General features: G+C 44.4%; 4 protein-coding genes across 11 annotated transcripts; 3 read left to right on the top strand and 1 right to left on the bottom strand.

The window, feature by feature from the left end:
• The first annotated feature begins 692 nt into the window (after positions 1-692).
• KIF1B (kinesin family member 1B) lies at positions 693-78,281 on the top strand. Of its 8 annotated transcripts, XR_009115501.1 has the most exons (50): positions 693-943; positions 5,927-6,108; positions 19,468-19,544; positions 20,639-20,818; positions 21,171-21,236; positions 22,012-22,190; positions 22,866-22,977; positions 23,104-23,181; positions 23,349-23,414; positions 24,172-24,189; positions 24,353-24,428; positions 24,727-24,805; positions 25,094-25,236; positions 26,377-26,418; positions 28,728-28,939; positions 29,964-30,043; positions 30,411-30,486; positions 32,829-32,908; positions 34,291-34,397; positions 34,833-34,916; positions 35,078-35,258; positions 35,632-35,704; positions 46,947-47,043; positions 47,816-47,964; positions 48,199-48,377; positions 49,305-49,442; positions 50,151-50,399; positions 55,198-55,316; positions 56,368-56,453; positions 56,600-56,729; positions 57,083-57,242; positions 57,865-57,955; positions 58,490-58,608; positions 59,130-59,185; positions 61,794-61,902; positions 62,471-62,537; positions 63,296-63,380; positions 63,643-63,748; positions 67,030-67,144; positions 67,676-67,809; positions 68,299-68,360; positions 69,066-69,211; positions 69,472-69,711; positions 70,080-70,151; positions 70,762-70,883; positions 71,645-71,794; positions 72,129-72,321; positions 72,908-73,026; positions 73,750-77,307; positions 77,371-78,281. XR_009115501.1 is itself a non-coding variant. In XM_058039261.1 (49 exons), the coding sequence occupies exons 2-49, from the start codon at positions 6,003-6,005 to the stop codon at positions 73,790-73,792; spliced, it is 5,373 nt and encodes a 1,790-aa protein (XP_057895244.1). In that variant the 5' UTR covers positions 693-943; positions 5,927-6,002; the 3' UTR covers positions 73,793-78,281. The 8 variants fall into 8 exon arrangements, 7 of the variants coding, with proteins under 7 accessions (XP_057895244.1, XP_057895241.1, XP_057895242.1 ...); XM_058039261.1 differs by having other exon boundaries at positions 28,806-28,939; positions 73,750-78,281; XM_058039258.1 differs by having other exon boundaries at positions 73,750-78,281.
• A 778-nt stretch (positions 78,282-79,059) lies between these two features.
• On the top strand, positions 79,060-87,992 carry PGD (phosphogluconate dehydrogenase). Its single transcript, XM_058039265.1, has 13 exons — positions 79,060-79,174; positions 79,483-79,558; positions 79,982-80,161; positions 80,298-80,363; positions 81,391-81,509; positions 82,514-82,583; positions 82,944-83,078; positions 83,414-83,603; positions 85,416-85,546; positions 86,031-86,164; positions 86,490-86,589; positions 87,451-87,573; positions 87,679-87,992. Exons 1-13 carry the CDS (start codon positions 79,167-79,169, stop codon positions 87,796-87,798), a joined length of 1,452 nt encoding a protein of 483 aa, XP_057895248.1. The 5' UTR covers positions 79,060-79,166; the 3' UTR covers positions 87,799-87,992.
• A 1,261-nt stretch (positions 87,993-89,253) lies between these two features.
• CENPS (centromere protein S) lies at positions 89,254-91,458 on the top strand. The gene is made up of 5 exons (XM_058039266.1): positions 89,254-89,333; positions 89,423-89,546; positions 89,892-89,925; positions 90,121-90,187; positions 90,956-91,458. Exons 1-5 carry the CDS (start codon positions 89,292-89,294, stop codon positions 91,109-91,111), a joined length of 423 nt encoding a protein of 140 aa, XP_057895249.1. The 5' UTR covers positions 89,254-89,291; the 3' UTR covers positions 91,112-91,458.
• Positions 91,459-92,325: 867 nt separating this feature from the next.
• Positions 92,326-96,661, bottom strand: DFFA (DNA fragmentation factor subunit alpha). The gene is made up of 6 exons (XM_058039419.1): positions 96,445-96,661; positions 95,605-95,757; positions 95,363-95,493; positions 94,390-94,579; positions 93,850-94,004; positions 92,326-93,283 (listed from the first exon to the last, which is right to left on the bottom strand). The coding sequence occupies exons 1-6, from the start codon at positions 96,539-96,541 to the stop codon at positions 93,080-93,082; spliced, it is 930 nt and encodes a 309-aa protein (XP_057895402.1). The 5' UTR covers positions 96,542-96,661; the 3' UTR covers positions 92,326-93,079.
• Positions 96,662-109,712: the final 13,051 nt, after the last annotated feature.

The following is a 109,712-nucleotide window of genomic DNA, read 5'->3' as shown; positions in this document are numbered from 1 at the left end:
GAATTCGCTACCTCAGACCGCGTTCCCACAGCGAGATTTTATCCCGTTTTCCCGCACACCCGCGGTGTCCCAGCCGGTTTTATCCCGTTTTCCCGCACAGCCGGCGGTGTCCCAGCCGGTTTTATCCCGTTTTCCCGCACAGCCGGCGGTGTCCCAGCCGGTTTTATCCCGTTTTCCCCGCACACCCGCGGTGTCCTAGCCGGTTTTATCCCGTTTTCCCGCACAGCCGGCGGTGTCCCAGCCGATTTTATCCCGTTTTCCCGCACAGCCGGCGGTGTCCCAGCCGGTTTTATCTCTCTTGCCCACACAGCGCGCAGACCCCGCGCTCCGGGCCCACCGCCCCTCACGGCCCGCGGCGCGCACGGACACAGCGCGGCGGGCGGTGCTGCGGCCCCGCTCCCGATAGGCTCCGAGGGCGCAGACGTGATTTGCATCGCGGGTTCTGATTGGCTGGAGCGGGCGAGGGGCCGCCTCCCCGCGCCCCCGCTGCGCGGCGGAGGGCTCGGTTCGGAGGGCGGTGCCGCTGCGGCCGGGCACCGACAGGCGGCGCTGGGGGCTGTGATTGACAGGGCGGGGGCGGGCACTCGCGGGCTCTGCGGAGCGCCATTGGCGGGCTGTGCCGAGGGGGCGGGGCGGCGCGCGGTGATTGGCGGAGCGGGGCGCTCCCCCCGAGCTCCGGGCGCTCCCCCCCCGCGCTCCGGCAGTGCGGGAGCGGCGCTGGGGCGAGCGCGGCGCCCGTTCCTCCCGGCCGGCCTCGCTCTCCTCCCTCCCCTTCTCCCCTCCCTCCGTTCCCTCCCTCGCCCTTCCCGCTCCGTTCCCGGCAGCGGGGAGGTCTCCAGGCCTCGGTGGAGGCGGCGATGGGGATGGCCGGGTTTTTGTCGCTGCGCTGCCCCGCCGGCTGCTGACGCCGCACCGCCCGCGTCCCGCGGACACCCCGCGCCAGGTGAGGGGGCCGCGCTGAGGGGGCGCTGAGGGGGCTGCGCTGAGGGGGCCGCGCTGGCGGGGCCGGAGCGGGGCGGGGGTGGGGGGCTGATGCCGTAATGCGGAGGGGGAGGCGGCGATGCTGCCGTGCGCATCTGAGGGGCCCCGCGAAGGGCTGAGGCCGGGAGCGGGGGGGGATGGACGGATGGATGGACGGATGGATGGATGGATGCATAGCACTGGATACCTTGGAGCTGTCAGGGCAGCGGCGCAAGGGCGTGGGGCCCCGCTCGGCCTTGCCATCTGCCCGATGCCATCTCCTCGTCCCCCGGGACGCTTCCCTCCCTCCCTTCCCTTTCTTCCTTCCCTTCCTCTCTCTCCTTCCTTTTTCCTCGGGCGGCCGCTCCGCCGCTTTCCCATGGGCTGGATGCCGCCCGCCGTGCCGCGTTCCGCCGCCCTGCTCCCCTCTGCGGCTCGGATGGGGCGGGGGCGGCAGCGCCGGCCCGGGAGGCGGTGCGGGGTGCGGCAGCGGCTCCCGGCCCGGCCCGGCCCGGCTCGGCTCGGCGCGGCCCGGGCAGCCATGTTGGCACGGTGAGCCGGCAGTGCCCGTGCCCGGGCGGGGGGCGGCGGAGCGGGCCCGGCGCTGGGGCCGGCGCCGCAATGGGGGCAGCGCCCGCGCTGGAGAACCCGCCAGCGGCAGATGATGAATTTATGTCTGCCTTCCGGAATGTAAATACGTTCATACCAAATTCTGAATTCTAAACGATATTTCTGTTCGCTTCCAGCTCCTTCTGAGCTCAGTTCTTTTTGCTGTTGCACAATCCAGTGTTGGTAAATAGCCATGTGTGCATGTGATCGGGTTTCAGTGCCTCGCCAAGTTCTGCAGCACTGTTCGATCTGGCATCTCCACCTGGTCCAGATATAGCAGAGCGTGTGTGTGAGTTCAGCTGAGGGATCACACTGTCAGCACTGCCCGAGCTTCATGCGGCACCTAAAATTGGCTCTGCTGGGGCCCCTTGTTCAGATACGCCTGCTGCCCCAAGCAGCTGTTTTGCCAACTTTCCGTGTGCTAATCTCTGTCCTTGTTTTATTTCTTCAGAGCTCTTGCACTGATTAAGTTACAAGCCATTTTTTTGTTTCAAAGTTAGCACATTCTGTGATATGCAGCTATGACACAGTTATCTGGTGTATGACTGGTTCTCTTAAATAAAAAGTGATTCTTCTTTGTTTGTGATGTGTGGTGGGTTTGGGTGGATTTTTTGTTGAATGCAGAGATATAGATTTTGGACATTGTTTTGTAACCACTTCGAGTTTGCTGCAGACTTCTCTGCATGTATAAATAATAATTTGAATCTAAATCCCTGCTCTGCTTGTAACTTTACTTAAATAAACAGCAATGTGTTTTTGTTTTGACATGGCATAAAAACTGGCTTGCCAAAACTTTCAGATACATCCAAGTATTCAACTCTTAATGTTTATTCAGATATTTTTGGGAAAGCCCAGATCTAGTTGAGCCTGTGAAGGGTGATTCATCAACACAATTGGGTTTGTCAGCTTGAATACCAGTAAACAGACAAGATATTTACATGATTTCTTTTAATGACACCTTTTAATATTAAAATTGCACTGTAGGACTTACAGAGTGAATGTCTTTAGTTTCAAATAGGTGTAAAACTAGGATGTAGGGTTTGCTTTTTGCTGATGATGAAGATCACTAAACAACTCAAATGTCATGTACCACCTGTTTTGGAGCCAGTGGTAGATCACCTCAGAGACACACACGCAGTTCCCTCCTTGGTTCATGACTGGATTCGTGCAGGCTGAACATTAAAAGAGACACAGCTAGTAGATTCCTTCCAAAACATCAGGGAGATGATTCATTCTAGCATGGATGGCAGCCTCCAAGCCTATAATGAACATTAAAAAAAAAGTCATCTTTTAAGAATATTGTTCTTCTAAATCTGTACCACAAACTGGATTGCATATTTTGGTTTTCTCTTTTCAAGTTATGTTTCCACTCTGTAGTCAGCATTTTGTAGTAGTAGGAAGTGGTACTACTGGTAAATATGAGCCCTGAAAAACCAGTTGCAGTCTATTATCTGTGATGCTGTGTAACTTGGGGCTCATTTTGCCTCATTTTACCATTCTGTGTGATGAGGGAAATGCTACTTTTACAAATTGCTATGACCAGTTAAGATAACTGGTAAGTGGAAAAGCCTCTCAAACCCCCAACAGTTTAAATGTATGGAAAGCTTGGCAAATTATATTGGTTTTGGTCAATTTTCTTACTAATGAAAATTAAATCTTGCACAGTGAATTGATATTTAAAACATCTGAAATCCATGTGCAAATATGAGTAGGTGTTTTGCTTACTTCAGCTATGAAAAATAGCAGAGTTGAGAACAAAAGAGATTTAAAATTATACCACATTTAATTTTCCGTCAGCACAGAAGTTAGGGTTGGGAAAAATTGGTAACTGCAGAAGTCCAGCAGGTAAATTTTCATGTTGCAGGTGATTTTGTGATCTGCTCTTTGAGAATCTCTTCACAGTTGTGTTTCAAACAAGTCTGTCGTTTAGCTAGTGCATATGGAGTCTCTGGAAATGTGATTTTCATGCTTTCTTGTTGTGCATATGATGTTAAGAGGTACATATATATATATATATAAATGTAGATGATTCTTTCATCCCACCCTCTGTTTGCCAGCTTCCCAGATATATCTGCAGAAATTAATGCAGTGTTCTGAGAGGTGTTTTATGAAAACATCAGAAAAAAATTCTTTGTGGTACTCCACAGTAAGAAGGGAAGATAAGCCCCCTACATTTCATAAATAGTATTATAAGAACACACTGGACAGAGTAAATTGTGTCACTGTGAACTTGACAAAAAGCGGACGTTTTGCACCTGACAGATTGTTAAAGAGTGTTTCATAAAGAGGCTGCTGCGTGGCCGTGCACAGTGACATTGCTGTTTCCAGCAGCCGTGTCAGGGTCAGTTGAGTAATAGCTGTGGGTTGTGTTGGGATTAGCCTTGTCACTTGGCTGTGCTGGGAGGGCTCGGGAATGGTGCAGGGGGCCGGTCAGGGAGGGAGAGCCAAAGCCTCGGGCTGCATTCTGGGGGCAGAAGTCGGTAACAAAGCTCTGTGTTTGATACTTTGTTCCACACAAAAGCAGGCGCCTCTGTGCAAGAGGGAGAGGAGCAGGCTGTAGAACGCCCCAGAACATCGTGTGAATTCATTCCCAGTGCTTTTCTGCTCTATTCTATGTTCAGGATTTTAGTGAAGCTTTTTAAAGTTCCATACTGACCCCGAGCTGGTGGTGTGGCTGTGTCATTAATCATTGTTCAACCAGTTTGCTGTACCAATGACATTGAGATTCAGTTGGCTTGCTCCTAAAGACATTCTTCTAGTCTGATGAGATACCTCAGGTACCTTTGAAAATAACGAATACTTTAAATTGCTTCTACTTGGGGGAGTAATTTAATTTCTGCCTTCACCATGTGATGGCATTAATGAAGTTTTGCACTTTTATTAAAGACTTCTTGTACTGTGGGAAAATGTGTCATAACTTGAATTAAGCATGTATAAGTACTTTTACCAGGTGTGGAACTTACTTTAGAGCTGAAATGCTTCTGCTTTAGACCTGCTAGTAATTTTTGTACTTCTGTGATCACAACCCTGAAATGAGCACTTCACCAGATCCGTGCTGTGTTGATAACCAGAGAGGATGTCAGGAATCCTGGGTGCATGGCTGAGCAGAGTTGAGTTCTGCCCATGGTAAGTCAGGTTCCAGATAGAAATGCCTGCATCGAGTCAGACCAAGGATCAGTCCAGCTCTGCATCCTCCCTTCAGCAGTGGCCATAGCAGATATTTAGGGTATAAGGATAAATCACACATAAATAATGTTTTCTCACTATAGTCATCCATGTTCTGTATGTCTGCCATAGAACCTTTCCTAGCCAAGGGTAGAGGCTTTTTAGTAGGATTTAATCTTTGAATCTTGTTGCTTTTTGGGGCTGTTAGACTCAGTACTGTCTGTGTTCTGTGGCAGGAAGCTGAACTGCTCAGTAGTGGGCTGACTGAAAACCTTTCTCTAATGGAAAAGGCTGGTTGACACCAATACAAACAAACCAATCTTTTGTAAACCTGCATTCCAGCACTGTCTCAGACATGCCTTGAAGTTTGGATAGTGGGTGTCAGGGATAGTTCCCTCCAACAAAAGTGCTCCATCATTTAGGTGTGGTAGGATTTGAACAAGTATTTTGATAGTGGAGATGAATTTAATGGTGGGCATTTGCCTGAACATAGATAGTAATATTTACCCTGAAGGTAACAATTCTTGATTCCTCCTCTTCCTTACAGTGTGTCCTTTAATCAGCAGATACACAAGTAGTTGATGAGTTGTTATTTCCTTCCAGAAGAGGACTTTCCCAGGACTGCAAGGGCTTCTTTAAGGGTACACCCTTTTCTCTGGAGTCATATCTATTGAGAGTCAGTGTGCTGTGGCCCATGACACTTGAGTTAGTTTTAATATTATTGCTAAAACATTGTGGCAGCAAGGATTGGCAGTGTGAGAGCCTGGGTATGGGGTACATGGTCATTGCCTCATGATGAAATTTAAGTAGCTGTGTCTTTACTGCTAAAATTATCTTTGTTAGGTTAAGCCTAACACATGTTGTAACCAGATATTTATTTTGGTATTGGCATCCTTACTTTCTGGAAGAAAACCAAGTATTGGTTTTCTTCCAGAAAAGAAATGTATGAAACTGTATGAAAACCAAATATTTGTACACTTCAAAAGAACTGCTTCAGGTGACTAGGGAGACAGTGAACAGGTGCTGATAAATGTATTTCCAGTTCTGGCTTTGAAGTGACACCTTTTGGGGGTAAGGGAGGGTGATCTGCAAAGCAGAAATTGCATTTATGAAGTAACTTTGAACCTTGCTAATTTTATCGACATCGTGAACACAATAGCTGTAAATAACTAAATGATATTTTTCTCCTTAGAAAACAGCAACAGGAAGGATAACTTGAAAGGCTCTTGATCACTTTCCATTCCTTGAGTGTGCTGCCAGCAGCCAGGATGTCGGGGGCTTCAGTGAAGGTGGCTGTTCGTGTCCGGCCCTTCAACTCCCGCGAAACCAGCAAGGAGTCCAAATGTATCATCCAGATGCAAGGCAATTCCACCAGTAAGTGTAATTTAATCTTGTAAGGGAGTCTTTCTCTGTTCCCAAACTAAAATATTTGACTTAAATATTTTCTTCTGTCAGACTGAGAACTGTATCTTTGTATCATCTAGAATTAATCTTTAAGTTATTCTGCTTTTCGAAGGCTGTCATTACAAACTAGATTATCTCTGAATGTGACTAGAAAGTCTAAATAACAAATATCTTGATTTTTATGGAGTTGTTCATGGTGTTTGCTTCTGCTGATTTGAAAATTCTACAGAAGGATTGGAATACAAAAGTGAAAACCTTTTTGTGACTTCAATGTTTGGGAACATCATGTGGGTAGACAGATAGAGGGATACATTGCACACCACCACATGATAACTGTGAGAGTATAGGTTCTGCTTGCATCTGGTGCTTTAGTTTTTGGTGTGCTTATTCTGCACTGTGTGCTTTTGGTTAAGAACATCATTTGGGTGAGAAAGCTGAGATGAAAAGGGTATCAAGTTTTATGTTTCCAGAGCAGATGTCTAAACGACAGCAAAATAACAGACTACGTAGAATCATCTTCTTTTCTAACCAATTAGAAGGGTTAAGCTTCCTATATAATTGTTGTGAGTGTAATTTGGAGAACACTGTTCTGTGGGAAACTGTGTGTGGGCACACCTTTTTTGGTTGTTGGGTTGGTTGTTTTTCATACTTGAGGTCAAGGCAGTATTGACAGCACTTGAGGGAGTGTCGCTCCTCATCTGCAGGCCAACAGCTCTGCCCGTAAACTGCTCTTCATAGGGCACTTTTTCATTTTTAGGTAATCAAGTAGAGCCATCTTGTCTGCAGCTGAAGAAAGCAGCACTCCAAGAGCACTGAGTTATTTTGCTGTCTGATTACTTGAGTGTTTACTCATGCCTGTTAACACAAAGGAGGTTTCATACAGGCCTCTCCCTTTTTTTTTAGCCAAGGTTGTACGTCAGCCTGCTTGTGCTTCTGCAATGGAATTTAAATCCTGGTTGTGGTCACTGAAATTATATAGTGTTTATGGTTTCATTGGAAGAGAGGTGTCATAGAGAAGAGAGCTTGTTTTTAGTGCAGAAAGTTCTTATCTTTAGACCTTATGTGCAATACTACCCAAAGGAGCTTTTTTGTGATTGGATTTCAAAACTTCCATTTAAGGTAGGGGTGGGAGGGGTTTGAAGTCATCTCATGTAGAACAGGTGCTTGTATCCCATCATTGAGTGCAGTGTAGAATGCAAGAACTGTAAACTTCATTAGAGGACATTTGTTATGGAAATGCCACCAAGCTCTGGGCTCCAGCAGCACCACTGGGAACCTCTGTAACAGCTTTTTTTGCTGCAGTCATCACAGCAGTCATTTTAGGTGTTTAAGGTGTTTGAATTGCAGGAGCCTGTGGAAGCACCTTGTTTGTGGCACAGCAGTCAGTGTCTGGCAGATTGTTTGGCTGAGCTGCAGCTGTGGCCTGGGCCAGACACTGGTTCTGTTTCTGAACACTAGAGCTGCACTACAATGAGTTTCCAACAAACTGCATCAGCCTTCCAGAGGAGAAAAATACTTCAGATATATCTAATTGGAAATGTCTTTACAGAAATGACTTCTTTTGCCGTGTTTTATACTCTGAAGTGCTCTAATGTGCAGCCTTGTATTTGGATGCTGTGGCTCTGGTCAGGCTGGTGATGTGACAGATGGTCAGGTTTAAGTCATGGAGACATTACAGACTGTGGAAAGGAATCATCCCTTGTGATAGTTAAACATTGTTACATTCTGTGGGATATTTTTTCCCTGTATTTCCCTCTTAGAGCAGAAATACAAGGAAGCAGTGGACAGAGGAGTAGTTTGAACAGAAGAGGATTGTATAATAAAGGATATGAATAAGGCATTGTTTGGTGGGGGAAAAAACCAGCAGAAATCTTCTCTCCAAAGAATCTTCCTAACCAAGTTGTCCAGCACACATAACTTCCATCTGAAATTCCTTAGCTGGTGTGCTTTTAGGTTATGTGTTAGATTTGGGGGGCATAACTGCTGTTCTGCCAAAGATTCTTTCATTTTCATGATGCTTGGATTTTTGCACCCTCACAGTTAACATTATTGAACTCCTCATTATTAAGGTCTGAACTTGCTGACTAAAAGCTGAGCACATGAAGTGAAATTAGTGTATCTGAGACTCATATCTGATGCAGCAATTTGAAAAGAAAGGGAATTTAGTAGTAATTCTAGACTAAGGAGTTCCTGCTTCACACTTTCAGATGTGCCAGTGAAGTGATCAAGGTCTAGATATCTTGCCTCTGAGAAGGTTATTTTTTCACTTGTGCACTGATCAAGTTGACAGGAGGCAAACCTGAGAGGATGGTGATACACTGAGTAGTGACTATTTTAAGCCTCCAAGGCAGTTAAAGTTCCCTTATCTTGGAATTAAAGCCTAATGGACTGTCGTGACACCGGATTGATGAGACAGTGTGAAGTCTGATAGCTAAGAAGGGATTTTGACAGTTACTTGAACTTTAATTCTGTATGTATTGATTGACCAAGCTATTCTGCAAATCCTGCATTTAAACTTTGTCCAAGTCTGAGTTTTGTAAATGTATTGGCAGAGACTACTGCATTACAGTGAAACTGAGGCAAAGTGCTCAGGATTGTGTTAAGGAAAACTGTGCAAAGATACAGATAATAAAGAGTATGACAGGTGTACTTTATAAATAAATAATTTGAGATGAATGTGTGAAAAAGGAGTGTTTTTTGACATACATAATGAAGTAGTTTCTTGAAGTCAGAATGCCACCAGGATTGTTGCCTGACATGCTGCCCTTTTTGTTGGACAGTTTTTGTGTGAATTTGGCTGTTTATGGCTTTGGGGATTGCCTGTCATTCACAGGGTGCTTGCCAGCAAAGCAAAACGTCCCTCTGGGTTAGAAAGCTTATGCTCAATTTTGTTGCACAGTTCTTTGCCTTAGAAGCAAAACAACATAATTTGCTTGTGCACTCCTGCAGAATTTACTTGTTACCCTATCTGGCTTTAATGTCATTTCCTCCTAGGAGATCAAGACCTTTAATCCAGATCCACAGTAGGTCTGTTTCTATCATTTTTCACTGTTTAAAAATGACAATGCAGCTGAATACAGTTCTAGGTATGCCTTAATCTCAGAAAAAGAGAATTTGTACGAAGATCTTTAACCCATAACGTTAAGGACACTTACTGTGAGTAATTAGGACTTATGTTTTTCTTCTGGAAGGATGCAAAATATGGAAATTTTGAAATCAGTACTTGAACATACTTTTTGTTTGGTTTTTTTTCTGCTTTGCTATTATGCATTTTGCACTTAAATTGTCAGTCTTTGTCTTAAATACACGTTTCAAAACTGAGGTTGTGCAGTTGAGCTGCAGTCACGTGTGCTGAGTGCATGAAGGGGCTGCAGTCTGGCAGGAGGCCAGTGCTGCTCAGATCATACCTATTTGCAGATGGGATCCATTTGAATGATACTGCCAGGAGTTCTTCAGTGGACAGGGGAGAAGGGGGGTAGGAGAAGAGAAGGTAATGGAAGAATCTTAGAGACAGGACACGGCAGGAGCTGTAAAATTCTGCTATTTATGTTAACTTGGGAATGCAAAATACTTTCCAAAGAAGAGGTAGTGCCACCATCAAATTAGGAATTAAAAAACTCCATCAAAGCAGTAACTGAGTGGGATTAATTTCAAAAAAGGCCTTCTTTATAAATAATTATAACTTAAAAATCATCCTAAGAAACATAAACTTTGTTTTCAAAAGCACCTGCTAAGCAAGTGAATTCAGTTGGCTGAAAGGATGCTTTCATTTGGAGTTCTTATCTGAAGAGTACATTCTTTAAATTACTGAATAGGTGGCTTGTCATGTCCAAACTCAAAGTGGCTTTTTGAAATTAATAATTAAAGTATAGATCATGGTTTTCTGCATATCTTGATTGAATAAGTTTTCTCTTTAATTCCTGCTTTTTCCAGTTTTTTTTTCAGAAAGGGTCACACCAATGCATCTTGCCCACAATGTATTAATTACTTATTCCTGTCCAGTTAATTTGTGACTTTTTTTGTACTGAGTGGGAAAAAGATTCTGCAGTGTAATACATGAAAGCTGAGCTATAGATCTAAGAGTGTTTTGTGTGTCAGTAGTTCTTGTGCTCGTTCTTGTACAGGCTTTTCAAACATAACAAATATAAACAACCTTGGCAGCTGCTGCCTTGGGTTATTGAGCTGAAAAAAGAAGCTGTTCTGTGCCTAAAGACTCCCTGAGCATTGTGCTTTTTCTGGTTTAGCTTTTGTTTGTTTGAGGGATTTTTTGTTTTGGTTTGGTTTTTTGGTTGGTTGGTTTGTTTGTTTTGCATCTTTTTTGGTGGAAGTGATTTGATAATCTGGCCTGTAAATGCTTGTAAATAATGCATAAATAAAAACGAATGAAATTGAAGCAGAGATTCAAGCCACAAAACAGCATTGAGATACTAATCACTAGCAAAGAGCCCAGCAGGCTTTTTCTTTAAAAAATCTAAATATGTGTGTAAAGCATGAAACAAATAAAACAAGGAAGTAAGGAAGTACCTTACTTGGAATATGTCTGTGCAATTAATTGTGCACTAGATGAATGAAAATAGGGTTTAGCATCTGTATGTGCAAGTGACAGGGCAAACCAAAGTTCTCAAAGTACAGCTCATCTGTGATTCTTGTGTGAAGGACCCCAGTGCAAAGGTGCCCCTGCAGAGCCCAGGTTAGCTTGGAAGGGCTGAGTGCACCTGGATCCTCCCATGGCACTGAAAATTACCTGTGGGGATTTTAGCTCAGCAATAGTTGTGTGTTTCAGTAATGCTGGCAGGTTCCTCTGTGGCTGCTGAAGGTATTGGATGTTTAATAAAAATAGGCCTAGTGGAGTGGTCCCATCTGCCAGTGACAATAATCCCATCTGCTGCTGTGGACATATGTCAGCTTCTCATCCAGGCATCCTTGGCATCACAAAACCTTGGTAAGACATTCTGGAGTTAATTTGTACAGGTTGTAGGGGAAAAAAGTGTATTTCTTCTAATTGTTTTGTTGTTTGGGGTTTTTTTTTCTCCCTAAGGTGTATAAACTTCAGACCTAGACTTAAGTGTTTAAATTAAAAACAAAAAACAACCCAAAAAACCTAATACAGAAACATCTAATTTTAATTTCTCCTTTGTTTTGGCTTTTTCTTTCCTTTTCTTCTTTTCTTTTAAGATATGTGCTGCTTTATGCAGTTGTTCTGGGGCAAATTAGAAATGGGTGGGAAAGCAGGACTGAACTTTAAAGGCTTTTGATTTATGGCATGTTTGCCTACATTAGTAGTACTTGAAATGTAATAAAAAAGTCAAAACTATTGAAAGGTTCATAGTATAAGGTAACCTCATCAATAATTCAGCTGTCTCTTTTATTGATATACTTTTGACTCTCAATCTCTTATGAAAACAATAATTTTAGATATCTCAAAAAATAAGCATATTGCCTTTCTGATGCCTTGTGCCTGCCAAAAAGCATTGGTTCTTAAAGCATACAGCCTGGTGTTCTTGGTTTGCTTGTTTGGTTTATTTTTCTCCTAAGTGTTTCTAGTGTTTTCTACTGGTATCTTTCATGATGAGGCTGTCTTGGGCAAATAAACAGCATTGCAGGAATGTCACTTCACCCCTTCCCTGGTTTCTCTGGTCTGTAAATCCCTGTTAGTGGTGCAAGCTAGATGAATGCTTGTCAATATGGAAATAGTGCCCTGCGTTCATGGTGGGTGTGTTATCAAACCAGGCTGTTTGTGGGGAGATAAAGGGTGTCACATGGAGGATGCCTGAATGCTCTTGTGGTTGAGGTTTGAAAGACAAGTCCAAGAGGTCACAATAGCAGAGGTTACCCAAACTCTTCTGATGACTGTCCTCTTACCAAGATGAACATTAGAGTTCTCTGTGTTTTGGGGCATTAGGGATTTCTGTGTCCACAAGTCTGTCTTAGTCACTGTCTCTGAATGCCCTGCAGTATTGACAGCTCATATGTTTTGTACATGCCTGGAATATTTCTTTGGAGAAGAAATAAAAATGTGGATTTTTTTTGGTGCTTGATTTTCCTTCTAAAGCCTTTCTCATGATTGAATAAAAATAGCTTGAAGTGTTAATTCTGCACTGTTAAAAAAATGTAGAGGATGACTTTGGGGAGCTGGGGGAAGATGAACATTTAATCATCTTTAAATGCTAGAGAAGCAAATGCTGGTTCTGGAGTGAGACTGTGGGATGATGACTAGGGTGTTCCAGCTGATGTTAAATGCAGTTAGACTACATTATGTTATGAAGGTGGTATGGAACCATAGCAGAGGGGTATTACTAATAAACCCTGAGTAGTTTCTGTCAGTGGTGATTCTCCATGTGGAATGCTTCCCCTTCAGAATTAGTGCTCACTGACATAGAACTAGGCCTCCAGAGGGGATTCTTTTTATCCAATGCTTAAATAAACTGCCACATTTTAGTATGCAACTAGAAGTAAAGAGAATGTAAATTGTTAATAAGAAATACTTTAAGAATTGGATATTTTAATTCACTACACAAATTCTTCCAGAGACATGCACTGTTAAGAACTGACCAAACTGACTTAAGTAGTGGGCTGAAAAAGACCTGGCTCCCCAAGATTCCAGTGCTCCGTGGTGTTCTCTCAGTGTGTTGCTGCCATGTGTCTGAAGGTCAGATTGGTCTTAGGAGAGGCCCAGTTTGGCTCTTGGCGATGTCAAGTCGGAGAGGTGAAGGGAGATACTGTTTTACCTGCCTTGAGGCAGAAACCATGAGCCCAGAACTGAGCTGGAGCACTGGCCCAGCCCCACACACAGCCCTGACACGCTGCCTGTGCTCTGGGACATCCCAGGTAGGTAACCCATTGGCAGTGCAGGTCCGGGAATGGCTCTGGGTGAGCTCTTCAGCCAGGGAGAGCAGTCTGCTTCGGCTGCCTCCTGCCTGCTGCAGAGCCTGCTGGCGTGCTGTTCTCCAAGAACACCAGCTGGAGAGCTGTATTTATAGCTCGTGGATCTGTGAGAGCAGCTGAGGATGAGAGCGGCTTTCCAGCAGCTTCTGTGAGGAGCGGGGCCTTGCCCTGGTGCTGCCGAGCCCGACTCCCTCCCCCAGCCAACCTTTCTCCCAGTGCACGGCTGAAATTCCTCAGCGGGGAGAGAATCCGCTTGAATTCCAAATGAGCTGTTCTTAGCTTCTGCTTGGTTTCCTTCCCTTTTAATGATTTGAAAAATGCAAACAATGCTTTGAAAAGCAAGCACTGCTTCATGAGCTGGAAGTGTCCATTTCCCTTCATTTATCTCTTATAATAACAGCCCTGAAAGTCTGTCTTATAAAAGCACTATGGCCATAGATCTGATTGCAGCGTTTGCCTAGGAAAGAAGCCTGTATTAAACGTGTCTTTGTGGTGTTATTCACGTTCCAGCAAATAAAGAATGCCTGCTCCACCCTGCTCTCTGTAAGGAACATGTTCCCATTGTTGTCATTCTAGTCTACAGATGGTGCAGATATATTTTCCAGACCCATGTTTTTTAAGAGACTCTGTATTTAATGTTAATTTGGTCTTGTGGAATCAATTCTGAAAGCCCCAGATTTTTTTCATTGGATGAATTGTTTATTCAATCATAATGAAACTACTGCTTATATTGATCCAAATAGAGCTAGAAGAAGGCATAGAAATGATTTTGTATTTTTCTTCCATAAGTTGCCCCTTCCAAAGTTCTGTCGAGACCAGAATGATTTTTGAAAATGTCTGCCTATTCCTTTACTAATGATTAAGGAAAGCAAAAGTGAAGACACTGCTTTTCTTGCTAGCTGTTATTTCTGAGTGGTGGCATTTGGTAGGAATGTGTGCTTGAGCTAGAATAATGCTGCCACAGGGAGAATTGTTGATGCTGGTGTGAAGCCTCTCTTGGTGAGAAGAAACCTAATGTTATTTCATATGTGGAAATGAAAGAGGTTTTGTGCCCTCAGCATTGCCTGTTATGGTAGCAATATGGGCATGGCAGATGTTACTGACAAAGCAGGCTGTGTTGCACAGATCTGGGAAGGTCGGTTTTTCCAGTTCCATACTCGACTTTCGTCATAATTGGATTTCATTTCTGATGAGGAATTGTTTGTTTTTAAAACCCCTCCGTGTGTCTGTCCCTTCACCCCCCTTGCCAGCACAGCCTGTGTCCCAGCTAATCCCAGGATGAAGCACAGGTTAATTCTGGCTGCTGGTGTTGATCTGAAGGGCAGCTGCAGGCAGGCAGCTCTGTGGAGCACCCACGGTGGGTGACTAATGCCAGGCATGGCACGGAGCCCTGCACGGTGACTCGGGCTCTGGGCTCTGGGCTCTGGGCTCTGGCACAGGCGGGGCAGCCCTCTGACGTGACTTTAAATGCAGGGAGGGCAAGAGAATAATTTCAGCTCTTGCCTCTCGAGTGCTCTGCGCTCTGTCTCGCTGTCTCCCTGTTCCAAGAGCTTATTAGGAGGAGCTGTGTGTGCTGGGCATCCCCAGATACTGAAGTGCAGATCATTTCTGATCTGATCAATCTGTGACATGCTGAGGAGCAGCATTGACTGGGATGACAGCAGAGCAGGCTTGGATTGCAAATTCAATGTCATAATCTGATACGAGTTTGGAGAGGTTAAGAAGCACTTCTAGTCATTCTTTGTGCCTGCAAAAATATTTATGTGACTGAGTAGATGGGAATGGAATGAGGGGGCTGATCTTGGCTAAGTTTCCTTGCTTTTGTGGATTTTTTTTCTCCCCTTTGTAGGCTTCCCACTGTCTGTTTACTTGGTTAGTTTTAAGGGAGACTGGAAGTGTAAGTCCAGAAATGAAGGCTCGAAGTGGGAATGTGTTTGTGTGTGTTCAGAAAGGAGTGAGAAGACAGAATGCTGCTTCCAGCTGAAAATACCCTAGGAAGATTTTAACTTTGCATCAGCTCTCAGCTGTGCTCCACACTCTGGTTATAACTGTAAAACAAAGTGCATATTTGACCTGAGCTTTTTGAATTTCAGCTTCAGAAATGAAAACTGGATTATAAAGCAAAAGATTTGGATGTCCAAAATGACAATAGGAATGCAATATAATACATGCTATGAAATATATGGGTACTATTTCAATAGTGGTCTTTCAAGTATTGCTACAGTGTTTGCTAAAAAACTAGGGATGACTTTGAGCTCATAGATTTGAAAGGTTGAAAGTAGATGTTATTTTTGTGCTAGCTGATGAAGCAGATGGTGGATGGTATATAAAATGTTAATTAAGGAACAAGTGGGATGGACTGTGGAAATAAAAATGCCAAAAGATGAAGTTGCCTGTTTAAGTAAGGGTATGTTAAAATCCAAATGTTTTGTTGAGATTGGTCTGTTACTTTTGGCAGAGCACACCTGAAAGTATAATTCTTTCATTTATTGTGCTCCTTCTTTCTCCTTTTCTTCCTCTGTACTGCTCTACTATGTACTTGTCCTTTACTAGGCCCAATCAGTATTTGGGTCTTATATAATACTCCAGAAAAGGAGATTATTTGGTGTGAAGAAATTTCTTTTAAAACTGTGTGTTTCTTTACCTTTTGGTCAGTGAGAATAGAAAATGTTTATTGTGACAGGTATCGAAAAGTCCACCAAACTTAAACAGCTAAGCAGCTACAAAGAATTGTTTAAATTGCTTGAGCTCCAGAGAATATGTGAATTACTCCTGCCTAGAGGAACTTTGGATGGTGTGAAGCAGCTCAGCTTGGCTCACTGTACAGCTGTAAGGGAAAACTAAGCTTTTAAAATGCAGGCTGTGTCTCTGGGTGGGCATGGTGATGGGTACCAAATCAGCTGCTTCACGTGGGTACTGCTGCAGAGCTGTGTTCACAGATTTATTTATCTCAATTTATGACGTGTAATTACTTTATTTGTGTACAAAGGTAGAAAACAGATCTATTAAGGAGAAGCTTATTATTCAAAATTTCCAGAAATTCATTATTCAAGTAAAGAAAAGTAATAATATGGGCATTTATCTCTCTCAACCAAACCAATGATTTGTAGAAAATATTTTAATCCCATGAACATTGTCTTGCCTTTTTTTGGCCCTCCATTCCAAAGGTAAATGATGGGCATTAACTGCCACTGTGGTTGCTGCTTTGATCCCAGAAGGTTTCAGGCCCTGCAGCAGAGAAATGTTATCCTCAGACTGTTCCATCCTTCTCACCTCGGGGTTCCAGGTGTCACCTGTTTCAGTAGCACTGGTGTGGCAGACAGTGGCTCTGTGAATTATCCCTTCCAGTGTCTCTCTGGTGCAGAAAGCTGAGCTTGTGGAAAGCTAGGAGATACCCCATGAGCTAATAAATTGGCTCTTGGTGAAGCAAGGGGCCTGAAAGAGGGATTTGCTCAGAAACTGGCTAACTCCAGCGTTCAGAGCTGCTCCGGTGCCGTGCTGCTGGTAATTATAGCTGCAGCACAAAGCAGCAGTGTCAGTTTGCAAACAGAAGAGTTAATTGCCACATTGGACCTTTGAAATAGCAGATAAACAAATTTATTCTGTAAGATAAAAAGACTATTAATGCGTTCCTGCTGTGATCGTCTGCCTTATTGCCTTTCTCATTTCCTGAGGCTCTGTAATTAAACCATTAGTGTGTGGACCGTGTGGTGAGGCTGCTGTGGGGAGAGGAGATAGATGACGACCTATTTCATGATTCACTAAGATAATTCATCTTGGCCTTGCATGGTTTCAAAACCAAACAGAGTAACTGAAAAGCTGTTAGTATTCTTGTGGATATTGGAGATGCTGAGAACAGTCCTCTTTCTGTTTTAATTGTATTTGTTTCCGTGGTCAGCAGAAAATACAGCAGGTTGAGAAGCATGGTACATAAAATCAGTGTTGCCAACTCAGTCTAATTTATGCATCCCCATTTCTTTTTTCCCAGTTTGGCGCATGAACTTTTAGAATAAAGCTTACCTGTACTAGAGGAAGGCTTTTAATTTCTTCAGAAATATCCATTAACTTGCTTTAAAAGTAGCTACATTTCTTGGGTTTTCTTGTCCCTCTGAAGATGATGCCTGGTGCAATAGCTAACTTCAAGTGAAGTCAGTTATTTCTGTTTGAATTCCTGGTTTCTTAGCTGTCTCATCATCTTCCAGGTGTTTTAATCACATCATTGCCTGCCTGGTTTTAAACCTAGACTACATCAGACATCATTAATGCTGGCAGCACCCACCTGCTGATCCGTTCCCCAAATGAAGAGGGTTTCAGTCCAGCTGAAATCCATTGAGATTGTAATCTTCGATTTTCTCATCCAGTCAGCTCTGCTGGATTCATTTGTAGACTGAGAATTGTGAAAATGGAGGATGCAGCCTGTGTGCAAGAAACAGAAATAGGGATGAACTGACTTCAGGCTGAGAGCAAAGGCTGTGTCTGGATCCCAGTGGCAAGGGGCAGCCTGCAGAGTTCCTGGCAGCTGGGAGGTTTTCTCTGACCCTTTCCTGCTGCTGTGGAAGGTTTTGGCCAGGCAGCTGCATTCCCAACCTCTGACAGAGCTGCTCTCTTGCACATTAAACTCCTTTTCCTGATACACTTCTCCAGATATGCTTTGCAAAAGCATCCATCCTAAAAAGTGATTTTCAAAGTAGTGAGCTGGACATGGAAGTCAGTGTGAAGGGCTGAGGAAGTCTGTTGAAGAAAACAACAATAATAATAACAACAGTGGTTTAAAAAGAGAAAAACCTGGAGCTGAATGGAATGACTTGCATAAATCACAGAGCCTGAACTTTACTTTTCTCCAATGTGGTGGATCAAATTTAGGCTGGAGCAAGAAAGGGGAACTAATGGTGAGTTTGTAGTGCCTTTTCAGACACTAAAGTGGAGATTCTATTATTTGTACTACTTTTTTGAGTAGGGACTTCCAGATCCAAGGCATTACATCTCCCTTACCTTTTGGAGCTTTGATATTAAATTTTTAAATGAGAAATTGTTGAGTTGTAGCAGTGTGGAATGCCCTGCAAGGAGAGAACTGATTTAAGTTTGGGGCAGGGAGTTGTCCTTGGGGTTTGTTTTTTGTTCTCTTTAGGACTGGTGGAATAGTTAGAGTGGAGCTGTTCAGGCAAAGCTGGTAAGGGCAGGCTAAAGCCATGGATGATTGCTTAGGTTACAGTTTGTTCTGTGTTGATGCCTGTGTTGCTATCCAAAGCCACAAGCATTTTTGGCAATTTGATACTGTGCTGGTGCATATAATTCATTGGCTTTGCATGTCTGTCGGGTTTTTTAAGGCAAGAATGTCAGCACAAGGTGCATCCAAGTGAAATGGAGTTGGCCAGGAGAAGTAGAGTAGCAACTGTTGCTATTTGCAATCCAGCCAGTGATCTTTTCTCCACACTGTCATTTTGGACAACAGCCCTGCTCAGGAGCACAGCATCTGGGAGAGGAATGATTTGATTTTAATGGGGATTCTGTAACCACATTTTCAGAGATTTCAGTGAAACAAGATGCTAAGTTCATGTTTGAAATGGTAAGAGCTGTGGCTGATATAATTTTTATTCATCACAGAACGAAAGAGAGAAGCCCCAATCTCCCAAAACATAAACTGACTGGAGGAATATGTGAGAAAAAAGCATCTTCTTTCTAGGATGTCTGGTATCAGGATGTAAATCATCCCCAGGAAGACTGCTGACACCTTTATATAGCTTATTTCCTTGTGGACTTTATTTGCATACATCACAGTTAGTGTCTCACTCCCAGGGGCAAATTGTTGCTTTAGGTGCAGGGGCAGATGTGTAAATCCAGGATGGTTTAACTAATTCCCTCAGGACTGTGCTTTTATGCAGTCCTACTTACAGAGATTACAGACATGTTGAGAACAGCTGCTGGAAATAATATATTGAAGTATTTCCACCACTGTAGTATGGAAAAGAAGGAAGCAGTAGAGATTCACTTCTGCTACAAGGGCTGTGCTTATAAATTACCCTCCTTGGAATACAGAAACTACAGGCATTGTGTGTGCCACTGCAGTGAGAGCTGCATCCATTGTGTATTGCTCCCCTGCAGGCAAAGGTTATACCAAGCAGTTTTGTTGCTGGGAAGGAAAAAAACCCTCAAGTACTAAACCCACCAACCTAAAGGTATCTGGAAAAGCCTTTGTTGATTGTGTGGAATGCACAGAATTCTGTTAAGCAACAGCATATTTCTCCTAGGAATTTTTTTCTTGTCTTATTTGAGTCCTACAGAAATAATAGTATTAGGAAGCAGTGAGTCTGTTACTACAGTCTTCCTACTCGTATGCCATGTGGCAGCTTTGAATACTCAGATTCACAGTGTGTGGGTCAGTCAGTTTATTAAATATGCTCCTAAGTGTCACGTTAGCTAAGAGTTTGAATTTTATTCCTGTAGGTATTATCAACCCAAAGAATCCTAAGGAAGCACCAAAGTCCTTCAGCTTTGACTACTCTTACTGGTCCCACACATCGGTAAGTGCTTTAACAAGACAGCCTGGTTGTGTTGTTGTTTGGTTTGATTCAACATTCTCTTCTGATCATGAACCCCTGTCAGATGATTCTGTAGTCTTTCTCACCCACATTCAGGTTAAAAGCTTGTCATTGTATGTTGTGTTTCCCTGTTTGGGTGAGAGCAGAAAGCCAAAACAACTTGTACATATTTGAAAGATTACTGAAAATATTCTCCAACAATGCTCTGTTCTAAATATTTCAAGGATACAGGTGTGCCACGGTAATTCATTTTTCCTCTTGGACAAATGACAGTTGCTTGAGGCCTTACAGTTCAAGGGGATACATGGTCTGGGTTTTGTTGGCACGTGTGGAAAAGGCAGCACAGTGACCCACGTTTCCAATAGCTGCAAAAGCAATAAATTCTCATCCAGCTCCTGTGCCCCACCCTTCTGTGAGTCGGTGCTAAGCTCTCAGTGACTTCCAGTAATTGTTCTCCAGCAGAACTGTGTTGTTCTGCCACCTCCTCCTCCCCTGCCTTGTTTTCTAAAAGACGTACAAAGAAGGGATAATGCATTTCTCTAAGATTAATTTCAGTAACTTAGATGGTGAAATAAGATTTAATATTTCTGAGCAAATTTGAGGTCAATGAGACTGTTTTCACAATAAAATACTCGCCTCTCTTACTGAGTTTTTCAGAGCAGCCGTGAAAGTTGATTATAGCCCAGTCACAGGAACATTATGAACAGAATGCATGAAAACTAGCAGATAAGCAGCATCAAGGAACAGAAGAGCTCTGATAAAATCTTGATCTCGACGTTAGAATGTTAGCACATCTAAATTTGTCCTGATTTCAGGAGCAGGTAATGTTAAAATACAACGTTTCAGGAAGCAAGAGAATGCTAGATTAAGAATAAGATACACCCACAAACAATGCAGTGACATTGTCATTGTTGTTCTTCTCCATCTTGTTCTGCCTTGGGAAAAACCTGTGTGTAAAAATGGCCTAATTTACCTCTTCCTAAGGGATTGACCCCCAAGAATAAACCAGTTGCTTTTTGAAATCTTACTCAATTGATAGGGAAGTCTGTATTGATGCTGTTTTGGTGTCTTTCCAGCCTGAAGATCCCTGCTTTGCATCTCAGAGCCGTGTGTACAATGATATTGGGAAGGAGATGCTCCAGCATGCCTTTGAGGGCTACAACGTGTGCATCTTTGCCTATGGCCAGACTGGAGCTGGCAAATCCTACACCATGATGGGCAAGCAGGAGGAGAGCCAAGCAGGCATCATTCCCCAGGTAGGAGTGAGCCCAGAAAGGGAATCTGGTTTTTATGGCACCTTCAGACACACACTTGTGTTTTGTATTGCAGTAAGAGTTAACAGAACTGAAGCTTACTGCTAATGTTACAGTGCAGAATAATGATACTGCTGAAACCTAGAGCACTTGTTGAGATACTGGACAAAATAAAGTTGATAGTGATGTAGGACTGAGATGAATTATCTTGCAGTGAGGCTGTGTGTGGTGGATGCATTAGGCTGATTTTTTTTCACTGCCCTCATTCTAAAGCCGTTTCCATGACATGTCCTGATAGTTACTTGTTACTTCTCAGTAAAGACTCATTTCTGACTTGGGCTTAATTTCTTTCCAGCTGTGTGAAGAGCTGTTTGAGAAAATCAATGACAACAGCAATGAGGAAATGTCATATTCTGTAGAGGTGAGTGTGGTGAGGGATCAAAGAATGTCTGTATGCTGGACATCAAACTGAGCTTAGGTGCTGGGTTATTGATGATGCACCAAGATGCTTATTTCTGATTAGTTTGGGGGTTTTATTTTTATTTTTTAAGGCTTTTTGTCTTTTCTCTTTTGAGACAAATGTAAAAACCTTTCTGTGACTCCTTTTTTACCCTCAACAGAAAACCAGTGTTCCTTTACCTGTGTAGTAATCCTGAAAAAAATGATGGGCTGAAAAATTTAAAGATGCATTTACAGATGGTTTTATTTTACTAATAGCTGGAAGACTGCATGTTTGTTGTCAAATACTGTAGCCTTGATTTTTAAAATCAAAAGTTGCTTCTGCAGACAAGAAAGATGAACTTTTATTTTCTTTCCTAAGTTTGCTTTGGTGGTTCATGAGACATTCCTTGGAAGCAGACTCCTTTTACCATCTGTCTTGTTTGATGCCTGTGCTGTGTCATATTAAAGCTGTTAAGGTGATTGTGGACTCCAGTGTATAATTTTTCATTACACTCCAGCGTTTTCTGAAATGGTTGTAGAATCTATACATGGATGCAGGGCCAGCAGCTTATGTTAGAGGTGTGATGTAGGAGAATTTTGACTCTTGCCTTTGCCAGTGTTTAGGCTGTTAAATGACCTGAGACACTCTTAGCTTTCCTGTGGTGGGCTGGGGGAATTTCTACTGCTGGCACTCTGAAATGCTGTGGAGGAGACCTTCAGAAATACTGAATTGCCTGTGAAAATTCTGTTTCCAGGTGAGTTACATGGAGATTTACTGTGAGAGAGTCAGAGACTTGTTGAACCCGAAGAACAAAGGGAATTTGCGGGTGAGAGAACATCCTCTCCTTGGACCCTACGTGGAAGATCTGTCCAAGTTAGCAGTCACATCTTACACAGACATTGCAGACCTCATGGATGCTGGAAACAAAGCCAGGTTAGTGATGGGAGTGTGTTATATATTCTTAGCAGTATTATGCATTAGCACTTTAAAAAAACCTCTTGTAAGTGAGGAGTATTACTGAAATATGCACTGATCAATGCTGTTAAAAGCTGAAATTGCTTTGTGTGCTGAACTAGTCCTGCAAATCGATGTGTAGATATTTAAAGATTGCAAGGACTTGAGATAAAGTCTAAATAATTATCTGGCATTTACTTCTGCTTTTGCTATGTACTTTGTCACTATCCTTGTTTAAAAACTTAGGTGAATAGTCTCCTCTTTTCTCAGTTCAGGTGGTCAGGACTAAAGTTGGCATTCCAGCTTCAGTTTCTGGTTCATTATTAGTTGTTTCCATGCAAGCTCTTGGCTTCATTCAACAATGTGTGAGAAGGACTCACATAAATGCTGCTCAAGTATTCTTGGGTGTTTGCATGTAAGATGGACTACTGAGTACACAGACTGAGAAAGCTCTGTCTGAACTGTGATGAAGATGGGAGTAATTCAGGAGTGAAAAAATGAAAGGGTTTGGGAATGATGCTAGGTGTGGCTGGGTCTTGGTTACAGGGCAGCACATCACCTGTGCAGCCTCTTGCTCTCATTCCTCTGCAGCTGCATTCAGCCCTGCAGGTAATTGTCCTTTTTTAAACATGCTCGTATCTGTTCATATTTTAGGACTGTGGCAGCCACCAACATGAATGAAACCAGCAGCCGCTCTCATGCTGTGTTTACAATTGTCTTTACTCAGAAGAAACATGACACAGAAACTGACCTTTCCACAGAGAAGGTGTGTTACAGATAAGTGACTTTCTGACTGTTTTTCACTGATCTTCCCTGCAGTGACTTTGTAGTTCTGTCCTTGCTCTGGTTCACCAAGACCTCATTCTCCTGTTCATGTGCTTTCTGTGTTCAGGTCAGCAAGATCAGCCTGGTGGATCTGGCTGGGAGTGAGCGAGCTGACTCCACTGGTGCCAAGGGAACCCGGTTAAAGGTGCGGGGCTGCGGAGGGTGCTGGGGAGGCTCGGGCATCACAGGAGTCCTTGCTGGACAAATAATAAGTTACAACTGTGGGAGAAATAGTTGCAAACCTGAAGATCTGAAGAGATTCATGGTGGAAGAGTTTTCATTACTATATAATACTCGTTTCTCTTTTCCCAGGAAGGAGCAAATATCAACAAATCTCTCACAACTCTGGGCAAAGTTATTTCAGCATTGGCTGAAGTGGTAAGTAGAGCCTTTCCTTCCCTGCAACCACCTTTGCATAGCTGGTCAAATGGAAAGTGTAAAATCCGTGGAGCACAGCAGAATCATTTGCTGTTCTTGGCCTTGCATTCTCAGCCCTATTAGCTGTGTGTATTTTGATAGATGAATAGAGTTGATAGTATTCTGTGGGTGTCACACAGGCTGTCAACAGATGGAAGCATTGGTTTGTTTAACTGTGAAGAAGCCTTGCAGAAGAAGCCTGTGTTTATGTAGAAGACCTGTTCACATAGCAAGATTTTAGACCTTCAGTGCAGTGCAGTAATTTTATTTTTATTTGAAAGAATAATTGTAGAAAACTTAACTGCAGCTTTGTTGTTAAAATTTGTAGAAATATAAGTGCAATAACTTGATTCACTGGCTTTCTTTGCAATGGCAAGACTTAATACTGTCTTAAGTGAGCATATATTGATCCAAGCAAAATGTTGTGGGTTTAGAAAAGTACTTTGTCTTTTATTTTTGTATTCAACTGCTATTAAAAAAAACCCCAAAGAAACAAAACAAATCAATGATTGTTGTTCTTTTTAAATGTGAGTCAACACCTTGGACAGGTTGAATATGCTTAAATATTTTTTAGATTTTTTTTTTTCAATTGAAGTGATTAATTCCATTAATTTGGCTTTTTAAGAAAAGAAAGTACTGTCTGACATGGAAGCAATGTGTAAATGTTAAGAAGCTCATCCTTCTTCTTTTTCCTTTTTCCTTAATGCTTTCAACTTAGGATAACTGCACCAGCAAGGTAGGATGGTCTGTGTAGGAGTAGATGTTGGTTTCTTTGCCTAGTGTAAGGTTTGGTGCTTGGAATTGTGTTATAACACAGAATTTAAATGTCAGGAAGATGTTCACATCTTTCTTACACAGAAAATCCTTCCTATTTTTCATACTGTGTTGTTTCTTTGTAGAGCAAAAAGAAGAAGAAGACAGACTTTATACCCTACAGGGATTCTGTACTAACGTGGCTCCTTCGAGAAAATCTAGGTATGGCTGATTTGTCTGTGCCAGTATGAAAATAAAGGATCACTGAATTTCCTGACTGCTTTTACTAACTTAAATTTGTATTGAGCATGAGGCTAAATATCTTTAGCATCCAAATCTGAGTCGTCATAGTTCCACCTTACATTAATGCTATAACTCTCTCCTGTAGTTTTTGTATGTTTCTTAATACTGCAGAATTTAGTTGAATTCTATAATTTATTGAAAATATTGATATTTGGTAGATAGGTAGTGCCTAAAGTGTGTGCTGTAGTTCATCTAAAATCTTGCCTGTTCACTACAGGTGGTAACTCCAGAACTGCAATGGTCGCTGCTCTCAGTCCAGCAGACATAAACTATGATGAAACTTTGAGCACTCTAAGGTACTTTCTCTTCCTGTGGGATATATATGGGTAACCGTTTGCTCTAAAGGCCCAACTTTGTCCTTTAAACCTTTGGCTTATTGTGAGCTGAGCTTATCTGTGGGGAAGAGCACTCTACAGGCAAGAACTCAATTACCCTACAGAGGAAGCAGGGATTTATTGCCTCCTCTGCTGACATCCAGCTGCAAGTGAAATGTCTTCTGTGCTGCTGCATTCCCATGTTACATAAAAGTTATATGTAATCAGTTCCATGTTTGTGTAAGGTTTCATTGTTGTGTGTGCTTGCAGATATGCTGATCGTGCAAAGCAGATTAAATGCAATGCTGTTATCAACGAGGATCCCAACGCCAAGCTGGTGCGGGAGCTGAAGGAGGAGGTGACAAGGCTCAAGGATCTCCTGCGTGCTCAAGGCCTGGGAGATATTATTGACAGTAAGTGGATTAAACACACCTCACTGTCCTGGGCTTGGCCTCTAGCAGAGGAGGGAGACCTGAGCCAGTGAGACAAAAGGATTTAAAACACAGACTTTAAATATAGGTACTGATATTTAAGTTTTGAACATGATTTTAGAAATGGCAGCCCTTTCTGTCTTCAAATGACCATCTTAGGTTTGTGTGTGGAATTCACAAGCCACCTTCAAACTCAAGGAAAAATACGGAGTTTGAATTTTCCTACTATTGTAGACATGCTTTTGTGTAATAGAACTTGCACATTCAGGAATTGCTCTGCTGAGTTACGGAGAGCTTTTTGTCTGGCTGCCAATAAAAGAGCTGAGACACAGAAACTTAGTTTCATACTGAGGAAAAACGGCATCTTTCCTTCCTCCTCAGAGGGTCAAGGTTATTAGTTGATACCTGGCTTCAATGCCATCCTCACTCACAAAAGAAAACAATGGCTAATGTTAGACAGTGCCCTGAGTGACAAATCATTTGTCATCTTGAAGTAACTATGCAACAGCTGCTTGTGAATAACTAATGAATCCTTTTGGGAGATTTTGAGTTAGGTTGGCAGAGCTGTGTTGTACTGATTTGCTTTGCCAGCAACCTTTTAAAGCACTAGAACACACTTGTGCCCAATTTCCTTGTCCTCATTCCAAACAAGACAAATGAACTGAAATTTTAGCTGCTACATTCTTCTATAATATGAACAGTGATTTAATTCCTAGTGAAGGAAATGCCCATAAAAGCACAGAATGCATTCCAGTGGTTTAAAAGCTTCTTTGACTAAAAAAATAATAAAGTGTTACTCCAGTTTCTGATTTTTCAGACCTTTTTGTCGGTGAAACAGAAGTCCTGACTAAGTCACAGACTACTAAAGACATGCAACATGTATCTACCTCTTTATTTGCTTGTTTTCAAGAGAATGCGGCCAGAAGACAATGAAATACAAGTGTTTTTCATGCTTGTTAGAGTCTGTGGGTTTTGGTTATTAATCCAAACTGAAAAAACCAGTGTTACTGAGAACTGTGTTTTGTTTCTTTAAACATCAAGTAGTATTCTCTTCCCTTCCTATGGCACTAGTGAACCTTCAGTTTTGATCCTTCTTGTATTTTCCCTCCTGCTTCCTTTCAGTTGATCCAATGGGAGATGAATACTCTGGAAGTGGAGTCAAATGTGTGTATTGTGTGGTTCTCTTTTTAACCTGCTTTCTCTGGGTCAGCTTTTAACAGAGCTTTGCATGCCAGCATTTCTCATAGGGAAATCCCAGACAGAACACTCACTGGAATGCAGTGCAGGTTCATGAAAACCAGCCTCACCAACACTTCTTAGACTGAGTCCACACCAAAAAAAATGCAGAGTTTAAAATGCAACATATGTTCATTGTTACTTTCTGGCAGAATACAGAAGGGAGAGTGGTAGTTCTCCAGTGTGTTCTCATGACAGCGCACAGTTTAGATTTGAACCAGAAAATCTTTCTCTCAAATCTTTCCCCAGTTACTCAGTTCCTGCTCACGTGGCTTCCTGGCATTTTAGCAGCTCTTTTCCACTTTGAAGTATTTGCTTTAAATGTTTCAGTTGATGAACTCAAGATGAAGTATTACCAGTTCCTCCTGGACACTGCAATGTATTTTGTATAATCCTTAAAAAAAAAAAAAAAAGAAAGAAGCCAGACATCTTATGGTGATGAAGGTCCCTTGTTTTTGAGGTTAAATATAGTTGGTTGCAGGTGATTAACTTAACAGGGCCAAAACAAGTCAGCAAGGAGCGTTTTATTTCCCTTGGTGTTTGCTACTAAGGAAGGGGAATATATGTAGTCTATTGCAAGGGAAATGTACTCCGTGTAAGTTTTGGGTTGGTAGGCTTTTTAAACTCTTTCAGTCAGTCTTTTTGACCCTCACTCAATATCAGCTGAAAGAGATCTGTCTGAAATTTCCTGGAGTTGAAGCTACTGGTGGTGTAAAGACTCATGCTGGCCTGTGTGACATTCTGATGCTGCTGGCAGCGTGTGCACGTCGCGGTGTGAGAGCTGCGGCTGCAGGAGCAGCGTGCATGGGCCTGAGGGTTCTGCTTCTCACAGCCACTGTGGAGCTGCTGCAAGTGCCACTTCCTTTCTCTTCAGGAGTGCATGGCCTTTTGAGACTTCATCCCTGCTCTGTCATGCCTGCTTTCCTCATCCTGGCAGCATTCCCTTCCCTTAACCTGCTTCTCTGCTGTGAAACTCCCAGCCCTGCCTCCTGTATTTGCAGATGGTGGTTTTCAAACTGACTTGGGGCAGTCATCAGTTCCAGGAGGCTGAAACAGCAGGTTGAGCGTGGAGTGAACTAGGGCATAAGGCTGACAATGGCAGGATTGTTCAGGGGAAGAGTACAGGAGGTGTAGGAGGACAGGGAAATTTATGCAATGTCTAGGGGAGCATCTCACTTTGTAAGTGTGATGCCCCTGTTTATAACATGCAGGGTCTGATTTGACCTGTTTCTCTCCTGAGGTGACTTATTTTAAAGGATTTTCTTTGAAATTTAATTTTAAAATATTAAAACTGAGCTATTCAGTTATCTGATATTTTCATGTTAGAAGATTTTTCTTTTGGTGTGTGATTATTCTGAGGATATGGCTTACAGATATATCCAAGAAGACAAGTTAAATTTATATTAATTTCCCTTGTATATTTGTTCTTAAATCATTCAGGCAGCTTTTCTTATTCTCTGGCTTTCAAGGCAGCATTTTCAGGCCTGCAGGTTTTCAGACTACAAAAGCCACCTTGTTAAATTGTGGAGGTTTTTAAAAGACCTTTCTTATTTAAACTAACAGCCATATGCTGATCATATATGTTAGATTTCAGATGAGGAAGGTCAAGAAGCACCATCATGATGTTGTGAGCTTATGTTCTCGTGTCCCTGTCGTGCACTGACAGGTGATTCATTCTCTGGTGAGGGTTTAAGGAGAGGAAGTTCATTGTCCGTGTGGTCTGGGTGCTTCAGCAGCAGAACCACTGCTGTGATAAAGATTTACTTAATCATCATTTCACATTAAAGGACTCTGGAAGAGAATGTTTTCCTGATCTTAGGGGTTGGTGTCTCAGACTTCAGCCCAAAATGTCACTAATCTCATGAGGATCTCAATTTGGTCCTGCTCTGAGCTTCAGGGTGCTCAGGTTAATTAGTGTTCAGTGAGGAGTAGGATGGCTGCTTTTGGCCAAGGTGTAATTTATTTTTTCAATCTTTTTTGTTTAGAAAGTTTTATGATGCAGTCTTTCCTAGTGAACCTCAGGGTCTGAGTTGAGTTATTATGTTATTGTTGCTAGTATTAAAAGATTTGTTTCAGAACTGCCATCTAAAAATTACAAAACTTGCCTTGTTGCTGCTTAAATGCTTTCCTCTTACACTGGTATTTCCTTCCTTCCTTTCTTCCCTTTTTCCTCTTCCTTCCCCCTTCCTGTTTTCCCATCTTCCTGCCTTCCCTCTGTCTGTGTGTCTCTCTCTCAGATCTGAAAGATTTTCAGAACAATAAGCATAGATACTTGCTAGCCTCCGAGAATCAACGTCCTGGCAATTTTTCCACAGCCTCCATGGGGTCCCTCACTGCATCTCCATCCTCCTGCTCTCTCAGTAGTCAGGTGGGCTTAACATCTGTGTCCAGTATACAGGAAAGAATCATGTCAACGCCAGGAGGAGAAGAGGCCATTGAACGTTTGAAGGTGGGTATTAAGGAGGCTAAAGAGTCACAGACCTGGCAGGACTAATTTCACAAATGTCTCCTGTGTCTGTAGAAATTGTGTGAAACCCACTGGCACCTTAAAGAGGGCACTTAACTGCAGTGGGCTAGAAACTGGATTCATGCACAACCTTTCTTGTTAAGATTATTTAGGTTTAATTGTAGCCTGGAGCTACAATTAAATTATAAATTAAATTCTTGATTCTTATTTACGGGTCATCTGATGCACTTGTAGTTATGGAAAATTTGATCATAAGTGTAGACTTAGAGGCCTGGTCAGCACTAGTGTGAGCCAAGTCTGACTTGCAAATGCACTCAGCTGTCAGAAAACCAAATTACCCCAAAGTTGAAAAAAAGGAGGAAGAATAATCCTGCCACTGTTGTCTTCGCCCAGCCCCCACAGATTAAAATGTGAAGCACAGAATAGCATGTTTGGGCCAGACAAAGGCAGCCTTGTCCCAGTGCTGCCCAGAATTAAACCACAGCAAAGTGCATCACAGTGAAGCATTTCTTGATTTTTATGAAAGCCCCCCCAATGTCCATGGGTGGAGGAGTGGGGAGAGTTGGCTGTGTTGAGTCTCTGCAACATTGTCATGTTTGCCCATCAGACAGTGCCACAGGGCTGAGCACACTCTGCATTTCCCTTTCCTATTGGAAACCCTCCGTTGCCATGGCAGTAACAGTGTGGTCTCTGCATTTCCTTGGCATTCAGTTACTGAATCATTTCTGTAAATCAGATTTTTTTTAAAAAAAGGGAAATGAATTTAGGTGGTTCAAAATAAAGTGACTGTGGTTAGATATGAAGTCATCTTTTCTCCTCAGCTTGCCTTCAGGACTTCCTACCCTTTTAAAAATTAAGGGAAATAAATAAGAGTCTTAAGGTGCTAAGAATGCTTTTTATATGTGAAATTAATTTGAGGCCTAAACAGAGCACAGACTTCAATTGCTTTGTGTATGTGAAGAACTTTGGAAAGAATTGTAAAACATCTTTTGGTATTTTCACACAGGAGTCTGAGAAGATCATTGCAGAGCTGAATGAAACATGGGAAGAGAAACTGAGGAAAACAGAGGCCATTAGGATGGAAAGGTCAGGAATGGAAAGTGCTGTAGTATGGATGGTCTCTGGAAAGTGGAAAATGGAGAAGGTTGCTCTGTTCCAAAGCAGTGGAGAACGGTGTCAGGGATGGTTCTGCTGACCCTTGTGTTAGATGTAGAACAGCAGGGCAGTGCTGGGAGGAAGTCCTGCTCTTTCCTGGATTTGTCATGGTTAAAGTTGCTGTTCCTTAGGCCACTCTTGGACTAAAAGTTTGCCAGCTTGCCCTGGTGTGCTCTGAGGTGGTTACAGTCCTGGGTAGGCTGGTTCAAAGTCTGATCCAGTAATTACCTGGCTTTCATTAGACCTTAGTTGTCTCAGAAGCCTAAAATGGGGGCAATATCCTATTTTTCTCCATCAGGGAGGCATTGTTGGCAGAAATGGGCGTTGCCATTCGGGAAGATGGAGGAACACTTGGAGTCTTCTCACCCAAAAAGGTAAAGAAAATTGTTAACTCTTGCATGTTTCCAAAAAGCTAATTGACCTGGCAGGAGGGTGATAGGAGTTGAACTGTTTTGGATTTTCCTTTAGAAGATGCTGTGCTGCAAGGAGAAGCAGCTCCTTTTCTATCTTGATTCAGTAGCAAATCAGAAGGTGCTGTGTCTTAATTCTGTTGCCATTTTCTGCAGTAACTCTGTGTGACCTTTGTGTGCTCTACCTGTTCTTCTTTGACAAGATTTAAGGCTTGTTTAGGCGCTCTTCCTTGAATTTTTTGTTAATCCTTCTTCCCCTTGGAAAAAAGGATAGTGATCTAATGAACCAGTGAACACAGGGGATGCAAGGGAATATTTCATTCAATACTTGCCATTAGTTCTATTTTCTGAAATTAGAAAGAAGCAGAACTGTGCAGGAAAAGGGCATAAATTAGTGCTGTAAGTGTATAATAATTAGGTTAGCAAAGAACCTGTCTCTGCAGGTAAAGCAGAATTATAAAAGAAGTACAAGGAAAAAACCTACTTTGAACAAGCAGCATGGGTAATATTTTAGTGTGCAAGTGTGTAGTAAACTTGATCTAGGGTTAAGCAGGGACCTATTCAGAGGCACTGCACAGAAATGCAGAACCCCAGAATTGTTTAAAATGTTTAATCCTTCACTTAGAATAGTGTTAGTCTGCAATGCTTGGAGTTGGTAGAACTCCAGTTTGCTTCTAGTAGCTACTCCAGGAGTGCCCAAGGTTTGTAAAGAGGCAGATTCATTGAGTATTCTCTACATTTCTTCCTCTTATGTTATGGATCCTCATCTCCTTTTAGATTTTTCCTGAGAGGCCATCAGCTCTTTTTGATGATTCTTTTGGTGCATTTTCAGCTGATCAGGTTTGTGTATAAATGCCACCTGGATAAAGTAGATGCTTGGGTAATAGATAGCATTTAATTTTACCTATCTAGGATTTATTAGGAGAAGTGAAACTCCCAACCCAGTCCTGTCTGCTTCTGTTCCTTGCTATCCTTGCAGTTCCTTAGCTGTCCCTCTAGTAACTGTGGTTGCTGTGAAAATGTAGGAGACGAGAGCTTAGCTAGAAAATGTGAAGTGTTCTGTGTAAGGACTCTACACTTCTGAGGTACCAGTGTGTATCTCATCATACACAAAGAGTGAACAGCTGGGTGTGCCAGCATCATCTCTCAAGCTGGGGAGCTTTATTTCTTACAAACTATTCAAGTGGTGCAAGTTGTAGTGGTGTTACAGCAGATCACTGTGTCTGGGATTTGCTTTCTCTCCATTTTTCTCTTGATTGAAGAGCTCCAAGTGCTGATTTGTGCAGTGAACAGCAATGGCAGCATGGGACATCTTCAGCAGCAGCTTTGGGTCACCCCTGGATTTTTAGGGGTGAAAAAGCTGTATTTTTTCCTCCTCCTTTCTGTCCTTATAATTAAATCTTCCATTGGGCAATTGACAATCAGAGACCTTCATTCAAAAACAAATTCATCATGACCATATAGTAATTTTTGAGCTTCTGTAAATGTCATGCTGGTAAAAGCTCTCATAAGTAAACTTTTTTGCATTTAAGATAAGTTGATGGAAATAGTGTTAATAAGGAATCTGAGCCAAATTTATTCATTCTTCCCAAAATTTGTTCAGTTTGAGGGTAACAAAGGGACAAGTGGCTTATTAACAGTTTTGTTTCTCTTTTATCGTCCTTCTGCTTTACTTATGTTTAACCATTTTTGCCTTTTCTTTTGTGCTTGTGCTTACTGGCATCTCACTGGCTAGATTTTCACACCAAGGCCTTGTGACTTGTTTGCTGATTCCAATGGGGTTTTTTCACCAAAGAAGGTTGGTTTAGTAACTGTAGTGGATTTAAATTTAGAAGAAGTTTAGATGAAGAGTTTCTTAGCTGTTGGTATCAGAGAATACTGGTAGTTTTAGATTTTGTTTTGATTTTAACAGACTTTGCCAAATAAGCACCCGACCTGTGCCCAAGGAAAGTCAAAGTTGATTCCATATCAGTTTCACAATTTCACTGAAGCAACATTTTCTGCTCTTGGACTTCCCTTATCAAAGTTTACAGAGACTTTATAAGGACTTCTTGTTCTCCAGCTGAAGCCTTTCTTCCTTCCATGGACTGATATTTTGGATAACTGAGCAATCTGAGCTGTATTTCACTGGTACTTTGTGATGCTTTGCAATACTTTAGGAGGTTGTGTTTGAAAAAATCTATTCTGGAATAATCTCGATACACGTGGCAAAACTGCTGGATTAAAGCACACCCTCCACAGCTGCAGCAAGGAGCCTGAAAGCAGAACCTCAGTTCTTAATTAACTTTTTCTTTTTGTTCTTTAAGACTCCTCATCTTGTAAACCTTAATGAAGATCCACTCATGTCTGAATGTCTGCTGTACTACATCAAAGATGGCATTACAAGGTGAGGGTTGGTGCTGACACACTCTGGAGTTGCCTTCTCTGCTTGCTTAAATCCCCAAGCTGGAGACACCATGAGTTTAAATAATACTGGTGCCTTGAGCTGTGCAAGTTGCAGGTACAAATGAAACATGAGAGTGCTGTAGGTGGAAAAAACTGCAGAAATGCAATTTCTTTTAATTTGACTTGGTGTTTAAAGTAAAAACACCAACTAACAAAAAGTTACATGTGCAGTCACTCAGCTTTAAGAAATTGTTATTACACCTGGGCAGTAAAAGAAAGCATGACATCCCATCTTAAGTTTGTAGTAAAACTTACTGGAAGTTCATGAGAGATTTTGATGGGTGCAGGATTGAAAACCATAGCAATGAAATATGGCTGAATGTTAGCTTTATTGTTTAAATAAGTTGTTATACATGCCAGCACACATTTGATGGGTTCTGCATTCACAGATATGAGATAAAATTGAATTGCCAGACTTCAGATTAAAAATTGATTTTATTCCAAAATTTATTTTCAAAACAGCTGGAAGGAGAGAGGTGATCTTTATTTTTTGGGTTTTTTTTGAGCACCAAGCTGTGTTTGGTTGCTTAATTTGTATATTCCTGGGGAACAAATGGAAGAGAGTGCGCTGACAGTGGCTGGCATATGGTGCTACTCTAAGGTGCATTAAACCCACTGAAAGGAGTATCAAAGTGTAGAGAATTCAGCAGAGAATGATGACTAGAATAGCTTGGGGCTTAAGAAGTCATTATAAGTATAGAGCCTAGCTCATTGGCATCAGAAATGTGTAAATTAATAAGTAGAGCAAGTTATAGACATTAGGATTGGAAATTAAGTTGTCTGTACCTAGAATTGCTCAGACACTTGGGTTTGAAATGGACATACATCTTCGTGCTCCAGGGGTACAGCCAGCCTTTCTGTCTAGATGCTGGATGAAACTTCTTGTGGCATCAAATTATTCAGCAGGAGCCTCCTGGGCCATTTGTGCTCCTTTGTTCAAGTGCAGAAGGCGATTAGTGGGAGGGATGATCCCTGTCTGCCTGAAACACACCACTGGAAGTTCTTGTTGGGCTCCCCCCACCTTGCATCCCTTTCTAAAAGGGAAGGGTTTCACAAGAGGGAAGGAATTGCATTAAACCCTGGGGTATTTAACAGTTCTCCAAGTGACATTAAAGGGAAGAGAAAACTTTTCTTTTGCAAAGCTGTCACTCTCCAGTTCCTGGCAGAGCAGGTTCTCTGCAGTGCAGAATTCAGCGCTGGTCCAAACCTTTACATTTGAAGGGCAATCTTAACAGTTCAGATTTTCCTGGTGTTTGTGGGCAGTGTGTGGGCAGAGCTGCAGCAGGTGTCTGGTTTGCTGTTGACCCCTGTGTGTTGCTGCAGGGTGGGCCAGGCTGACGCAGAGCGGCGCCAGGACATTGTGCTGAGCGGGGCTCACATCAAGGAGGAGCACTGCGTGTTCCGCAGCGAGAGGAACAACAACGGCGAAGGTAAAGGTGTGAAGGTCTGCTTCTCCTGCAGCTCTCACTGCCATGGCTGCCCAGGGAGTCCCCTGGTCTGCAAGTTTTCTGACCTCAAGAAAAGGATCAGCTTTGACTTGATTTGTTGAGTGTTAGGGAAAGAAAATAAAATTCGTTTAGGTGATAATTGCTTCAGATTGTAGGCTGCAGCCAGTATAACAGTTAAATTCTGACCTGGTTAACTATAAACATGAAAAAAAAGTAGTTTCCAGCTGCAGTAGGTTAAGAAGTCAGTACTATTGATTTCCTCTTGGGTCTTTATTTTTAAGTAGCATGACGTCCAGGGGTGATTGACTTTGGTGTTAGTATGAACATGGGCAGCAAATGAGAGGCCTCTGGGGCTTGCACACTTCTGTTCCTCTACAGGACTCTCTAAAGTCTCACCCATCAATGTTTTCTTTGTAGTTATTGTTACTTTGGAGCCTTGTGAACGATCTGAAACCTACGTGAATGGCAAGAGGGTTGTGCAGCCTGTGCAGTTGCGCTCAGGTAAGAAATGTTACCACAGATTTTTTTTAGACTCTGTGTATGTGACATTGACATCATACACGGGGAATTAGGTGCTGTTCAGGGGCAGTGTCACCTTTATCTTTTAAATAGAACTTGGTACCATTCTTCTGTCAGCTGCAGTTTTCTGTTCCTATTTCTAGGAAATCGTATCATCATGGGTAAAAATCATGTCTTCAGATTCAACCACCCAGAGCAAGCACGAGCAGAAAGAGAGAAAACACCATCAGCTGAGACTCCCTCAGAGCCAGTTGACTGGACATTTGCTCAGAGGGAGCTTCTGGAGAAGCAGGGCATTGACATGAAGCAAGAGATGGAGAAAAGGTAATAAAATAACTTAAAATTTTGACCTGAAAGAAGGAAGAGTCAGCAGTAGGTTACTGGGGTCACAGCATCTGTGCTACCTCTTGTGGAAGTTCAGAAAGCTTCCTCTTATTTTACTGTAGAATTTCAGTGCTCCATCTCCTTTGAAAATCACAGATAAGCAAAGGCCACTAATGCTGCAGAGCTTTTGGTAAGGGCTGAAAAGCAGCTTGCAGGGTTTCACTTCAGAAACCCTGAGTAGCCAGAGAACAGTTCCTTTTAAGGACAATGCCTTTTACTCATGTAACTGTAATTCAGGAGATTGTGCATGTAGAGTAACACCAACAGGAAACTAATGACCTCTGACTACTTCTGTTCTTCTGTTCATCTTCAGATTACAAGAAATGGAGATCTTATATAAGAAAGAGAAGGAGGAAGCTGATCTCTTGTTGGAGCAGCAAAGACTGGTATGTGTCCTTACTCCTGATTAACTATGCCTTTGGCAAACAGTAATTCCTGTCCTTGCTTATCTGAAAGTTTAGGAAACCTGCTTGGGTTGTCTGCACAATGCAGTTCTCCCTTTGCTTTCAAATTCTTGGTGTCTACAGTGAATTATTAGCAGTGTGAATGAGCTCCTTCAGGTTAATTCGGAGATCGTGATTGACAGTAAAGAGGCTTTAATCAATTCTTGTTGGGATAGATTGCATTTCTTGCAAGTTAACCTGAAAGAAGGGCATTTTTGTGCTCTGTGTTTTTTGAAGTTCCTTTTCAGTAGTCTAAACAGCTACTCCTTGGGATGTTTGCCTTTATTTTTGTCTTGGATCACCAGAACATACTAATTTTGTGCTGCCAAAGAGATTTCTAGAACATTGATACACTAGGTTTAGTTTTTGAATGATGTCTGAAAATGTTGCTGCATTGTGCATGTTTTAACCCTTCTCCCTCCCCTGCATGGAGTTCCTTGTGAGGGTCTTGGTGGTACACAAGCCAGTGGTGGGCATCTGAGTAGGGAGCAGTGTGTTAACTCATTCAGAGCACTGGGAATTCCAGCTCTCCACGTATCTGTCAAATAGGAAGTCTGATAAATTAAGTCTGATATAGGAAGACTTCAGTCTTCTCACAACAAATACCTCTGAAGTGCAGTACAAATAGAAATCCATGCAGTCTTCAAGCACCCTGTGAATTTGGAAAACAAGACCAAACTCAGGAATGAAGTCTAGATTTCCCTAAGAAACCTGAGTCTCCTGATTCTGCTTTAGCTGGTTGTCTTTAGCCAGAACACAAATGTAGTTGTGTCAGAATTCTGATCAAAATTACAAACTCATGATTCATGTCTGTAGTATGAGATGGAGAATGTGGGTTAAATGCATGCTGGGCTTTGCACTGTAAAGTTCTTGCCCTTCTCCCCAAGCCAGAATGGAGCAAAGTACTGTGGCTTCCATAGGAAGAAGCTACATTTCTTTTTTTAAATTCCTATTACACACTTAGAGACTTCTGCATCTCTAATTATTTCATCACAAGGGGCTAATTTCTTGGATGGGGTGGCTGTAGACTTTGACCAAGGCAACTGTTAGTTCAGAAAAAAAGCTTAAATGTGACTAATGTCATGTTTTATCTCTGGAATTTTATAGTTAAAATTTGGGTAGCAAAAAAAAAATAGTACAGTAAAGATGTGAAAATAAAAATAGTTTGAGTATTGAGTAACTTTTGGCAATGTGTCAAATGAGATGCAAGTAATGGAATTCCCTCCCCCAAATTTTAGCTGACTGGCACAAGCTAAGCTATTGTATGAATTAAAGATGTGAATTTGGCTGTCTGGGAAGTTCATTCCAATAAGGCTGCATTTATAAAGTGTTGTGAAGGGAATTTATTTCCCCAAATACTTCATATTAAGGGAAAATTCTTTAGAGAGTGGAGTGGTTAATATAATAAAGATGCTGGTTTCTCCAAGTTTGTTCTGTTCTTGCTGGTTTTGGTTAGTGGACACAGGTGGAATGCTACCCTACATCTCTCAGCAGCTCCTGAAGGACACCTGTCCTAGTTGTAAGGGATCATATCAGATGTGATCCTTGGCCAGGGAGCAGTGCCCTGCTTATCACAGTGCTCCATAGGAATATTTCAGGTGACAGCAGAGCTTGCTGACACAGCTCATGATTTCTGTGTGGCTGTGTGCAGAGCCTGGGGTGGACAGGATTAGTGCATCCATGCAGCTGTAGCTGAATCATGAGTGGGAAATCTGGGAGTGCATTTCAGCTTGTGTACCTTGAAATTCGTGTTTGCATGGCTGCCATAGCCAGCTGCAGTATCAGGTTCTCTAATTTACAGCTGTGTAAGACTGATATTGGGATATAAATATTCTTGGTCTAAACTGGAGTATAATCTCAGATGTAAGAAGCTAGTTAATCCTGTTTACCAGATTGTTTTATATTTATGCTGAGATTCCAACCAGACTGGATGTTTATTTGTTAGATGTGCTGTACAAAAAAATAAACAATAGCTCTTGTCCCTCAAAATTGCCAACTAAAATACCTTTGCCTTGCTAGTATTACTAGGGAATAGAAGTAGTTGTTCTCCATTTTACAAATTGATTGTGAAAATGTGTGTAATAGAGCTAAAATGGTCACAATGCCTCTGCAGTGGCCAGTTGATATTGGAATTTTGATCATAGCTGCACTAATTGGTCTGGGTAACCTCTGAGTGCACAGGGCCATGACTCAGTGTCTCTTCATCATCTTTTGGTACGAAGACATGCTTTACCCATAAGTAGTTCTATGGTAGTTTTGTAACTATCAGAGTCCTGTGGAACTTGTGACTTAATGTTGGAGTAGTTCATGTTTTGCCTTCCTGGTTGTATCCCTGAGTGGCCCAACTACACTGGGGCTTCCTCCAGGGAACCCTTGGTTTCCACTGCAGTGTGCAGTCTGCTAGATGCTGTTTCCTTAGGCCACAACTTTTGTCAGCTGTAAACTCACAAAGAGTTTCTAAACCAGTGTTTTGCTTACATTTTGACCTAAACTAGAATTTGGTTCTCTAGTATCTCTTAAAACTCCATTAAGTCACAAGAAGCTCAACAATGTGAATCTGGTGCTGGCTCAATGACCTGGGTTTCCTTTGGTTTTAGAGTAAGTGGCTGTTACTGTTCCTGGTTTCTCATCTGGTACAAATCTCCATGTGGAAAACAGGGATGTTAGTTAGAGCTGCATTAGACACTGAGAGCTGTGTTGAAGGTGTTTGGATCACAGTAATACACAGGATTTCTTGCTTCTTAAAGAGATGTCTTAATCGGCCTTTAAAGAAAAGTGCTCTATTTTAATTCCTGGTTGCAGTAAGCAATGATGGATATCCTTAACTGGGGGTGGCAGTTTATCTGAACAGACATTCCTAGCATATGGAAACCCGAGGCACTGCTCATTAAAAATCACTTAGCAAAAGGTGGAAAACTTGTAATGAAGAAGCAAAGCGCATAATGGTTAGCAAGTGTGTGGAAGCTCCAGGCTCTAGGTTTTGAAAAGAAGACAAATCAAGGATATCAAATAGAAAATTTGTATTAAAACAATTAAAACCAGAAAGTCATTACTCCGCATTCTGCTGAAACTCATTCTTCGGACAGACAAGACTGATAATGGTTTTTTTTTCTTTAAACTAAGCAACAAGGTGCCAAATGGAAAAAAAAAAAAGTCAAACAAACAAACCACAACCCACCTCTGAAACTCTGATTCTGGATATCCTTCTAGCTTGTAGCAAGTCTTGGAGTATGAACCACTGTCTTCATCTGTCATAGTGGCACTTACAGTCCTTTTAACATTGAACCTTTCGGCTGCTTCTGTTTCAATTTTTCTTATCGTCTAACACTTCTCTGGCTGCTATTGTAGTGAAATGGATTCTAAACTTGAGCATCCCTGCAACCACGTGCAACGTTACTAACCAGTGTTAACCCGACTTACTCTGGCTGCTCATGACATCTTCTATGGCTGTTGTGCTCACCTTCCTGGGGAGGATTTGCTGAAAGAAGCAACAGCAGCCACCGAGGCAAATGTGTGTGGTGGGGATTTGCATGTCTTTGTAGCATGTGTGAAGTGCAGTTTACACTTGGTCCTAAGATTTAAAACCAGGAACTCGGTCTGTTTAAAGACTTTGGAAGGGTTTGGGAGGGAAGAGTTCAGATTATCAGCTATTATGAGATGACAAGACTTAAATATAATGTTAATCTTTATTTAGTGAAGAGCTCCAATTTTGACAGTCCATGACTCTTGAAGATGCATTTTAATGCCCTAACGCTCAGTCTTCAGGGACCTCCTTATCACTTGTTCTATTTTGATTTTTGATTTAGTTTTCTTTGCCTGCTACTTCTTGTTTAGCTTTTCCATTTTCTTACAATTTTAATTTTGGTTATTTTGGGGCCACTTCTTGATTTTTGTTTTTCCAAAGGATGCAGACTCTGATAGTGGGGATGATTCGGACAAGAGATCGTGTGAGGAGAGTTGGAGACTGATCACTTCCCTGAGAGAGAAGCTGCCCCCCAGCAAGCTCCAAACCATTGTAAAAAAGTGTGGCCTCCCCAGCAGTGGGAAGAAACGAGAACCTATTAAAATGTACCAGATACCCCAGCGGCGACGCCTTAGCAAAGACTCCAAATGGGTCACCATCTCAGACCTAAAGATTCAGGCTGTGAAGGAGATATGCTATGAGGTAGCGCTCAATGACTTCAGGCACAGTAGGCAGGAGATTGAGGCTCTGGCCATTGTTAAAATGAAAGAGCTTTGTGCCATGTATGGGAAAAAAGACCCAAATGAGCGCGAATCGTGGCGAGCTGTCGCTCGGGATGTCTGGGATACAGTGGGAGTTGGAGATGAAAAGATTGAAGATGTAATGGCCAATGGTAAAGGAATAACTGATGTGGATGACCTAAAGGTGCACATAGACAAATTGGAAGATATTCTGCAAGAAGTGAAGAAGCAAAACAACATGAAGGATGAAGAGATCAAAGTTCTCAGAAATAAAATGCTAAAAATGGAGAAGGTTTTACCCCTGATAGGGTCTCCAGACAAAGCTCAGTCAACTGTAGCTAATGCTAAGTCTCCAAACTCTGCCAGTGCAGCGGATGGGGATAAGAAGCCCACAGATGAGGCAAAGAGAAGCGAGAATGACGATCTTGCTAAGGAGGAGCGTGTGTCTCAGTTAATGGCAGGTGATCCAGCTTTCAGACGCGGGCGTTTACGTTGGATGAGGCAAGAGCAGATTCGGTTTAAAAATCTGCAGCAGCAGGAAATAGCTAAACAGCTTCGTCGACAGAATATGCCTCACCGGTTTATCCCACCTGAAAATCGCAAACCCCGGTTTCCTTTCAAAAGCAATCCCAAACACAGGAACTCGTGGAGTCCAGGCACCCACATCATTATCACTGAGGATGAAGTTATTGAGGTTAGAATTCCGAAAGAAGACGATAAGAACAAAGACGAAGGCAAAGAGAAAGAAAGCAAAGCCGCTTCTAAAGATCCGCAGCAGCTGTGGAATCTTTACGGGCCGCAGAGGAGCCAGGATAACATCCAGGTGAACCGGCAGCAGCTGGGCCCGCCGCCGCAGCCCGGCAGCCAGCAGCAGCCGCAGCCGCGCTGGAGGAGCAACTCCCTCAACAGCGGCTCGCACAAGGGGCTGCGGCGCCAGGCCTCGGGCTCCTCCGAGGCGCTGCACGGCGCGGAGCCGCTGCACGGCGCGGAGCCGCAGGGCTTCCAGCACAAGCGCCACCTGCACCAGCACCGCCAGCCCTACGGCGGCCCCGGGGCCGAGGGCAGCGCCCCGAAACACACGGACCGGCCCGGCCAGCACGGCCCGTTCGTGACGCCGCCGCGCATGAGGCGCCAGTTCTCGGCCCCCAACCTGAAAGCGGGCAGGGAAACCGCGGTATGAGCAGGGCCCGGGCAGGCCGGGCCCATGGCTCGGCTCGGCTCGGCTCGGGCCCATGGCTCGGCTCGGCTCGGGCCGGGCACAGCCCGAGAGGCCCCGCACAAGCGCCAGGCTCCGGCCCTGCGGCCCGGGCACTTTGCATGTGACTTTCCTTGCCGTTTTAACAGCATCCCTTGGAAGAATATTCTGAAAAATTCTAAGAACTTTTTTCATAGACTAGAAGACTCAGAGGGAGGGAGGTGGAGGGGAGAACTTCCCACTAGCTCATTTACCAAGTTTTTTTTTTTGTGTGTGTGTGTGTCTTGAAGTATTTTTCTAATGCTGAAAATATTGTCTGGAACTTACCAAGTGCTACCTTCCTCCTGTGTTTTATGTAGACAATCAAAAGAGGAGTTTAGTTTCTAGCATTGAATGTTTCTTGTGACCTTTTTCTTAGCAATAAGGAAACTGACCATCTGTTTATAAATGAATCTGGTTCTTCAGAACAATATTTTCCACTCTTAACTCAATTTTTAATAGTAATAATAATCTATAAACCAAAAGTTGTTGGCTGTTTTATAAAGAAATTAAGAAGAGATATTGGGTCACGCTCCCTGACTAGATGTCTCTTCTCCTTCTGCTTAAGTTCATAAATATTGGTATGAAGTTGCTGTGACAGTTAAACCAGCCTGAATGGAATTTTATGTCAGAATGTATATATAATGCTGAAGCAATTATTTGGAAACAAGCTTTTTCTAATTCCCATTGTATCTCTAAATATAATAGGTTTTAATTATTATACTGAGACTGTGGAAAGGAACTAGGATTTTTCAACACTCTGGTGCACTCAAAAAGCTAATTCTTTTATTTTATGTTTTCAGCTTTCTCAGGCATGAGTCTGGGAGATGTTCTTGAAATAGTTATTCTTAGGAAGATTTATAAATCACTACTTTTGGCTGAATTCTCCTGTGAGATGGGAGAATTGAACTGTTTCATCTTAATGTGATACCTCATGTTAGTGCCTCTGGTCTTGGATTAAACTAGAATTCAAGACTCATTTAATAAAGGAGAAGGTTGCTTTGAGGAGAAAATAAGATTAGTTTTCCTTCTCCCCACACTCAAAATGCGAGTTAAAATCTTTCATGTCTATTTTGCTCTGAAGGGGTTTGCACTTGCAGGTGATTTGCCATAACACAAGGGCTTGCCATTCCTGCTTCAGATTGTTCCAAGCAAATTACTGAAAAACTAGTGACTGAGGAATAGGCTTTGAGGTTTTGTTGCAATTGGAGAGTCCCAACCTGAATGATGCTGGGTTATTTTCTGAGTTTCCAAAAGTGCAAGACAAGGTTGCTCTTACTTTGGAAAATCCATGGCCTTAACTGTAAGCCAATAGAAGTATTTGGGGACTTATTTTGCTTTTAAATTTAACTTGAATAAAATTTTAAAAACACAATTGGACGTTCTACCACATTTGGTAAGGTAGGTCCGCTTTGCAGTGTATTTGTGCTGTTTTGCACAAGTATCCTGAATTTACTTGAGGTTGCTTATTTTTTATAAAATATAAGCCCTACTGGTAATTGTTACTTGTGTGTGGCTCAGCATAGCTGTAGGTGAGTGGCAAGTGTCTTAAGCTTATTTTCCATATTTTTTGTCCTATCCTACTTCTCCCCTGCCTCAGCTGGGCATGTTGTAGGTGCTGTTGCGACACACGTGCTATTTACATATCAAGTAATCAAGTGTCAGCTCTTAATTCTCAGCACATGTATCACTGATGGGATGGTGGCCTCTGCTGAAGGAGATGCAAAGTCAGTCCTCCAACTCCTAAAAGAACAAACTGGGAGTTTTCCCTTATGGCAGGTTTAGTTCTGTGCCCAGATCTGGCTTTGTAACTTGCATTTGTCTCATGCTTTGGCTTACTTGAACAAAGGAAATAAAGCATTGCTTCCAAAAATGCCTTGATTCTTAAAGAACAGAAGGCTTGTAGATGAGCAATACTTGCTTTGAGCTTGAGTCCAAATTGCAAAGTGAGGTTTGGGCTGCAAGTAATGTTTTGCTGTTGTTTTTCATTTAGAATCCTGTTTTAGTAGTGCGTTGCACTTTGGTTTTGTGCATGTCAAGCATAATGAGTTCCTACATATCCTCGGAAAGGCTTGGACTCTGTTGAACATGCATGCTTGGGAGAAGGCTCTCAGTTCCCTGGGAGTACGTGGGGCAGTCACAGCAGCCTGCACGGGGCGGGTGGCAGAGACCAGAGCAATCCCATCTCCTGTCTGTGCTCCGGGGGATTGTGCTGCCTCTGTGGGACTGAGCACAGAGTCCTTCTGAGCCCATGCAGCTACTGACACGAGACTAAAACTGCTGCTTGATCCCTAACGCTGAACACTAAAATGTTTGTGCCAACCTATTTCACTTCAAACTCAGAAAAGAACTCTGGAAATGCCTGGGTGGTGCTGGTGAGCAGTAGGTTGCCATCAGTCTGTCTTACCCCACTGTTCTAGTGCAGCACTGGAAGAACAGCCCTGCCTGTGCTGCTGTATGCTTTGACAAAGCAGAAAAAGGACAGTCAGTGTCAGAATGGAGCCCTGTCTGCTTCAAGGAAGCAGCTTTTTCCCTGGCTTTTAGGAGGATATTTAGGAATTTGATATGAATTACAGTGCAGTGCTTCATCTGATAAGGGAAGCAGTGTGAGAACTGTGGATCTCCTTGCACTATTCAGAAATGCACACAACTCTCACTCCAAATCCTGTGTTAATGGAGTTAATGAACAGTGAGACAGCTGCTTCCATTGATGTCTGTGTGAAAAGGCTTTCAGGGTAATGGAAATGTGGCATCCGTGGTGGAAGTGCTCTTTGACTAAGTTCAGTTGCCTTTGCCAAGTGCTGCTGTGCCTTGACAGCTGGCTTGGATCCCCCTGTGCCTTGGGGATGGCTTCTCTAGGACTCCCTGGGACACTGGACTGGGGGGTGGGATTAAATGCACATCACTAATGCTCCTCACTCAGATTGACTCCAACATCCTTCCTCAAGCAATCTGAATTTAGGGATCTGTCAAATTAGAGGATGCTATTTTTATCAGTACATTCAGCATAGTTTCAGTATCTTCCTCACTGTGTCCTTTACATGTTGAAACTTGTTTTTTGTTGAAATTTTTCTTGGATACTTCCCATTATATCTCTTCAGGAGCTGCCACATGAGAAATCTATGCTGTGTAACTATTTGTACTGTAAAGAAAGCAGTGAGCTGCCTTTAAACTAAATGGGATTTTCAGATCTGTCTGTTGTTTTGGATTGTCTTAAGAGCAGGTATCTGCCTTGTGAAAAGCAGAACTGGTTTGTATTGTAACAAGTGCTCTTTCAATAAACTATGAAATACTCTTGTAAGTGTCAGACTTGTGTCAGTGAAATGGAGATGAAACTTGACTGCAGGCTTGTCCTGCTTCTATTTATCTTGGGGTTGGGCTTGTTCCAGCAGAGTTATGAAGGTTTCTTTAATTGTTCCTCAGTCTGATTCTTGTACGTTCATCCACTCTGGTGTTTCTGCTGTTCTGTGGAAAGCAGCAAAGCAGGCTTGTGTCCATCTCAGACAGCTTATTTAAATTCAATATAAAAGAAAAGAGGAGCGTTTTGTAGCACAAGGAACTATAAACCATTCCCATCTTCAGTGCTGTCCCATTGTACCATCCTGTGTGCTGTCTATCTAAATTCTGGGAGAAAACACAGAGCTGGCTGTTCTCTCTTCTTTATTTGCTTGTTGAAGGCAAAAGAAATGAACTTTTCTGTGCCCCTCAAATCCAGGGGAGACTCACACACAGCAGTACCTGGGCAGACACCACATCTCAGTGTTGTGGTGCAGTGTTCTGCTTTAACTGCTCCAGGCTGGTCTTAAAAAGCTTTGTGTACTTTGAGTGTGTGGGGTGTGGGTTTGTTGGTGGGTTTGGCTCTGTTTTGTTTCCCCCAACCCCCCATTCCCTCTCCAGCTTTTCAGTTTCTCCAAAAGAATCTGGAAAGATTCTACTAAAATGCTACTTGAAGAGTTTTCCATTTCTACAATTTAGCTGCTCAAAATGACATTATTGACTTCAGACTACAGGAAAATAAAATATTTTGCCTTTCCTTGCAAGTGAGAGAAGCTGATTTGTGTCACTTTGCATCTCAGCAGTTTTATCTCTGTTTCAAATGTAACAGCATTATCTGCATGGAATGGGGGAAATAGATCAAAGAAAGTGCCTTTATCTTAAAAACATAATTGAGGATTATGCTAGGCATTTCAGAAGAGTAGATAAGTCTGATACTTCATGGGAAGTTTCATGGAGTCTAGAATGGATTTTTGGTGAATCTAAGAATTTCAGGAGGAATATCAAAAGAAAGGATATGTATTTGTTTTGTTTGCAGTTCTTAGGCTGCTGGGCTGAGGTTACTTCCTGTGTGAGTAAGTAGCCAACCTAGGGTGAATAGAGCAGAAACAAATTAAGAAGGAGCATTTTAGCCAAATAAAATATTCAAGAAGAAATTAGACTCTATTTGGAAAGGAGATACACCTCCAGATTCTTTCAGGTTCATAAGTAATATTTTCTGAAAATAGCATTAACAAATGGTAGCTGTGCCCTTAGAAAGTGCAGGATTTTGAATACCACGAATTCAATATCCCTGAGAGCAAAAATTGAACTTCTTATGGCCTTCATATGATGGCTGAGTTTTAATTTTCTAAAGCCTTCCTGGCTGAAGCTGACACCATCATTTTGTGGATAAGTGATGCAGCTCTTTAGGTGAGATGCTTAAGTGGGATGGGAGGAAAATGTAAAGCTTTTATTCTGTAGCTCTTGGGCTTAAGAACCTATTGTTACAAACTGGGCATTGGAGAAGAATTTTAGGATTTGGAACTGTGGAAGAGAGAAGGTTGGAGTACAAGATGAGTGCCTTCAAGAATTCTTAAGAGCTCAACAGCACCCTTAGTGAATTGTTGTAACTCTTGTATAAAAATCTTGAGAAACCAGTTTAATTTGTGTAATAATATGCCAAAGGTTTATCTTAAAAAAAATAAAATACCCTAGTGGGATAGACTTTGAGACCAAGAACACAGTGACAGAGTCTGTTCTAATTTGTATTTGTTTTGCCAGCAAATAATAAAAGGCTCATTAGGTTTAAGTAGCATTTGTTTCAAGGCACGATAAGGTCTGAACAGGAAGAAAATGCTGTTGTACCAGAAGCTATTGCTGAAGTCTTCCTCGTGGAGAAGCCACTGCACAGACTTTTCTGCCAGGGCCGTGCTGGTATTTTATCTTCTGATGCCTTAAATACACGTGAGAGAGTGGTACTTGCATGCTGTGGGGAAAATCTAATTGAAAACAAAGTGCTTCCCTCACTAATATTTGAAATTAATTTTTTTTTGTATAAAAAGGCAAATCAGTGGTGCTGTTAATCCTTCTGTTTGAGAAATTGAAGGTGAATAATCCTCCCCTTTCAAATTTATTTTTGCATTTTTCTCTATTTCTGCTTCTTTTCTACCTCTCTGAAAGCAGCAGCCAGCCTCCAAATAAAATGCCCTTCTTCCTGTCTTTAGGAAAAACCCCACAAAAGAACATCCTAAAGCTTTCCCTCTTCTAGACACTGTGTACATGTAAATGTGATTTTAGAGTCCAGCTCTTCTGTCCTGTGCTGGCCTCTGTTGTGTTTGCAGGGAGATTGCAGCAGTGCAGTGCTGGTGTGACCTGAGAGCCCTTGAAGTGTCTGTGTGGTGTGATCTGTGTCTGTCACTGAGCTCTCTGTGTCTCTCAGCTTCCTCCTGCTCTTGTCTGTCCTCCTACACAGCGTCTCCTCTCTCCCCACAGGACTATGAGAGCAAGCTGCAGGCCCTCCAGAAGCAGGTGGAGACACGGTCCTTGGCAGCTGAAACAACAGAGGAGGAGGAGGAGGAGGAGGAAGAAGGTGAGTTTGAAGCTAAAAATAATTTGGGTATAACCAAGTCTAAAGGAGCAGCTGCTGTATCATCTCTTGTAATAGATAGAAAACTTGCTTTGGAAAGCTGCAAAACATTGCAAGTTCTTGATCTGTAATCTTCTCAGCATCCATATTTCAAATACCCATTTATAGAATACATTCACCATGAACTGTAGACATACATCTTCTAATACAACTGGTTCACAAACTAGATTAGTTTTACCCCAAGCTTTGATTTGGTGCTCCTGAAGGAATCTCTTCCTGGCACTAACAGAGCTCAGATGTCTTAAAATAAAATAACACTGTTGCCTTTGTTTCTTTGTTTCCTTGTTTCGATCTTAAAGTTTCTCTTTTCCTCCTTGCTAGGAATTCTTAGAATGCTGTGACATGTCTGTATAACTCCATTTCTGGACAGTGGATAATTTATTACTCTCATTATACTCACTCTCATTCCACTCTTTCAGCAATTGGCTTTAATAGTTGCCAAATAACTTAAAATAATAGGAGCAGAAAAAAATTTGTTTCCTCTGTTCCAAATCTCATTTACATGATCATTAATCTCCTCTGCTAATGTTGAGGAAGTTTGAGTCCAGTTTTTCCATGATGAATAATGAAAATGTAGAAAATGTTTGTTTTCTGCTCTTCCAGAAAATGTGTTGAGAGCTTGATGGCACAGTCAGCAGGATTATTGGATACTGCATGTGATGGTTTTGAGAGGAAGCCACATTGTTTTATTTCTCTGTTTCTTTGCCCTTCCCAGTGCCCTGGACACGCCATGAATACGAACTCGCCCAGTGGGCTTTCAGGAAGTGGAAATTCCACCAGTTCACTTCGCTGAGGGACCAGCTCTGGGGAAATGCAGTGTATCTGAAGGAAGCCAATGCAATCAGTGTAGAGTTAAAGAAAAAGGTAGGGACATGGAGAGCCAGTTTTTGAGTTTTCTGACCCATCAGTTTTGATTGTATAATCCTGCTGTAAATGCTCCGAGTTTCTTGTAATTGTATGTCTCTTGCTTATTAATTTGGGCTGTAAAAGTGTTCAGAAAATGGTGAGTCCTTGATTTGGGTTCTGTGTGAGTGAACGTGCCAGGGCAGCACGTGGCTGCTGAGGACCCAGGTGTGTGTGTGTGTGTGTGCCACGCAGGTGCAGTTCCAGTTCGTGCTGCTCACAGACACGCTGTACTCGCCGCTGCCGCCGGAGCTGCTGCCCCCCGAGCCGGACAAGGGCCGCGAGCGCCGCCCGTTCCCCCGCACCGTGGTGGCCGTGGAGGTGCAGGACCTGAAGAACGGAGCCACGCACTACTGGTCCTTGGAAAAACTCAAGTATGTCAGTAGTGTTAGAGAACAGAATTCCCTGTGTCCAAGGAACTTCACTCAAAAATTTCTCCCCTTTGTCGGTTTCTGGTTTTTTTCTGTCCTCCCAAACTTTCTAGACAGTGTGGGATGTTCTAAATACCAGCTTTTCAGATTGTTTGAACAAGTGCACTTTTCTCCAACTTCTAATCTTAGCTTCACTTCTAATTTTTGTAATTTGAGGTTAGACTTTATCTTTTGAATGCAATGAGACTCATCACAGCTCATCTCTGTGCATTACTTTTTTCAGCCCTTCCACTGTAATAATTTCCTTGCCACCTGCTTTATATAACTTGGCAGTATATGACATCATTTGTGATGAAAATCTTAAATAAAGAAGATTTTATTTCTATGGAAGCTACACAAATTCTTTCACAAATTCTGACTGCAATCTGAATTATTTTCATCACGTGTAAATGACATTTCTTTTCCCCATTCTCTAAATATTGACTGAAGGACTTTTTTCCTACTAATAACTTCTAGACAAAGGATATTGCAGTGTGAAGCACTTGTTTTCTTCAATAAAAGAAATGGATAATTAGAGTCTATAATGGAATTGGTTCACTTTTGAATCAAAATGCCAACATTTCTGGAGTGGAATGCACAGAACTGCCAAAAGTTACTCAGTAACATGGTCTGATAAAAAAATTGAAGCAAAAAATATCCCAGAATTAGATGTGAAAGAGGAATATTTAGAAGTGTATTGAAATCCAAGATTTATGTAAGCTTCTGCAGTGACCTTGCCTTGTGCTTAGAGGGCTTAGCTGACAACCAGACTCTCTTAAGATTTTTGGGAATTAATGAAGCACCAAACTTAGGGCATGGTGAACACCTCGCTTTGTGTTCTCTGCCTCCTTACCCCTCTCTCTGAGCTCTTTGCTGCCGCTGTCTCTGCAGGCAGAGGCTGGAGCTGATGCGGGAGATGTACGACCGGGCGGGGGAAGTGGCCTCCGGCAGCCAGGAGGAGCCCGAGGGCTCCATGACGGGCAGCGACCCCTTCTACGACCGCTTCCACTGGTTCAAGCTCGTGGGCAGGTACGGAACGGACAGCGCCTCCTGCAGCTGCGCCGCCGGCGCGGGCTCAGCCTGCAGTGCTGGATTAACCGTGGCGCCTCTGGGCCTGCTGGGTCTTGTCTCTCAGGGATTTGGAATAGACTTTAGATACAGTTCAGAGTAGAAAATGCCAGTTCACGTGTCTAGTAGTAGAATGTGCTTTGAGTGAGCATTTAGTAAGTTACAAATTTATTTTAAAATATAACCATCTAAGTTCCATCTCAAGTCACTGGAGCAGAGCTGTGAAAATATGAAGAACACTGGAAAAGTGGTCCAGTCTCTCTCATATGTGGGATTCAAATAGTTTGGTCATATCTTAGGGAAGTGTCTGATGTGATTCTTTAATATTTCCTGCTGTCGGCCGCACCTTTACGATATTTTTATTTGCAGAACTGCTGTGTTGGAAATAAGAAATGTATCTCTGTTACGTGGATGTCCTCTCAAGTTCTGTATGCTCAATTCTATATGCTCAGCCATGTTTCTATTCCTTTTTCATTTGCTTCCTGCTCCATTCAAGAGCACTCTTTTCCCTGACGTTGTTGGCAGCCCCCTCGCTCCCGTTTCGTTGCAGTGCAGGTGGTTTGAAGGCGTTGCTGGTTGTTGAGGGGTCTCTGTGCTGAAGGCAGCAGGGCTGTTGGTGAGGTTCTGTGTGCTGACCCTGTTAATCGGTGTCCGTTCGCTGATGTGCAGCTCCCCCATATTCCATGGCTGCGTCAACGAGCGCCTGGCCGATCGCACGCCCTCCCCCACTTTCTCCACGGCCGACTCCGACATCACTGAGCTGGCAGATGAGCAGCAGGATGAGATGGAGGACTTTGATGATGAGGCCTTTGTGGATGACACTGGCTCCGACGTTGGGACTGAGGAGGGATCAGACCTCTTCAATGATGGGCGCGACCCGTTTTACGACCGATCCCCTTGGTTCATTTTAGTGGGAAGGTTGGTGAGGTTACTCTGAGAATGGCCAAAAGGGACCAGCTCTTGCTGCAGACTGCAGTGGCTTTGCCTTGTGCTACACTGATGGTCAGTCTAGCCAAAATATCCATGTCCATAAATTGGAATTGCCAGAGAATGAGTGTAGTTCAACGTTAAGTTTTAAATTCCTGTGTCTGGAATGAAGACCTAAGTAGTAATTGAGAAAATAACCCTTAGATGCGACAGTGTGAGTAAATCTAGGTAACTGTTGCACCTTGGGGGTTTATATACAGAATTTAAACCTTTATATAATTCCCTGTTTAGCCGTTGCAGGGTCACTAAGACAGAATTGTAGCATGTTATTTTCTTCCATGGAAGAGAATCTGACTGTGGTGGGAAGTCTTTCAGTCCAAACCCAGAAATCTATTGGTTTTGAAAACAGGTTTAACATCCGCTGCATATGAAAAGATGGCATGTGGAGAAAGAAGAATGGTCCTTTCTGGATGAGGAAAAGAGTGTTCTCTGAGATGATTTGGCTTCTCAGATTATGCTTGACTCTCTGTAGCCAGTATTACACGGTGGAAAGTCATCAGCATTGCAGTTCATTATCTCTGTTTATCAGCACTTTCCCCAGGCACTATGCTTGAATTCCTGAAACAAGTTTGCTTGGTGGATTTTAGAATATTATTGAGCTTTCCAGAACAGAGAGAATTAGGGCATTACCTGACCTCAGTCTCTGATGCAGACCCTTAAGGACAGCAAGTTACATTACAGAAATGTAGTTCTTCACACTGTTCTTTCAGTAATAGTCTCACTAGCACGTTTCTCATTACAAGAAATAGAAACATTTTATTTAGTGGCTTGGCTCCTCTCTCTGCTGCTTCCCTCTCCCCTGATGATGCTTTTGCGCTTCCTTGCTTACCCTGTAAGCCAGCATCCTCATTAAGGTGCTTGCCACAGGCATGGTACAAAAAGGGCTCCATGGCCAGCAGAAGGGAGGAGCAGTGAAACAGGGACCAGAGCTTGCCCAGTTCAGTGTAGTGTGTCTAACCTCAGGCATCATCAGTAGTGAAACTTGGAACTTCCTTGATCCTGTTTTTTAAACAAAAATCACTAAAGTTGCAAGAAACTGTGTTAGTCCTCTGTGGTCTCTGAATCTGTGCCCTTACGTGCAATGCTTGGTGCCACGTTTTACAAACTCTGATTGAGGGGTTCAGGTGGGGAGCAGTTTGGGAAAGCCATGTGTGCTGCTCTGGGCTGGCTGGCAGCTCCTTTGAGCCCAGGGTGCCCCGTGTGCCCCTGGAGCCTGGGAAAGAGCTGAGCTGTTCCTGCTCCCTCAGAGGGCTCAGGAAGCACAGCACGAGCTGAGCAGATGCAGTGTGCAATGCAAACACTGCTGCTTCCTGGCAGGCACACAGAGCAGAGTCCCTGCTTTGTGCAGAGTTCTGAGCTGTGGAGCTGCAGCACTCTGCGTGGTGTGAGCTGCATGTACAGAGCTGTGAATGTGTTGAGGGATCAAACTTAGTTCCTATTATGAGGCTAGAGAGTGACTTTTGCTCAGTTGTTGGTTTCTATTGTTTCTATTCCCGTTGTTCTGTTGTGCCCGTTCTGTTGGCAGAGGCTGTTAGACTGTCCAGCACCACGGAGTAGGAGCTATTGTGAGTCCTCTGTGTCTCCAGTGTGAGAATTCTGCTTTTGAGCAGTGGCTTGCAAGCACCGGGGTGTCCATCTACATAGGTATTGTATTGAGCACAAGGCAGTGTTCAGTTTGTATCAAAACCAGAATTCCTTATCACTTCCAAGTGTGTACTGGTTGATACGTTATAGAATGTGAAGGACAAATAAAACAGTTTTTAGTATTTTTGGGGAGTTGTCAGCAATAACAAGTGCAGGTCATGAAGGAGAGGAGGAGGAGAAATGGAGCATGTAGTTATCTAACTCCTTGGCCATCACAGTTATTTTCTTTTCTCTCTCTGTGCTATGACTGTCTTTTATTTGTAACTCTTAAAGAAAACAAAAAAGAGCTGGTCCCTTTAGCCATTTCTCCTGGCATGCTGGGTTTCTTCAAGATTGACTCTATTTAATGGTGTGACATATCAAGCATTTGCTTTTTTGTTAAGGGAGGTGGGAGAGGACTATGGGATATTTTATTTAAATCCTGATGTGTTTATTTAAAAAATATCTGCCATCATTTTGAGTTCTGTTGGTTTTGTTTTGGTTTTTTTACAAATTGTGTTTGTTAAATTTACTTTCTAGTTTTGTTGTGAGTATGCCATTTTACCTCACCAATCTTTCTGCTAATCCAGCCCCCCTCTTTCAGTCTGCTGGGCTAAGTGCAGGGGGACACTTAGGGACTCTTTGGGGAGTGGGAATCCTCATGGATGTGCGAAGAGGAGGAGGAAAACCTTAAGATGTCATCCACTCCTGACTTGGCACTCTCATGATGGAGCAGCTGTGGTGCTGCATAACCCAGCTCTGTTCTGGTGCAGCACATGTGCAGTTGCTCTCCACTCTACACAAGAGATGCAGCATTTTCATCAGCAAACAGGAAGCTTTAAACTTTTTTGCATTATGTGTTTTTTTTTTCCTCTAAGTTAAAATTATTCCAGTGAACAAGGTGACTGGATGGAAGCAAACTGGGGGAGGAGGGAAACACATTTTTTCCCTGGGATGGTCACAGGGTAGGGGTTAATCCAGCTGAATGCTTTGCTGGCACATGTTGAGCAGCACCTTCAGAACTTTTGCCCTGCAAACGAAGATATGTTTTTTATTTTTCATGCAGGTGATGCTTTCACTTTCCATTAGTTTGGCTTTGAAGGGAGAAGGCTTCTGCAATGCCTGACTGTTTTTAGTTAGTGAGACTCCTACTGTGCACATCAGTGCAAGACTTCGTGGCTTCTGTTGTGTTGGGAAATGTCTGTTCTCCCTGGCTTGAAATGTGCTTTTCAAACTGGGTGTGTTCCTCATGTTGAGCTCAGAACCACATTCCTTTTGGAACTCCATCCCTGATCCAGTCCAAGTGAACCATTCCAGTTTCAGGGACTGTTCTCTTACGTGGTTGGGTGCTAGTTCCTCAGATGTGCATCACCTGAAATTCCAAAGCTAAAAAGGAAAATGTTAGAGGGAAAAAATAAAATTTAACTTCTCATTTTGTTACTTGAAATTTAGTCTCTTTTCCCTTCCCCTGTTTTATGAGTGTTTACCTCACTTTGAAGCAGACTGAAAAGGAATTAAATCCTAATCTTAGTGAAGTGTTATGTTGAGTTGGTTTTTGTTGTTGTATGGTTTTCTTCATATTTTTGTTTTGCTACTTTGTAGCCATATTAATCATCCTCTTCTCTATTGCATTTTGTCACACTTTTTTTTTTAGTAGCATAATTTTTGTGCCTTTGGTTCATGACTGACACCTGTTTGACTTCCTTGTCATTTCAAAAAGAGTTCATTCATCCTTGGAAGGGACATGTGAGCCCAAGGAGCAACACTTCCCTTTTGTCATGCAGGACTTTTCGTAGGAATGTTAAACAATAACAGTTATAAATTACAGGAATTAGTTATTCGTAATACTAAAGACTAATAAAAAATTTGTAAGGGTGGAGTTAGTAAAACAGGTTACCGTTGTTTAATATAATTTAATGTGCATAAATTCATTAAAATTGCATAATTAGTCACTTTAAATTTACTAAGTGGTAAAAGTATTGGTTAAAGTTCTGTGCATCTCAGTACCCTCCTGAACTCTGAAACAGCTCATTCAATAAGCAAAACCTTCCATATTTTCCCCTTGTTGAGAGCTGTTCTTTAGCTGACTTGTTGTTAATATCTTGCTCAAGCTAATCCCACTGAAGTGTGATGCTTTAAACACTTCTGCAATTCATTGCAGAAACGTAAAATAACTTAATAACTTTAGTCTGACTTCTAATTAAAATGTATACAATTAAATTTGTTGCCTTACTGCTCCAAAACAGACCCTGCTTGTATATAACTTAAAAGTTAGTGCAGGGCAGGATCATCCCCTATGGGGCCTAAATGCTGTTTTTCCTTTTGGAAACTGTAATTTCTAAGTGGTTGCACTAGAGTAGTGCTGTCATGTCTTATTTGTTATGTTCTGTTTTTTCAAAGAAATAAATCAAATGATCCTAAAGAGATTTACCTGTGAAGACTTTCAGTCTTCCACTATCTGTGCAATCAGTGAATCTTCCAAGAAACCTAAGTGATGACTTATGGTTTATTGTGGGTTTCTGGTTATTCTGCACACAGTGTTATCAAAGGAATATAGAAGAGAGAAAACATTCAGTCAGTGTTTTTAAAAGAGTGGGTTTATATGTTCAGTAAAAAATGGAGGCTGTGTGAGCACAGTAGATCAATTCCTTTTAAATTTATCATTTCCAACTACCTCATTCTTTATCATCAGTAGTTCCCTGATGGATTCTGTCAGCCTGCTAACAGCTCCATTCACAACTTCAGTGCATCTCTGGTTACCTTCCATAAGCCATCCTCTCTCCCTGTGTCTGTAACTCATTCCTGTGAGCCCTGGGTCCCTCTGAGCTCTGACTGAGAGCCTTTGGTGGCTGCCCTGGGCTTGGCCAGAGCTCTGTGTGGGCAGGATGGACCCAGGAGCTCCTGTGTGGGCAGGGTGGACCCAGGACCTCCTGTGTGGGCAGGATGGACCCAGGACCTCCTGTGTGGGCAGGGTGGACCCAGGAGCTCCTGCAGGTCTGGGAGATGCAGTGTCTGAGACCTGACTGTTGCAGAGCCAAGCCAAGCTGCAGTGGGGTTTGGCACGCCGTTGCTAACGCTGGCTGTGTTTCTGTCCTCCTGTCACCAGAGCCTTCGTGTACCTGAGCAACCTGCTGTACCCAGTGCCCCTGATCCACAGGGTGGCCGTGGTCAGCGAGAAGGGCGAGGTGCGCGGCTTCCTGCGCGTGGCTGTGCAGGCCATAGCAGGTGAGGCACTGCTGCCTTCAGAGCCAGGCTGGCAAACCAGACCATTCTCCTGATACTCAAACCCGAATCACCTTCGTGTTGCAAAGAACACTTGTTCTCTGTTGGCGTTGAAATTATTTCATTTGTTGTTTCACCGTATGGGCTGAGCATGAGTAAGTTTTGAACTAATGCTACTGAAGAAAAGATTTTAAAATTATCATGATGTTGTCCACTGAATTTTGTACCTGGCAACTAATGCAACACTGCTTTTTAGGACAGCGGAAGATCTAACTACTTTCAGAAAACTAAAACTAAAGGAAAGCTTTTTTTTCTGGCAACCAGTATAAACAGTGCAGAAGGGTACCTGGTTTGATCATTTTGGTGACCTGCATTAAAGTTAAATGTACCAAGTTTTAGCTGTGCTCAAACTATCCCTTTAAATTATGCTCAGAAATGAGCTCCTCTGGGGCCTGGGGAGAGCACGTGAAGAAGTTCCTGAACTGATGGTTTTCAGCATGGTGGGAACAGAAAGCAGCAGCAGTTTCCCCCTTCATTGCCTCACTAAAAACGTGGAGACTAGGAGCTGCTTTAACACAGTGTTTAATCACCAGGAATTCTTTTCAGAAGAGAGGAGTAGATATCCGGGGTGTACGGCCTCAGCAGTGCTGAGCTGCCATTGTGTGTGTGCCAGAGTTCACTGCAGGTCACTGCTCCGTCCCTGATGTTTCACAATGCTCAGTGTGAGGTGGGCTGCTTGGCAGGGCCATGCCTTAGCCATGCTGCTGGGAGCACAGATCCTTCCCATAATTTGCCCTTTCCAGCAGTGGCCAAGTGCCAGCAGTTCTTGCTTCTTTAGGTAGGGTAACCCTGGAAGCTTCACTCTCCATGGGAACATATAATGCAGCTCAGACTCTGAAGATGTGTAAGAATCACCCTGGCAGGGATTAAAACAAGTGAATTAAAATCTGGTTTAATGTGTACAAAAGTCTAGTTTGGTTTGGTTTCCTTAGCATTGACTGAATATTTCCAAATAAATATTTCTCTATGTTCTTTTTTCCCTGTGTTTTTTTAGCTGATGAAGAAGCCCCAGATTATGGATCGGGTATTCGACAGTCTGGCACAGCTAAAATTTCATTTGACAATGAGTATTTTGATAAGGTAAGAATTCTTAAAATTGATCTAGGTATCTGAGTGTAGTAGCTTGTGCTTCTAAATAAAGAACACATGTTGTGGGGAAATAAGGGGATGGCAAACTCAGAAAGTGCAGAAGTCTGTTACAAGCCACTGTTACATTTAATTTTCAGAGTGACTTTTCTTCAGTTGCCATGACTCGGTCTGGACTGTCACTGGAGGAGTTAAGGATTGTGGAAGGGCAAGGACAGAATTCAGAGGTTACCACTCCTCCAGAGGAGATCAACAGAATGAATGAGCTGGGTAAGCAAGAAATACTTGGTGTTTGGAGAACTTCTGGGAGATTTGTGACACTTTCAGTCACTCATGGAAAGGAGTTCTGAGTGTCCTTCAAGAGTGTCATGGTTAGAGAGAGGTGTTACCAGCGGGTTGAACGTGAGAGATCCTGGTTGAACATGAGAGATTCATTTGAAGAACAGTGCTGATAAGCTTCCCAGATATTTGGATCTTTTGGTTATCAGCAAATTATTTGGATTTAAAAGGGAAAAAAATGTGATGGGACTAAACTGTCTCCTGAAGAATTATTTCCAGAAAAGAAAGTAGAAAATAATGAAAAAAAAAATTATTTCATGTGGGATTTTTTTTTTCTCCCTAAGACTTGAAGTCAGCCACTTTGGATGGAAAGATGACTATGGAAGGATTCACTGAGGAAATTGGTGATCACCTGAAGCTGGGCAGTGTGTTTACCTTCCGTGTGACAGTGCTTCAGGCCAGTGGCATCCTGCCCGAATATGCAGATATTTTCTGCCAGTTCAAGTAAGAATTTGTCTTCACTTGCATTAGGCAATTAATGGTATAGAGATATGATGAGATAATGATAGGGAGAGCAAAGAACAGTGGGCAGTGGAACTCTGAGAACTTTTCAGATGGGAGGAGGTGTTGTACAGCAGAGAGAAACACCTTGTCCTTACTGGAGTTCTTGGTCCTCACTTTCTCTTAAGCAGATATCAAGGATTAAAGTTTTGCAGAAAGGAATTAGGAATCAAAGTGGACTCATAAGTTACTAGTTTATAGATATCTTGAGGTTTTAAGCTTTTAATGTGAAAAATTCAATACTAGATTTTACATACATCCATTTGAATGAAAGCTGCGTGACCCTGGAGGAAATCAGTACTTCTCAAGTGAAAGTGCTCTTAGGCTTGGGTTCTTAAGGAAGAGAATAAAAAGGAGTAATAAAGACATAAAACAAGTACCACAGTTGTGGTCTCACAAGACTATGGTATGCCCAGCTTTAGGCCATCACTCAACTGCTTCTAAAGTTCCAGCTAAATACATTTCTTTTAGGGTTTTAGGATTTCCTTTCAGGATTGGATTCAGAGCACAGCAATCTTCTTTAAACTATTCTGTGGTGGCTGATTTTTGGTTTATTTTTTTAAAGCTTTTTACATCGACATGATGAAGCTTTCTCAACAGAACCTCTCAAAAACAATGGCAGAGGGACTCCCCTTGGGTTTTACCATGTTCAGAATGTAAGTAAAGCTTCCTGTGAGCAGTAACTTCCTCTGTCAGCACTGGCAGTTGTGTGTGTCCTTCAAGGCAAGCAGAATTATTAGGAATAGACAGTACTAGGAGTGATCAGGTGAATGATGTAATCAAAAACAAAACCCAGAATGATTCTTTGTGGCAAATTTAACTCTTCCTTCACCTCTACTTCCTGCCATTGAATTCTGTGTTTCCTTTCCAGGATGAAAACAGTCTAGAGTTCAGGAAATAAAATATACATGTGAATAGCAGTGCTCATGATCTCAGATGAGCTGGATATATCTATTTTTATGAACTGTGTAATGCTTTGGTTACATACAGCCTCCTCTTCTTCTACTTGAAATGCCTGATACTGAGGCTTTAATTTTCTCCTTTCTTGGAGAGTAGAATTAATGCCTAAACCAGAAGAGAATGCAGTTGCTTTTCCTGAGAGTGACACTAAGTGATATGAAAAATACAGACTCCTAAAAGAGATTTCCTTTTTTTGAATGTCTCATTTTCTTTCCTTACCCTTGAAATAGATTGCTGTGGAAGTGACAGAATCATTTGTGGAGTACATCAAAACAAAGCCTATTGTCTTTGAAGTCTTTGGACATTATCAGCAGCATCCTCTCCACCTGCAGGGACAGGATCTCAACAGGTATTGGTCACTAGCCTGGCATAAAGGCACTTGGGGATCATGCTCGGGTTATGCAGTTTTTGTACTCCTGAAATTGTGCACCACAGCCTCAGAAGCAGAATCCCTGATGGAGGTGATTCTGGCAGATGCCTGTTTACCCAGTGTAGTGACTGATGGAATTGTTCTGCCCTGTCAGACATGGGAAGCTGTTCTGCCAGTGCACCCTGAAAACCCCCTGGTGATTGGAGCACTGCACTGGGAATACTGGGAGCTTCAGCAGGGATCTGTGAGCTCTGGGAAAATCTCAGCAGTACTCCTAGGGTTGGTTAACCTAGAATAGAAAAAGAGCACAGTTTAGTCTGAGAAGTGTGCTGAGCCCCCTTGTTTTCCTGACAGGGGAGATTTACCTGTCTTCATAGATTTGTGAGGATATTTTTAGAGATAATAATAGGTGTGTGTATACAAAGATGCATGTATGTGTATTTGTGTATATTTCTTATGTTTAACTGCCTCTGTATTGATAACTCTTCATTTCTCTGCAGCCCTCCACAGCCTTCTCGAAGATTCTTCCCTCCTCCTATGCCACTGTCAAAGCCAGGTGAGAACAGCTCTCTAATTCTGCACATCACAGGTCTGCTGCTGCAGGTGGAGGTTGTAGTGTGTTCCTGAGGTATGCAGGACTCCAAGAAATGTAAATGGAGTGAGTGCTACAGGGGGCACTGAATGGCTTTGCTGGCTCTCTGCCCTCTTTAGGTTTTATTTTTATTTCTTCTCAACCTCCTATGCAAGAAGTGCTGCTTAGTTCATTAGGGGGTAGAATTCCATCCCTGCGGTATTGACCTTATTCCATGAGATCTGGCTATGGCTCTTCCCCTGCTTACTGAGCACTTACTGACTGGAAATTTGCCTATTCATTAATTACTTCATCTTTTTGCTCTCTCCTGTTCTCGTTTAGTGAGTGAGTTTGTTGAAATGATTTTTGGTTTTCTTTGCTTAATTGGAATAATGCATGCTGAACTCTTTTGTGATTTTTTTTTTTCCATTTCACCTTTAATTTCCTCCTTCTCCCTCTTTCTCTCACCTGCATATTTCTACCATCCTTTCTCTGTGTGTGTTGCATTCCCTCTGCAGACCATGAAAGGAAAATTGAGTTGATTAGGTACCTTATGTCTGGCTATGTAAACGTGCATGTGCTGAACACGCTGTCCGAGCACGCCACCGTGCTGGCCTCCTCTGCCGTGGCTGCTTTCCAGGATGGAGCTGAGCAGCTGCCACCTTTTCTCTTTCTGCCTGTTCCCAGTTGTCAGAGTGAGCGGGCTCCTAAAAGAGATGGTTAGTAGCCACACTTGGTCTGTGATAGATGTAGAAGTAGTTCCAGAATGTGCTTCCAAATTCCTTTTTCCTTCATCATGTGGTAGTATTAGGAGTAGAGGCTGCCATGGTTGTGCTCATGGAAGGATGCTGTGCTTGAATTCAGGGCTCTTTTAGAGAGAACCATAGGGACAATCTGTAGATTCCAGTGTGCTGGGAGTCACAGGTTTTTTTGTGTCACTGCATCTGTTCCCTGAAACTTCCAGGACCTCTGATTTTTCTGTGCTCTGCATAGAGTTTTGTGATACTGGGATGAGAGATGCATATGAAAACACAGGCAGGTATAGAGGAAACATTCTGCTGTGTTCTGTATAGGTTTCCTTTTCACTCATCTTCCTTTCCTGCCACTAACAGTGCTGTTCCTCACTTCCATTTGTATTCTGTTTTATTTAACTCAAAAAAAAGTCATGCTGATTAATAATTGTACCAGAGCAAGTCTGTGAGAACATCTAGAATCAAGCTTTTATGTTTGGTTAGATGTGTCTTTCTGTTGTTTTTCTCTTCTGATACTTTTGAATGGCTCTGCTTGGCAATAACCTGGAGTGATTTGTGTGTTTGATGTTCCTCTGGCTGGAGTGAGTTCATGTGCAGCTGCATGAGAGGATTGGGTGTAAGAGAGTTACTACCCTTAGTAATGTATGGGAAGGTAAATGATGAGCCCCAAGCTGGCTGCCTCCCAGGGTGGAGCTGTGCTGTGAATAACTAATTCCTGCAAAATCTGTCCCTCTGAGGCAGCTGCTGTTTTACCCAGAAAGGAATCAGATCTCAGAAGAGAGCACCTAGGCACTCCTGTAGGGACCTGTTTTATCTGGGGGCTGTGATGTCCTTCCAGTCCACAGGAAATTCAGTCACAGTAGAAGCCAAAGGATACAGAGATGTAAAGGTGGGAGAACCTAAAGAATGTCTGAGCAAGGGGGGATTGAGTCTTGAGAGGTGGAAGGGAGAATAATTATGTGGCTTAATAAAAGCAGTGAGTTTGGTATGTGAAAGGAGAAAAAATGGAAGATCAGAGTGACAAAAATCCCAGTCAGAGTGTAAGGAACGAAGCTTTTAAAATGTTCCCATTTATAAAAATGTAATGAGTGAACAGATACAAGAAAGCATGTAATGGTAAGTAAAAGGTTTGGTGTGTGAGGGAGTATTAGGTTATTTCTAGAATTTAAGCTGTCTCATTTTTTTTTATACATGGTTTATCCCTGCATTTGAATGAAAGGAATTAGAGGGGATCTGGCTGGTTATACTCACTAATACCAAGAGATAAGGAGCCCAGAAAAATACTTAGGCAGGATTAGGGCTCTGGAATAAGTCTTGTTCTGCCTTTTTACATGTACAATATCTTAACCAAGTGATGCAGGGGTCTGGCAGTTTGTAACATGAAGAAGTGAAGACTGAAGTTTTAAGTTCTTTTCCTATTGTGTGGGGAAGGTGAAATGGGTACTTTATGGGTGAGTAATGCTGCAGATGGACAGACATCAGGAATTCTAAATCACCAGCTGTCAAGCCATAAAGCAACTGATGCACATTTGAGGAAACTTCTTCTCTGTGGAAGAGGAACTGTGTATTTTTCCAGGCTCTTTGGATGCACTTTTGTTCCATTATTTAACTTCAAAAATTTTTTCTATTCTTGTAACCTAGATTTAAAAAACACTTAGAGAAATAATGATTGTTGTAAGTAACTTAATTTTCATGGTAAAAGCTGTGGTCTGCCTACATACACAGAATATGTAGGACCTCTGAAATGGCACATTTCTGTGAGTCCTGAATAGGCTTTACTTGTTCAGCCTTTGTAAACCACTCTTTTTTTCTTCTTTCTTTCTTTTTTTTTTTCCTTTAAGTGCCAGCTACAAAGCTGAATACTATGAGCAAGCCCAGCTTGGGCCAGAGTGTGAGCAAATACGACCTGCTGGTGTGGTTTGAGATCAGTGAACTGGAGCCAACAGGGGAGTAAGTCCTATATTAATATTGTGATTAATATTGTGTTTCAAGAACCGTGGTTTATGAGGTTTCTGGGTTTTTCCCCTTTGTTCTGTTCAGACCAGGCTGATGTTTAGCAGTCACCATGGAAAGGGCCTGGCTGGTTTGTAGTGATGGGTGTCCAATCTGCTGGCAGTAGTTGTCCCCATCAGAAGGGACTAAAGTGACAGAATGACTTTCTTTCACGCTTTGAGGGGTCTCTCCCTGGTGAAGTTCCAGGCACAGGCAGCAGGAAAACTCCCCTGTGTAGGCCATGGGTTTGGGTTCTTTGGGACACTGGAGGCTTTACTCCAGTCACATAGCAGTCTCTGCTCAGTGTTCATCTCTGGACAAAGCTTTTCCCCTGACAGGTATTCAGGGTTCCATTGAGAGGTGAGTTGCAGTTTTCCATTGGTACTGGAGGTCCAGTGGGTGATACTTCCATGAGTCACTGATCTCTAATGGCAGAAGGAGCCTCTCTGGGGAGTGGGTAGAAAGACACTCAGGTGCCTTCAGCTGCTGCTGTGCAGGTACATGTCTGGTTCCCTGTCTCACACAGGTACATCCCTGCTATTGTGGACCACACCGGGGGCCTGCCCTGCCAGGGGACCTTCCTGCTGCACCAGGTACTGAGGGAGCTGTGGGACAGCAGGGTCATCTCTGCAGGGAGGGAGGGGGTGCTGCTGCCTGGCTGTGCCCTCCTTTCCCACACAGTGACAGGCAGCATGTCCCAGGCTGTGCTTGCTCTCTTGGCTTTGGGCTGGGAGGATATTGTGTGGCCCCAGGATATTGCTGCTCCTGTGCTTGTCAGTGGGCATCCCACTCAGGAAAGAGGAAAGCCTTTTAAAAAGCAGGAACCTCTGGGACCAGATTTGTGCCTTCAGTGTTCTCCAGCATCTCTAAGGACACAGAAGGATGATGTGGACTCAAATTCCATTTGCTCTCTCTCACTGCTTGTGGTTATGACACATAATCTATGAAGTGACTGTATCTCAGTCATCTTAAATTCCTCTTATAATCCTTAGTAATATTTTGTCTCTAGGTAGATGATTAAAATAACCCCAGATAAATATGGTTTACAGGTTTAAAGTTATATTTTTCCTACTCTGTCTTTGTGGAGTGAGGAAGGAGAAGCATTTAATTTCTTTCACATACGAGAATATAACATCCCCTTGAAGTGAATTTTAGGGCCCTGAAACAAAGAGTTGCTTGTTCAGTTACAGATAACATCTAATGATATTATTTAAATCACTTCAATGATATTAAATTATATTAATGATATAATTTTAATGATATTATTTACTTCACTTTTGCAGTACAAGTGCAGAATAGATGGTGTGTGTGTGTGAACACTTGAGCAGTGTTTTGTTTCTGACCCCCACAGGGAATCCAGAGGAGAATCACAGTCACCATTATCCATGAGAAGGGCAGTGAGCTGCACTGGAAGGATGTGCGAGAGCTGGTGGTTGGTGAGTCAATGCTTTTGTGTCCTGCTCTGTAAGGAAAAAAAACTATTGCTGGTAATTCCTCTTTGTATCAGACTCTGTCATTTTTATGAGCACTGCCTGTAGGAGGAGAATTTTGAAAAAGATCCAGAGGAAGAGCTTAAGTTTTGCAACTTCCATTTACAGCTTCTTGTTATTCATGTAGTGTGAAATTGTATTTGGGGAAACGAATTCCTTTTGTGTTGCAGTTTGAATTTTAATTGATTCCTCCTCCTTCCCTTTCTAGGTCGTATAAGAAATAAAGCAGAGGTAGATGAAGCTGCTGTGGATGCCATTCTGTCTTTGAATATTATCTCTGCAAAATACCTGAAATCCTCTCACAGCTCCAACAGGTAAGTGAATGAAGTGAGCCCTGCAGCAGGAATCTGACATTTATTTGACCTCTGATGTATTGGCAGGATGTTTGGAAAGCTGGGAATGTGGCTAATTATTAAATGTAGAATTCCATGAGCACAGAACACACAGGTAGAGAATGAACATCTCTGTCAAATCTTGATCCATGGGAAGGTTTGCTGACAATGCATCTGAATTGCTTTCCATGTGTATGCACCATATAGGGCAGGTGGAAAGGAACAGCTTAAGGGGACCTCAGGACTTAACCAAAACTTCTAAACTGACATCAAGGTTTGGTGCTAAAATACAGCATTGAAGACTCCACATTGTTCTGCTTCAGTGTCTGCAACCAAGTTGTAGCAAGGCAGAGGGGAGCATTGGGCACAGCCTCTCCCTGCTCTGGCAGCAGAGTCACTTGGCTTCTCCCTGGCTCTGTTCAGCTGGTGCAAAGGAGGAATATCCCTGGAATGGGGCTCTGAGTGCCTTTTTCCAGAGGGGAGGAAAGTTTGAGTCTGTCTTTGCTGCACCTGCTGAGTGCTGGAGGTAGGATCCTTCCAAGCACTGGAATTCTTTCTTCTCTCTTAGAGGCCTGGACTTTGAATCATCTGTGGCATTAAAGTGGATTTGGGATGCTGCTCCTGCCTAGGGGCTCTCTGCCACCTGGTGTCTGTAAAGGCAGGCAGGGACTGGGGGAGTGGCAGTTATTGCCTTCCACTAAGAAATGTGTATTTTAGTGTGTTTGAGTTAATGGATCAATGTAACTGGGAAACAGGGAGACTGCTGCTGCTTTCCTGTCTGATACTATTGGATTTGCAGTTGGAAAGCCCTGTGCTTTGTTTCAATAAATTCCTAAGTTCCTACAGAACTGTAGCTCTGTAGTTTGCTATAAGGTGGCAGCTTGGGTGAAGGATGAGTGGGATGAAGCTTTTGGCCATCTCATCCCAAAATGCCAAGGTTTGAGTTGTGGGATGAGTGCATGGCAGCATGGTGGAAGGGAATTGAGGCCCTGGTAAGGGATATGTCTTAATGTTTGCTCATTGTCTGCAGATGTGTTTGCTGCTTTCTGTGGGGTTTTTTCACTTTGTTTTGTTTCTTAGTCCACTTGTTCTGTTCCTCTCAGCTGTTGCTTTTCTGTTCTGCTTTTGGCTGCACTAACCAAAGCACTTTCTATGTTTTTACAGGCTCTTTCTTGATAAGGATATGCCTAGGTATTTTCTGTTTGCTTCCTTTATGCATAAAGATTCTTGAAAACAGAATGCTTTATGTCCCATTTGTATTGCTGCCACTTCCCTCAGCTTTTACTGAATTCTGTTAGCACAGCTCTTCCAGAAGTAGTCTTCCCCTTCCTCTTCCCTTTCCTCTTCCATTACCTCTTCCTCTTCCTTCCCCTTCCTCTTCCTCCTGCTCCTCCTCCTCTGTGTCAGAGGCTTATTCGGGTACAGTTCACTGGGGGACTTGTGAAGGTGAACATTCCTTCACATGTGAGAGTAGGAGAATTTCCTTTGTCAGTCTTTCTGATTTTCTTGGTGTGCCATCAAATATAGACCCTTTTTGTAGTCCTTGCTATTTTCTTCCCTTGTTCTGTTTCAAAGAGCTAAATTTGGAATTTCTCACTGTCTCTGACTCTGCAACGCTGCTTGTTTGAAGGACCAAGGCAAGGACTGAATTATGAGGTTCCTTGAATTGCTCTGATCAAATAGCAGTGGCTGCCATGTGACTGCTCTTCAGCCTCTGGATTTGCATATGAAATTTAACCCTGTGGTTGCCACTCCTTAGTTGAGCAGCTGGCAGAGGAGCCAGACATGCAGTGACTGCCCAGGCTGGACTCCTGTTTCACCCTCCCAGTGGGATCCCAGCCTGGCATGGCAGCTGCACAGTCTGGGGCACTTTGCACTCTGCTTTCTGTGCTCTGCCTCTGCAAAAGAGAAGAAGAGCCTTCAGTGCTCCCAATTCCCCACCTTTCACTAATGCTAAGATCCACTTCAGAAGCAGTTTTAACCTGTTTACATTTAACCTGTAACATTTAACCTGTCTCTCCTCTATCCCGTGCTTTGTGTGTTCCGTGCTCCCTTTTCCTCCTTGTGCTGTTGGCTGTGCTGAAAGGAGTTTGCTCACTTCTGGTTTTTGTCTCACTCTGTAGCTATTGCAGCAAATTCTGGTTTGGACAGGCAAAGCTGTGTATATTCCCCTTCCTGGCTAGAAAAGATCCACTAAAATCCATAGCCTCAAAGCTGTGCTTGACTTTGTCTTGGTGTTTGTCTGAACATCATTTTGCTCCAGAGGGTGCTGGTTTCTGCACTGAGGAGCATTTACACCTGGGTCCTCTCTCCATGAGGAGAAATCCTGTTTGGCAAATGGTGCAGAACTGATCCCGGGGCTACATACAGTGCTTTTTTTCTTGTTTCTTCCACCTCCACCCTGCTGTTTGTCCTTTGTCTTTAATTTCATCTTCTATTTTTCTGAGTTGGGAATTAGTACAGAAACTCTTTGGACATATAACTTATTTTAAAAAAATAATATACATGAAGCACTTTCTTGCTTTTAGTACTACATCATTTGGACTCAAAATGGGATAAAAATAGCAAGAGGATTTGGGAGGGAAATTATATAGAGGTGATGAAGAATGAACACCTGTTTCTGTCACCAGTGTGGAAAGATGTGCTGAGTTCCTCAATAGGGGCATAGGTCTTCTTTCCAAAGGGACCTTCCTGAAATCAGTTGCTGCCTGTGAGAAAGGAGAAAGCTCATTTCCCCAAGCCCCTGCTAGAGAGGGGAGAGTATAATGATGCCTTTGGATGTGGTGATTGAGCTGTGCTGTGTGTGATGCTGTCTCTCACTTTTTACTTGAACCTTCTGGATTGCTAGGGTAGACCTGTGGGAGCTTTCATCTCCTCTCTTTCCTTATGCCAGACTGAAGAAATGTCTTACAGAAGTCCTAAAATATGGTGTAGAAAGAATATTCCCATATACTTTTAAGATGGGCTGAATTTCAGCAGTAGAAATTAATTTTCTCTGTTTAGAAACAACTGTTCAGTGCTGACTTCCCTGTAGAGTTATGACAGCTTTTGTTTTCTGCATTCCCTCTTTTCTCTTTTAGATGAGTGCTCTCCCTAACAGGCAGTGGTCTTTATACCACACTGTTTGGGGTAGAAGTAAATGATCTTGGAAATAAAGAGAAGGTTTTTGCTTCAAGTATTTGTTATCCACATGACTGGAGGATGATATCAGAAAGAGTGATGAGGAACTCTTACTAGTGACCTTTTGCTGTACTTCTTTCCAGGACTTTCTACCGGTTCGAGGCAGTTTGGGACAGTTCCTTGCACAACTCCCTGCTCCTCAATCGAGTGACACCGTATGGAGAGAAGATCTACATGACCCTTTCTGCCTACCTGGAGGTGAGACACCAGGGCCTTCCTGCTGGCTATAAACTGTTTAAAACAGGACACAGGGTGTACCCAAGAGAAATGGATTCAAAAGTGATTTGAATGCTGAAGCCAGTAAGAGTATTTATTCATTTCCTGAGGACAGGGTGGAAAAAATGTAGTCATAGTTAACATCTTGATGTGAAGGTATTGGTGCCTTGCAACACAAGAGATACTGGTGGTCCTGCCTTTTTGTGCCTTGTTTTATCTATCTTTGTATCTGAAAATCCACTGGAATCAGTGAATATTGCTGTGTAAGTGCTGGTGTTACAAACAGCAGCTTAGCTCTTGGCTTGTGTGCAAGACACTGTTGTTTTGTCTAGTAAAATCATTTCTTGGGATGCATCAAGAAATGTGGCAGCTCTCTTTCACAGACACACATGAAAACTCTTCACCAAGACCCAAACAAGAGCAGACTTCAAAAGCTGTCCCAAAAGCTAAGGGCAGCAGTGTAACTTGGCCCAGTTGGCTGCAGCCATTCATTCCCTGCTGGTGTTCCCTCAGCTTGACCACTGCATCCAGCCCGCTGTGATCACCAAGGATGTGTGCATGGTGTTCTACTCGCGGGACGCCAAGATCTCCCCGCCGCGCTCCCTGCGCAGCCTCTTCGGCAGTGGCTACTCCAAATGCCCCGACGCGTAAGTGCGGTTACGCTTCTGGTGTTGGCCTCTCTTGTCAGTGTTTGTTTCCCCTTAGAGGATTTAGTTTCGTTTTCCTAATTGTTTTCCTTGAACCTTTACCTACTCATAGGTTCTCCAGTCTGGTTTTGAATGTTTTTTCTAGCATTCATTTCAGTGGAACTCTGATGGCTTCTCTCTTTACTGGCCTCTTTTCCATATAAACAGAGCTGGGCAGAGGGATCCCTTTTTCAATTTGCATCCTGACCTGGAATTTGCTGCATCATGTGCTCTTCCCAATGCAAGGTGGGGTGGGAACATGGGGGAAATGCCTTTTTTTAGGATCTTGCAGTTCTGGCTATTTTGTGCAAGAGAAGTATTGACATCTAGTTCTAACTAACAACTAAACTTTAAATTCTGCTTTGGGAACCACTGAGTTAAAGCTGAAGCACTTTATTTCTGAAGATAATAAACAGTGTGTTTTTGCTTCTTCTGCTTTCCTGTGAACAGCAACCGAGTAACTGGGATCTATGAACTGAGTTTATGCAAAATGTCAGACACAGGAAGTCCAGGTAAGCAGCAGCCAGGTGATAAATATGATGATAAATATGAAATATTGCAGAAAATTGCTGAGGGAGAATGGAGTAAACATTTCTGTCCTGATCAGAAGCAGTTCCTGTGTTTCATAGGAGCAATGGAACATTGCTGTTCTGTAAAATACTTACTCAGGCTTTTACTTTAGACTCAGGTCTGTGTTTAGCATTGGTAAACAAGGATTCACTGGAAACTTGATGTTTTCTGACATGGGTAACTCAGGACACTGAGTGCATGTATCACATCATGCCCCTGAGTCTTAGGGCCATAACCCATGGCTCATAACCAACAGGTGAGACTGGGTTTTGCAGCAGGAGAGCTTTTTCTTGTCTTTTGAAGATGCTGCTGATTTCTGATGCCAGCTTCACCACTTGGAAGGAATATAGTTCATGGTGTATCTGTGTGGTTTTCTTCTAAGATGTAGAAACTGAAGTCCTTGTGTTGAATTAGACTGAACAGGAGTTTACATTATATCTTGGTCAATAGAAAATATCTAAAAAAGTAAGAAAGCTGGACTAAATAAAATATCTCTGTTTGTGTATTTGCAGGTAATGAAATCCTTATGTTGTATATTTCCAGCCAAACAGCAGAAGTGCTGGTTCTTTGCAAATTGCTGATTATTTCTCTGTGACACCTCTCTGGCTATGGTTTTAACACATCTCCTGTTGTTTTTTACTGCTCAGGAATGCAGAGGAGGAGGAGGAAAGTCCTGGATACTTCTGTGGCATATGTGAGGGGCGAAGAGAACCTGGCAGGTTGGAGGCCCAGGGGGGACAGCCTCATTCTAGAGCATCAGTGGGAACTGGAGAAACTGGAGCTGCTACATGAGGTGAGTAAAGAGATGGAAGTCAAGATTTAAATAAATTCTCCTGGCAGAGAAGATATAAAGTGTGTGGCTGGCTGCTGAGCAGAGTCCTCAGCTCAGAATCTCAGTGTATTCAAAATAGCAAATTCAGTTTCCAGTGCCACTGTAAACTCCCTTCCCTGGGGAGAGTTACTGGTATGAATACTAAAGGATTCCTCAGAATTCAGTGTCTGTGAAATTGGCACCTTCCTGGAGGGGACAACACTGATTTCTTTTCTCACTAGGTGGAAAAAACCCGGCATTTTCTTCTGCTTCGTGAGAAGCTTGGTGACAGCATCCCCAAGTCCCTGAGTGACTCGTTGTCTCCCAGCCTGAGCAGTGGAACCCTCAGCACCTCCACCAGCATCTCCTCTCAGATTTCCACCACGACCTTCGAGAGCGCGGTGACGCCCAGCGAGAGCAGCGGCTACGACTCGGCGGACATCGAGAGCCTGGTGGACAGGGAGAAGGAGCTGGCCACCAAGGTATGGCACAGGGCAGCCAGCCTGCTGGCAGCCACGAGCTTCTCAATAGCTTGGGGAATGTCCAGTAGTGTGAGAGTTTCATTTTAACATCTTGGTTAGTGAAATAAGCCACTCTCACCGGCCAGTGCTGCTGGGGAGGTTTGGGCTGTGGCTGTGTCTCATTCCCCTGTGTTACTGGTTCTATAAAAACTTCCAAATTTTATCAAGTGAAGTGATTATTATCCTCTTCTGTGATTTTTCATTGCAGTTTAGGATTTGTTTTTTCTTTAACGACCTGCCAAGTGTGTCGTGGCAAATCACCTGTTCAACTTTCTCTGAAAATCTAAATACAGAGTTCTTCTCTGTGTCTCATTTGTTTCCCCCTTTAGTGTCTGCAGCTTCTTACTCATACCTTCAATCGGGAATTCAACCAGGTGTACAACAGCATCAGTGATTGTAAGGTAAATATTTCATGTGATATTTAATTGTAATACACTCTATTTGTGGTACAATAGCAGCATGTTTGTGAGTCATGGAATCTGCTGATACTATCAAAAGATAAACCACTTTATATTAATTTATTATTTTTTATTTTCAGTCCTTTGGAAGCATTTGGCTATTCAGCATCAGGTTCCAAAGGCTGTGGCAGGAATTGGCAGTGGTGTGGGCTTGCAGTGTAGTACAGTACCCAGTTTATTAGCAGACTCTTACTGTCTTTCCCTACATACACTTGCCCTGTGTATAAGGATAAATCTACTCTTAAAAACTCAGCCAGTAGGCAAAGGGAATACCAGGTTTCAAAGTGGATGATGTTTTATCCCTGAAGAAGTCAGAGTGTGAATAATCAGAAGTGTAGGACATTGATGATAACAAGCTGTGTCTGCATAAACGCTGCTGTATTTCTGCCCCCAGATGGGCTTGTGGTGGTTTGTGTGAAAATTTGCCTGCTGACTCAGGGAATGGCAGATGAAAAAGCCTTTGTGCTCTCTGAGCCATCCCCGCTGAAAGGCATTCTCAGGCAGAAGGAGCCCCAGCTGCAGCCCAGCTGCTGAGACGTGTTTGTGCTTGCAGCTCTCGGATATTTCTCCCATTGGGCGGGACCCGTCCGTGTCCAGTTTCAGCAGTGCCACCCTCACCCCTTCATCCACCTGCCCTTCTCTGGTGGACTCCAGGTGCAATTCAGTTGACCAGAAGTAAGTGTAATGTGTTAAAAGGAAACATCACTTTTCAGTGCTTCACACATCTCTTTGCTGTTTTCTGATTTGTTTTTCCTCTTTTCTTCCTTTTCCCTGCTTTCAGATATTTCTCTGTACAGCCCCCTTGCCTTACTTCTCCAGTCACTCTGCACAATTCTTTTTCATTTTGTTCTTTTGAAGTGCTGTTTTTCCTGCTTGTGTTGGGGCAACAGTCAGATGCTTGTCATTCCAGTGACCAGTGCATCTACAGTGTGCAGAGTCCACAAGTTTTTTCAGAGGTCTTTTGAAAAGGTCTACTAATAACGACCCAGAATAAACCAGTTTGGCCATTAATCTGTGTTTATCTTTCTCAGCTGTATCTATACAAGATATTTTTGATGAAATTGGTAATAACTATGAAGTAAAAGACATAATTTATACCTTCTCAGTTCAGCATCCCTGAGGGAGGAGGGCTGAGGAAGTAGAACATTTTACATCAAACAGTAGTAGGAGGTGTGTCTGTGTTGTGACTACGTTTAGCAGGAGAAAAATGGTAGAAGTAGTGGGGAAGCAACTTACTAGTGGTTATTGTAAGTTTTATTCCACAGATATCAAGGGAAAATGCTATTCAATATTGTACAAAAGGATCCCAATGTCAAAAAATAAATCTGGGCTGGAGGATGGAACTTCAAGCTGGCCTGAAGATGCAGTTTAAATTCCATTGTCACATTCAGTTGCTTTGTTGTGATTTACTTTTTTTTCCTCTGCTTTTTTTAAAGGACACCAGAAGCAAATTCTCGTGCCTCCAGTCCCTGTCATGAGGTGGAGCAGTTCCAGATAATTCCTGCAGTAGAAACTTCCTACCTTGCCAGAGCTGGAAAGAATGAGTTCCTAAACCTTGTTCCTGATATTGAGGAAATCAGACCAGGGTAAGTTTTTTATTGTTGTGTGATCGTGGCTTCCCGAGAACTCTCACAGGGGTTTTCTGAGATTCTGAGGTTCTGTGCCCCATTTGAAGAGGGTAATTTAACAGGTGATAGCAGAGCTGCAGAGTCCTCTGTGATGGATGGAGGAAGACTGTCAGACTTTTGCATAGATGTTGAAAACACCATTCAGCTTGTTTTAGAAGAACTTTTTCAGAATACTGTTGCAGACAAAACAGGACCAGTTATTAAGGACCAAGTGTCTTACAGTGTTTTGCAGTTAATAGGAATACTCAGGGGAAAATCTATTTCTGTATTGACGTGGGTTTATTTTTTCCAGCTCTGTGGTGTCAAAGAAGGGATACCTCCACTTCAAGGAGCCACTCTCCAGCTCCTGGGCCAAGCACTTTGTGGTGGTTCGCCGTCCCTATGTTTTTATTTACAACAGTGACAAAGATCCTGTAGAAAGAGGAATCATAAACTTATCCACAGCTCAGGTGGAATACAGTGAGGATCAACAGGCAATGGTGAAGGTCAGTGTGAGAGCTCTTGTTTATTTATCCATTAAGCAAGGACATTACAAGTAGCAGTGCATCTGTACCATCAGATGTGTCATCTCTGTTCTGAGGAAAATGAATCTTGAGTTGTGGAGGCGCTGAGGATCCTGCCCACAAAGTTCCCAGTTAGTTCAGGGTTTCTGATGGTTTTGGACACAGTTGTACAGAGAGTGACCCTGACTGCTGCCACATATCAGATTAGCTTTTAGGAGGATGTGTTGGTACCACCACCCTGCATGTTGGGTTTTTGCAGCTTCCTTTGTATGGGTTTTTGGGCTTGTGTGTTTTGTTTGTTTAAAAACAAAACCCCACAAAACATCGCATACAAGCACCCTGCAAGGAATCAAGTGAACTCTACTGGTCCATCTCTTAAAGCCCACACTCAGCAGTTAAGACTCTGTTTTGTAGAAGGGAATGAGTAATAATACCCTGGCAATCACCAGTGAGACATGAATGAAGGGGGGATGTGACGGAGCAGATTCTCTCAGAGAGGAAATGTGCATCAGCCTCTGTGCTTGCAGACTTTGTGTTTACATTGTTGAAATTGTCCTTGGTGTTGCAGACCCCCAACACGTTTGGAGTGTGCACAAAGCACCGTGGAGTCCTGCTGCAGGCCATCAATGACAAGGACATGAATGACTGGTTGTACGCCTTCAATCCTCTCCTGGCTGGCACCATTCGGTGAGAGGCAGCTGGGGCTGCACAGGGCCGTGCTCTGACCAGGGCAATGCCTGGGCACAGATTTCAGCTTTGCTCTCAGGAATTTGACAAGATGTGGGAACTGGAGGAGGGAGGAGAGTAGGTAGAAAAACGCCCAGAACAATCAGAAAACAAACCAGCCCTGTGTTTCAGGAACTGCAGGGGCTGTTGTTTTGGCTTGTGACGTTCTGAACAGCCATGTCCAGTTTGAACATGTGTGGGATGCTACATTTGGAGACCACAAGATGGTTTCCTTGTATTGCCATTTTACAAATTTTTAAAGTTTCTTACTTCCTCTGTGCTTGACTGCCTTTTTAGGTTCTTGATTATGAGCTAAAGCAGAAATTATGTTCCCTTTTATAACTTCTCTGGCAGCCTTTCCATTATCACAGACAGCCCCTGCTTGCTGGACACATCTTACTCCACTACATCAAAAACCTCCAAAATCTAAAAAACGAAGCTGTTACCAATACAGCATCAAATAATTTCTGAGCAGTGAAGCCCTTAAATGATCCTTCCTCCCATTAAAGAAGTGGAACAGAGAATTATTTTTCCTTACATTTTACTTTCTTAACATATGGAGTAAACTAGGGCTGTACCAAAGAATTAAAAAAAAAAAAAAAAAAGGTAGATAAACTTTGGGGAGGGAGGAAAAATGAGCTTTCATAATTCACCAACTGCTTTTTCCCCTTTTTTTTGGTGCAGGTCAAAGCTGGCTCGAAGACGCACGGGCCAGATGAAGTACTGAGTCCATGTGATGTTCTCATCTGTTCTCACCTTCCCATAGATAGTGTTACCTCTCATTTTCTCTTTGTGATTCTTGACAGTTTCTCTTGTATGTAATCCTGTGGCTTAACATCCCCCACCTTCCCCACTCCTTCAGCACATTTTCTAGGTATTCTAACCCTACCTTGTTTCTTTTCACCTGTACCTGAATTGTACTAGTAGCATGTGGCCAAACAAAAAGAGAAAGAAAAAAAAAATCAAAAAAATCGAGTGATTATGCACGACTCTGAAAAGAAAAAAAAAATTTCCTATAACAATTGTTTATCCATTTCAACTGACCTTTTGGTGTCTGTCCCACTGTCCACTGTCTGTCTAGACTGCTACAGGGTTTTCATTCAATTTGTAACTTGGCAGTGGTCATTGGTTCCCTCAGGGCAAAGTTCCAATGCCAGGGAAAGATAAATTGTTTAATGGAGACATTACCCAGCCAGGAACTGCAATAGCTCCTCAGGCTTTCTGGATCCAGCCTCGAAGTTAAACTCTGTTGAAAGCTGATATTGGACAAATCTATCTGGACAGACTGGATTTGGGACTTTGTTTCTGAGTTTCCAAGGCCCAGCAGGCTAAGGCACGAGCTAGGAAAAGTTAGGGAACAAACCAGGAGGGGCTGGCTACAGCAATCTGCTTGAAACTCTTGCTGTGGGGGTTGCAGGTGAACAGTGCTTGGGTTGAACTCTTTCCCAGAAGAGTTTCCATCAGCACACACTCCTCAGCCTCTGAACTGTGCTGATATGAGGGGAAATAGACTACAGACTGAAATATGAGATAAAATCCCCAAAATTTCAGCTGCTCAAGCCATGTACTGGACAGATGGGGAGTGTTAAATAGAAATGAAAGTTCCTGGTCCCTGGATCACCATGGAGGGCAGATCCCCTCTCCTGTTCCTGACTGTTGCAGGAACAGTTCTCACCTCTCTGGGAAGGGGGTAGGACTCCCATGGCTGTGTCAGGGCCGTTCCCAAGGGCCTGTTTGTGCATCCCTAACCTGTAATGCTCCTGTGTCACCCCACCTGTCCATGGGAGCACCCAGGGTCTGTGCAACACTTCCTAGGCAGTGTTCACACCTGCAGTGTTCTCAGGGAGCCACAGGACACTCTCATTTCCTTTGGAAATAACTGCTGAGTGTCTCCTAATTTCCCTGCTGCAATTTTCATCAGCTAGGCCCCACTGTATTCAGAGTTAACCCCTCTGGGGAACAGAGCAAGTGGATTCTGCTCCTGGTCAGTGGCATGTCATAATTGGCTCCTTGGGCATCAGCTGGGTGGTGTCAGTTCTTGGCCTACAGTGGAAGTTCTTGTGGCCAAAGCTTTGCTCCTCGCCCCAAGAAAGAAGAGCAGAATGAATTTCCTTTTGGGGAAGTGAGCTCCCCTCTCTCAGTCAGGTGTTGGGGATGCTGTGTGCTCCTTGCTGCTGTGTTACCCTTCCTTGCTGCAGCCAGGGCACTGCTGGGGCTGGCTGTGGTCCTGGGCAGTGTGAAGGGGTTTCATCAGGGCAGAGCTCAGAGGGTTTGTCTCTCTCGCAGGAGGCACAGCAGGCACAGTGCAGCCCAGGAGGCCCAGTGGGGTTCAGGCCACGCGTGTGTGGGATGGGATGTGCTGAGGAAGGCTTTGCTGGGTGGGGCCTCATGCCCTGGGCAGCTCAGGGCACACTGGGAGCTGCTGGCAGCCTGGGAGGCAGAGGAGCAGGGACATGGAGCTCACACTTGCTACCTTTACATGTCTCCAGGTAGTTCTCAAGCTAACTCATGCTCATGCTGTCTCTGTGGTCCTCAGATTTATTTCAGAACTGGAAGCCAGAGTGAGGGAGCATCCTGGGGACCCAGGAGCATGATAGGGATAGGGTTTTGGTTTTGTTTTTTTTTTTTTCCTTTTTGTTTTTGTCTTGTTTAACTGTGTGTGACTCTTAATACAGTGATGATATTCCTTTGTTATGCAATGATGATAAAGCACTTCCAGTGTGTGGATAAAACTGCTTGTCCTGCAGGAGGGCTCCTCACACTGCAGCTAAGCTGATCTCAAGAATTAGGTTAATTCTAAGCATTAAGTTATTGCTGCCATCACCACTGTTTATAATGACAGTGAGCCTGTTTGAGGAGGCAGAGTGATTGAGGTGGGGGTAGGTTGTGACACACTGAGAGCATTTTAACTTTTATCTGTTTCTTTTTTTTAACTAGAAGAAAACTAGTTTTCTAAGTCTTTGCTTTGGATAAGCCAGAGAACGAACCATGTGGTTATAGGCATTGCACAAAATCATGATAAAGGGGTCTTCGTTTAAAAGCAGGAAGAGACAGATGCTTGTCTTACAGAGAGCTTGAAGTGTTACAGTTGTTGCATAAATGTCATTCTTCTGTCTTAAAACTCCAAGCAAATTTTGGTGACTTGAGGTCTGAGTGGATAATGGATCATCAGAAGACCAAAAGTCTGGTTGTAAGCATCAGCACCTCTTAAAGCTGCATAATCTGTAACAAACTAGGTCCTTGTGTGGAGCTCAAATGGGCATCACTGTTCTCAGGTCTGACATAGGGGCAGACAAAGTTTTTCTGCCATTACTGAGGCCTGCTTTGAGACATTTGGGGTTTCCTACTTAAAACTGGACTGAAACCAGTCCAAGTTTTCTTTAAAGAGATAACAAACCAAACAAATAAACAAAAAAAGTGAATTTCCATTCACATCAAAGCTTAGCCCAACATGTTGGAAATTTCTTTTTGGAAGCAGAATGAGGAAGGTAAAATATGCTCAGTTGCCTTCTCCTGACCCTCCAAAGCCCATTGTTGGTTTCCTGCTGTGTGTGTGGAGTCCCAGGGTCAGACAGCTCTGGGGACTCAGCCTCTGCTGCTGTGGGCCTGCCAGCCCGTGAGGACACGCACCAGCAGGGCCTTGGTGGGCATTGCTGGGAGGAACGAGTGTCAGACTGTGCTGCATTTGGGGTTTTATGTTCCTCACCAAAAGGAAGGAGAAAACTGTCCTTTTTATCCTTTGAAAATTATGTTGGATCTTCCTGGGTATTGTAAAATTAAGCTAAACCTCCTATACTGTGTTTTAGAAATGCACTTTAAGTAGCTTTTTAAAGAAGATTCCTGTATTCTGGGAATACAGAAGAGAAGGCAGCACTATTTCCAGACAGTATGATTTCCAGACTGCCAAGAAAAGGTTTTTTGTGTCAATGTCTAACAGTCCTTATTACTGATTAGCATGGTATTTCAAAGCAAAGACTTCACTTTTTGCTGCTTGTTATCTAATTTACAGGGATTTAATTTTATGTAATGTATTGTATATTTATACATCTGTAATTAATTGCACATTAGATAAGAAAGAGGATTAGCTTCGGTCTAACACCCACTGGTACTAAACAGCCTGTGCACGTGGATCTGCCTGTACCCTGCACACCGAGCTGCTGCAGCTGGGGCTGTGCTGGGTGTTGTTGTGACTGCTCTGCAGGAGGAAGGGGAGCTGGGGCTGTGCTGGGTGTTGTGCTCAAGGTGAGCTCTGGCTGCTCTGCAGGAGGAAGGGGAGCTGGGGCTGTGCTGGGTGTTGTGCTGGAGGGGAGCTGTGGCTGCTCTGCAGGAGGAGGGTCCTGCTGTGCTGCCTGGCCCTGCGCGTTGCATCTCCGTGGTAGTCACCAGCCCAGTCTGTGCTCTGGCTGTCGTGTCTGTAGCAGGATGTATTAACTTCGTGCTTCCTTGTTTCAAAACATCGGCTCTTCAAGAGCAGGACTGACTTTTGTTCAGAAGGCCATTTATGTGTTCAATGTATTTGAAATCAAAACTAGTCCAACACTAACCAGATGATTGTGTCCAATGTCATTGGGAACAGGATTGAAATTGCTGGGATCAGCTGTGTATTCAGAAAACTGGCGTGGAGCTCCTAAGTCTTCAATTCTTAACGTTGCCAAGTGAATGGGCTGCCCCTGAGCAGTGCTGAATTTACCTCCTGCTTGCCTGGAAGCAGAGGGAGTCTGGAATGGTCAGCACTTCCCAGGGTCAGGTCTGAATTTCCCACTTTGCTTGTTCACATTTCACGTGTGGTTGGTTGTGGCTCCCGGATTTGGACATCAGACGTGCTGTTCACAGAATACATCCCCTGGAATTGCGGTCCCCATGTCCCTGTAACCTCTTACACAAGGTATACAAGGTAAATGCTGTATAAGTGGCCTTCTTGAACAAATCTCTTTGCAAACTGATTTCATCCCAGCGAAGGAGTGTATCAGCAACACTGTACATTAATTTCAGGTTTTCATTTTCTTATTTTATTTTGTAAATATATCCGATATTTGGAGCTTGAGTATACAAAATGTAAATATAGTTCATGTATTTGTACTAATTCTGATCCATTTGCTGTATAGCCTTAGGTGTGCAATGCAGATATCTAACTGTGTATGGTAACCTTGCACCACTGAATTGTTAGTGAACGAGGTGAAACAATAAAGGTACAACCAGTGCATTAGCAGACAGAATGTGTGCTCCTGTCATTATGATTTAATTACTTGTATCTTATGTCGATTACTTGTTTTTAAAACCTGTGCTGAAGAAGCTGATGAATGCTTTAATGAAGTTTGTCTCGACTGCTCTTGAAGAAGAGGTTCCCAAAATGAACCAAAAACTTGATGGGCCAGATTGTTCGGGTCATCTTGTTTAGGAAATAACTTACACAGAATTTAATAGAAACTATGGTCTCAAGGTGTGTGTGTGTCCCATACATCGGAGCGAAGGCGGGGCAGCTTTGTCCTCCTGGGATCGCCTCGGTGCTGAAGGAAGGACAGGTCTGTCAAGTTTGGCCTGGCCGCACAAAGACAAACGGGTAGCGGTGATCGCTGAGGGGCTCACTGCCGCCTGGGACAATGTTCAGCGCCAGAATCGAAGCCAGTTAATAATAATTACTAATGACAAACTGCGCGGTTCCCGGCGGGATCAGGGGTGCGTGTCGCTGGGAACAGAGGCACAGCCGACGGCACGGGGCAGCTGCGCGGCTCCTCCGCGAGCGGGCGCGGCTCCCGGGAGCTCTCGGGGCTCTCGGGGCTCGCAGGCGGCGGGGAAGCGTCAGAGCCCGGCGGGGACAGCGCGGGGACAGCACAGAACCCGGCCCGGCCCGGCCCGCGCCGCTGCCGCTTTAAGGGGGCGTGGCCTCGCGACATCGGGCCATGGGCGGGGGGCGGAGTCTCGCCAAGAGCCAATGGGCGCGCGCGGCCCCGCCCCACCCCGCCCCGCCCGCGGCTGAGGAGAGGAAGCGGCGCGCGCCGCAGGCCGGGCCCGCAGAGCCCCGAGAGGAGCGGAGGGAGCGGAGAGCCCCGGCAGGAACGGAGAGGAACGGAGAGGAACGGAGAGCCCCGAACGCCGCCGCCATGGCCGAGTGAGAGCGGGCGGGAGCGGGGCGGGGGCGGGCCTGGCGTGGCCGCGGTGCGGGGCGGCTGCAGCCGGCTCGGGAGGCCCCGGTGCGCTGTTTGCGCGGGGGCTCTGCCCGGTGGCTCCGCACGGCCTCGGTCTGTGATCGCTGCAGTAACAGCGGAGAGAATGAACTCAGATCCCCGCGGTCGTTCGGAGGGGCTGGGCTGGGCTGCCCTGGCAGCTGGCATGGGCAGAACAGCCGGGCAGGGATGGATGCTGCTGCTGGATCACTGCTGGTGACCTCCCTGGCATTTTTGTTCTTTCACGTTCCAGAGCTGACATTGCTTTGATTGGACTGGCCGTGATGGGTCAGAACCTGATTTTGAACATGAATGACCACGGCTTCGTGGTAAGTGAGGAAACAAATTGTTTAGGAAGGCTTACTAGTAGCACTTGGGATTGGAGCTGAGCATTTTGTGGGTGCTTTCCCCTGCAATTGTGATGATCTAATGGGTGTATTTCCTCCTTTTAGTTATACCCTGCCTGGCCTTTGTCCTGTTTCCAGAGAAGAGCAGCGGTGCACGCCTGTACTCAGCTGGCACCTGATATGTTAATTATGCGTGACTTTTCCCTGAAGTTGGCCTTGGCCTTGCCATTAACCACAGGTTCCCGAGGCACTTGCAAAGACATGCTCAGGTTCATCCCTGCCCTGTGCCTGGCACGGAGGGAAGTGGGAGAGCGCAGGATGTTGAACCTTGCTTGTATCATTTGTAGCCTGAGCTGAAGTTACTGTTCCATTGCAGCTTTATTAACGTGTTTCCTTGCCCCCCAGGTCTGTGCTTTTAACAGGACAGTTTCCAAGGTGGATGATTTCCTGGCTAACGAGGCCAAGGGAACCAAGGTGATCGGTGCTCACAGCCTGGAGGAGATGGTCTCCACGCTGAAGAAGCCCCGTCGCATTATCTTGCTGGTGAAGGCTGGAAGTGCAGTGGATGACTTCATCAATAAATTGGTGAGGCAGACATTCATCCTACCTGAGACTTCTTGCTGTCTTTTGGAGCAGTTTCCTCTGGATGTTCTCAGTTATTCATCATTAGTGAGGTTTTGAATGTATGGGGGAAACCTAAATGCTGATTTCTTTTTGACAGGTGCCATTGCTGGAGACTGGAGACATCATAATTGATGGTGGGAATTCTGAGTACAGAGATACCACGGTAAGCCTGGTTCCTGCCTAAAGTGGATGAATAAAATACACACAACTTTTCCACTTCTGATCATCAGAATAGTAGCTCAATAATATGCTGTCAGCCCTGTGCTCTGGAAAAGCCAAACTGATTTCTGCAAAATTAAATCATGCAGCCTATTAAAAAGCAATTAAGGACTGTGCTATAAGAATGTTTTTATAGAAGTTACCCAGACCACATGAAAATATTTTTTAACATGTTTTAAAAGTGAAGGCCTTTAGAAAATTTTATTTTACAATCTTAGGGAGTTTTCAGGGAGATTTATAAGTCTAAGGATATTTCTAGATTTGTTGCTATTTCCTAATCCTTGCGATTGCAGGACAATCCAGTAGGACAGAACTGCTGGTTTGGCTGTTTGGGTAGTGGAAGCAGCAGAGTAATTATCTGCTTGTGGACAGGCTGTAACTGTAGAAGTTACAGAAGCTACATTTGCCTCTCTGGTGTGAAAATATTGCATTCAGACTGGTGTTTCTGAATCTTAGAAGAGGTGCTCGTGTTCGTCTTCCTGCTCTGACATCCTGATCTTGGATAAGTGAGCTGGCCATGCCAGGGTGAGAGGCTCAGTGAGGGTCAGTCCTGTCAGCTGTCCTGGGGGATCTCTGGCTCTCTTTGGCCCTTGGAGTTTTCTGTGCTTGCACCTTCACTGCAGTGAACTCAGCAACTCCTCCTTGGGCCTAATCTGCCTCCCCCACATCTTCACACAGAGCATGTGTCACCTCACACCCAATTCCAGGCCTCTTCTGCCCTCAGTGCTGCTCACGTCTGTCTGGTGCTTATAAGAACTTGTTTTTTCACCATGTCACTTTTGCAAGGATCCAAAGCAACAGGAAGTTTCCTAATGCTCACTTTGGTGTATGAACAAGCTTTCTTAAGGTTAGCTTCTAGCACATCCAAAGCAGAACTGAAAACCTCATTTTACATCTCAATTGCTAGCCTTTGTGTGTCAGGCTATGGCAGGAAATGAAATGAAATAGTGCTGCTCTGCTCTTTGTTCCAGAGGCGCTGTAAGGAGCTCCAGGCAAAGGGCATCTTGTTTGTGGGCAGTGGAGTTAGTGGTGGGGAGGAGGGTGCCAGATACGGACCTTCCCTCATGCCAGGAGGAGCCAAGGAGGCCTGGTAAGCACGAACTGCTGTGTTCTCTTGTTCAGAATGGTTTGCAGCAATTCACACTGTGCACTGAGGGAGGGAAGGAGGAGGGTGTGGGTGTGCAGAGAACAAGATATGTTGCCATCTCACTTCCTCAAGGCTCCAGATTTCTCAACCTGGCAGGGGTCATGGGGCAGTGCTCAGCCTTCATGTAAGGCGGAACAAAGGCAGGCTTTCCTTTCAGGAATCCACAGGCAAAAGTAGGACCTACACACATCTGAAGGGAGAAGGGAATTTTGCTTACATTTAAAACAAGTACTTTTTCTTACTTTTTTCTTTTGAGGCTGTACACACTTGGGAAGCTGCTAACCATGAATCAGGCAGCAGCACATGGCCCTGTAGTGACACATTATAAAAGGAGCTTCAGTATGTTTGTGCTACTGTTGAATGCATCAGTTTATTTGCAAGTTTCTGCATGCTGCTGTGCTGTTTTGTACTCATGCCTCAGTAAAGGACTGCACATCAATGCTCATATTTATCCCTGGTTGCCTATTCTCTGTATAGATATGGAAAGAAAAGGTGTGTCCAGGCTTTAAGTGAGCTTTAGTATCTCTTGAGTCCCTGTCCATTTGCATTAGTGTTTCATACCTGTATCAGCCTGTTCAAATTGGATGGCACAAAGCCATCAACAACAGGAAGCTTCTGCCCAGTCATCTTTTGCCTTGGTGGCTAAGTTGGCACAGTTTCTGTGTTCAAATGGAGAGGATATTTGGGCTCCTTGAAGTGCATTACACTTGTCTGCACAGTGTTGGAAGCATGACTTGAATGTTCCAATGTCTTGCAAACTTTAGTTGGGAAGAACAGATTTCATTGACATGGCTGTGTGGATGGGTTATCACCCTGCCCAGTGCCCTCAGCCCAGGCTGCCTTTTGGCAGGTTACAGAAGGCATCATAGCAGTAGATTTTATTTGTTTTCTCTTGTGGTGTTTGTGTCCCCTGCCTGGCTGCTAAGGTGTATTCTTTCTCCCCACAGGCCCCACATCAAGACCATATTTCAAAGCATTGCTGCTAAAGTGGGATCTGGGGAACCTTGTTGTGACTGGGTAAATAGTCATTTGATACTGACCCTAACTTGGGGTTAGAGCCATGCTTAAGCAGTTTGCTTGCTGAAGCTTATGGATGTTTGTCCATCCACAATAAACACAGCACCCTCAGTGGCTGATTTTCTGGCTGTGTTCATTTCCAATCTGCCATCTCTGGTAACTCATACTGTGCAATGGAAAGACAAAGTTTTGTGGCTGGGTCATGTGCTGGGGGAGCTAAATGGACCTGTGAGCCACTGGTTTCTGTCAGCACTGTCTTTGATTCCTTCCTTCAGGCAGAAGGAAGCCATGGGCAGGTATTAAACACTGGAAGTGATGACAGTGCAGTTGCTGAGGGGGTTTCTGGATGTTTCTGAACAGGTGGGAGAGGAAGGAGCTGGACATTTCGTGAAGATGGTGCACAATGGGATTGAGTATGGAGACATGCAGCTGATCTGTGAGGCCTATCACCTGATGAAAGATGTGCTGGGCATGGAGCATGATGAGATGGCAAAGGTGATTTGTGGTTTTTAATGTCTTTCCTTTTTTTGTGCCATGGTTTTTGTGCCTGTCTGTGACAGGTTTTGTGCCTGTCTGTGACAGGAGAGAGCACAGACAGCTGAATGCTTACAAAAGTTGTCTGAACCTCTTCCCATGCTACAGTTGATTTCTCTCCAGGAAGCACCTTCACATACAGAGATGTGAACTACCTTGCCTGAAAAGAGCTAATGAAACACTGAGCATTATAATCAAGCAGGCAAAATATATACATTAATAAATTAAAAGATATAGTAGAGACATAGCAAATTGTGGTGTGTATGAATATGTATGTACTTGTTCTCCTTTTTCAGGTATTTCAGGAATGGAATAAGACAGAGTTGGACTCTTTCCTGATTGAAATCACAGCCAATATTCTCAAATTCAAAGACAGCGATGGCAAATACCTCCTCCCAAAGATCAGGGACAGTGCAGGGCAGAAAGGCACGGGGAAGTGGACGGCCATCTCTGCCCTGGAATACGGAGTCCCGGTCACCCTCATCGGTAACTGGTGCTTTCATCTTTCCCACCTCCATCTACCACATCTCAGCAATGACAGGGAAATAGTCTGAGCAGTGAGCCCACAGCAGGGCTGGGCTGCCAGGAGAGGCTCTTGTAGGTGTAGCTGTTCCAGCTTTTCTGCCCTGACAGCTCCTGGGTTTTTGCTGGGCTTGTTTTCACCCCGTTCCTTCAGTCCTGCTGTCACCTGTGTCCCTGGTGTCTGCAGTGCTGTCAGGACTCAGTGATGTTCAGGGCAACATTGAGTGTTGTGCTCAGTGTTGTGATGCAGAGGAGCTGGAACACATCTGCAACACGTCTAGAGTGCCCTAATACCACAGGTCCAGAGCAAGCTTCCTGCTGAGTAAATGAGATGAGTCAAAAGCAATCTTTGCTCTCAGATTTGCTTTCATTTTCATGCTTTCTCTACCTCTTTTCCTTTTGCATTGGCTGGTCAAGTCCTGAAGAAAAATTACATTCAGTAGCTAAAAGAAAGTAACTGCAGTGTAGCTGTCAAAGAAACGTGGCTGCATTCCAGCAGCAAAACAAGTTCTCTAAATGGTTTTAATGTTCTACCATCGTCCTTCAGTCCTAGGCTTGAAACAGTGTTTCCTGCTGGAGCTGGTAATTTTCTCCTCTCTGGGGTGCTTGCAGAGATCAAGGGTGGAGCAGACACTCCCCGATGAGTGCTCTGCACTGCCAGGAGCATTGTTAGGTAATGCCTGATAGGGAAGTGTGTGCCACAGTCCTTGTGCAAACGTGGCTGCTCTCAGGGCAGTCGCTGTGTGGTTTTACTGCATGAGCATGACTTGCAAACTTCTGCTTGTAAAAGCAGAGTCATGCTACTCCTGCTTTTTCCTGGTGTTCCTACCGTGCTGCTCCTCCCTTCTGGAGAAGGAAGTTTTTGCAGAAATGGAAATTAGCAGGTTCTGATTTAGGTGTAATATGTCCTCCTGCTGTAGGGAGGATCCAGAGTCTTGTGAAAACATAACTCACTCTTTTTTTTAAATTGCTGTTGATTCTGCAGTGTGGGTTTTTTGGTGTTTTTTTTATATCATAACTCAAAGGGTGGAACAAAATGACAGTAATGAAGACTTGCTTTTCTTTCTATCAGACCCTGAAAAGCAAACTTTTTTCTCCCTCATTTTACAATACTGTCTTCAATAGTAAACAAGAACAGCTTAAACTGGCTTGATTAGGAACTGACTGAGCCAGCCTGACAGATGATATTTAGCAACCTGTTTAATGACATTAGAAAACATTCTTATGGACTTCTGACTAGTGCTAGGGGCCTACCAGATTTATGAATCTTATGTCATCCTGTAAGTTAACCTGCTGTTTTATTTTTGATTTTAATTGCCCTTATTTTGCATATGTGCATTTTAAAGCACATCCAGTTAATGTATGCTGACATTTAAGGAACAGCTTTTTATCTTAAAAGCATGATACAGTACTTGGTGAAGTCTTCAGCCTCACTGTTCCCTAGATTGCAGTGCAACACTGTCTCTGATAGATAAGAGAAGATTTTAAAGTAAATTCTTAAAATTGCGAGCTGGTAAATGTTCCTGAGATAAATTTTCATGTGGATGACTTGTGGCTTTTTTCATTATCATTTGAAAGCTGTATCAGTCAGGACTTACCCACTGGTTGTACTGAGAGGCAGTGTTGCTGTTGGAATAATTCCTTTGTGCAGCAGTTATTTATATTATTGCTTGTGCACGTGGCTCATCACCCAGTGACACTCCGGTGCTCGGGTGTCTCAGACACGGACGGGGTTTGGGGTTTCTGATGATCTCCCCTTGCCTGCCATCCCCACAGGTGAAGCTGTGTTTGCACGGTGCCTGTCGTCCCTCAAGGAGGAGAGAGTGCAGGCCAGCAAGCTGCTGGGAGGGCCCAAAGGGGCTCAGTTCAGTGGGAACAAGGAGGCCTTCCTGGAGGACATCCGCAAGGTGAGTCTGCTGCGGGGTTGGAGCGGGTTCGGGGTGCTGTGAGCCCTGGGGAGGAGCTCTTGTGCTCGGATCTCATGAGAACTGGTTCCTGCTGTCAGCACTGTGCACTGTCTCACAAAGCACAGTGAGACCCACTGCTAACCAAAGCAAGGTTAGGAAGGATCCAGAAGGAATTTAACTCTAAGCCACGGTGGGCAGAGACAACTGCATGGGGCACAGAGCTCATAATTCATGCACAGGAGCTTGTCCACCCCTCACCCACCTGCCTTGCCTCGGTATTGCTCTCTTGATCTCTCTCTCTTGAAACCAAACTTTCCAACAGGAAGGGATAGTTTGTTTCTCAAATAACTGGGATGTTGCTGCTGTAGTCATCCCTGTTGAGATGTGGGCTGAACACAGTGCATATCCCATGAAGTTAGTTTGTTGTTCAACTTTGTGAGACTTCTCTTGGAATGTGAATTTGATTTTTTTTTTTTCTTTTTAGGCCCTGTATGCTTCCAAGATTATCTCATATGCTCAAGGCTTCATGCTGCTGAGACAAGCAGCCAAGGAATTTGGCTGGACACTGAATTATGGTGGCATTGCACTAATGTGGAGGGGAGGCTGCATCATCAGGAGGTAATTGAGATGAGGAGGTAACCTGGCTGCTGAGGGGAGAGAGAAGAGCAGGCAGTTTAGTTTGTGAGGTGCTTGGCTGACAAGCCTAGAGATTTCCTTGGAAAATCCATGGAGTTACTCTGCTGCCAAGATTCTGAGAGGCTGTAGACAACACCAAGGGTTACTAGATGAACCCACTGTTCTGGTGGCTGAACTGCTGAAAATGTTTTATCTTTGCCATGTTTGCAATCTTAGTGTGGCTGAGTCAAGTTTTAGCACTGTAAGTTTTGAATTCTGAGCCTTTGTTGGAAGCTGTGACATTTATTCCTGGTTAACTTTTGCCTAGTGTGTTCCTGGGAAAAATCAAAGATGCTTTTGATCAAAACCCTGAGCTCCAGAATTTGCTGTTGGATGATTTCTTTAAGAAAGCTGTAGAAAACTGTCAGGTAAGTTCCAAAACGATAATTTACAGCCAGGACTGTCATGGTTTTTCTCTTTGAAACTGACCAAGCTATGATTGGAAACTGAAGGTTCCCTTTTACTGGTGCAGAAAAGCCTTAGGCAGAAATCCAGCAATTAGAAGGACCATAATATGAGGAAAAAAGGCCTGGCCTGTGTGAACATTCTCTGCACTGCCCTGTGTCTTGTGCCTGCTGTGCAGTTGGATTTCAGCTGAGCTCTGTTCCAGTGCCATTGTTTGCAGTAGCCCCAGAACAGCAGTTCCAGATGCACCCATTCTTTAGGCCTGTGTCTGTGAACACTGTCCTGATTTGGATGGAATTAAAACCACATTATCTGGCCAAAAAAGAAGTCTGATCATTAGTAGTTCTTGTAACTGAATCTGAATATTGCATGCAAATTCCAAGACCAGATGAACAGTTGAACTGAGCATTATCCACATCTCTCTGAAGTGTCAGTGCTGTCCTCTTGGGCCCTGGGGCGAGCTTTGTTCTGTGCTTGGTGAGAGGGAACATTCCCCTCAGAACATCCCCACTGAGTTTGTGCTTTTGAGATGCTCTGACCATGTTTATGTGAAAGAACATCATCCTTGCTTGAGGCTGTGGTTTGTCTGCATGTCTCAACTGTTCTCATCCTGCTGTTAACTCTGTCTTACTTGCCATTATTTTAGATCAACCTCGTTTATGTAAAATCGGGAATCTGCTGCTGTATTTGCTCAGACTTGGCTGTTAGATTTCACACACTGAAATAGCACACACAGTTGTACTGGAGCAGTTCATGTGCCTGCATGTCCCCCTGAGCCAGCATCAAACTCATCAGTTTCCTTTCCCCCCTTTCCCCTCTGCCAGGAGTCGTGGCGCCGTGTGATCAGTACTGGTGTGCAGATTGGAATCCCCATGCCCTGCTTCACTACAGCACTTTCTTTTTATGATGGATACAGGCACGAGATATTGCCAGCTAACCTGATTCAGGTAGGCACTGAAATCTATTCCTCATTAGGTAACAGTAGGTGCACCTTCCAGGACTCATGATACTGACATTTGTGTGTCTGGTTTGTCTGTGTGTTCTCATTCCAGGCTCAGCGGGATTACTTTGGTGCACATACATATGAATTATTATCAAAGCCAGGGGTATTTATCCACACTAACTGGACAGGCCATGGAGGAAATGTGTCCTCTTCTGCTTACAATGTCTAATGGAAATCCTTCCACTTGGAGCCCAGATACTGTAGATCTCCAGCACTTCTTCTAGAATATCACTTTTTACTGTACTCCACTAGAACATGTGTTTGGACACTTTTGTAATAACTTGGGGGTGTGTTTCATACCTATATGTATATCTCTCTATATGTATCATATAAGAAAACTAAATAAATTTAGTTATAAATGTATTGAGGTGTTTTCTTTCCACTGGTGCTGGCCAAAACTATGTAAAATGCTTTTGTGCAGTCTTTAATAGAATTTATAGTCATGTTGGGTTTATAATATTGTAGTGCATGAATTCCTAGGGGTCAAGACAGAGATGATTGCAGTTCAGGAATTGCTGAGATGGAGAGTGGCAGACAGCACAGGAACTTACACAAGGTTCCAGGCAGGTAAAGGCCTTTCTCCTTTATTCCTAACAGGCAGTAGCTTGGCTCTTACAGATTTAATTCCTGGGCATTCAGCTGCCCAGTCTGTCACACTGAGCTCTGTGTGCTTTTGGTGGAAGGAGAAATGAAACTCATACTCCTGTCACCATTCTCCCTCCAACTGTTGGTCTCAGTTTTGACCTCTGGCATAAACATTTTGCATTGCTGTGTGCTTGCACTTTCTGCCCCAAATCTCCCTGAATCTTCCCCTCTTACTCCACTGGGACAATTAAAAATACCCACAGCAACATGCTAAGTTGGCTCTATTTTATATCCTCTACCTGCAATGCTACTGCCAGTCATCTTCAGGACATCTGAAAATTCACCTGGGTGTCTGAACCTTTTTATTTCTCAAAACCTGTTAAATGTTGTGTTGTGCACACTGATTTTTACATTAATGTTTGACCATATATATTTCTACTAAGACAGCTACTTAGTCACTAGTTGAATCTCTGTATGAGGTAAAATATAACTTCCAACTGACGGTACCTTTTCTGCAGCTCACGCAGTACGATCTGGGAGTTCTGTGGAACAAACGCGGGTGACAGCGACGCTGCCTCGCGGGGCGGCCGCGCGTCCCCTCACGGGGCCCGGGGGCGGGAGATCGTGAGGGCAACGATGGCGGCGGCCCCGCCCCGCCCCGCGCGCCGGGGGCGGGAGATCGTGAGGGCGGCGATGGCGGCGGCCCCGCTCCGCCCCGCGCGCCGGGGGCGGGAGATCGTGAGGGCGGCGATGGCGGCGGCCCCGCCTCGCGCGCCGGGGGCGGGAGATCGTGAGGGCGGTGATGGCGGCGGCCCTGCCCCGCGCGCCGGGGGCGGGAGATCGTGAGGGCGGTGATGGCGGCGGCCCTGCCCCGCGCGCCGGGGGCGGGAGATCGTGAGGGCGGCGATGGCGGCGGCCCTGCCCCGCGCGCCGGGGGCGGGAGATCGTGAGGGCGGCGATGGCCGCCCCGCCCCGCCTCGCGCGCCGGGGGCGGGAGATCGTGAGGGCGGTGATGGCGGTGGCCCCGCCCCACGCGCAGGGCGGGAAGCGCCGGGGCGGGAGATCGTGAGGGCAGCGATGGCGGCGGCCGGCGGCGAGCAGCAGCAGATGCTCACACAGGTACCGAGCGGCACACCGGGCCGAGGCCATGAGCGTGGTGCGGGGCGAGGCCGGTGTGTCACTGCCTGCCTCCGCCTTGGTCCCCGCAGAGGCTGAAGGCGGCGGTTCACTACACGGTCGGGTGCCTGTGCCAGGAGGTGGAGGAGGACAAGGACGTGCAGTTCAGCAAGCAGAGCATCGCAGCCATCTCGGAGATCACCTTCCGGCAGTGCGGTACAGCTGGGTTACCTCGACTCGCCTCGTGTTACCCGGGTTACTGCAGCGCTCCGTGTCCGTTCAGGAGCCAGCGCTGGAGGCACGGGGCTTCAAAACCAATAGCATCCAACTCGGTGTCACCGGGGCATTCTCTTGTATTATTTCTTATTTTAAGTACAAGAAATACTAGTTCGACTTTTCAAACCCGAAAAAAGCATTTAGATGTATTGTGTGGCTACCTGCTTGTGTATGAGTGCTGCCTAACAGCCAGCTCTGATCACTTCTCATAACTGACTTGGATAATTTGTGTATCTCTGCCCACTCAGTGTTTTAAAATATATGACATCTTTGTGTTTTCTCTAGAAACCTTCGCAAAGGACCTTGAAATGTTTGCAAGGTATGCACTGATTGTTACAAAGGCTTTCCTTTTTTTGTGTTATCTTTAAAGCGCATCTTATAATTCAAGCTTTAAAAGGGCTTTTTAAATAGTGTGTTAAGTTATGAAATAGAAATTCCCTTTACTTTTTGATCTTGGCCTCTTATGGTACGTGTAGGCAGAAATGTTCAAGGAGTGTTTTTTGATGTTATGCAGGCATGCAAAACGAACCACGGTCACTACAGAAGATGTGAAGCTTTTGGCTAGAAGAAGCAATTCTTTGGTGAGATGCACTGTATTTATTGTCTTCCAACATTCTTAAAGCAGTTAATTCCTAAAATGAACTTAATTCCTTGATTTTCCTTAATTCATTTGAATGAAGGTTATACATGGTGAAGCAACTGTTGCATAAGCAATTTCACTGTCTTCTGAGGTAGACAGGCACAATCCAGTGATTTTTAAATTTTCATCTTGCTTTGCTTCACTGTGCCTCACTGTGGTGAGATGTAACACAGCTCTGATTGCAGTTCAAGAGCAGTGCTCTCGTTGCACCAGGGCTGCTGAAGTTCCAAGTTCAGATGAGCAATGAGCAGACACAGCGTTGTGAATCACTTTGCTTTTTCCTGATGTTGTGTTTCTTTGTGGTAGCCTAAGGTCAGGAATAGCTTGACTCTGCCTCAAGGTGCTGAGTCTGCCAACATCAATACAGGGATCACAGAATCACTGTGTTCCCTCCTGTGCTGATCTATATGATGTTCCATGGATAAAACTCACTAATCTGTTAAGATATGCCTATACATTGATCCGTGAAAAATGCTTCCAATACTAATTTTACTTTTATGTGAGGAGATTTTTTTCCTTCCATATAGTATTTGAAATACACAACATGAATTTGCCTGAGAAGGCAAAGCAAATGTTTTTGGAGTCTCTCATTTTTCTTTTAATAATAATAATTTTTCCTGTAAATTTCTCTTCAGAATTTCTTACTAATGTCTTGTGAGTGAATGAAGTTCCTCAGTAGAGGACTGATTGTTTAGCTTATTGTTCCCAGCTAAAATATATCACTCAGAAGAGTGAAGAGCTTGCATCAAGTAACATGGAGCAGAAGGAGAAGAAGAAAAAGAAGTCCAGTGCAGCTAAGGGATCGAGAACTCCTGGGGAACAAGAAGCAGCTGTCACTGAAAATGAAGATTCCAACATGGCATGATTTGTCTTTCCAGTAACGTTTCAGGTCATTTTCTCTTACTGTCCTAGAGAAACAAGAGTTAGCCTATTTATCTTGCAGGTTAGCTTCAGAAATGAATCTTCAGCTTTAGTGGATGCGATTGGACTTTTATTGTTCCAAAAATGAAAAGTCTGTCAGAATTCAGTAGGCTTACAGCCAAAGTGCCTTAATTGCTCACAAAAGGTATCTTTTCTCAAAATACTTTAAATAAAGATTTTGGAATAGATCATTCTCACTGGACCATAACTCAGTATGTGCAATACCCTTCATTCTGCTACTTTCTCTAGTAAAAAATTCTCTTCTTTGACTTTTTCCTTGCTTCCAGTATTGCTATTTTTGCTCAGACATTTTGAGTATTTTGTTTTTACTAAGCCATCTCTCTCTCATTGTCTTGTGTCGTTTCCCAGCTGTGGCACTGCAGGGGTGCAGTTGTCACTGTCAGAAATTCCCATTTTCAGGTGGCACCGTGGCTGCAGAACGCTGCGGGCAGGGATCCCACTGCCCTCTGCTGGGCTGGCACTGCCTTACCCAGTGCAAATGAACTTACAAAGAATGAAAATAATTACTCAAAGGAAGAGGATTTCCAGGGGTAGCCCAGCCATCCATGTGATGGCCTATAATATTACAATCTAAATATGGTCAGAAGCAAAACAGACAAAAAGTTGCCTGCAAGCTTCTCCCCTAAGTCCAGTCAATTCCCATCTGGGTTGCTTCACCTGAAGGTAGCCTGAGTAGTTTTGTTTAATTACTAAACTGTTTAGAATATTTATTAGTTGCACTGTCTAACTCTGATTGTGCCAAATTTAAGCTGGACTGTTGCATGCAACAGGTTCACCTGAATGCCTGCTGTAGGAATACTCACCCTGGGCCATTTAAGGCTGTGGAGGATCAGAGGATTTAGCATGCTGCTACAAAATACATCTGTACCTACTAAAACTTCCTCAGAAGTTTCATCTCACTTGTCAGATGTTTTTCATATACATCTGCTGTTCTCACACAAGAAGAGCAGATTGTGCCAGGTGAGGGTTCATGGCAGTCATCATGATGGACACACATTTTGTCTAAACACTTTGTATAAGTAAAGACTGTACTTCTCTGTTCAATTTCTTCATCCTCTTTCCTTAAGGTAATACTGTATTTATCAGCCCATTCTTTTAATTATAGCAGCTGGTAGAAATACCAAAACTAGTCCAACAGTAAGATAAAAAGGTTTTATTGATGTTAGAAAAAAAGACTTTTAACAAATTTTAAAATAAGCCAGTTAATATAAAAGCATCATGATGCTACACTAATGATTAGGAGAATAACACAGCAGGCCAAATGGAAGTCTTCTGTCACTCACCCTTACAAAGCAATTATTTCTACCTTTGCTGTGTTTTACATGATAGTTCTTAGAGAGCATCCAAGAGGCAGGAGTTCCTTACAGAAAAAGCACTGAAGTTGAAGGACTTTGAATTTACTTTAACTGATTAAATCAGCATGAGAATTCAAGTTCCTAGATCCCAGGCTGGAGCTTAAAGCCAGCCAGCAGCTGGGTATCCCCTCTGCCCTGATCACTGACTGTGCCTCAAAGTGTCTTCCAGAGATCCTCCATCCTTTTTACACTGCAAATGGTGGGAGAACAAAGTAAGCAAACTGCCTGGGGCTTCAGGAGCTGTATCCACCATTATCAGATGGAAGCTGCTGGCTACCAACCAGGTATTGAAAGCTGAACACTTGCATGCTGTGCTTAGCAATACCATTGTTCTAGCATTCTGCAAAAAGTCAAAATCCCTTTGCTTACACAATTCAAATCACCAGAGGAGTTTAAGCCTCAGGACAATGTCCAGATTTTAGTTGTTCTATAGCCAGCCCACAGTATGACCAGCAAACTATGGTTCCAGGATGTGTCTTTGCTTGTACTGATTCTAATGCAAAAGCAAAACCCAAACTGCAAACAGCAATGCAGTGTTATTTCCTGCGTTTTGCACTGGGCCAGTCCCCCCAGGGCAGTGTTTTCTTGCCCTTGGAGGTGCTCCTTAGAGAGAGCAGGGTCTGCACTTGCTGGAGGCGCTTGGAGAGCTCCTGGTCACAGGCTGACTGCAGAGCTCCAGCCTTCTGCTTGTCCCATCCCAGAGCCGAGGCCAGGGCCGCTGCGTCTGCCTTCAACACCAGCTGCAGCAAGACAGATCGTTAGCAGCCTTTTCTACTGCCTCCCTGGCCCCTAGCCCTCTGCTGAATGAGCAACAGCAGGAACTGCAGATGTTCCCAGCTCTCATCACCTATCCTGTGGGCTAGTGGATTTCCAGTAATTTGCCAGCACTCAACGCTTGAGGCTCCGTTCAGGTGTGCAAAGGAAGAGAAAGCAGTTACTTACTTTCTACAGCAGGGAAGAGTAAGAGTAGCAAGTTCACAGCTGGAAAGAACACCTTCCTCAATGGTTACAGTTTATCTAGACTTTCCAATCTATATTTAGAGTTTTTTCCAAAGTAAGGAGGTTTTTATTTTGATTTGGGATGGATAAAAGAAACATACCTGCATACATAAGCCTATAAAAAACCCCAAAGAACCTTGCTGGTAGGACAGCTGACTGATTTGTCAGAGACCAAACCCAAAATTATTTTGTGGCTTTTCAGAGGACAGAGCAGAGTGTGTGGACCAGTGTCTGTTACAGAGGAGCTCCAGCCTCTCTTTTGGAGGGAGAGCTTTGCCAGGATATGGTTTGTGTCATTCTCACCCACCTCTAGATCCTGACTGTCCAAGCAGAGCTCTGGAGCAGGTTTTTCTTTCAGAGCAGCGAGGACCTGGTCGCTGAGTGCTGTTGTGGCTGCAGTGTCTGTGCTGCTGGCACCTGTGTCAACCACATCCATCTCCTTCCTCGCTGCAGCCTCAGGTTCTGAAAAGGAGAGACTCCTTTTCAGTACAGCTCCTGACGAGCACAGGACAGGAAAAGTGGCCTGGACTGCTTTGATGGTTGTGAGATTAATAAAATATACATCCAATCTTGGTGCATCCTGGAACTTAAGAAATCCACAATTTTTCATTTTTTTAAGGAGGACTCCAGGATCTAAGCTTTTCTCCCAGTATTCTGCTTTCAGGCTTTGTGAGAAATGTGACACAGCAGCAAGAGGGCTCTCTGGTCAGAGAATTCTTACACTATGTAAACTACAACTGCTCTTGTATCAACCCCATTTAACAGCAGCTGATCAAATTGCATTTATTCCACTCTGCCAGGAGTTGGAGTTGGAAACCTCCTTCTCTAGCACACAGATGCTCCCTACCTGCAACTTTGCTTAAGATGCTGTCTTCAGTTTTCAAGGCCTCCAGGTAGAGTTCCAGGAGCTGCCTTGACTGACGCTCCTCCTCTCGCCTGTCCAGCACCTGCTGCAGGGTGTCCTGCAGCACCTGCACTTTGGTTTCACTCTGGGCAAGCTCTTCTGCCAGCTCTGAGCGTGGCACATCAATAAGCACCTTAAAACACGGAGAGGGCTCCTGAGTAACTCATTTCATGGCACTCACCGCAGTACAAACAGAACATACAAACCCTCCTGAAACCAAGCGTGTTCCACAAGGTTTCTGGTCACAGCAAGGCCCCTGAGTTCTGAGAGGCTGTAGTGGCACTACACCAGGCAGCATTTTTTACTAAAAGCCAAAAGGCACCCAAGAAAGTGTGGAATCATGTGCAATTTTAGCAGAAAGCTTGAAAACTAATGGCAAAGCACAACTTCTTCACAGAGCATGGAAATATTCAAAGGAAAGGCAGCAGCCTGGCACCTGGGAAGCTGCAGAGGGGGCAGTTACTGCCGTGCCTCACCACAGACAAGGTGTTAAGCACTCAGAAACTTGAATCAATCAGCTCTGGAGAGTGACAGCAGTTCTCCAACGCCCTCTGGAGCAGACAGACCTGGCCTGCTGCTCAGCCTCCCCTCTGGCCATGTTACACAAGGGTGCTGGTTTTGCATGGGAGGCACCACCACAATATGTCTGGCTATAAGGAATGAGCTGATCTCAGCTGCCATTTGGTCAAATCTCAACTTCTTGCCAGAACTGGAATGGTTCTGTGATAGCTGGGGATTAAGAGCATCTTTGGACACTTGAATGTTTCCCTTCAAGGAGAAGTTTGACTCTGGCACCAAGAGCCAAAAGCAGCATCTGAATTAAGCCTGAGCTCTTGTTTATGGAGTCCCTTCTCTACTGAGATAAATGGATGATGGGCAGATGCAAGGACAGGGACTGGGGGTTTCCCCACTGTACCTGCAGGTCCTCTTCAGACATCAGGATGATGTTGGACAGGTCATCCTTCAGCTGCCTGGCCAGCTGCTTCCACTTCTCGGCAGCACTGTCCACCTCATCCACAGACTCCGAGAGCCAGGACGTTCCACTGTCTGACACAAGAGCCACCAGTTTCATGGGTCATTCCTCATCACCTGACCCTGCCTACTGTCACTAGGCGTGTTCCAAACCTCCCCTTCCATGCTTCCTCACTCACAGCATACCTAAGCTTTTGCTGGACCATTTCTCGTCCTTGGCCAGTGCCACAAACTTGGTGTTAGGTGGCAAGCACAAGAAGTAATCTTCATCATCCACAATGGTCCCATCTTCTGCCAGTACCAAGGTGATGGGTGTGTCAATAGCCAGAACACCACAAGCTGCAGAACAGAAAAAAATACTTAACAGAACGATAAAAGTGACATAGCACTGCCTGTTTATTACCCCCAGCACAAAGGACAGGCAACTCTCAGTGTCTGAGGTTGGAGACCAGGACCTGTCTCCTCACAGTGCCGCACATCAGCCGGGTCCCATAGCGGGGGTCTCAGCGGGTCTCACAGGGGGTTCCATCGGGTCTCAAAGGGTCCCAGAGTGGGTCCCACAGGGTCTCACAGGGGGTTGCATCAGATCCCACAGCGGGTTCCACAGCGGGTCTCACAGGGGGTTCCACACCAGGTCCCACAGCGAGTCCCACAGAGGGTCCCACCGGGTCTCACAGGGGGTTCCATCGGGTCTCACAGGGGGTCCCACAGCGGGTCCCACAGGGTCTCACACGGGGTCCCACACCGGGTCTCACAGGGGGTTCCACACCGGGTCCCACAGGGTCTCACAGGGGATCCCACAGCGGGACCCACAGCGAGTCCCACACCGGGTCCCACAGCGGGGCCCACAGGGGGTCCCACAGCGGGTCCCACAGGGTCTCACAGGGGGTCCCACACCGGGTCCCACACTGGGTCCCACCGGGTCTCACAGGGGGTCCCACACCGGGTCCCACCGGGTCTCACAGGGGGTCCCACAGCGGGTCCCACAGCGAGTCCCACAGAGGGTCCCAGCGGGTCCCCCCTCACCTTTGTCGCGCAGCTCCCGCAGGCAGGACGCGGCCACGCCGTGCTGCTCCGGCCCGTCCCGCCGCCGCACCACGCACTGCTTCAGCCGCGCCGCCATCAGCTGCCGCTCGGCAGTGCCCCGAGGGCTCTTCCAGGCGGGGAAGGCGCTGCTGCGGCGGGATCGGCCCGGCCCGGCCCGGTTCGGTTCAGGCCGGGCTCTCACGGCACCGGCGGCGCCCCGCGGGACGCATCGCTGCGCCGGCGATCGACTCGTCGTGCCTGCGGCGCGGCGCGGCGGAGGGGGCGGCGCATCGGGCGGCCGGGGATGTATTAGGCGCGCCTGGGAAGATGGCGGCCGCGGAGCGAGCGGAGCAGCCGGGGCAGGTGAGGCGGCCGGGCCGGGCCGGGCCGGGCCGGGCCGGGGCTCCGGGGCTCCGGGGCTCCGGGGCTCCGGGAGCCGCCCGCACCGCGGGCTCGGGGCTGCAGCCGGGCCCCGCGCCCTGCGCGAGCAGGGGCTGTGCGGGGCTGGCTGAAGGGTGTGCAGGCCGGGCCCGGGGCACAGGCGTGCTGCCATTGAGGGTTTGTGTATGAAACTCGTCAGGCACTCGGATAGGAGGAGAATAAATCCAAACACGGCCAGAGAGAAAGGAGACAGCGTGCGGCTGGGCTCTAAAACTCTGTGCAGCCCTGTGCAGGGTAAGAGTTGGACTCGATGATCCTTGTGGGTCCCTTCCAACTCAGACTGTTCTGTGACTCTGTGACTAGTTAGAGGAGAATATTGTCTGTGCCTTGCGAATGCGAGGGATGGAAGGAGATCCTTGAGCCAAGAGCATAAAAGGACAAACCTGAATGGGGAGAGCAAAAGAGAAATGTAAGTTCACTGGTTTCAGTGCTCAAGAAACACTAAAAGCTTGAGATATTTTTGAACTGGGACGTGAAATGAATGGGGTAGCTAGAGGGAAAAACAAGCGTGATGGAGTTGTATTTACTGTATGTTCTTATTTTCCTGAAGGCCTCTTCCAAGCTGGGTTGTGTGACTCTGTAGCACAGGTGTGATGCAGGTGTACACAGTGAAGGTGTCCTCTCACTCTCACTGTGAGTTCATGATCTAGAGTCACTTGTATTTCACTGCAAGCTCAACCCCCCTCAAATTCCTTGCCCTCCTGAAGCTCTGGCATCATCCCAGACAGTGGGATTTGGTGAAGGCCTTTCAGTGCCCCCAGGGCCCCACTGCAGCAGGTCTGGCTGTGTGGGCAGCTGGGAAGGACACAGAACAGCCTGCCAGTGACACACTGCTATGGGCAGTCACTCAAATCTGTCCCCGTTTGGCAAAATCTCCACGAACCTCTCTGTTGGTCCCCTTATTTTGGGCTGAGAAGGCTGAGTTTGTAGGGAATGCTATTGAACTAAACTGAAATAGAAATAAGTTACATAAAATCAGCACTCTTGGCCAACCAGCCCAGATCTGGGTTGTGAAAGGCCGAGTTACCAAACTCACAGGAGGCAGGGCAGCTTTGCATCACCCAGGTGTTTTCATCAGCCCCAGGCTGAGGTGCAGGCATTGCAGCCCATCCCTCACACTTCAGGTGAGTGCTTCCAGAATGAGGAAACCTGAAACAGTCTGTGACTGGTCCATAGGGCCCCTGGGCAGTCTGCAGGGCTGGCAGTTTCTGAGGAAGAAATCTGGTTAATTGGCACATGTGGTTGCCTAGAACCATTCAGGTCCTCTGAGTTTGGATGTTGTATTTTCCCATTTTTTCCCATTGCACACTTAAACCCCCCCCCCCCCCCCATTTATTTATGTTGCTTTACCTCAAAATAAGGTTCCATGTTTGGAAATGGGAGAGCCTTGCTTTTTAACCTTATAAATGTAGCCAAAAACACTCGTGAGTATTGAAGGTGAAGAGGAAGAGTCAAGTTCTGTCCTGTCACGTGCAGCAGTGCTGGATCCTCAGGCCAGAACGAGTTACTCACACCTCTTTTGGGGTCTGTCCTGCACCTGGTGTGTGAGGAGCCCCTGGTGTGGGCACGGGTCAGGAACCTCCAGCCCAGCTGCTGGGCAGGAGCCTCTGGGCAGGAGCCTCTGGTGTGGCTGCTGGGCAGGGCAAGGTCAGGAGCCTCTGGGCAGGGCACTGGGCAGGAGTCTCTGGTGTGGCTGTTGGACAGGGCACTGGGCAGGAGCCTCTGGGCAGGGCACTGGGCAGGAGCCTCTGGTGTGGCTGTTGGACAGGGCACTGGGCAGGAGCCTCTGGGCAGGGCACTGGGCAGGAGCCTCTGGGCAGGAGCCTCTGGTGTGTCTGCTGGGCAGGGCAATGGGCAGGAGCCTCTGGCCTGGCTGCTGGACAGGGCAATGGGCAGGAGCCCCATGTCCAGCTGCCACTCAGCCCTGCTGCCCCTGAGCCCTGGCACAGCCCAGGAGCTGCTCTCACCTCCTCCTCTCCCTCCTGTGCTGCTCATGGAGCTGCTCTGCTGCCCCAGCCTGGCCCTGCCTGCTGGGGACAGGTGTCCCCATCTTGTACAGGGTGTCCCAGCCCGTGGCAGGGCCTTGGAATGAGATGGTCTTTGAGGTCCCTTCCACCCCAGCTGTTGTTTGATTCTGTGACTCTTTACCATCTCCTGCGGGTCTCACACTGGTGCTCATTCCTCAGCCAGAACTCTGAGAGGTGTTCAGTGCTCACAGATTCTGGGAGCTTGGATGGAGTTTGAGTCTTACAGCTTTGCCTGGAAAAAGGAGATGTGATTGAAGGACACATGGTGGTGGGTGACTGTTCAAGGGGGCAGTTTTGGAATGAAACAAACCAATGAAAATATCTTTACAAGTCTCACAGAATGTAAACACCGCTCCTCTTACACAGCCACTGCAGGTTTGACACTGTTACCAATGCTTGTAGAAAGTTGTCCCCATTGCACTCTAAACGTTTAGAGGATTTGATAAAATATTTGCTTTCTGCCCCTGGTGATGTTTGCTTATTTATTGCCAAGCTTTCAACATGAGACAGTGAGTAGTGGCACTGCCTCACTTAACATGTTTATGTTTGGGCCCCATCATGTTTCCTATTACAAATCAGGTTAATTTAGATGCTGAAAAGGGAGTGTCAGATGTCTTATGGCTTATTATCTGTTTTTCTTAGTTTAATTTTCTCATTCTCATGAATTAATATATTGCCTCAAGCAGTGTGGGGAGAGGGGAGTACTGCAGCTCAAATGAAATCGTTTACGTAGATAGAATTATGTTCTAAAGGCAATAAATATTTCTACCAGAGATTTAAAATACTTTGTTTTGTTTAGAAATCATGTTCCTTGGGCCTTTAGCAATGTCTTTACTAAAAATAAACAAAAGATCCTGTCTCTCTGTTACTGTTTTTTTAATAGTAAAAGAAAGAGAAAAGCAAGATGATGGTGTAGCCTGTGAACAGGATAAGCAATTTCAGATTTGTCTTGGCTATCAGTGTTTCTCCAGTGCCAAATACTTTGCTGTGGGAATTTCCTGAGGATGTGAATTCAGTGGTGGGTCCTTCCTCCCTCCCTCCCTCCCACCCAGAGGTTATGGCAAGTGATCCCAGAGAGTCCCTGCCCACCTGTGAGGTCTGGCTGGGTCCTGGTGATGCTCCTTGTCTGGATGCAGATGAGTTGCAGTACATTTGAGTTTCTGGCACCCTCTTGTGGTAAATGCTTATTTTATCTATATTGTTTTTGTGTATTTTGCAAATGGGAAAAATAAATGTTGTAATACTTTGAAGGTGGGGTGTGTGCATAAAAATGAGGAATAGAATTGGAGGACAAAACTTCTTTTAATTATGTGTGGGAAGCAAGGCTGGTCCTGGTACTGCTGGCAGTTTGTGAGGTTTAGGTGAATCATGGTTATTTAGAAATCTTTAGAAGAACGGTTCAGAAAACGAAGGATGCATTACTGGACCCTGGAAATGGGAGAAGTATTTAAAGATTTGTGTTTTGTGCCCACTACTCTCATGCCATCTCTCAGGAGCCTTGCCAGCTCTCGCTGCTGACTCTCCAAAACCAGTTCTGCAGATTCTCTAAACTCCCTTGTTTTAAAGGGGCAGTGAATACATTTTGCTGTGGTTCTGACCCGTTTGTGTTCAGTCCTCGCAGAGCCGCTGCTGGTAGCACAGAGCGATGTGCGTGCCCGGTGCTGCCCGCAGGATGAGCGATTCTGGCGGTGCCCGTGGGGTGGCAATGTAAGCTCACTGTGTTTCTGCTCCACAGGCCGGCCCCTGCCCTGCGACTGAGAGCGCCGCGTCTCGGGAGCCGCTGGTGAGTTCCTCCGAAGCACCTGAGAATGCCTTGTCGATAACACACGAGCTGTTCTCTCTGCCGCATCGTTTCCCAGCCCGTGTTTTGCTTTTCTGAGGAGCTGGTGCTTTGTGGAAACGGTGTGAACTGCCCCGGGTGGCCATGGTGTTCACACCTCAGAATTCTGATCTGTGGCCACCACCTCCAGTGAGCCTGGGTTGGATGTGGGTCACCTGGGTTAGATGTGGGTCACCTGGGTTAGACATGGGTCACCTGGGCCGTGGCCTGTCCCAGGATGGGCTCTTGTCCAGAGCCTCTTTAGGAAAGAGTCTGAGGAATGCCCTGTGCAGCAGATTCATGTGCTGTACTCTTTACAAAAACCCCTCTGCTGCTCAGAGACCTCATTCAAGCTGTCTTTATATTCAGAGGCACTCAGAGTGAGCTTAGAAATGTTTGTCAGCTGGCAGTGCGTGTAATCCGATGTTTTTACTCTAGAAGCATTTTGGAAAGGGCCCTGGGATTTTTTTGTGTATGAGGATAACTCAGAGAACCCTGTTTTGTTTGCTCTTTTATGGTGATGCAGAGTGGGAAGTGAGCCACTACTCCTGGAGCTGCAGTATGTGGATTTTACAACCTTAGGTCCCTTCCCTTCCCTTCCCTTCCCTTCCCTTCCCTTCCCTTCCCTTCCCTTCCCTTCCCTTCCCTTCCCTTCCCTTCCCTTCCCTTCCCTTCCCTTCCCTTCCCTTCCCTTCCCTTCCCTTCCCTTCCCTTCCCTTCCCTTCCCTTCCCTTCCCTTCCCTTCCCTTCCCTTCCCTTCCCTTCCCTTCCCTTCCCTTCCCTTCCCTTCCCTTCCCTTCCCTTCCCTTCCCTTCCCTTCCCTTCCCTTCCCTTCCCTTCCCTTCCCTTCCCTTCCCTTCCCTTCCCTTCCCTTCCCTTCCCTTCCCTTCCCTTCCCTTCCCTTCCCTTCCCTCCAAAACCTTGACAGAATTCTTAGCCAATACTTTCCTCCTAAATATATAGATCTCTAAATTTCTTCTGCTGCTTTCATTTGTTGATCATAGCTATTTGCATGGAGAAGACTCAAGTACTTGTGACACTGGCCACATCAAAGTATATTTGTCAAGTTACTCTGACCTAGAGAACCCAGGAGATGATTTTTTAAAAAGAGAGATGTGAGTAAAGACTGTGAACCAAGTCAGTATAATGCATCTCATGAGAGGTCTGTTTGTGAATTCTGTTGCAGTGGCAGTCTCTCTAATGACATTGTGCCATCCCTTAATTGCATGGACATCTGTACACGAGATTACCTGAAGTTGTTATTGACACCATGTGCTTTGTGGTGGATTTGGTGGTTTGCTTTTGGAGGAGTTGGTTGTCCCTGCCTTAGAAAGGTCAGGGCAGGCAGCAGATCATCTCAGCTTGTGCTGTTCAACAGCTTGTTCTTTCTCAAGGCAGATTCTAACATTACCCTAGATATAATTAATTTCTTACTGTATATATGACTGCAGAATTGCTCAGAGGAAGTGTATACAGTTGAGTATCTTTCTGTTTGGGTGGATATTCTTACAACATAAAATTATTTATACACTTAAAGAACTCCAACATAAACTTTATACTTACGATGGTGAGTCTGGCATGTGAGCTAATTAGAGCCCTCTGAAAGGTGGAGGTTTCCTTCTTATTTTTTTCATTAACTTTTTAAAAATAATAAACTCTTACAGTCTTTGTCACGTTTGTTTAGGAGTCAGTATTGCTTCCATCTGCTCCTCTGTAGATGCCTCATTAAATGAGCAGTTGAGGTCTGTGAGCCAGATGACCTGAGTGCCACCATCCTGCTGTGGCTTCCCTGTGGCCAGGATCGTGCAGGCTCCCTTCCACACAGCCAGGAGATCCTGGCCCATAAACCAGACTCACATGGTGCTGTGTCATAAAAGTGTTTATGGAAGCACCAGAGAGCCTTGGCACAGGTCCAGCAGTGCCACGGGGGGCTGTGTGCTGGGGGATCGTCCTGCACTCCACCTTTGCTGGGCAGCACTTTGAGAGCCCAGAGGAGGGAGGAAAGAGTCTCATGACCAACTTCTGCTCTGCACCCCCTCACCCCTTTGGACTTTATTGGTGAGTGGAAGGATTCAGTGCTTCACAGGACTGACCTGTTTGGATCACACCAGCACACAAGAATGAGAAAGCAATAGAATTGAAACACTTTGCATTGTATCAGCAGGCAGACTGTTGTTACAGTCTCAAGCTGGTTTTTTACTGGATTTGTGATTCTACTGGACACTGTGCTGCAAGGTGCTAAATGCAGCATCTTGCCCTGTGCACGGGGACACTGTCCCTGTCTACCCTGTACCCCTGCCTACAGCCTGCTGCTTTCACCAGGACCCCAGGAGAAGCCAGGATTGCTGGTTCTTTGCACAAGGACTTCAGCATTCTCCAAGGTGCTGTAGCAGTCTGACACATCACATTGTGTCCTGCATTTGGGTCCTCCAGGGCACCTTGCAGCGGTTTATGGCCCTGCTGAGGCCTTCAGAATGCAGCCCTGCAAACTCATGTCACAATCCAAGCTGCTCTTTCTCCCACCCACTTTTGATATTGTGAGCCACCAAGCTGGGGATAACAGAGTCCACACTCCTGCCATTATTCCCCCGAGTTACCCAGTGTCCTTGCAGCGCAGTCCCTCCCCAGCAGGAGGTCAGTGTGCCACAGCAGTGGCAGTGGCAGTGGCAGGGTGGCACAGCCATAATTCCTGCAGCACACAGCACACTCATTTCCCCGGCTCTCGGTCGTGGCCCATTAAAATCTGCTCCTGGTGGGAAGTGTAACCTTGTGTTCCCCGGGTGTCAGCACCTCGCTCTGCTGCTGTTTACAGCCACGTTTGTCACCGCCAGCGCGGGATCAGCTTCTCCTTGAGCCCCGCTTATCAGGGAGCACTGCTGCATCCCTGCTGCTGCGAGCAGCACCTCTGATAAGCCTCTGAACACTTGTGGAATTGGAATAGGTTTGTCTTTTTACAGCCACTCAAAGTCCTGGGACGTGCAAAGGATGTAGCTACATAGGATAAACTCTTTCTGTGAGGTTAAACAGGTAGAAAATGCCCTTTACATCAGGAATCTGTATCCTTGGTCTAATGTCTCTCCAGAATGTATTTAAATAATGTGTTTAGCTTGTTCTGTTTCATTGCTAGCAGAGTCTTGTAGCTTTTTAACCATCCTGTGCTGCTTTTGAGGTGTTTTCAAGACCTGTTGGCCTTTGCTTTCTGCCCAACCTGCTGCAGCATAAATTACAGCTCTGAGGGTTGTGCCTGGAAGAGCCTCCAACGTGAACCTGGGCTGGAGGGAGAACCTAAGGAAGGAGAGTTGTCAGTGAGGCCTTTTGACATGCTGTTGGTTTGTTTGGGTTTTTTTTCTGTCACAAAACACATTCATTCCCTAGCTGCTGCTTGGTATCTGGAAGAAGTACTAGTTATAAATATGAAAGTACTGGTTATAAATGTAAAGCACTCTCTTGGTTGCTCACTTAAGTTACAAAATCCCTGGGTCAGGATTCTTTTGCAGATTATTTAATTTTTCTTTTTTTATTTTTAGCATGTTCTGTTTCTTTCTGTTTCTTGCTGCAGAGGAGAGCAGTTAACACTGAAATGTGGACATTTTATTCCTTTTTTTACAGGCTGTCGAAAGGTACAAGTTAACAAGAATTACTGCTGCCCCTATAGCAATTAGTGTAGAGTTTGTTGGAATGTGCTGGAGCCCTCGTGGCTTTTCCCCACCCTTTGTTGAATTGATTTTCAAATATTTAAGGGTCAGGGTAATGGCCAGAGCACTTTTAACTCCCCTTTTTGTGCAAACATCACAGGGTACATTGCAGTGAGTGACAGTAGAATTATTAAATCCTTTCTGGTTTGTTGTCTCATTTTATACCTTATCTGTTCTGTTAAGCTTCCTTTCAAGTAGAGTGTGAGTACAGAAAATTTCATTTAGGTTTCTGAGAAAGGAGCTTTGCAATTGAGATTTTACTTTTAGCTCTAACTGTTGTCACTAGAAGTTGGTGGAGACTGATTCTAACAAATACTGTTGTCTTTACCATTTGAACATGAGTGGATGGAATGAGGGGAGGCTACAGATTTGTGTAACAAGATTTGAGAGAGCTTGTTGGGGTTCATGTTAGTTAATGTTACTCCCCACCACACTTTATTTTCCACTTTCCCACCCTTTGTTGTTTAAGACAAGATTTATACCTGTTTACTGTACAAATTTTCCGTCTGCCCCGGTGGGTTTGTTCCTGGTGGTGGCGTGCACGGAATGATTCTCTGAAGGTAAATCTATCCAGAGGGGATTTCCAGACAGCCAGAGTCAGCAGGCAGCGCACTCACAGCCCCCGGGGAAACATTAGTCAGGGTGATTTACACTGTCAGAGGAGAGGGAGAGAGACCTCAGCTCCAGGACCTTCCCAGCCCCGTGTGTGGGGATGCTGCAGATGCTCTGGGAGCCCCTGCAGGTGCTGGCCAGCAGTTCCACAGGCTGTGCAGGGCACTTCTGTGCAGATTTTGGGGTTATTGGGCCACGAACAGGGAGTCAGGGGTGTGTGACTGCCGTGCACAATAACCTTTGGTTTGCTGCAAAGAGAGCTCTGTGGTTTACTAAGCAGAGCTCTCTTGTGTTTGACCTTCTGATAAGTTCAAGATTATTGGGTTTTGTCTGTTTTTTCTCTCTTTCTTCTGGGTGTTTATTGACTTCTTTTGTCGTTCATGCAAAGTGCACTTGCTTAATCTGTCGATTCCTTTTACTCTGTTGATTTAGACAAATATATTAATGTGCTCCAAGCACACAGATGCAATTTGACTCACTGAGCACAGTTAAAGAAACACTGTCGTACCAGGTTAAACTGCCCATTTGAGCTCAGTGGAAAAGTTTAAATGACACTTCAGAGTGGTGGATGAGGCAGCACACCCAGGACAGGGACAGTCTGTCGCTGACAGGGGCATGAGTTAGCTCATAATCCTTTTTGTGCACTTGTGCAGGAAAGCTCTGAAAGCAATTTCTACTTGCTTTTCAGACAAACCAACATCACTGGTCAGAAGACTTTTAAAATGGTTTTAAAGTAGTTATAATACACTAAGTTGTTTTTTATGAACACACAAGGAAAATAAAGTTCAGGGAGTTAGGTTTGAGTCTTCTATAATGTTAGGTATGATTTGACTTCCAGAGATCCCAGGTCTCTCACTGAAGGTAAAATGGAAGTTACAATGCTTTGAGACACTGGAAAAACACCCTGGCACACAGTTAGGAAATACTTAACACTTGGTATTTTCCCCTTAAAAAAAACAAATTTTTGTGTTTGTGTGATGTTTTCAGGGTCTGAATGTGCTACACCTACAAACAGTATTTTACAGCTCACGTCCTGCTTTGCTCATCATTCCTGCTCCAACGTGGGAGCTTTGCTATGTGCAGAGCAGCTTGTAGAGGGCAGCAATTGCCCACAGTTGTGTGAGCTTGAGGAGAGCAGGGACCAGCTGAAGAACCTCACCGGAGTGACTGAACGTGTTTTTAGCTGCTTGACATAACTTTGTGGAGGAGCTTGTTCTTTGGAGTGAGTGCCTCTTGACTCACAGAATTAAATTCCTACTCTGAAAAATGTTGCTAGAGATTGTTAATCCTGTCCTGCCTCTAACACCACCATAGAGCTGGACTCCATTTGCCCAGGCTCTGCCTGTGTCATTATTACTGCAGCCTGGGATCCATGAGATTATAGATGCTTATGTGGGATAACTTCCCTCATTTCTTGCCTTCCTCCTTCCTTGGTCTTCACCTCCTGCTTTTACCTGGGAGATCATGCTGTTTGAGAACATTTGCCATGTCTGTGGCATCTTGGTTGTGCCTCAGATATGCTCATCACATTAAAAGTGAGGTAGCAGGGGCACAAAAGGCAGAATATTCAAGAACCTGAAAGAACTTTCTCTACACCACACAAGAGTACATTCTTCAGATTCTTCTGATGCTAGCACCTTCAGAACCAAGGTTTGCCAAACTAGGAAGTTGAGAGTTGGTATAAATCTTGGATTTGGAGTCCCTAACCATCATACTTCAGAGGGAATTTTCACTGCTTTTTGTATTTCTTGTGTTTCTCCATATGTCACTTACATTGCAAATCTTTGCAAACAGCCTAACAACATTTTGGTTTGTTTATTTGTGTTTGTTTTGTGTGCACAACATAGCACCTCTCTCTGTTACACTGTACAAACTGTGTCCTCTTCCCAGCTGTCACCCTGTAACACCCTTCAACAAGTGTCAGTCTGGAAAAATAACAAAGAAAATATGCATGGCTTTTTAGTAAAATGATTTTACAGCTGGAGAGAAGCAAGAGAGGGCTCTCACAGTAAGTGCCACTTCTTTGCATTACTTGTTTCATCTTCTGGTTATAGCAGACTTCTCCTCTGCTGTCAGTGTTGTGGTGCTTTGTCAGGCACCTGAATGGCCTGAGTGATGGTGTTCCTTGGGATACAGTTCAACAGTAGAGGATATCTTGCTGCAATGGAGATTCCCAGCTCTACAGTGAGAATTTCCTGTGTCTTCCAGCTTGCTTCTGTTTGTTTTGTGTGAGATCCTAAGTGTTTCCTTTCCTCCTTAAGCATCTGCACCCTTCAGATGTTTGCAGACAGTTATCACATCATTTCTCCTTCCCCCCACCCCCATCCTGGTCTCTTAGCCAAGCTCTACATATTTAGCTCATTTAATCTTTCCTCATAAGTCAAGCCCATAATTGACAGCTCTGACACAGGGAGTCGCATTGGTTGCACATGCTGCCAACAGGATATAAATACTTTCTGTGCAGTGATTGAGAATTACAGACAAGGCTGAGATGAGCTGCCCCCAGCCCCCCAACGCTGCATTTCTGAAAACCTCTTTTCTGACTCAGGTTGCCACAATTCCATAAAGATGGACTTTGCTTCCAGTGTAATGCTCAGTTGCCAAACACCCAGTAGGCCTCAGAGCAGTGCAGTCAGGTCCCTTTGGAAATCCAGTGCTGGTGCCCCATTTCAGTGGGATTGCAGTGAAATTCTTCTGGGTGGTGCTGAGTTCCCCTCCAGACATGCAGGTGCCTCAGGCTGCTGGAGCCATTCCTGCTGGAGGCAGGGCTGAGCTCCCTGAAGGGAATGGCTCCTTCCCCTGCGTGCCAGGAGGGAGCTCAGCTGGCACCATCCCCGGCAGGGCTGTGGGTGCTTTGGGGTCCTGGCTCTCCTTGCAGGAGTGGGAACCCAGCAATGTTCCCCCTGGAGGAGGAGCAGCTGCCTGTCCATGCATTGGCACACACACATCTGTTTCCAGCCAAACGTGTTTGGGGTTGCTTTATATGAGCTGTCTCCTCAGGTTTGCTGCCTTCTCCTGAAGAAGATGGGTGGGCAAAGGAAGGTTGTGGAACTGGTAAATGAACTGATGTGTGCTGTGTGAGGCTTCATATGCTGCAGCCTCCCCAGCGGGCTGGCTCACAAACGTTACATGTATTATTGCCAAGCATGCAGCATAAAGAGAACATTTATGAAAGGGAATATCAGAGGAAACATTATAGCAGGGACCTTATAGCCTTTCCATTATTATGGTTTAAATCTTGATGTGGTCTTTATTTGCAGTGACACTGGGACCAGTAAAAAGTGGTTTTTTTCTCTTCCCCTCCCCTCCCCTTTCTCCCTCCTTTTCATTCTTTTCTTCCACATCCTGTTCTGAAGCTGTGGTGCAGAGATACAAATCGTTAGACATGCGAGTCCTCGGAGAGCCAGGTTTCAGTTTGTGTGGAATCAGCCCCTTTTGACTCAGAAGTTGGAAACCAGATGACTCACAGTGATGCATGTTTGTTGTTTTTAATAACTGTCATTTTGCAAAATATGGTCAAAGCTTCAAACCATGACTTCTGGAGTAGGGGTGGTGTGTATTTATTTTTAATTTGAGAGGCTATAAGCTGGAATGAGTTTGTTGCTGCTGTCTTCCATTCAAATCTGAAGTAGAATTACAGCATTGAAAATGTGAAAGATTTTAGACACAGTTTTTTCCTGTTACCTGAAAAAAAAAAATTACTTTATTAATCAATTACTTGAAAAAGGCTCCAGATGCCAAACATCTGGTGGGATTGTAGGCCCCTGGTTTATGTTTATGTTTTTTAATATATACCCAAAGGGACAAGTTTCTTAAAAAGGAAGCAGTCAGATGTTTTGAATTTGCGGAGTTTTAAAAAATAAATGCAATTTCTGCTTTATCATTTCTATTTCTAACAAAATTGTTATCTGTCTTCTTTCATTTAAAGTAAGGTAGCAAGTATAGTATTTTAGTGCCAAAATTCTCTATTGGTAAAATCTTGTAGCAGTATGGAAAATATGAAAATAGCTATACATTTAATTTTCTAGAGATTTATTACTGCTTGTACAGCAGTTTGTAAACTCTAAGCTCAGTATTAAGTGCTTTATGACTTTTTTTTGTGTTTTACTTCTTAATTTGCCTCAAGAAGTATTGTAATTTGTTGAAGTTCTGCAGGTTTGTTTTGCAGGTCAGTTAATTTGAAGTTGTGTGGATTTACCAGTAGAGGGGTACCAGGATAAAGATTTGACTGTAAGTGTGAAGTGGCCTTGTGACAGAATTTGTCATGACCATGGGTTTTCCTCCCGTTCAGTTCTCTGATTTGGGCGCTTTGTAACCATGTCTGTCATGATTTATATTACGGTCTGTTGCAATTGCTGTTGCACAATGAAGGGCTGTGCTCCAGTCCAAGGGAGGCAGACTCTCAGCCTACCTCAGCCTGTTGCTTCTTGTTAGAGAGTGAAAAAGCAGCTACTGATTTAAAGCAGAGAGCTTGGGGTTCTGCTTGTAGGCTGGGACGGGCTGTCTCTCCAGTGGTGCTGGAGAAAGCACATTGCCTTTGCTCTGAGGGAACACACATCTGTGTGCTGGCTACTGCTGGCCAGCTGTGGTCTGATTCCTCATTCCTGTCAGGAAAGAAATGGCTTTTGGTCTTTATTGTTTTAAAGTGAATGTACTTGCTTGTGAAAGACAGTG

Source organism: Melospiza georgiana, chromosome 22 (assembly GCF_028018845.1).
Source record: "Melospiza georgiana isolate bMelGeo1 chromosome 22, bMelGeo1.pri, whole genome shotgun sequence".
NCBI classification, from domain to species: Eukaryota; Metazoa; Chordata; class Aves; order Passeriformes; family Passerellidae; genus Melospiza; species Melospiza georgiana.
The sequence above is the reverse complement of the archived record's forward strand: the minus strand, read 5'-3'. Positions and strand labels throughout refer to the sequence as shown.

Coding starts and splice junctions, on each gene's coding strand:
- KIF1B (XM_058039258.1), top strand. CDS start 6,003: ATGTCGGGGGCTTCAGTGAAGGTGGCTGTTCGTGTCCGGCCCTTCAAC. Junction 22,191..22,865: donor GATGCTGGAAACAAAGCCAG/GTTAGTGATGGG, acceptor TTCATATTTTAG/GACTGTGGCAGCCACCAACA. Junction 63,749..67,029: donor TCCTCTCACAGCTCCAACAG/GTAAGTGAATGA, acceptor ACTTCTTTCCAG/GACTTTCTACCGGTTCGAGG.
- PGD (XM_058039265.1), top strand. Junction 80,364..81,390: donor CTGAGTACAGAGATACCACG/GTAAGCCTGGTT, acceptor TCTTTGTTCCAG/AGGCGCTGTAAGGAGCTCCA. Junction 83,079..83,413: donor AGCATGATGAGATGGCAAAG/GTGATTTGTGGT, acceptor CTCCTTTTTCAG/GTATTTCAGGAATGGAATAA.
- CENPS (XM_058039266.1), top strand. CDS start 89,292: ATGGCGGCGGCCGGCGGCGAGCAGCAGCAGATGCTCACACAG. Junction 89,547..89,891: donor GATCACCTTCCGGCAGTGCG/GTACAGCTGGGT, acceptor TGTTTTCTCTAG/AAACCTTCGCAAAGGACCTT. Junction 89,926..90,120: donor GACCTTGAAATGTTTGCAAG/GTATGCACTGAT, acceptor GATGTTATGCAG/GCATGCAAAACGAACCACGG.
- DFFA (XM_058039419.1), bottom strand. CDS start 96,541: ATGGCGGCGCGGCTGAAGCAGTGCGTGGTGCGGCGGCGGGACGGGCCG. Junction 95,494..95,604: donor ATGGTCCAGCAAAAGCTTAG/GTATGCTGTGAG, acceptor CTCTTGTGTCAG/ACAGTGGAACGTCCTGGCTC. Junction 94,580..95,362: donor TGTCTGAAGAGGACCTGCAG/GTACAGTGGGGA, acceptor CCGTGTTTTAAG/GTGCTTATTGATGTGCCACG.